Raw genomic sequence first — 144,179 nt, 5'->3', positions numbered from 1 at the left:
ACATCACATCCAGCTCAGAGTGGAGTGTTCAGTGCGTCATCATGCTAACGATATCTGTGTAGCGTATCGGCGTATCGTGATACTGATTTATATCGTCACACCCCTGAGGAACATCAGCACTGAGGTAGAACACACACACACACACACACACACACACACACACAGTGAGGAGGAAGAAACACTGAGTCACCTGCACCTGCGCACTCTTCAGTGAAGCTCACAGTTTAGCATCGTACTGTAACTCACACACACACACACACACACACACACTGCACTGCACTGCACATCAATATTACAATGATCTACAAAAATAATTCATATATTCACTAAGCGCTAGGTACGTACTGATAATCACTTCTACGACATCCTGTGATGTTTAGCACTCGATACTGCGGTGGGCGGAGCTTAACTCACACTCACCCAGCCAATCACAAGCTTAGCTCTAGTGTTATTTTGTGTAATTATAAACAACAGACAGTTTTTTTTAGCATTACATGGACTGTTAAGCTGATGCTGTTTGAACTCCTTTGACTGGCTGCTTTCACTTAAGTTTTACTTAAGCTCCGCCCACTTCTGTGACATCTGTCTCGTCACTGTTTCAAATATAATTCTCTTCCTCGACGAGCTAAATGCAGACATCGTGATTTTATCGTAATAATATCGTAGATTAGTGTACGAACATATCAGCACGTACCTGCGAACAGCACACCGTAATCACACACACGTTCCTGATCAACACGCGCAGGAACCGGGCGGGGTCATTAGCGTGTTAGCGTACCGCTGGTGTTGCTAATCGTAAGAAAAGTAATAATAATAATAATAATAAAACGGTGAGACTAACCAGCCAGCAGTATTTAACTCTTATTAGCGTAACGCTAACTACGACACTGTGAGCATTGTGAGCACCATGTATGAGGTCAGTGTGGGTGTGGCTTCTTTCAGGCTCTTCAGTTCATTGGCTGAGTGAAGCTCCGCCCAGTTGATCATCCAGGAAATTAGTGTGGGGTCAGTACGGAGGTCAGTATGGGGTGAAGCGGTTGTAGCCTCCTCGATACAGACTGGCCTGAGGGGGGACAAAACACATACCTGTTTAGCATTAAACACACACACACACACACACACACACACACACACTGAATCACTGAAGGTAGCAACCTTAGTGTGATACGAAGTATGTGTGAATCTCACCATAGTGCTGACTCCGTATGTGGTGGTCGGACCTACGGAGTGATGGTAGGGGTCGGTGGTGTACAGTCTCCCGTAACTACACACACACACACACACACACACTTAGATAAAGTGAACACACTGCTGACAGATGAATTCTATAAAAGGTGAAACAGGTGTATATTCGTGTAAAAGCTGATTAAATGATGAATAGAGATTAGATTAGATCATTTTTTTACCCATCACTGTACGTGGCCGTAGCTGTGGCTGAAGGAGACTGAGCCACTCTGTAAGCAGCAGGATATCCTCCCTAACACACACACACACACACACACACACACACACACACACACACACACACATTCATAATGTAATATTTCATACAGCATAATGTAAATTTCTTAAAATTCAATGTAACTTGTTCTTTAAACTCACATAGACTTCAGTTCCGTATAGTCCATCCTGATAGACCACCCTGTAACACACACACACACACACACACACACACACACACACACACACACGATAAATACACATGATCATTAAACTCTAACTGTATATCCTGATCCTGTTTCGTCTGTCTGAGAGAGTAAGACTGACCCTGGATAGGCCGGAACAGCAGTGGGCGTGGCCGCCGCCGCTGCCGCCGAGCGGATGGTATTATACACCGCTCGACCACGCCCCCTCAGGGCGGAGCCTCTGTAAGCCAGTGTTGCCGTGGGAACGGGATAAGGAAAGCTGGCAACTATTTTCAAAAAAGGAAGAAATGAGTCAATCTCAGAGAGCATTCACCTTTGATTCATTTAAGAGCCTAAATAAAGAGTGGAGGTGTGTGTGTGTGTGTGTGTGTGTGTGTATGTGTGTGTGTGTGTGTGTGAGAGAGAGAGAGATGCAGTACCGGTGTAGAGTTCTGGAGCGTACATGGCTCCCATCATGGGGTTAATCTTCCATCCTGCAGCTGCACACAGACACACAGACACAATGGATGGATGATTACTGAAGATTCCACTGAGTCCTTGGTGAGTTTTCTGCGTAGAGCTGATGAATGTGAGTGTGTGATGATAACGAGCTCACCGTTAACGATCGGAGTCTGCGGTTTCTTCGTCACCACCCTGGCCGTGGCGTTGTTCACCTTCAGAATAAATACACAAACACACAAAACATGTATTTTCCTGATAACTCCTCATAATCACTACTACTGACTACTGATTCCATTCCTTCAAAATGAGGCAAAACTGTGTGTTTTGATCTGATGATGTCATTGTATATGCAGTGATGTCACGTGACGTCATCACTGCGCTGCCGTACTCACGCTCGCACTGGAAAATAAACGCCAATCCACTACGGACATAACGTCATACAAACATACGACCAAAACCCGAATGTAGGCCTTTTGAAAAATAGGCTAGCACTGCTAGTATGACATCATCACTATTTATGGTGAAGATCATCTGAACATCTGCAACACCACCAAACAGCACACATACACCGGGTTCCTCATACGCAAACACGTGAATGTAAACACGTTAGTGTTCCTACCTCGATCTTTCTCCCCTCCACGATCGTCCCGTTGAGTTTCTCTCGGGCTCGATCGGCTTCTGCCGCGTTCTCAAACGTCACGAAGCCAAAACCCTGAACAACAACAGGATCTGAGTCACAACCCCGACGCGCTCAAGACTGAATATAGATCACATCCTACACATGCACATGGAGCATGGATCTGCCATGCTAATGGCCTAGCATGCTAGTCAGCTAGCTAACAGAGTTAACCACAGCGTTAGCTTCACCCAGTGGGACTGTGAGCCAGCTCAGACTCAGGAAATGTTCACGAGTTATTATACAGATCATGACTGACCTTTGACCCTCTCTCATTGAAGATGATCTCTACGTCCAGGATTTTGCCAAATTGCTGAAAGACAAAAGACAGTTTGTTTATTTGTTTATTGTTTATTATTGACACCCGGATAAAACATGATTTGTTTATTAGCATATGCTAATCAAGCTAGCAATAAGCTAACATTATTGCTGTGTGTGTATTTAGCATGATTAACATGATGTAGGAGGAAATAAACTAAAGCTAAGATTATGATTCACTTGATTCAGTTAGTCAGAATGATTCACTTGTTTGAATCAATTCAGATTCAATTAAACTTTTACTCTTGTTGACACTTTATCATTTTTGTTTTGTTATTTTACCCCGAACATCTGTCTCAGGTCAGGATCACGGAATCTGAAGGGAATATTGGAGACATGAAGGCGTTTGGGTTGGGCTTTCCCAGACCCCTCTTCCTCGCTGCCACTTCCTGCTCCCCCCGTCGCCAGGGGGACGTTCAGAGGCTGGGGGTCAGAGGTCACTGGGGCCAGACCTTCGTCCTGAGCGATGGACAACGTGACAGAGAGATCAGATTAAAATAACAACTGTAGAGCGGTGTAAAGGTACACTAGGCAGAAGAAGAATACAGAGAGACTGAAAGAGAGAGAGACAGGGAGAGAGACTGGGAGAGAGAGAGAGACAGGGAGAGAGACAGGGAGAGAGAGAGGGAGAGAGAGAGACAGGGAGAGAGACAGGGAGAGAGAGAGAGCAACAGGGAGAGAGAGAGAGAGAGAGAGAGTGACAGGGAGACAGGCAGAGAGAGAGACAGGGATAGAGAGAGAGAGTGACAGTGATAGAGAGAGAGAGTGACAGGGAGAGAGAGAGAGTGACAGGGAGACAGGTAGAGAGAGACAGGGATAGAGAGAGAGAGAGTGACAGGGAGAGAGGGAGAGAGTGACAGGGATAGAGAGAGAGTGACAGGGAGAGAGAGAGAGTGACAGGGAGAGAGAGAGAGTGACAGGGAGAGAGAGAGAGACAGGGAGAGAGAGAGAGAGAGAGTGACAGGGAGAGTGAGAGAGTGACAGGGAGAAAGAGAGAGAGAGAGTGACAGGGAGAGAGAGAGAGAGAGAGAGAGAGTGACAGGGAGACAGGCAGAGAGAGAGACAGGGATAGAGAGAGAGAGTGACAGTGATAGAGAGAGAGAGTGACAGGGAGAGAGAGAGAGTGACAGGGAGACAGGTAGAGAGAGACAGGGATAGAGAGAGAGAGAGTGACAGGGAGAGAGGGAGAGAGTGACAGGGATAGAGAGAGAGTGACAGGGAGAGAGAGAGAGTGACAGGGAGAGAGAGAGAGTGACAGGGAGAGAGAGAGAGACAGGGAGAGAGAGAGAGAGAGAGAGTGACAGGGAGAGTGAGAGAGTGACAGGGAGAAAGAGAGAGAGTGACAGGGAGACAGGCAGAGAGAGAGACAGGGATAGAGAGAGAGAGTGACAGTGATAGAGAGAGAGAGTGACAGGGAGAGAGAGAGAGTGACAGGGAGACAGGTAGAGAGAGACAGGGATAGAGAGAGAGAGAGTGACAGGGAGAGAGGGAGAGAGTGACAGGGATAGAGAGAGAGTGACAGGGAGAGAGAGAGTGACAGGGAGAGAGAGAGAGTGACAGGGAGAGAGAGAGAGTGACAGGGAGAGAGAGAGAGACAGGGAGAGAGAGAGAGAGAGAGTGACAGGGAGAGTGAGAGAGTGACAGGGAGAAAGAGAGAGAGAGAGTGACAGGGAGAGAGAGAGAGAGAGAGTGACAGGGAGAGAGAGAGAGAGAGTGACAGGGAGAGTGAGAGAGTGACAGGGAGAAAGAGAGAGAGAGAGTGACAGGGAGAGAGAGAGAGAGAGAGTGACAGGGAGAGTGAGAGAGTGACAGGGAGAAAGAGAGAGAGAGAGTGACAGGGAGAGAGAGAGAGACAGGGAGAGAGAGAGAGAGAGAGAGTGACAGGGAGAGTGAGAGAGTGACAGGGAGAAAGAGAGAGAGAGAGTGACAGGGAGAAAGAGAGAGAGAGAGTGACAGGGAGAGAGAGAGAGAGAGAGTGACAGGGAGAGTGAGAGAGTGACAGGGAGAGAGAGAGAGACAGGGAGAGAGAGAGAGAGAGAGTGACAGGGAGAGTGAGAGAGTGACAGGGAGAAAGAGAGAGAGAGAGTGACAGGGAGAGAGAGAGAGAGAGAGAGACAGGGAGAGAGAGAGAGAGAGAGTGACAGGGAGAGTGAGAGAGTGACAGGGAGAAAGAGAGAGAGAGAGTGACAGGGAGAGAGAGAGAGAGAGAGTGACAGGGAGAGTGAGAGAGTGACAGGGAGAAAGAGAGAGAGAGAGTGACAGGGAGAGAGAGAGATCAGGATGATACACTTTACATATTAAAAAAATCTCATCAGTAAGATCAATAATCAGCCGTTCCCGATAAACGTAACAGCAGATTAACATCATATTACATCATCACATCATACTGCATCATCACGTATCTGATTACATCATCAGTGTGGATAAAAGACCCCATGCAGTTCAACACTACAGCTAACAGTGCGTCACACCCACATCCACTACCCACAATGCACCACGATGCCACTGTGTGTGTGTGTGTGTGTACGTGTGTGTGTGTGTGTGTGAGCCTGCCTCATCAAAATGCCATTACACTGTTATGCTGTTATCATCATCATCATCATCATCAACAACGAGAAGTTCATGTTACAGACAGCAGATTAAAGACAAATAAAGAAAAACTGCTGGAGCAAAAAAAGAAAATAAGGGATGAAAAACTGTGAAAAAATAAAGCACAAGGGCCCAGAAAAGCAGGAATAACAGATTAGCTGCAGCTGTGGAGAAAAAGAGCGAGGGGTGAGAGAGAGAAGGAGAGAGAGAGAGAAAGATGAAGGTGAAAAGAGGAAAAAAGGCACTGAGTCGTATTCAGAGTCAGCAGCTTCAGGTCTGAAACTTACAGCTAGTTCCTCACCCACTCCACCTCTCCTCTCTCACTCCACCTCTCTACTGACTCTCACTCACTCCACCTCTCCTCTCTCACTCTCACTCTCACTCACTCCACCTCTCCTCTCTCACTCTCACTCCACCTCTCTACTCACTCTCACCCACTCCACCTCTCAACTCACTCTCACTCACTCCACCTCTCCTCTCTCACTCTCTCTCCACCTCTCTACTCACTCACTCTCACTCCACCTCTCTACTCACTCTCACTCACTCCACCTCTCCTCTCTCACTCTCACCCACTCCACTTCTCCTCTCCTCACTCGCTCCACCTCTCCTCACTCTCACTCACTCCACCTCTCCTCATTCTCACTCACTCCACCTCTCCTCTCTCACTCGCTCCACCTCTCCTCACTCTCACTCACTCCACCTCTCCTCATTCTCACTCACTCCACCTCTCCTCTCTCACTCGCTCCACCTCTCCTCACTTGCTCCACCTACACCCAGAACCTTCTCAGCCACACTTTCAGATTATTCAAATCACCTTCATGTAGTTCTCCGCCCCGGTTTTAGACAAACTCTGCCCCTGCTTAACTGACATGCCAGTGTCACTGAGTGCTGAACTCAACTCTGAATACAGCACAGAGAAGGGGGGGGGGGGTAATAAAGAAGGATAGGGAGGGAGAGAATAGAAAAAGAATATAAGAAAGACAGAGTATAAGGAAAGAAAGATGATGGGGAGTTGAGAAAGATGGAGAGAGGGATAGAGAGATGCAGGAAGTGTAAGACGTCACGGTGCTGCAATATGGTGAATGAGGTTAAAGGTCATTACCCACGATTCCATGTAAAAGGGCAAATATTAATTAGGGGGGATAAAGAAGTGTATCATCATCATCATCATCATCAGTCGCAGCACACAGACAGAGCAACAGTGTGTGTGGGGGGTGTAATGAGTGTGTGTGTGTGTGTGTGTGTGTGCAGGGGGTGGGGTTTAGGTGCTATGATGTCACGATGCAGAGGTGTGAACCTGGCTGAAAGAGGAAGGAGGAGGAGGAGCTCGTCCGCTCTGAAACCTCCAGAGTGTGACGCTGGCCCTTCCTAGTGGATATATACTGAAGATTAGAGACAGGCCGCGTCCCAATCCATCCTCCTTATCAATACACACTCGTCCACTTCCCCTAGATCGAGTCCATTTGAGGAAACTTCTCAAATTTAAACTCATAACAATGAACCATGTTAAACGGAAACACTGACAGAGAGACACGTGTGTGTGTGTGTGTGTGTGTGTGTGTGTGTGTCCTGCTATACATATCACACACGCAGCTCTCAACTCTGACCATGTATGGTAATGCAACTGACACACACACACCTTTATTACACTTATTACACCTGCGTAATTTAAAATAATGGATAGTTTAAATGAAATGATTAAAATCCGGATCCTGAATGTAAAAGTGGAGATCATTTCTAACAGATTAAAGACACGTGATCAGATTAAATCTACAGACTGTAGTAAGGCTCGGGCTTTTACACGCCGTTTAACACGTCACATAACACATCAGTGGATATTTACCTCCAGTCCACGAGCCAATCGTCTGTCTCTTACCGTGTTATTGGCAGGTATAGGCTCCGCCCCCTCGTGCTGAGCGCTCTGATACACTCGGAGCTGATGGTGGTCTGGGTAATCAGAGCTGGAGTGGGCGGAGCTAAAATCAAGAGGCGGGAGTCTGGCTGCGGGTGTGGGCGGGGCCTGTCCGGGTGGTGGATACGAAGGGGGTGCGGCGTAGACCTGGGTAAGGGCAGGGTCACTGCTCCCTGGCCCCGCCTCCTGAGCAGGAGCACCCTATAGAGAGAGAGAGCGGATACTCTATTATCTATCATAGTAATTATTTCATATTTATGAAGGATAAATATTTGGTATTGAAACTCATTCTATAAATAATTCACAATCCACACGCTCAGTCTGAACTTTCTCATCAGAGAAGTGTTGTGCTCAAATCTCCTCAAAATCCAGACGAACGGAAGTGTGTGAGAAGCGCAGTCGTGTAACAGTGAGAAAGCAGACGCTGATCACCAAAACATCAGAAATATGACACGTGATCTCAAAACTCCACCAAACTCCCAAAACGTGTATAAAAACTACAAGATCACGTCTTTAAATCTACACACAAACAACACACACACAACACTCCCTCTGTGTTCCTACACGTGTGAACTGTGACTAAACACAGTGAAGATCAGTTAAAACCCAAAACACGTGATTTCTCATCTTTCAAAAGAATTCATTAACAAATAAAGTCAAATAAACATGAGTGTAAACAAAAATAAACATCACATCAGACCCCAAAAAACTATAAATAAAAAACTGTAAATAAATGGGTTAGGGTTAGGTGTTTTCCTTACCATCTCAGTGCATCTTCTCTTCTCTCACAACACACACACATACACACACACACACTCACATGCTTTAATGGTCCTGTGTTAGCCCCGCCCACTATTACACACTTCATACACACTCACCAATCACAGCACAGCACGTGCCATCTGCCCCTGTCAATCATCCTCCTGCCCCCTCCCACCTGTCCTGTCCTGTCCTGTCCTGACACTGAACAGAACAGTGTGTGTGTGTGTGTGTGTGGTGATAAGATAATAAAACCCAAAATATATATCTACAATCTCACTGTGTCACAAATGGTGGATAAAAGTGTGCGTGTGTGTGTGTGTGCATGTGTGTGTACAGAGTCTCCCTGCTCCCTGATGATCAAGTCTCTTACACCACAGCAACTTACCAACAATTATAATGTTCTTATTTATTAAAGAACGACCCGTCATGCTTTTTATCCATTTATAGTTACATGTGATGTTCTCACTTAAGTTATAGCAGCTATAAACACTCGTTCCCTCACCATCCCTCTATTTATTCTCTCTCTTTATTCTCTCTCTTCATTCCCTCTCTCTTTATTCTCTCTCTCTATTCCCTCTCTTTATTCCCTCTCTATTCTCTCTCTTTATTCCCTCTCTTCATTCTCTCTCTCTTTATTCCCTCTCTTTATTCCCTCTCTATTCTCTCTCTTTATTCCCTCTCTTCATTCTCTCTCTCTTTATTCCCTCTCTTTATTCCCTCTCTATTCTCTCTCTTTATTCCCTCTCTTCATTCTCTCTCTCTTTATTCCCTCTCTATTCTCTCTCTCTTTATTCCCTCTCTATTCTCTCTCTCTTTATTCCCTCTCTCCATTCTCTCTCTTTATTCCCTCTCTTTATTCCCTCTCTCTATTCCCTCTCTCTATTCTCTCTCTTTATTCCCTCTCTCTATTCCATCTCTCTATTCTCTCTCTATTCTCTCTCTTTATTCCCTCTCTTCATTCTCTCTCTCTTTATTCCCTCTCTTTATTCCCTCTCTATTCTCTCTCTTTATTCCCTCTCTTCATTCTCTCTCTCTTTATTCCCTCTCTTTATTCCCTCTCTATTCTCTCTCTCTTTATTCCCTCTCTCCATTCTCTCTCTTTATTCTCTCTCTCCATTCTCTCTCTCTATTCCCTCTCTCTATTCTCTCTCTCTATTCCCTCTCTCTATTCTCTCTCTATTCCATCTCTCTATTCTCTCTCTCTATTCCCTCTCTCTATTCCCTCTCTCTATTCTCTCTCTATATTCTCTCTCTCTATTCTCTCTCTTTATTCCCTCTCTCTATTCCATCTCTCTATTCTCTCTCTATTCTCTCTCTTTATTCCCTCTCTTCATTCTCTCTCTCTTTATTCCCTCTCTTTATTCCCTCTCTATTCTCTCTCTTTATTCTCTCTCTCCATTCTCTCTCTTTATTCCCTCTCTTTATTCCCTCTCTCTATTCCCTCTCTCTATTCTCTCTCTTTATTCCCTCTCTCTATTCCATCTCTCTATTCTCTCTCTATTCCATCTCTCTATTCTCTCTCTCTATTCCCTCTCTCTATTCTCTCTCTATATTCTCTCTCTCCATTCTCTCTCTTTATTCTCTCTCTCCATTCTCTCTCTTTATTCCCTCTCTTTATTCTCTCTCTTTATTCTCTCTCTTTATTCCCTCTCTCTATTCTCTCTCTTTATTCCATCTCTCTATTCCATCTCTCTATTCTCTCTCTCTATTCCCTCTCTCTATTCTCTCTCTCTATTCTCTCTCTCTATTCTCTCTCTTTATTCTCTCTCTAAGTTAATAAGAGACAACCCTGCAGTGTGTGGTGTTAGTGAGAAACAGTAAAGAAGTGTAAACTCCTCTGACTGTTACACAGCGCTGACACTGGAGACTCCTTCCGTAAATATGAAATTTTACAGAAAATGTCAAAGATTGCGCGCGTTTTTCAATCCGTGCGCTGTACACGTCCCTGTGAACGAGCCATTACTATAGAAACCGTAACGTATTAGAAGGAGCACATTAATATTAATATAAACCTGCACTACTGTCACAGCCGCTGTTATAGAGAACTAATCACCACCTTCTGACCAATCACAGTCCAGAACTCAGCAGCGTGGTGTAAAGATATATTAATACTGCAGTTACTTTAGAATCACCTGCAGAACACAAAGACAGAAGTTAGTAAAAGTGTTTGTTGTGAAACATTTGGCACACACACACACACACACACACACACACACACACACACATACACACACACACACACACACACACACACCTGCCATTTGGCTGAATGATTCAGCTGTCCTGACTTCTCACCCAGACTGTAGATTCAGCCAATCTGAGACAGATCTGATCTCACACACTTCAGCAGAGAGCCAGGAGCACGCTGGAGAACGTCATACTTATTATATATAAAGTGAAGCTCATCATTGTGTGTGAGACAAAAATACTCTAAAAGTCTCTCCATTCCGAAGCGAGTGGAGTAGAGATCTGACCATCGACACATCAGATACGTCCAGTTATAATCCGGTTATTAGAAATGATCCAGCTCAGATCTTCATGGTTATGGGTATTAACACCACGGTGAGGCGGAATGCACGAATCCGATTGGTCAGAAGGTGCAAGATGAATGACAGGTTATCGTTTCTATAGTAACAGCTCAGACACAGATGCGGCAGATGCTCCACATAATCTAACACTAATAATAAACAGTTTTTTTAAATGTTTGTTTAGCAAAACCAAATGTGTAATCGTTGATGTGGTGACGTTAGGAGACATTTATTATTATTTAATATATATGGAAGGAGTCTCAGCGCTCTGTAACGGTCACGGTGCTCTGTAAAGTTCCTCAGAGGTCTTCAGGACAGAGGAGTTTAGAGAGAGTGAGAGAGAGAGAGAGAGAGAGCAAGAGAGAGAGTGAGTGAGAGCGAGAGAGAGCGAGAGAAAGTGAGAGAGTGTGTGAGAGAGAGAGTGAGAGAGAGTGAGTGAGCGAGAGAGTGATAGACAGTGAGTGAGAGAGAGAGTGAGTGAGATCGAGAGAGAGAGAGAGTGAGTGACAGTGAGAGAAAGAGAGAGAGTGTGAGAGAGAGAGTGAGAGGGAGAGAGAGAGAGAGAGAGAGTGAGAGACAGTGTGTGAGAGAGAGAGTGAGAGGGAGAGGGAGAGAGTGAGAGGGAGAGAGAGAGAGTGAGTGAGAGAGAGAGAGAGTGAAGAATGGTGAAGAACGATTGCTAGTCGTAGCTACAACGTACGTGAGAACAGGAAGTAACTCGTCTCTCAGACGTTCCTCAGAATTAAATCTAACTGTAAACTGTTGAAATACTCGACGTGTCGTTCATTAATGAACTGAACAGTGTCATTATTATCAGATCTCTGCTGTATCAGCGGAATAACCCTGTGTATGTACACTCACACACACACACACACACACACACACTCACACACACACACTCACTCACACACACACACTCACACACTTCGGTTACTCCGCGTTATTAACACATGAACATGTTCCCTCGGGGTTTGAAGTCATTACTGCGTGATGTTTTTATTATGCACGGATGTCATCAGAGAGGCTCTGTGGATTATTACTCTCTCAACTTATTATGATCTTTTCTTTTTTTTTTTTAAACAAAAGTAGACTGACTGAGCACACACTGTCTAATCAAATCATGTGTGTGTGTGTGTGTGTGTGTGTGTGTAGAAGTATTATAATTATTATTATTATTGTCATCGATGTGACACAAACACACAGCACACTCACACACACACACGCACACACACACCTTCACTAGTGTCACTTTATACCCAACCCCCACTCTTTCAGCTGTCACTGTAGGGGTTAAAGATCAGCAACAGAAACAGCTGAAGGATCTCACTCACACACACACACACACACACACACACACACACACACACTTACAACCGGTCCGATACTTTAGTTCTTTACAAATGAATATGAATAGATTATAATTCTGGTAAACATTGACTTTGTTATCACACACACACTGAAATACCAGACATAAGTGTGTGTGTGCGCACGTGTGTGTGTGTGTGTGTGTTAATCTGCATTGATAGGTAAAGACTAAAAATACAGCCCACACACACACACACACACACTCAGGTTAAATCAGGAACAGCTCTGTTCAGTGTAAAGGTGCGACATTTTACTTTAACCCTGAGTTAAAAGTGACGTGTTAGTGAGAGAAAGATCTTTATATTTATCTCTTTAATAGATTTATACGTCAGATTTCTCTCATCTTTTCACGTTTAAGATTCTGCCAGCAGAATAAGAAAATATTAACGTTTGAAATGTGTAGAAGAGTCCGATCTAAAATCCATCGACAAGATCAGACAGTCTGTCTGTAAGAAATATCAAATAAACTATTCCAGAAACGTTCTCTTGCTAAGAGATAAATATATATTTATGTACCTTCTTTTTGTTGTGGTACAGGTGTGTGTGTGTGTGTGTGTGTGTGTGTGGATCTGGAATAAACCCTTCATCATTTCATTCCACACTCATCCTCAACGCCACTCCATCATCACTTCATCACCATGGCGATCATCACGCGACACCACACCTTCTCCGAACATGTCGATTAATCCTCCAGAACAGCAGCTCTGGTTATTATAGCACAGGTTATTATTAACACATTCGTTCTGACACCTTATGGTTTCCATAGTAACGGCTCTTTCACAGGGGCGTGTCCAGCGGACACTCCACTGACATATTTTAAATTTAGTTAAGGAAGGAGTCTCCAGTGTCAGCGCTTTGTAACGGTCAGGTTACAGAAGAGTTTTACGCTTCTTTGCATAAGACAATTTTATTTTACTTATTAACTTCACGACCGTTTAGAGCTTCTGTAACACAAGTGAGGACGTTAAATGTAAACATAAACGGATAAAAAGTATGACATGGTTGATAATTGTTATCGTTGTCAGGTGGGTGAGGAATAAAACGCGTGTGGACACACTGGCTGGTTGATTGTTTTTCTCTAACAGCATGACGCAGAGTGTTTTAGTCCTTACGCAATACACTGTTCTAATGGACACACGTTTAAAATAACAGCATGGAGAGAGAGAATAAAATGACAGCACATTTTAGAGAGAGAGAGAGAGAGAGACAAATATAGAGAAAAAGAGTGAGAGATATGGAGGGACAGAAAAAGACCAAGAGAGAGAGTCAACAGATTGAGAAATATAATAAGACATAGAGAGAGAAAAATGGAGTGAGACAGACAGAATGAGAGACATGTTAAAGAGTAAAATGAGAGACAGACAGATGGAGAGAGATACAGAGAGAGATTTGGGGTTACCTGCACAAGGCTGGGGTAGCACGAGGTTTGTGGGTACACAGGGAGACCATACGGCTGCAGGATGACCGCAGGAGAGGACAACATGGTGCATAGCCAGGAGCAGAGACACCACGCAGGAGAAACAGACAGAAAAGTGTGGAAAAGTTCTCTAGAGAGAGACAACAGAACCCAGGAGAGAGAACCGAGTTGGGGAAACCCGGGGAGAGAAACCAAGACGGTCCCAAAAAGAACAGAGGAACAGTTTCAAAAGAAAAAGAACAAAAGCGAAAAGCTGAGAGTGTGTGTCAGGATCAAACCTGCGCTGAGGTCTGAGGAGTACAACATGTGTTCATTACTGTGTGTGTGTGTGTGTGTGTGTGTGTGTGTGTGTGAGCAGCTCTGACAGATAGAAACACATGTCTAGAGTCATGTTACACTCCTGTTATAAATAGCTGCTGTGTTTCTGCTCCACACCAAACTGATCTCAGAACAGCTATTGATTTTAATCCTGTGTGAACGTTTCATAAAATAACGTTTAAAGTGCAAATAGGAGCTAAATAAACCTATAATATATATATATATATAGAAGCGAACCTAGACAGTGGTGAGCGGAGCACAGACACCCAAGAGGCCGTTTCTGGGGCAAACATGCAGAATTTATTTAAATTCCGTGAGGTTGTGGGGTGCAAAGGAGGTGCAATCGGGTGAAGTGCGCAGGCGCCGGTGTCATCCACGGGGCTGCCGGGGCCGTGCTGGGGGCTTCCTGAGCGGCTGAGATCCCCTTCTGCAGTCAGACAGTGCCACGGGTGCAGCCAGGGGGCGAAATCCTCCGTTCCCTCTGAATCCTCTGCAAGAGACATAAAACAAATTATCATGCATACCTCGGGGGCCCTCTCTCCCTTTGCTAGCGGAGAACGGCCCTTTTATACTCTCCCGTCAGCTGCTGGATGGTGGAGACTGGATGTGCTGATCATTAGCCGCCAGAGTTGTGTATGTCGGCGGCCCCGCCCCACAGCCACGTGCTCTCTGGCTGTCCAAAACATTGGTGGTACTGAAGCAGAGCTGTCTCTTCAGCATCATAGCGGCAGTCGCGGGAGGAGCGCTTTCCCTTTTTTGCACTAGCTACCGGCCTGTCGCCACAGTACCCCCCTCAGCTCCGAGCCTATGTCCATTGTGTGTTGGGCCCACAGTGCATCACGTCGTGAGAGGCCATCTGCGTTCCCATATTGGGCTCCCGCCCAGTGTTGGACCTGAAAAGAGAAGTCCTGCAAGGAAAGGAACCATCGCATTACCCTGACTTTGGTGTCTTTGGCCTTGGCCATCCTCTGCAGTGGAGTGTGGTCCATCACCAGAATGAAGTGCCGACTGGCCAGGTAGCGCAGCTCCTCTATGGCCCACTGTATTGCCAGGGCCTCTCTCTCCATGGCAGCATATCTCCTCTCAGCTGGGGACAGCTTCCTGCTGATGTAGAGGACCGGGTGTCCTTCTCCGTTGAAGGTCTGCAAGAGGACGGCCCCCAGCCCGGTCTCAGATGCATCGGTGTGTACTGTGAACTGAAGGGTGAAGTCCAGGTTACGCAGTACTGGGGCGCTTGTGAGAGCCTCTTTCAGGGCTTGTAACGCCCCTCCGCCTCTGCAGACCATTTCACTCGGCCCAGCTGGCCCTTCATGAGATCTGAGGGGGGGGGCACGTACCTGTTTCTTTGATGTAGGCTGGGGGAAGTCCTTAACTGTCTCGATTTTCTTTGTCAATGGTTTTATTAGGCCCCGGCCGATATGATAACCTAGGTACTGTGCCTCGGTCAGCCCCAGGTGGCACTTTTTGGGGTTGGCTGTCAGCCCGGCCTTCTGGAGCTCCTTCAGGGCCTCCCCCTGGTGGAATAGGTGATCCGACCAAGTGGAGGAGTGGATGCCCACATCGTCCAGGTATGTGGTTGTGAATGTACAATGGGGTCGCAGGACGATGTCCATCAGCCGCTGGAATGTTGCGGGCGCCCGAAGGGGAGAACCCGTTACTGCCAGTGGCCATTTGCCATGCTTAAGGCCGTCTTCAGTCTTGCCTCTGGGGCCACCGCTACTTGCCAGTAACGTTTTTTCAGGTCCAGTGTGAATATGAACCGGGCCCTCCCCAATCGCTCCACTAGGTCATCCACTCGGGGGAGGGGATAGCTGTCAAACTCTGAGACCTTCCGGAAGTCGTTGCAGAGGCGCATACTTCCGTCGGGCTTCTGCACAACCACGATGCTGCTGGACCAGGGGCTGTTAGACTCCTCTATGATGTTGTCCCACAGCATCTGGCTGACCTCATCCTCGATAGCCTTGCAGCAGGCCTCCGGGACACGCTGTCTTTGCTGCTGTCTTACCACCACTCCCAGGCGAGTCTTGATTTCATGGTGGACCAGTGTGTCATCCCTAGGGAGGTAGAAAAGACATCATTGAATTGGTCCACCAACTCCGTTAGCTCCTGTATTTGTGTAGGGGTGAGGTCTTACCCCTGCTGGACCAAGGTGCCCTCATTGTGATCTGTGTCTTGGGCAGCAATATGGGAGCCAGCTCCACCTACTTCTTCAGTAGGTTTACGTGATACGTTTTTGTCTCCGCTTGCCAACCAGGCTGCTGCAGGCGATAGTTCAGGTGTTTTACCTGCAACCGCCGACACAGATCAGACATTAGTTTTGACAAAAAAGGCGTACCTTGATCTGTCAGTATTTCTTTCGGGATCCCCACACAGCTGAACAGGAGCACCAGTTCTCTAGTGATGTTGCGGGAGGTGGCTTTACGTAGCGGCACCGTCTTGGGGTACCTGGTGGCATAGTCCATGATGACCAGTATGTTTTCATGACCCCAGGCAGATTTTGGGAGCGGCCCCACGAGGTTCATGCCGATCATCTCGAAGGGGACACCTACGATGGGAAGCAGGATAAGGGGCGCTGGGGGGCTTCCTCGGGGCCGTGCGTTGGCACTGAGGGCATTGTTGGCAGAAGCCCCGGACCTCTGCATTCATCTGCGGCCAGACAAAGCAGTCCTTCAGCTTTTCCAGGGTGTTTCATGGCCCCAGGTGGCCCCCGAGTGGATTGGCATGGGCCAAGTGCATCAGAGTTTGGGTTCATGTCTTGGGGACTACCAAGAGATCCACGATTTCCCCTCTGCAACTGGTCCGGTGGTACAGCAGGCCTCCCCTGAATAGAAAGTAGGAGGAGGGGAGTCTCTGGTCCGGACTCTGGTCGACCCCTTCAATCTGACGCGCCTGGGTCCAGCAATGTTTCAGGCAGTTGTCCTCCTTCTGCTCCCGCACAAAGTTGCCCTGCCAGTTCACCTGTTGGAATGCAGAGGACATTGGGTTAGGATGTGTGTGTGGCTCACCTTCTGCCGTGGCGTCCTCCTCACCTTGAGCCATGTAGGTCTGCCGCATTTGTGCTTCCTTCGCTCGCTGGGGCGCTTTTGGTGGGTCCAGCGTGTGAAGAGCACACCCTCCACAGGCCAGGGTTTCTGGGTCTTCTTCGGCATCCCCCGGTCCGGCTCTGTCGGCATGGGTTCATCCCTGGGTATCCCATAGGCCGGGTGGCTTCAGTTGTCCTTTCCTCTGCGTAGCACTGGCATTCAGGCCGGTTTGGCGGGACCCTTCTAGGCAGGTTAAGGGTTCGCTGTGCATCCCTGCCGAGCTCCAGGTTGGTCAAGGCACTTTCCAGGGCAGTTATCAGTTCCTTGGGTGTTCTGGGAGTATGTATCCCCACGGCTTGGCATTCTGTAGGCGGTAGAGTTCTCAGGAACCAATCCATGGCCACCTTCTCTGCAACCTCGGTGGCGGTGTACTGGTCTGGTTGGAGCCACCTCTTGGTGACACGCAGGAGGGCATCCATCTGTCCACGTGGCTTGGCTCCAGGCCTGTAGCTCCATCGGTGGAACTCCGCCGCCACCTGGTGGGGGGTTTGCCCACACCCTGGCAGGATCTCCCTCTTTAGTTCCCCGTAGTCTGCTGCTTCCTCCGGAGAGCAGCGGGCCGAGGATGCGTGGCCACTCTTTGGTGCCCCAGTCTTCTTGTTGGGCGACCCGTTCGAAGGCCTCTAGGTAGGCCTCGATGTTGTCCTCCCGGGTCAGGTGGAGAAGAAGGCACCGGGCTTCTTGGCCGGGGTCAGGGAGAGGTATGGCGGCTGCAGGGGTTGTTGTTTTCTGTGCCAGAAGCTCACGGGTTGCAACCTGCAGGCTTTGGACAAGCTGCTGCATCACGGCCTGCTGCTTGAGATTGGTCTCCATTAGGTGCTGCAGCATGGGATCCATTTTTTTTTTTTTTGCCGATGTGGGGGTTGTTGTTTTTTTTTTAAGTGGGTGGGTCTGTGCACATTCCTGCATCCTCCACCAGTGTAGCGAACCTAGACAGTGGTGGGCGAAACACAGACACATAAGAGGCCTTTTCTGGGGCAAACGTGCAGAGTTTATTTAAATTCCATGAGGGTGTGGGGTGCAAAGGAGGTGCAGTGGGGTGAAGTGTGCAGGTGCCGGTGTCATCCACGGGGCTGCTGGGGGCTTCCCGAGCGGCTGAGATCCCATTCTGTAGTCAGACAGTGCCGCGGGGTGAAACCTTCCATTCCCTCTGAATCCTCTGCAAGAGACATAAAACAAATTATCATGCATACCTGGGGGGCCCTCTCTCCCTTTGCTAGCAGAGGATGGCCCTTTTATACTCTGCAGTCGGCTGCTGGATGGTGGAGAGAGGCTGCGCTGATCATTAGCTGCCAGCCGTGTGTGTGTGGGCGGCCCCGCCCCGCAGCCACGCGCTCTCCGACTGTCCAAAACATTGGTGTTGCTGAAGCGGAGCTGTCTCTTCAGCACCATAGCAGCAGTCGCGGGAGGAGCGCTCTTTCACTTTTGTGCGCCAGCCGCCGGCCTGTCGCCGCAATATATATATATATATCACATTTAAAAATTAAAAAACTTCCCTTTTAAAAGAAATTAAACTAAAAAATGTGTGTGTGTGAGTGTGAAAATGTGCATAAGTGTGTGTGCAGTAAGTTTGTGAATTTTCTATAATTCTGCATAAATATGATCTAAAACATAGTCAGATTTTCCTAAAAGTCCAAAAAGTAGATAAAGAGAACCCAATTAAACAAATGAGTCAAAAATATTATACTTGTTCATTTATTTATTGAGGAAAATGATCCAGTATTACATATCTGTGAGGGGTAAAAGTATGTGCACCTTTGCTTTCAGTATGTGATGTGACCCCCTTGTGCAGTAATAACTGCAGATAAACGTTTGGGGTAACTGTTGATCAGACCTCCACATTGGCTTGGAGGAGTTTTATCCCGTTCCTCAGTACAGAACAGCTTCAACTCTGGGATGTTGGTGGGTTTCCTCACATGAACTGCTTGCTTCAGGCTCTTCCACAACATTTCTGTTGGATTAAGGTCAGGACTTTGACTCGGCCGTTCCAAAACATGAACTTTATTCTTCTTTAAGCGTTCTTTGGTAGAACGACTCGTGTGTTTAGGATCGTTGTCTTGCTGCATGACCCACTTTCTCTTCAGATTCAGATCACAGACAGATGCCCTGAGATTTTCCTTTAGAATTCGCAGGTATAATTCACAATTCATTGTTTCATCAATGTTGGGAAACCGTCCTGGTCCAGATGCAGCAACACAGGTCCAAACCATGACACTACCACCATCATGTTTCACAGAGGGAATAAGGTTCTTATGTGTTTTCCTTTCTCCAAACATAACGCTTCTCATTTAAACCAAAAAGGCTGAATTCACAAACGATCACGTATATTACTGAAGACAGCCGTCATAATGTCTTACTGTATAATCAGGATGTGAATCACTGATTCTACAGATGATTCTAAGCAGAGGAATCATTTCTATATCACACATATTGCTTTTAAACCCAAATAAATGAAAGACGTTATGGTGGAAAGACTGCCAAAGAAACAATGCTGTGAGCTAAGAGAAAAAAAAAACTGTTTAATGAATGGAATTGCTATTACAGAGCACCTCCTCATGTCACTCTATTAACCCTTAAATTCTGTGATCATGGTCATATCATGAAAGATAATGTCTTACAGACTGCTCAATAATTTAAGAATTATTCACTGTAGACTTTTACTTTTAAGTTGTAAATTCACTCATACACATGAATATTATTTCTCCTGTAGGGGGCAGTCGGCTCGGCCTTGGGCCATCACTAGAGGGAGCCAGAGAGCACAGTATTAATTATAATCAGTGCTAATCAGCTCCACCTGTACCTGGGTCTGTTTAAGGAGAGCTCTGAACTCACTCACTGTTCAGTGTGGACTCAGAATGTCTACGTGGTGGTGTTCAGTGCTCAGCTGTTGAGCCCTGTAAATGTTCTCCTGCTAAGTTCTCCAGTCTACTCTCGAGTCTAGGCCTGAACTCTTAGTTTATCCTCCAGACTTTGGCTTGCTCTGCACTCGGGTCCATCCGTGTTTCTGGAAGGGGATCACTGGGATGAGATCTCACCTCCAATCCCTGGAGATTAGGGTTCAAAGCCTGCATGGAGTGACCTCCTTGTTCCATTCTACCACACACAGATCTAACCAAACACACTGGATCATTACATAACAAACACACACCAACGCTGTTAACCATGAAACTGTATTTTTACAATAGTTCCTTTATTTTATTTCAGTTAGAAATTTCTGAAACACAGTAAATACAGAGAGTACCGAGTTTCAAGTCCGTGTAAGAACAAGATACAGAGAAGATAAATATCAACATGTGTATGAAATTGTATGGAACGACTTTACAGTAAATGTACAAGAAGGTTTTCGATTCTGTTTTTAAAATGATGTAAAGATCTTCAGTATTCAGAGTGTCTACATGATTATTATTTACAATGCATTTTCTTTTCTGTGTTATAATGTGAGATTACTTCTACTCATATACATGGCATGTTGTGACCTGAGAACCGGAGATTTATTATTATTATTATTATTATTCCAGCCTGAAGTGAGGTGGAGCTGAGTGGATAAAGGATGTGATCAGTTACGGTTATTGCTGTGGAACTTCTGCATCTGAATGTGAATGATTCTGCTATTAATGCTGTAAGACAGAGAACAGGACAGAATGACAACGTTAAACACCATTCTCAAGAACACCACTCTCTCTCTCTCTCTCTCTCTCTCTCTCTCTAAATATTTAATAGAATAATGAACAGTGTTTTGAGGACCAAAAAGGATACAATATTCTCAGAATGACAGGGTTGAATATCTTCATTTAAAATCATTTTTATTTAAATATATAAAAGAGCTATGTATTGCCTTTTGGGAACTGAAGGTAAGATTAGGATTAGGGTCTGAGGTGTGTGTGTGTGTGTGTAGAGAGAGAGAGACAGCAACTCACTGTAGTTTCTCCAGTTTACAGTGTGGATCCTTCAGTAGATCAGAGAGCAGCTTCACTCCTGATTCTCCTGGATTATTGTAGTACAGATTCAGTTCTCTCAGGTGTGATGAGGTGTTTGACCTCAGAGCTGAAGCCACAGCAACACAACCTTCATCTGTAATACCGCAGTAAGACAACCTGCAGAGAGAAAACATCTCACTTACAGTGTAAATCTTTACTACACAACATACACAATCTGTATATACAGTACACTTACTGTGTGTGTGTGTAAATCAGTATCTCCAGTGTACAGTGTGTGTGTGTACCTCAGTATCTCCAGTGTACAGTGTGGATTCTCCAGTCCAGCAGAGAGCAGCTTCACTCCTGAATCCTGCAGGTTATTCTCACTCAGGTTCAGTTCTCTCAGTCTTGAGGAGTTTGAGGTGAGAACTGAGGACAGAGCTCTACAGCTTTCCGCTGTCAGATTACACTCACGCAGACTGGAAGAGAAATGATGAAATATGTGAATATCTGATTGATAAATGAGGTGAATTTCCATCAGTTGGGGGATCAATGTCCACCACAGATGATTGGGGGAGTGGAAGCAGACATGTTTGTATTGTGTGTAAATGTAAATGGGTTAAATGTAAATTGTTGGGAAAATAAAATCAGTAATTGAAGTTATACATGTACAGTACTGTGCAAAATTCTTAGGCACCCTGTTTTTTAGTACAAACTTATAGTTGTAATTTTTATTATTTTATGACTTCTGCATTATCGAGTCAGTACAAAAACATTTTAGATTTCTCAACATTAATTTTCCAGCCCAAAATGAAATGGTACAGAAAAATGTTTCTATGTCAGTAAAGAAAGTAGAATATTATGTAAGAGACCAATTTTCAAACAAAAACGTGATGAAGGCTGCTGGGTTTTTCAGTTCAGAATACAAAGAAATACAGAATGTTCAAATCATTCAAGTGTTTTCAATCAACTCAGTCCTAGTGAATTTTTGGATTTTTATGGCTGCATAAGGCTTCTGTAAAGTTTGGACATAATATCATTTTTCTGGGATAAGTCACGTATAAAGACAATCAATTCTGTTGGTAATTTTCACTTACAGTGCTGTGAAAAAGTATTTGCCCCCATCCTGATATCTCATTAAATAGTTTTAGATCTTCAAATGAAATACAACATAACAAAGGCAACCTGAATAAACACACAATACAGTTTTCATTTCTTTATTTTTTTATTGAACCATAAAAAATTATCCAACACCTATCACCTGTGTCAAAAACTAATTGCCCCCTTAAAATCTGGTTGTGCCACCTTTAGCAGCAATAACTGCAATTAAACACTTCTGATACCTGAGATCGGTCTTTCACTTACTTCTAGGACTAGGATTTACTCCTACGCTTTGGATCATTGTTTTGCTGCATAATCCAGTTGTGCTTGAGTTTCAACTTACGGACTGAAGACCCAACTTTCTCCTTTAGGATTCTCTGGTAGAGAGCAGAATTCATGTTTTCCTCAATTACTGCAAGTTGCCCAGGACCTGAAGCAGCAAAGCATCCCCACAACATCTCCTGTAGGTCCTTTGATATTGTCCTTGGCTCTTTTGTGACTTCCTGGATGAGTAGTTGCTGTGCTCTTGGAGGAATTTTGGAAGGTCGACCACTTCTGGGAAGGTTCATTACTGTAAGAGTCCACTCGACGGTATCCAGTGATGTGGTAGAAGGATTTCCATGTGTTCCTGTCTTTTCAAAGCGATGTGAATACATTTAGATTATTAAATTTGTAATTCCGATTTTGTTTGACTCTCTCTTAAATTAAATCTGACTCCAATTGTGTCACATACCGTGGTTGAAGACGGAAGCAGATGCGGGTGACAGAATCAGGCATAATAATCCAATGGAGAACACAAAGGTTGTGGTCGGTAAATAGGCGAGGGTCAGGCGATCAGGCAAATAAACAAAACGGGACTAGGCAGAAATCGAGGTCGGGGACGGAAACACAGGTCAACGGAAACTTTATTAAACACACGTGAAAAGGGCTTAGAGAATGGCTGAGAAAACAGAACATTACTTTGCGAAGTCTCTTTGCTTCCAAAGTCTCTCTTATGCTGTTGTGTGTGTTTGTAATGAGATGCAGGTGTGTGTGATCAGAACTCTGGGGAAGGTGAGCGCGTGCATGTGTGGGAAGTGTAGTCCTCAGCGGCCATGTTTGTAGTTAGCGGTGTTTCCTGGGAAACCGAGTCGTGGTTGGGCTGAGATATGACAAATTGTATGAAACTCAGTGTTGTATTTATTTCCTAGTTATTTGTATTTTTATACTTTTGATCTTTTACATTTGATTAATTCTAGTTTATTCTATACTTTAAATTGTGCTCATTCATTTAGATTCCATGTCGAGTCTCGCGCCGGTCGTGTACACAGATCTTCCGGTCACAAACTCGCCAGTCTTGGTCATTAGCCAGAGGTAATTGATTAATACTATTTCGACAGCCGCCCCATGCTTACCCTTTCCTAAATAATAATTTAGTCCCATTAGTTAGTAACACTTAATAATAATAACGAAATTTCTAGACATAGGTCATGACCACTAAAATCTACAAAGATAGACCAATAATATCTGAGTAAAATTAGCTTTATATAATCATGCCATACTTTCCTATGTACACATTAATTAGAGAAATATTACAATAACCAGAGATTCACCTTAGTTAGACTTGGTCCATCAACTTTATGTTGTCCTAAACAGAAATTCTTTATTGAGCCTGTACACTCTAAGTACATTTAATTTAATGCTAATTGTTATCCTGTACTAACCAGATCACATATTTGCTGTAACAAGGACTTAACGTAATCTACTAGAGACAATAATTTCAGAATAAGTCAGAATAAACAAGTCTAATAATTTATTTAACCAGGTATAAACACATCCACATCCAATACTACTTAATAATAAGAAGAAAGAATTACATTCAACATTACATTACGATCTCATTCTAAATATAATAATACAACATGATAGAGACAACACTTACATACCTGGTAGAGAAAAACTACACACAGTGATCGTGTGGGAGATCTGTCTACAGATTCCCCGAATCTTTGGCCAGCTCTCCCCTAAATACCCAGATGCCCTGTGGTCCACCAAAAGGTGCTGTTTGTGATTATAATTTGATGTTTGTAGAAGGATGTACCTTATTTACATACAGGAGGTAATTTGAGTGAGGGACCCTGGGAGGATATGCCTTTAATAGTATGCAATATTTTTATTTGAACTGCTGGTGAGGGAATGAGAACATATTTCCAGTTGCACTGAGACCTTTTGTATAATATAGTAAACATGTTATGGAATGTACATGCAGTATCTCACAAAAGTGACTACACCCCTCACATTTTTGTAAATATTTGATGATATCTTTTCATGTGACAACACTGAAGAAATGACACTGTGCTACAATGTAAAGTAGTGAGTGTACAGCTTGTGTAACAGTGTAAATTTGCTGTCCCCTCAAAATAACTCAACACACAGCCATTAATGTCTAAACCGCTGGCAACAAAAGTGAGTACACCCCTAAGTGAAAATGTCTAAATTGGGCCCAATTCTCATTGGCCCAAATAAATTGGCCCAATAAATGGCATGAGGAATTGAGTGCACGTGCTCGGAGTCATATCCAGAGGTTGTGTTTGGGAAATAGACGTATGAGTGATGCCAGCATTGCTGCAGAGGTTGAAGGGGTGGGGGGTCAGCCTGTCAGTGCTCAGACCATACGCCGTACACTGCATCAAATTGGTCTGCATGGCTGTCGTCCCAGAAGGAAGCCTCTTCTAAAGATGATGCACAAGAAAGCCTGCAAACAGTTTGCTGAAGACAAGCAGACTAAGGACATGGATTACTGGAACCATGTCCTGTGGTCTGATGAGACCAAGATAAACTTATTTGGTTCAGAAGGTGTCAAGCGCGTGTGGTAGCAACCAGGTGAGGAGTACAAAAACAAGTGTTTCTTGCCTACAGTCAAGCATGGTGGTGGGAGTGTCATGGTCTGGGGCTGCATGAGTGCTGCCGGCACTGGGGAGCTACAGTTCACTGAGGAAACCATGAATGCCAACATGTACTGTGACATACTGAAGCAGAGCATGATCCTCTCCCTTCGGAGACTGGGCCACAGAGCAGTATTCCCGCATGATAACGACCCCAAACACACCTCCAAGACAACCACTGCCTTACTAAAGAAGCTGAGGGTGAAGGTGATGGACTGGCCAAGCATGTCTCCAGACCTAAACCCTATTGAGCATCTGTGGGGCATCCTCAAACGGAAGGTGGAGGAGCACAAGGTCTCTAACATCCACCGGCTCCGTGATGTGGTCATGGAGGAGTGGAAGAGGACTCCAGTGGAACCTGTGAAGCTCTGGTGAACTCCATGCCCAAGAGGGTTAAGGCAGTGCTGGAAAATAATGGTGGCCACACAAAATATTGACACTTTGGGCCCAATTTGGACATTTTCACTTAGGGGTGTACTCACTTTTGTTGCCAGCGGTTTAGACATTAATGGCGGTGTGTTGAGTTATTTTGAGGGGACAGCAAATTTACACTGTTACACAAGCTGTACACTCACTACTTTACATTGTAGCAAAGTGTCATTTCTTCAGTGTTGTCACATGAAAAGATATCATCAAATATTTACAAAAATGTGAGGGGTGTACTCACTTTTGTGAGATACTGTAGACCTTGGGTGTGTTAAGATGATCTTGACACCGAGAGAGAGAAGGGTGTGAGGAGAGAGGATGGAAGAAACAATGTAGTGAGGATCTCCTAGTCTCCACTCAGCATGATGTGCTAATACAGATGGAGATGCTAATTTCGTGAGAGAGAGGTTGAGTGTTTGTTCTTGTTCTAGTCCTTTGTCCTTTAACCCTCTTACCCCTAAGTTCCCACAGTATTATGTCCCATAACCCTATATTCCCCAGAAAAACAGCACGCCAACCCTGAGTTCCTGGGACAAAATCAACATTTTAATTGTAACATTTTTAGGCCTTGAAACAACTTCTAATAATGTATTTGTGTAATAGTACTTTGAAAATGAAGTAGTTCAGTGTTTTTACTAAACTTAGAGCACAATTCTTAACTAGAGAAATGACGAAAAATGCTTGCTAAAATCCTTCTAGTCATTTAGAAGTACCGTACGAGCATCAGCGTGGTCAATGCCTTTATAAATAATAAATAAATAAATGCAGTTTAGCGCCAAAAGTCAAGTTTCTGGTGATAATCAGAGCAGCAGGTAGTGTTTTCACGAATGCACAGAGATGGTCAGGTTATGACTCCAGACCCCTGCAGTGTCAGTCGCACTGGTTGATGCTGAAGATGAAGACGGATCAGGGTCTGAACCAGGAGAGTTTGCGTCTCTATCAGTTTCGGTTTCGGTTTCAACATCGCCTGAACTTTCACTGCGGTCACTATCTAGAATCCTCGCTCTCGCCTGTGTAACTGTGTATGTTTTCTGTTTTTTTCACTGTTTTAGATGTACCTGTGTTCACTGTAGGTGTGACTTTAGCTGGAACACGATTAGCTTTTCGCTTTGGCATTTTTAGTTCATTTCAACTAGTACACCAATATTCACGCTTGGATCAGCTTCATTGTAATGATGGCGTAATGTCATAATCACGTCGTGACGTCATCAACCTTCCGGGTCAAAAAATTATAATTAAATAAGTAAGGAATCATAGCAGAGTAATGCCGGTACACCGGCCTTACGGGGATAACGTTTACACTGTAAATCCTCTATATCGACCTTACGGGGATTTGGCATAGATGACCAAGCCGGTCTATCGTCCTTATGGGAATAGGTCAAAGACGGGCAAGTTGGTTTTCCGGCCTTACGGGGTAAGAGGGTTAAGTGAGTAGTTCTCTCTAGGTTGAGACATCTTGTTACCAGCCTTACAACTACTGTGCTGAGTTTTTCCATTTGGAGATACCGGCTCTCACTGTGGTTCTTTGGAGTCCCAGAGCCTTTGAAATATCTTTGTAACCCTTCCCAGACTGATGTACTTCAATCATCTTCTTCCTCATCATTTCTGGAATCTCTTTCAGTTTTGGTGTAGTGTGTTACTGGGTAAGACTTTTAACCAACTTCATGCTGTTGAGAAAGTTCTATGTAAGTGTAGATGTGATTGAACAGGGTTTGCAGTAATCAGGCCTGGTTGTGTCTCATCCAGCTGAACCCCATTATCAATGCAGACTCATACATTTGGGGAATTAGTAACTACGGGGGACAAATATATTTTCACACAGGACCAGTTGGTATTGGATGACTTTTTTGCTTCTATAAAAGAAAAACTTTTTCACAGCACTGTATAAAGTGATGATCTGACCTCTGTGTGTGTGTGTGTGTGTGTGTGTGTGTGTGTGTGTGTGTGTGTGTGTGTGTGTGTGTGTAGAGACAGTAACTCACTGTAGTTTCTCCAGTGTACAGTGTGGATCCTTCAGTAGATCAGAGAACAGCTTCACTCCTGATTCTCCTGGATTATTACCGTTCAGATTCAGTTCTCTCAGGTGTGATGAGGTGTTTGACCTCAGAGCTGAAGCCAGAGCAACACAACCTTCATCTGTAATACCGCAGTAAGACAACCTGCAGAGAGAAAACATCTCACTTACAGTGTAAATCACTCAGCTTTACTAAAACAGCATACGTAGTCTTTATATACAGTACAGTGTGCGTGTGTGTGCGTGCGTGTGTGTGCGTGTGTGTGTGTATACTTCAGTATCTCCAGTGTACAGTGTGGGTTCTCCAGTCCAGCAGAGAGCAGCTTCACTCCTGAATCCTGCAATTTATAATTCTTACTCAGGTTCAGTTCTCTCAGTCTGGAGGAGTTTGAGGTGAGAACTGAGGACAGAGCTCTACAGCTTTCCTCTGTGAGTATACACCAACGCAGGCTGGAAGAGAAATGATGAAATATGTGAATATCTGATTGATAAATGAGGTGAGTTTCCATCAGTTGGGAAATAAACTGTTTCCCTGAACACAAGGTTCTGACGTCAGAATAAAATATAAAACAAAGAGATTGTGTATTTGTACTCGGACAGATCCACGTGTCTCAGCTCATATCAGATGATGTAAATAGAGGTGTAGATAGAGGTGTAGATAGAGGTGTAGATAGAGGTGTAGATAGAGGCAGAGACACAAGATCTAACGTGATACATGAACATAATGAAGGTACATGAGTGTGTAAAGGGAAAGTAAGATTGTACACTAGATATAATTTATCTATTATAAAAGTCACATAAAGACAATCAATTCTGTGTTCATTTTCACTTAACGTGCTGATCTGACCTCAGTGTGTGTGTGTGTGTGTGTGTATTTGTGTGTGTGTGTGTATTTGTGTGTGGGTGTGTGTGTGTGTCTCTGTGTGTGTGTGTCTGTGTGTGTGTCTGTGTGTGTGTGTGTGTGTGTGTGTGTGTGTACCTCAGTTTCTCCAGTGTACAGTGTGGATTCTCCAGTCCAGCAGAGAGCAGCTTCACTCCTGAATCCTGCAGGTAATAATTGTGACTCAGGTTCAGTTCTCTCAGTCTGGAGGAGTTTGAGCTGAGAACTGTAGATAGACCTCTACAGCTTTCCTCTGTCAGATCCTTCCCACACAGACTGGAAGAGAAATGATGAAATATCAGAATACTGATCACAAACACACAAACCAGTTATTATAGGAGGACTTTTATTTTGAAACTGTGCTTGGTAGGACTGGAAAAGCCCAGAATCTTTTAGGTTTCTAAAATAACTTCAACTTTGCATCATTTCTCCTCAGTCTCTGTGACTGGTCCGGCAAACAAATGGAGCAAATGTTCTATTACTGGTTATGGGGAAATATCACCGTCTATCATTCCACTCTAACATTGTCATGGGAGGTTGTTGTCTTGTGTGTGTCGAGTTTCATTCAGTCTCGTCACCACGGGTGCTTCTCAATACTTAATGGGTGCTATGTTTTGTTTTTTGTTTTTTTTAATCCTACTATTCTTTTCCCTAAAGAAATCTAATATAACTACAGTAAATGTTCTTTTGTTGGAATAATATTATTCAATTCGGAGTACTGAAGTCCACATTTACTTGGCACTGTTGGGGATCCTCGATCTGCAGTTAGAGCACCCCAGATTATTATAGCATGGACTCAGTGGAGGACATTTGTCAGTTAAACATTGAACTCCAGCATAGTATAATAAAAACAGGTTTCAAGATTAGTAATGCTGTTCATGCCAAACTCACCCTACCTATCTTATGTAACTTTAAATTAGTTACATTAGACAAATTTTGCTGAAATTATAATTGATGGTCAAATTTGGTCTATTACCCAAAGACACTTAATATTTAACATAGTAACAGATACTCACATACTTTAACCAGTTGAGGAAGAGAATAAAACACCAGCCGTGAGTGAGAAGAAGCAAAGGGTCCAAGTTTATTGTTCCATCACACGAGATACACACCGTTGATACGTCCCAAAAGTGATCCCAATATCCGGAGCTGAAGCTCCCCTATTTATACAGTTTTCTAAACCCAAACACCAATATGTTTAGAATTAGCTTTCCCAGGACACCATTACGTATGTGAATGAGCACGTTTGAGAGACCCTGTTCCCACAGAGTTTGCTGTTCCCAGGGACCCTTATCTCGCAGCCCTAGCCGTTCCCAGTGACAGTTATCCTGCGGCCCTCGCCGTTCCCAGCGACGGTTATCCTGCGGCCCTCGCCGTTCCCCTTATCTCGCAGATGCAGCACAGCACAAATACCCTTATAAATGGCCCGTCTTGGTTCTCTCTTAAAAAAATATGACCTTCGTCTGTGTCACTCCTGACTGGTTTCTCGTGAGGATTCACCACACCTTCACACACATTATGAGTAAGTTTCTTTCATATTTGTTCTGCATTTCTGTTTTATAATGCTTGCATGTACTTTACCTCCTCACATTATAATAGTCTGTTTCTATTTTTCTGCATGCCTTCCGTGTACATGTGCTCATAGGCCTCTGTGTGTGTGGGTCTCTTTGCCTGTACTCCCCAGTTTATAGGATTCATTGTAAATAATACAATAAATCATACTGTTAAATCTAAAGTGTGAATCCAACTCATCAATGTCGCCTCCCTCTTCTATATGTCTAAGGTGCCCGTCGCTTTTTCTTCTTTCCTTTACTGGAGGGGCTGGATTTGGATCTGAACACTCGCTATCAGCTTGCGCATCTCAATGCTGACATCACTAAGCTACTCGAAGTTCTCCGCACCCCCTCTGGGAATGCGGGGTTCCCCCCACCTCTCAGATACAGAATCCGCCCAGCAAATGTGTGTGTGGACGCCTCTACACAGACAGACCCTCTACCTGTCCCTTCCTCCAGCTATCAGACTGATGGTGACACGGCCTTCTCTGACCCAGGCTCTGATCACTCTCCCTCTTTCTCACCTGCCAGTCCTGAGTACTCTCCCCCGTACACCTCAGCTGGCTATCCCACGTCCCCTGGTTGCACCCCATTTTATCACCCGTTTTCACCCTACCGCTCTCCCCGGGACTACAGTCCCACCAGCCCAGTGAATTCTCAATAAAATTACATACTATTCATACTTGGTCTCCCTCGTGTTTATTTCACGTCTGGTTTACATCCAACATAATCTACAAATGGCACAGATTTCAAACTATTGCCATTTTGTCCAGGACCAGCTGTCCCAGCAGATCCGCAAGGTTCTGAATCGTGAATCTTAATTGCCACGCCACCTGATCACGGCAGGTCTATAAATAGGCATGATGTTACACAAGCTTCAGATACCGGTCACGCCCAAGGGCGCTTCTCACAGCGTGGAGCTCACGCAACGTTGAGTTCCCTTTGGAAGGGATCTTTCCTGATTTTTGGTTTGATGGACACTACTTCATAGGGTCATTTTACTGCTGTAGATCAACGTTTTGGTGAAAAATACGATTTTGGCACAAATTTATGTTGAATTTCAAACAGACAATAAAATAAATGTTGGTGTGTATCGTTCTCTGCTCATACATTCTGATATCTGGGTGTGTGGAGTGAACCCGAGTACAGGTGGTGTGTTCATGTCAGAAGTTTGGTTTAGTGACGTTACTGTAAAACGTGAACAATCTTCTGTAACAGTACCAGAAGTTTGTTTAAAGATGATTAGAGTAATTATTAACCAGCATTAATCCAAACAGTGCAGTTCAGTGTTACATTAAAATAATAAACCATGCAGTAATACATTTATAAATAAAAATACTCACTCAGCTTTTCTGGAGACTTTGACCACTGGCAGCAGCTTCAGAAGACATTCCTCTGATGGGTAATATTTACTCAAATTAAACTCATCCAGATCCTGATCTGAGTTCAGTAACACAAACACCAGAGCTGACCACTGAGCAGGAGAGAGTCTGGTTCCCCAGAGACACCTGTAATCTCCTCTGTTCAGGTAAGTCTGTACTTCCTGCACTAGAGAATGATCATTCAGTTCATTCAGACAGTGGAATAGATTGATGGATTTCTCTGGAGATGGATTCTCCTTGATCTTCTCCTTGATGTACTCGACTGTTTCCTGTTTGCTGTGAGAGCTGCTTCCTGTCTGTGGCATTAAGCCTCGTAAGACAGTCTGATAGGACTCCAGTGAGAGACCCAGAAGGAAGCGGAGGAACAGGTCCAGGTGTCCGTTCTCACTCTGTAAGGCCTTGTCCACTGCGCTCCTGAGGAGATCAGACATGTCTGACTTTGTGAGAAGATCAGACAGATCAGTGGTTTGTTGTTCTGTTACATTTCTGCTGATGAAGGAGAGAAACATGTATAAAGCAGCCAGAAACTCCTGAACACTCAGATGTACAAAGCTGAACACCTTCCCCAGGTGAAGCCCAAACTCCTCTCTGAAGATTTGGGTACACACTCCTGAGTACACTGACGCTTCTCTCACATCAATGCCACACTCTCTCAGGTCTTCCTCATAGAAGATCAGGTTTCCTTTCTCCAGCTGTTGGAAAGCCAGTTTTCCCAGTGCCAGGATACTCTCTCTGGTCTGCTGAGGATCAGGGTCACATTTCTGATGGTACTTTTGGTCCTTTTGTTTGATCTGAAAGATCAGGAAGTGTGTGAACATTTGAGTCAGAGTCTTGGGGATCTCTCCACTCTCTGCTTCACCCAACATTCTCTCTAGAACAGTGGCTGAGATCCAGCAGAAGACTGGGATGTGGCACATGATAAGGAGGCTTCTTGAAGACTTCATGTGTGAGATGATTTTATTGGCCAGGCTCTGATCACTGATCCTCTTCCTGAAGTACTCCTCTTTCTGAGGATCACTGAACCCTCGTACCTCTGTTACCTGGTCTACACACTCAGGAGGGATCTGATTGGCTGCTCCTGGTCGAGAGGTTATCCAGAGGAGAGCAGAGGGAAGCAGGTTCCCCTTGATGAGGTTCGTCAGCAGCACATCCACTGAGGCTGACTCTGTCACATCACACAGTCTCTCATTCTTCTGGAAATTTAGAGGAAGTCGACACTCATCCAGACCATCAAAGATCAACACCACTTTGTAGGAGTCTATTAATTGTAGTTTTCTCATTTCAGGGAAAAAGTGATGAAGAAGATCCATCAGACTGAGATGTTCCTGCTTCATCAGATTCAGCTCTCTAAAGGGAAGTGGAAACATGAAGGTGACGTCCTGATTTGCTTTTCCTTCAGTCCAGTCCAGAATGAACTTCTGCACAGAGACTGTTTTTCCAATTCCAGCAACTCCTTCAGTCAGAACTCTTCTGATGGACTCGTCTTTAAAGAGATCATTACATTTGATGGGTGTCTCCTGTGCTGCTGGTCTCCTGGACGCTGTCTCAATCTGTCTCACCTCATGTTCATTATTGACGTCTCCACTCCAACCCTCTGTGATGTAGAGCTCTGTGTAGATCTCATTCAGAAGTGCTGAACTTCCAGGCTGTGAGATTCCTTCATTAATTCTTTTAAACTTCTCTCTCAGGTTGGATTTCAGATTTGTCTGATACACAGAGGCCTCAGACTCTAATAAACAAAGTAATAACATGTTTTAATGCAAAATCACTTTAAATAAATAAATTAAATATTGATGTACATTCCTGATTAATGTATTAAATTTAGAAATAAAAACATATACAGTGCAAACTAAAACTAATTTCAGATTATTAATATTATTGACTAATTCATCTTGATAAATTGAATATGATGTGTTTAAGTATGAACAGAATTTAAGTTGATAAAATAAAGTCATGACTCAGAGCTCTTACTGTTGTGCAGTGTGTTAGCGAGATCTGTGTGGTTCATGTTCTTCAGGACGTGCAGTGTGATCTTCAGCGCTCCGTCTCTGACACTGTGCAGATCCTCCTCATCCTCCACCTCCCTCTCAGTGCATGCTGGGTAATCTGGACTCAGGAGCTTCCTAAACCTCTTCAGCTCTTTCTTCATCAGAGTGATGACTTTGTGTTCCAGCTCCTGGTTAGAAACACACAGGAACACATCTAAATATTATAATGTTACACACTGAGAGATGCTTTTATTTTATAAAAAGAAGAAAAGTCTCTTTCCATTCCCACAGTTACAGCTGAAATTCTGTCTGATTACCCATAATGCTGCTGCACATGGATAAAACCGTATACACACACCTTGAATATGGAGTCCAACTGATTTCTGCTGAGGTTTGATTTCTTCTGTTGTGGTCTGTGAAGAAATGAAACACATGATGTAATATAGACTATATGTATTCATAGCTGCACAACACACACTAACAAATACAGAGACAGATATTTAACACTATCCTACAAACACAATACACTGATTTCAGGATTTCCTCACTGACACTAACATGTTTAGAAACAATTGTTTTAATGAATGAATTAAATAGTTATATAATGAGACCAGTGAGTTTGATCAGGTGGAACACTGCTGTAAATCTCCTTACTGTACTGACCTCGGATCAGGAGAACTGGCTCTGTCTCTGAAGTGAATTGGATCATCCATTGACTGGTCACTCTTCATGGACACACAGCTGGGTTCTGGTGAGTCTGATCTCTTTCCCTCCATCATTCTACAACACAGATATTATTACAGACAGAAATTAAGGGAACTGTACATGTTAATATAATACGGATTGTATACAGATGTTTGTATATAAACTTTGAATTAACTCAGAACCTCTTAAACAATCTTAATCTTAGTCTAATAAGCAGCTAATTAAATAATACAGAATAATAATATGAAAGGCAAGTCCTAGCATTCTAACCAACCATATTATGTCTAAAATGTTTAAAAGGTGCAGACATTAAATAATCAGGTTAAAATGTGAAAAAAAAATACTTTATGAAAACAACACATACTTGTACTGTGTGCAAATACATTTACAGGGTTCTTTTCAGCTCAACTACTGCTTCTAACTGAGTCAGTGTTTGGCTGCTATCCAATCAGTAGCTCCAGGGCCATTTCTGAACATTTTGGGGCCCTAAACAACAACTAACTCAGGGCCCCACCCCCACACCAATCATATTACTTACCACATAAGAATGAACAGAATTAATACTTCATTATCTTTGATGAGAGAAAAACAGTTTGAACAAGATACTAGACATGAGATAACTCTACATCAGGGTCACATCATCATTTCTGTTAGAGAAAAGAAAAATAAAGAGCTAACAGAAACTATTAAAGTGTTTCCCTTGTTAGGTAATTACATTTATTATACTGATTATAATCATTATAATTTTTTATGAATGCATTCTTTTGTTTAATCACATTTTATTGGATAGCAGCTGCCGTGATGAGAAACAGGATTAACCAATCAGCCCTACATGGCTGTGTTTATCTGTGATTACTTCTGATCACCTGTATTTACCTGTGATTACTTCTGATCACCTGTATTTACCTGTGATTACTTCTGATCACCTGTATTTACCCGTGATTACCTGTGATTACTTCTGATCACCTGTATTTACCTGTGATTACTTCTGATCACCTGTATTTACCTGTGATTACTTCTGATCACCTGTATTTACCTGTGATTACCTACAGCCTTGTGTCTACAGCTGAATCACAGACGTGGTGATATTCAGTATAACAGCACTCTTGCTCATGTGATATTGTTTAAATATTTAATGTAGACTGTTTAATGCAATCAAGTTAAATATCTGTGTAAATGTAATCTGAGTGTAAATGTGTCCCTTCTGTATTTTGGTTGGTGAGAAAATAAATAAAACACCTCACTGTACTGACCTCAGACCAGGAGATCTGTCTCTGTCTCTGAAGTTAGTTATGAGATGCATTGACCGGTCGCTCTTCATGGAGACACAGCTGGGTTCTGGTGAGTCTGATCTCTTTCCCTCCATCATTCTACAACACAGATATTATTACAGACAGAAATTAAAGGAACTGTACACGCTAATATAATATGGAATGTATACAGATGATTCTATATAAACTTTGTATTAACACAGAACCTCTTAAACAATCTTCATCTTAGTCTAATAAGCAGCTAATTAAATAATTCAGACAAAATAAAAGACAAGTCCTAGCATTCTAACCGACCATATTATGTCTAAAATGTTTAAACGGTGCAGATATTAAATAATCAGGTTAAAATGTGAAAAAAAAAACTTCATGTAAACAACATATACTTGTACTGTGTGCAAATACATTTACAGGATTATTTTCAGCTCAACTACTGCTTCTAACTGAGTCAGTGTTTGGCTGCTATCCAATCATTTCATGTATAAAACATGAAAAAAAAAAAATAATAATAAAACAAATATGTTTGGATTGTATACAGATGATTGTAAATCAACTTTGAATTAACGCAGAACCTCATAAACAATATTAATCTAATAAGCAGCAACGTAAATAATGCAGACAAAATAAAAGGCATGGTCATTCTGACCAACCAGTGCTAAACAACAACTAACTCAGGGCCCCACCCCCACACCAATCATATTACTTACCATGTAAGAATGAATAGAATTAATACTTCATTATCTTTGATGAGAGAAAAACAGTTTGAACAAGATACTAGACACGAGATAACTCTACATCAGGGTCACATCATCATTTCTGTTAGAGAAAAGAAAAATAAAGAGCTAACAGAAACTATTAAAGTGTTTCCCCTGTTAGGTAATAACATTTATTATACTGATTATAATCATTATAATTTTTTATGAATGCATTCCTTTGTTTAATCACATTTTAGCAGCTGCTGTGATGAGAAACAGGATTAACCAATCAATCCTACATGGCTGTGTTTACCTGTGATTACTTCTGATCACCTGTATTTACCTGTGATTACCTACAGCCTTGTGTCTACAGGTGAATCACAGACGTGGTGATATTCAGTATAACAGCACTCTTGCTCATGTGATATTGTTTAAATATTTAATGTAGACTGTTTAATGCAATCAAGTTAAATATCTGTGTAAATGTAATCTGAGTGTAAATGTCCCTTCTGTATTTTGGTTGGTGAGAAAATAAATAAAACACCTCACTGTACTGACCTCAGACCAGGTGATCTGTCTCTGTCTCTGAAGTTAGCTGGGTAATCTTTTGACCGGTCACTCTTCATGGACATACAGCTGGGTTCTGGTGAGTCTGATCTCTTTTCCTACATCATTCTACAACACAGATATTATTACAGACAGAATTAAGGGAACTGTACATGCTAATATAATATGGAATGTATACGGATGTTTGTGTCTAGCAAGTTTGAATTAACACAGAACCTCTTAAACAATCTTCATCTAATAAGCAGCAAAATAACATAAGACTGTTTGTATAATAATAAAAGAAACAAAGCCAATAGAAAAGTGCTGTGGAAATATAATAAAGGTTGAGAAAAGGAACGTTAAATTCTATTTTATGATTTATTTACATGAAATGAAACTTGTAAATGAAAAACTTGTAATCCTGATCGTATTCCCATTTTTTACTGAATGTACCTGTAATCTGATGACTTTGTTTTTGACGTAATTGTAACGGATTACAGTCACCAGTTTTTTGTATCCTGATTACGTAACACCGGTACATGAACTCTGTTACTCCCCAAACCTGATAGTGTGTAATAAATGTGTATAATATATAAATATATAAAAATAAGGGACTTAACCCTTAGCAACAGTGAAGTGGTATTAGTGCCCTTACAAATATACAACATGCCCAAAAGTGACAGAAACGTGTGAAGAGATTATCCATGAGCGTCTTTGAGCTGTCAGTGAGGTGACCAGTGAGTGGAGGTAGTGGAGGCATGAGTGACAGAGAGGAAGAAGGAGTGATGACTGGATTACAGTGTATTCAGGATCCTGATGCCAGTAGAAACTGTTTTTCAGCCTGCTGGGTCTGGGTTGAATGCTGGGTCGTCTGCCTGATGGCAGTCTGATAAATAATCTGTGTGCTGGATGACTGCCTTCTGTGGTGATTTTGCGAGCCTTCCTCAGACATTGTGTGTGGAAGATATCCTGTAAGACTGGGAGTTTGTTGCCAGTAATGAGTTCAGCTCTGGTAGCTCTGGTTCAGTGGTACTGGCAGGAGAGCAGTGTATAGCAACAACTGAAACATCCGTTCCCCAATGAGAGTTCACCAGAACACAATCCACACTGCCTCTACGCTTACCAGAGTGTTGTTCTGTCCTGGCGGTGAATGGTGAAACCAGGCGGTGTGATTCTTCTGTCTGGAATTGTAGTGTCCAGCCAGGGCCGGCCCGTGGTATAGGCGACAGAGGTGGTTGCAGAGAAATTGTTTATGAAAAGTGACTGTATGAAATCTACCCAGTCGTGTGGGTGGAATTGATGATATCCGTGTCTATACGAGGGACTTTAGCAGCTGCAGAGAGGAGCTTTTCCATCGCCCAAGAGTGTGTCATTGGACTTGCATTGATCAGCATCAACCATGATGTGCCTCAAAATGTGTCTTTTGATGCAGTCATTGATGACTTTGCTGCAAAGAAGTCATTTTTTCTACCCAAACGCTGGGTTGAGACTTTTGGGTCATTTAATTGGGTTATTTTCTCAGTTTTGGGTAGTTTTGGGGTAGTTTTGTGTAACCCAACCGCTGGGTTAGTTGAATCACTGCCCCCCCCCCCACCACCACCACCACCACTACCACTTTCTTCGTTAGCTTTGGCGAACTTGTTTGTAACATGTTTGGATGTTTTAAAAGTCTCCTTTGATCAAAATCTGATGTTTTCGTCTTAAATATATGACTTATTTGAGTCATTTCAAAGTCTATATATAAACACCACTTTATCAGCTCTAGCAATACATTTCTGATCATCTTGTTGTGTATAAATAAAAGAGATACCATGTTGATATATTTTTTATAATGATTTCACAATTTTAAAGAGTAAAAATAACCTGAAAATATTAACCCATTAATGAAATAAAATGAACCCAGTGTTTTTGTAAGAATGAAACCATCCTTTTGGTTGGAAAACAACACATTTGCCGGGTTATAATGAACAACCCAACGTGATGGGTTAGTTTAACCCAAAATGTGTCCTGTCCTGTATTTACCCAGGCGTTGTTCTGAAGATAACCCAATTCGGGTTGTTTTTAACTCAGTGTTTTCAGAGTGTATTTTAAAATTCAGAACAGATTCTCAAACTTTGCAGAAAAAGTGTCAGTTTATTTTTATTTTATTTTTTTACCCAAATGTGAACTTCACACTGTTGCACTGTAGTGTGCTGGAATGGATCATGGAGAGCTTCCTGGAACTGCCCAGGAGTTTACTGGAAATGTGATAGGAATTAACTCATGTTAGTTGTTTAAACTTTACACGCTTTCTCTCCCTCTCTAAACACACACACACACACACACACACACACAGACACACACACAAAACCTATCCCCAAATATCTCCAGCATCAGTATTAAAAAGATAAACGCAGTCGGTACAGTACAGAATCAACAAGTCTTCTTTCTTATTTTAATATACTTTATCTCAGTACTGTGACACTTTCCTTCTATTTCAAGTTTACCTTCCCATCTAGTCCTTGAGAGTAAATGAATGTCTTATAAATAAATATGATAAAGCTACATAGAATTACTTTGTGTTACTGTGTGTTTAATTAATCCGAGCGTTAAATTCGTCCATGTTCTTGACCAGCCACTGGACATCTGTGAGTGTAATTGTAACTGGTCCGCTCTGCCGAGCCCGGCTACACTGTGTTGTGTTCTGGTGCACAGTAGACACTGGACACCGGCGTATCTTGTTGAACCTAGGTTTATTATTAGAGTTCAAATAGAGCAAAACGTCGTCATACAGGATTTATCTTCACAACACATCTCTCTCAGTCAAACTCAACGCCGACTGACGAGAAACCGAGAATGACGCGATACGTCTGCTACCGATCAGCAAAGAGTTATAACACAAATAAAGTTCTCCCAACACCAAGAACAGCAAACTATTAAATAACCATGAAGGATTTTGGGGAAATTAATACATTTTACAGCGTAACACATGCCATAAAAAAACACACATCAAAAAAATGTATTTCCTATTTTTCTTATATCTGTTACATAATAACAAGTGGGGGACTGAAACACTTTTCCCGAGTTCTGCACAGAATCCTGCACATCTGTCTCTTTAGCGTTTCTTCCTCCTACACCGATGAGACTGTAAACCTACACCCGGTTCACACCGCATGAGGAGCAGAAGCAGAGCAGAAGCAGTTTGAGGTGCGAGTGGCGCATGTGCTTTCGCACCAGCAGCGTTTTACACACAGAAACTGTACAGCGCTTTGCAGAAAGGTTCTCGGGTTCCATATTTAATCTCCTTGAAAAGCAAACCAAAAAGTATAAACAGTTATTGTGAGTGATCTGTTCAGGAGTTTTGTTAACTTGATCGTTTTCTGTTTTAGTAACCTATCAGTTCTATTCAGGCACGGACTGGCCATTGGGAAGTTCCGGAATTTTCCCAGTGGGTCATGTGAGGGCTGGGAATTATTTTCTTAAATTAAAATGCTAACATAAATAGTATTTTATAGTAAAACAAATTTTTACCAATAATTATATAATATTTGGAACGTGGTACGATTAAACACCACCACAGATATTTGAAGCTGACCAGATGTGCTACCCCTGTTTCTACTTTATTTAGATTAACATGACAGCTTGAACTACCGTTAGCAGATCCGAGCAGGTAGGACAGATCGTCAGAACACCGGCATTATACAGCGGTTACATTCCCTGTTGCCTGCACTGCTGCAGTCCTACAACACGGCACAGGAGCAGTGGGTGAGCACCAATGGTGACGCAAATGCACAGCGCAGAAACGATGCACGCTCGCAAGGTCCGTTTGAAGCGATGATCTGATGTCTGGTAGTGTTTGGTCATATCGTATGATCCAACGTTTGTGTTAAATCAAACCCCGGATCAGTGCAGAGTTCACGTACAGAGACACGACATTATCACGTCTTAAAACTAAAGGACTTTATCATTTCAGTAAAAAATCAAATAGCAGTTTTTCATCTAGTGTAAATTCAGTGTGTATACAGACCCCTCCAAAAGTATTGGAACAGAAAGGTCAATTCTTTTGGTTTTCTAATTTATTTTAAGACTGTCTGTTCCTATACTTTTGCTCACATGTCTAGATGTAAATATCATTAAATGAAAGCTGAATTCTGATCTATCGTCTCATCTACATCTTTTGATCTGAAACCCAAATGTCTTCAGTGTTTAGCAAAAACCCAAAAGAATTAGTCTTTCTGTTCCAGAACTTTCAGCGTGTTTTATTAAAGCTTTAGATTTAGATACTCACTGTGTTTTTACTCCTGAAAAGTCTTAAAGTTTAAAGTTATTTCCCATCGACACAAAACACAGCTGCTGTGTTTCCCTTCCTCATCTGACTGGTTTGTTGGACACACACACACACACACACACACACACACACACACACACACACACACACACCCATGACTACAAACAAAGCCAGTCCGGTCAGAGGGACAGAAGCAGGATTCAGAGTTTAGAGAAGTTCATTATCATAATATTTGCATTGACATTTCCATACAGGTGTGTGTGTGTGTGTGTGTGTGTGTGTGTGTGTGTGTGTGTGTGGTAGAAAAGTGAAAGTAATGGTAGTGATGTTTATCCTGTAATATGAGAGCATGAGAGCTGCAGTGGAGCAGTCAGTAACAAAATGAACAGAAATACAAACTTAACTGAGGCCCAAATTAAAACATGAACAATAAGTTCAGAAAATAGGAAGTCTCACAGGGAAGGTCAGAACATAGGAAGTAATAAAAGAATACATGTGACAGTCAGTGAAGAGAAAGAAATAAGAACAGTGGATGTTTATCTGATAGAATGTACAGGAAGAATGGAAACACAGGGTCGTTTGGTGTAAAGCTCAGAAACCAGGACACTGAAGCAGTGAAACGTGGCTTTAGGAGCAGCTCAGATCTCAGAGAATGAAGTTAAAGACCTGGTGTGTGATGTTTAGTTCTGTAGTTTATCCAGTTCACACCTCAGACCAACAGTAGACTTCATTTTTATCAACAATACCCATGTCCCTTATGCAACAGAAATCAATGTACCAATGTCAATACATGTATATTTCCCCAAATGTAGAAGGGGCAGTGGGGCGTGGTCGAGCAACAGCTGCGGATGGAGAGGAGACAGGTGGAGCCTGCAGGTAACACTGATGACTCTCACTGGTGTCTTATTACAGCCAGTCTACTTATATGTGTTACTTTGTGCTTCCTGGACAACTGAAACCAGAGAGACAGAGAGAGAGAGAGAGATACAGAGATACAGAGAGAGAGAGAGGGTGATGGGGAGAGAGAGAGAGAGATGTGGAGAGAGAGAGAGTGTGTGATGTAGAGAGAGAAAGCGAGTGATGTAGAGAGAGAGAGAGAGAGAGTGAGTGAGAGGTAGAGAGAGTGTGCAACACACACACACACACCACGGAGTGTGACCTGGAACTTGAACAGGGTGAAACCTGCAAGTTAGCGATGACCCTTTTTTCTTTTTCTTTGTCTTTTTGATTGAGTTTTGGAAAGTGTGCTGAAAAAAGTCTGGTGTAAATAAACACGATCCTGGAGCTCTGCTAAAACTCCTCCGTCCTCCCGAGTCTTCCTCCGCACCCTTACACAGCGGGTCTGCAGCGCTGCCCAAACTGGTGAACAGTTGTCTGTGGATGAGGGCTCTGTTATTGACTGGACCTACCATACACAATCATCCACAGAGTACACTACACTGGACAGAAGATATTTACCGTGGGATTCACCAGCTCTGAAATGGACACGGCAAACACACCACTACAGCACTATTCACACTGAATGGTCAATGACCTGCACTTATATAGTGCTTTTTTAACCGTAGCTACAATTAGGCAGCTCCGTTCGTGACTCACTCTCTTCTTGGCCAAAGGGAGTTGGGTGTCAGAGCCTTGCGGATCTGGGCCAGCTGCTGCCGATGCAGCCAGCCTGCTCAGGTCCTGGGAATTTCGTATTGATCTGGAAGAGGAGCCGGTGACAAGCCATGTTCTATCTCTTGCTCTGTCTTCCAGGCCCGGCTCTCCGCCTGACTTTGGAGCTCGCGTCGCGATGACTCCTTCTACTATGGAGAGCCAAGGAGCTCCAAGGAGCCAGTAGGGGTGCCATTGCACCAAAAACAGAGAGCAGCTCTCAAGCATATAAAGAGCTGCTTGAAGTGATTACTAGGGCAGTTGAAAAACTAAATCTAGACTGGCCCAGGGAAGAGGAAGTGGCTCGTAGCAGGCTGGACAAGTGCTTTCTCCCCAGTGAAAATAAATCTCCCTCACACAGCAGAAAACTCCCCTTTTTTCCAGAAGTGCATGATGACATCACACTTCTGGGGGAAAACCATACAATAGCCATGTTTATAACCCTGCGACGTCCAATTATTCGGCCATCTTGGGGAGTGAATAGCACAGCTATTTAGCTATGCTGAAGGTGGAGGAGGTGCTTGTGAGCCACCTCTCTCCATTGACGGCAGGTAAATTATGGGGGCTGGCTTTGCCTTCCAAGCCATGTAAGGGCACCTCAGCATTGGTGGGTAAAGCCTATGCTGTAGCAGGTCTTGCTTGTGGGTCACTGCATACAATGGCAGTGTTGCAGGCCTACCAAGCAGACCTGCCTAGTGGGCTTGACACTGGGGAGGGAGTTGGGCCCGAGGCAGTGGCAGAGCTGCACCGTGCCACAGATTATCTCTCTGGGCGACCAAGCAAACAGCCGGTCATATAGGCCGTTCAATGGGTAGCTTGGTTGCGATGGAGAGGCACCTATGGCTCAACCTCTCAGGGATGGTGGACAAAGATAAGGTCTCCTTGCTGCATGCCCCTGTTAAACCTTCCGGTCTGTTCGGCGGCACGGTTAATGTCATCACCAACAGGTTTTGTGAAGCAAAACAGCAAACGGTTTCATTCAGGCAGTTCCTCCCCCTTCATGTCAAGGTCACTACGAGTGGAGCCAGGGCCAGTGCTAATGCAAGGGAGGTACAGAAGGCAAGTGTGGCAGCCTGCCTCCCCCCACGCAGAGCCTGGGGGACTGGGAGGCCACAGTCGCTGCCTGCTAATAGGCCTGATCTGAGATTGATCATAAAGGCCAAGGAGACACAGAAGGAGTGGTTCTGAAAGGCCGTGGAGGGACGTATCAGGGGATGTGAGATTGTTAGGGCAGAAAGCCCCCAGTGCAACTGTAGGGCCTCTCTTAGACAAGGCCGTCCCAAGTTTTCAGTGTTCTCTGGTCAGTGAGCTGTCACAGGGAAATGAAAATCTGATGCTTTCCCTCCAGCAGAATGTGGAAAAGTTAACATCACTAAAAGACCATCTGGCAGCATGGAAACTCTCCTGTCAACTCCTGTCAACTCTCTCCAGCCTGGGCATCACTGGAACAGTTCTGCGCTGAGTGAAATCCTATGTCTCAGACAGATCCTTCAAGGTATGATGGAGGGGAGGTATTTCTGAAACTCAGCAACTCACAACTGGCGTTCCACAGGGTTCAGTTCTGGGTCCACTCCTCTTCTCTATCTACACTACATCTCTAGGGCAGGTGATTGAGTCTCATGGCTTCATATATCAGTGGTATGCTGATCTCACCCAGCTCTATTTGTCCTTCCAGACTGACGATCTCTGCTTGCCTGTCGGACTTCTTGGTCTGGATGAGGGAACACCATCTTAAGCTCAACCTGGCAAAATCTGAGCTTCTCGTTATCCCAGCCTGTCCCTCAATCAACCACAACCTCACTGTACAGCTCAGCTCAACACACTCAAGCCAACTAGGACGGCCAGGAACCTTGGGGTGATTCTTGATTACAGCTTGACCTTTACAGACCACATCTCAACAACTGCACGGTCCTGTAGGTTCATCCTGTACAACATCAAGAAAATCCGACCCTACCTCATCGAACAGGCTACACAGATATTAGTCCAGGCTCTAGTCATATCAAAACTGGACTACTGCAACTCACTACTTTCGGGCCTCCCAGCCAGCTCCATCAAACCCCTTTAGATGATTCAGAATGCAGCAGCACGCCTCGTCTTCAACCAGCCCAAGAGAACTCATGTCACACCCCTCTTCATCTCCCTCCACTGTCTTCCTGTAGCTGCCCGCATCAAATTCAAGGCCTTGATGCTCACCTACAAGACCTTGTCTGGAACAGCGCCCCCTACCTCAACTCTCTCCTGAAGGCTTACGTTCCCTCATGCAATCTGTGATCGATTAGCGACCGACGCTTAGTAGTTCCTACTCAGCGTGGCTCAAGGTCCCTTCCCAGAACCTTCACACTAACTGTTCCTCAGTGGTGGAATGAACTTCCAACCTCAATCTGGACCGCAGAATCTCTCACCATCTTCAAAAAAACAGCTAAAGACCCACCTCTTCTGTGAACACCTAACCAACCCATAATTTTTATTATTTTTTTTAATTTGCACTTACACCTCTACTCTGCACACTTTGCTTCTTCTGGAACTCAATTAATGGATCTTGTATGGTAGCACTACTTGTATTGTTCTCTGCTTGATATATCTCTTTGCTTGTATTTTCTCATTTGTAAGTCACTTTGGATAAAAGCATCTGCTAAATGAATAAATGTAAATGTAAATGTGGAAACTACTGCCAAATGTGTCTCCATGGGTTCTGTCTACCATAGAAAAGGGTTACCGGGTCCAGTTCTGAGCTTGAGCCCCCCGGTTCAGAGGTGTGCTCACATACAGTAGTCAGCACAGAGCAGAGCCTGACGTTAGCACAGGAAGTAAGATCCCTCTTGGACAAAGGGGCCATATAATATGTACCCCATTCCCTGAGGGAGGGAGGTTTTTACAACCATTATTTTCTGGTCCGCACAAAAGATGGGAGTATGGAGCCAATTTTAGATTTGCATCATCTGAACCGTACTCTTCGGACATACAGGTTCAAGATGCTGACCCTCAAACTTATGGTGCCATAGATTCAGTTTGAGCACTGGTTTGTGATGATAGATCTAAAAGATGCATATTTCCACATAGGAATATCGCCCAGTCACAGGAAGTTCCTGAGGTTGGAGGCAACACATACCAATATTGGGTTCATGCTAGCTTTATCTCCTTGCACCTGCAAAAAGTGCATGGTTGCTGCTTTGGCTCCTTTGTGACTCCAGGGCATCTGTGTACTAAACTACCTGGATGACTGGTTAATTGTAGCACAATCCAGGGAATTGGCGCTTTAATATTGAGATGTTGTTCTCGCCCAGATGAGGCTTTCTGCCCTCCTCCATTCCTCGCACCAGAACAAGAGAAATTGCACCTATTGTGTCCAGTAAGGGCTCTCTGTACTTATGTCCACCTCTCCGTCCAGTGGCGTAAGTCAGAGCAGCTGCTAGTCTGCTTTAGCGGTGACAGTAGAGCACAGCTCTATACTGTGTCGAAGCAGCACATCTCTAATTGGATAGTGGAAGCAGCCTCTATCGCTTATGAGGTGTGCAGTCTCGATACGCCTCTGGGCATAAGGGCTCATTCCACTAGGGGTGTCGCCTCCTCGAAGGCTTTGTCCAAAGGGGTATCCTTAGAGGATGTGTGTGCTCTGGTGGAGTGTCTTGCAGTGACCTGTAGGCTCAGATCTTTTTGAACAGGCCGTACCCTCAGTATGACAGAGTGAGTATTGTCATTCCCACAGTGTGAAGCTCACGCAACATTGAGTTCCCTTTGAAAGGGAACATCTGGGTTGTAACCCAGTTCCCTGAGACCCAGCGAGGCCTGTCTATTTTATCCTCCGAAGTTTGGCTTTCTCATCCGTGTATCTGGAGGAGGATCACTGGGATGAGATCTCACCTCCAATCCCTGGAGATTAGGGTTCAAACCCTGCATGGAGTGACCTCCTTGTTCCATTCTACCACACACAATCTAACCAAACACACTGCATCATTACATAACACACACACACACCAACGTAGTTAATGACACTGCAATTTTATTTGTATCTTTAAAATTAGCTAGTTTTAGTTCAGTGAAAAACAAGATACACATTTACAGAGTAATAATTTATTATACAGATCCAGAGCAGGGCTCAGCACATCACTGACACTAGGAACAAATGTGTAAAGACTGTAGAAGACTGTTTTTATTTATTTTTTATTATGTTTTTACCTGGATGGAAATGTTGATTGATAAAAATTCCAGCAGCACTGAACTGATTCACACTAAAGTGGCTCTTATTCCCCAGTGCAAATACTTTTTTGCTCAGAAATGTTCATGTTTGTGGATTTGTTTTCTGTATTACAGTGTGTACTTCACACTAACATAACATAATACATTTCTTTCCGCTACTGGTTGCTCTAATTTACTGCAGATTTATTTATTTATTTATAACAGTAACAGCCTTTTTTCATTATAATGCAATATTACAGTGAGGGAAAAAAGTATTTGATCCCCTGCTGACTTTGTACGTTTGCCCACTGACAAAGAAATGATCAGTCTATAATTTTAATCGTAGATTTATTTGAACAGTGAGAGACAGAATAACAACTAAAAAATCCAGAAAAACGCATGTCAAAAATGTTATAAATTGATTTGCATTTTAATGAGGGAAATAAGTATTTGACCCCCTCTCAATCAGAAAGATTTCTGGCTCCCAGGTGTCTTTTATACAGGTAACGAGCTGAGATTAGGAGCACACTCTTAAAGGGAGTGCTCCTAATCTCAGCTTGTTACCTGTATAAAAGACACCTGTCCACAGAAGCAATCAATCAATCAGATTCCAAACTCTCCACCATGGCCAAGACCAAAGAGCTCTCCAAGGATGTCAGGGACAAGACTGTAGACCTACACAAGTCTGGAATGGGCTACAAGACCATTGCCAAGCAGCTTGGTGAGAAGGTGACAACAGTTGGTGCGATTATTTGCAAATGGAAGAAACACAAAAGAACTGTCAATCTCCCTCGGCCTGGGGCTCCATGCAAGATCTCACCTCGTGGAGTTGCAACGATCATGAGAACAGTGAGGCATCAGCCCAGAACTACACAGGAGGATCTTGTCAATGATCTCAAGGCAGCTGGGACCATAGTCACCAAGAAAACAATTAGTAACACACTACGCTGTGAAGGACTGAAATCCTGCAGCGCTCGCAAGGTCCGCTGCTCAAGAAAACACATATACATGCCCGTCTGAAGTTTGCCACTGAACATCCGGATGATTCAGAGGACAACTGGGTGAAAGTGTTGTGGTCAGATGAGACCAAAATGGAGCTCTTTGGCATCAACTCAACTTGCCGTGTTTGGAGGAGGAGGAATGCTGCCTATGACCCCAAGAACACCATCTCCACCGTCAAACATGGAGGTGGAAACATTATGCTTTGGGGGTGTTTTTCTGCTAAGGGGACAGGACAACTTCACCGCATCAAAGCGACGATGGACGGGGCCATGTACCGTCAAATCTTGGTTGAGAACCTCCTCCCCTCAGCCAGGGCATTGAAAATGGGTCGTGGATGGGTATTCCAGCATGACAATGACCCAAAACACACGGCCAAGGCAACAAAGGAGTGGCTCAAGAAGAAGCACATTAAGGTCCTGGAGTGGCCTAGCCAGTCTCCAGACCTTAATCCCATAGGAAATCTGTGGAGGGAGCTGAAGGTTCGAGTTGCCAAACGTCAGCCTGAAACCTTAATGACTTGGAGTAGATCTGCAAAGTGGAGTGGGACAAAATCCCTCCTGAGATGTGTGCAAACCTGGTGGCCAACTACAAGAAACGTCTGACCTCTGTGATTGCCAACAAGGGTTTTGCCACCAAGTACTAAGTCATGTTTTGCAGAGGGGTCAAATACTTATTTCCCTCATTAAAATGCAAATCAATTTATAACATTTTTGACATGTGTTTTTCTTGATTTTCTTGTTGTTATTCTGTCTCTCACTGTTCAAATAAATCTACCATTAAAATTATAGACTGATCATTTCTTTGTCACTGGGCAAACGTACAAAATCAGCAGGGGATCAAATACTTTTTTCCCTCACTGTAATGCTTCTGAAGAGCTGTAATTGAAGTATATATATATATATATATATATATATATATATATATATATACACACACACACACACACACACACACACACACACACACACATTAGGTCTTTAAAATGGAACACTCAGTACATCACTTGACAGACAGGGTTAGAGGTGATTTTATAAATACAGGAAATCATCTATAAGAACATGTCAGAGAAGCAACACTACCAGGGGTTTTAGGCAAGTTATGTGTTGCGATTGTGAACAAGTAAGTGTTGTTTTAAAAATTATGAAAATATCTTCAATAGTTTTACATATTTACATTATTATTTAAAATGTATTAAAATGTAAACACTGAAGGACATGATCAAATGTATTATTCCAGCCTGAAGTGAGGTGGAGCTGAGTGGATAAAGGATGTGATCAGTGACGGTTATTGCTGTGGAACTTCTGCATCTGAATGATTCCTCTATCAATGCTGTAAAACAGAGAACAGGACAGAATGACAATGACGCACATACACACACACACACACACACACACACACACACACACACACACACACAATAAAACAATGGTAAATATTTAATAGAATAGAATAATAGAATAATTAGCAGTTTTCTTAGACCAGAAAGGGTCAAATATCCTTGAAATTACAAGGTCGAATGTGTTCATTTAAAAATCAAAAAGTAATCATTTAAAAGTAAGTAAATAACTTACTATAGTGTCTCCAGTTTACAGTGTGGGTCCTTCAGTAGATCAGAGAGCAGCTTCACTCCTGATTCTCCTGGATTATTGTAGTACAGATACAGTTCTCTCAGGTGTGATGAGGTGTTTGACCTCAGAGCTGAAGCCACAGCAACACAACCTTCATCTGTAATACCGCAGCAAGACAACCTGCAGAGAGAAAAGATCTCACTTACAGCGTAACTCTTTAGTACAGAACATACACAATCTGTATATACAATATACTTACTGTGTGTGTGTGTGTGTGTGAGTGTGTGTACCTCAGTATCTCCAGTGTACAGTGTGGGTTCTCCAGTCCAGCAGAGAGCAGCTTCACTCCTGAATTCTGCAGGTTATTTCCACTCAGGTCCAGTTCTCTCAGTCTGGAGGAGTTTGAGCTGAGAACTGAGGATAGAACTCTACAGCTTTCCTCTGTCAGATTACACCACCGCAGTCTGGAAGTGAAATGATAAAATATGTGAATATCTTATTGATAAATGAGGTGAATTTCCAACAGTTGGGAAAGAAACTGGGAATAATTTGTACTTGGACAGATCCATGTGTCTCAGCTCGTATGAGACGATGTATTTTCCAAGATGGCGGTGCGGCAGTAGCACGACACAGACTCTCCAGATCCAAAATGTGCTATTTTTGTCTCATAGCTTTTAAAAAATTTTTTTTTTTTACAGCACATGGACATCAGAGAAACCGTTCATGTTTACCACTGCCAGACACAACCTCCATGATGATCTGTTGGAGAAGCTCCAGTCCTCGTCATCACCTGATGCCGGTGGCCAGAGGAGGGGACGTCGAAAGCGGTGTGCGAGGAAGCGGAAGCATGGAAATAGGGCGGGGATCCATGCTAGGCTAAAAGCAAACCCTAGCCGGCCAGCTTTCCCATCCATCCTGCTCTCCAATGTCTGCTCCCTGGACAATAAACTGGACTACATCCGACTCCAGCAGGCAGCGCGGCCTGAGTTTAGAGACTGCTGCATCTTTGTTTTCACAAAGACGTGGCTCAGTGACCGAGTTCCCGACACTCGCCTAGTTTCGTGCTGACAGAAATGCAGCTCAGAAATGAAGCCATCTCTGCTCTTCAGGACTGTTTTGAGCGCAATGACTGGGACATGTTCAGGGAGGCTGCAACCAATAGCAACTCCACCAACTTGGAGGAATACATGGCATCAGTGACCAGCTACATCAGCAAGTGCATTGATGATGTCACTGTCTCCAAGACCATCACCACACACTCCAACCAGAAGCCGTGGATGACTGCAGAGGTGCGTGCACTGCTGAGGAGCCAAGACTCCGCCTTCAGGGCAGGTGACAAGGTGGCCCTAAGAACAGCGAGGGCCAAACTATCCCGGCCATCAGAGAGGCAAAGCGCACACACTCCCAGAAAATCCACAGATACTTCACGGATACACATGCGACACATGGCGCATGTGGCAGGGCATTCAGGCAATCAGCAACTACAGGACAACATCACCCACCTGTGACAGTGATCCCTCCCTCCCAGATGCACTGAACAACTTTACATTTACATTTATTCATTTAGCGGACACTTTTATCCAAAGCGACTTAGAAATGTGGAAATACAAGCAAAGCGATATATCAAGCAGAAAACAGTACAAGTAGTGCTACTGTACACGATTTATAATTGAGTTCTAGAAAAGCAAATTGCGCAGAGTAGAATGTAAGAGCCAGAGTAAGTTTTTTTTTTTTTTTATAGGATAATGTGAGGTTGGCGTTTTAGGTGTTACGTGTTCATGGAGGTGGTGGGTCTTTAGCTGTTTTTTGAAGATCGTGACAGATTCTGCTGTCCAGCTTGAAGTTGGAAGTTCATTCCACCACTGAGGGACAGTTAGATTGAAGGTTCTGGAAAGGGACTGAGTAGGTACTATTCCTTCCATAAGCCTTCCAGAGCCCGAATCTCTGCTTGCCTGACATCTTGGACTGACATCTGACATCTCTGACTGAGATGTCATACAGGCAAGCAGAAATTTGTTTAGATGGATCATCAGGCTGGAAAGACAAATAGAGCTGGGTGTCATCAGCATAGCAATGATATGTGAAGCCATGAGACTCAATCACCTGCCCCAGAGATGTAGTATAAATAGAAAAGAGCTGTGGACCCAGAACTGACCCCCGAGGAACCCCAATTGTGAGTTGCGAAGTCTCAGAAATACCTCCCCTCCTCAATACTTTGAAGAATCTGTCTCAGAGATAGGATTCCACCCAGCGCAGAGCCGTTCCGTTGATGCCTTCACTCGGTTTGAGTAGTAGAATGGCCCCTCCTCCCAATAACCAGGTGCTGTGTCTAACCACAGCTGATGTGAGGAAAACTCTATGCAGAGTCAACCCACGGAAAGCTGGTGGACCAGACAACATTCCTGGCAGAGTGCTCAGAGGATGTGCAGACAAATTGGCAGATGTTATCACCGACATCTTAAACATCTCCCTGAGCAGTGCCATTGTTCCAACGTGCTTCAAGGCTACCACCATTGTCCCCATTCCGAAGAAGTCTGCAGTGTCCTGCCTCAATGACTACCATCCCATTGCACTCACATCCATCATCATGAAGTGCTTTGAGAGGCTCATCATGAGGCACATCAAGACCCTGCTGCCCCCCTCACTGGACCCACTGCAGTGTGTGTATCACCCCAACCGCTCAATGGATGATGCCATTGCCACCACCCTACATCTGGCCGTCACCCACCTGGACAAGAAGAACACCTAAGTTCGAATGCTGCTCATTGACTGCAGTTCAGCATTCAACACAAATATTCCTCAGCACCTGATTGATAAGTTGAACCTATTGGGCCTGAACACCTCCATCTGCAACTGGATCCTGGACTTCCTGACTGGAAGACCTCAGTCAGTCCAGATTGGGAACAGCATCTCCAGCACCACCACACTGAGCACGGGGGCCCCTCAGGGCTGTGTGCTCAGTCCACTTAGCTGACTCATGACTGTGCAGCAACACACGGCTCAACACCAGCTCCATAACCAAGAAAGCCCAGCAGGACCTCTACTTTCTGAGAAGGCTGAAAATCCTTCGAAAATCCTTCGATCCTCACAGATCGTAAGACCCTGCAGCGGATAGTGAGGACAGCTGAGAAGATCATCGGGGTCTCTCTTCCCTCTATCACAGACATTTACACAACACACTGCATCCGCAAAGCCACCAGCATTGTGGATGACCTCACACACCCCTCACTCACACACTCTTCAGCCTCCTGCCATCTGGAATAAGGTACCGAAGCATTCGGGCCTCACGGCCAGACTGTGTAACATCTTCCTCCAAGCCATCAGACTCCTCAATACTCAGAGACTGGACTGAGACCCACACACTCACACACACATACACACACTCACACTGAACTGAACACCACCCCACTCCCATTGCAATATTTGCACATTTCTGCATTGACTCTATTGTATATTTGCTGCTAATATATTTATAAAAATGTCATATTTAATTACTTGTCACTATTAAACACTTTACCTGGCTGCTACCGCAATAACTGCTATGTCCATATTTATAACTTTATAAACTTTATATATATATATATATATATATATATATATATATATATATATATATATACACTCACTTTTGTGAGATACTGTGTATATATATATATATACACACAGTATCTCACAAAAGTGAGTACACCCCTCACATTTTTGTAAATATTTCATGATATCTTTTCATGAGACAACACTGAAAAAATGACACTTTGCTACAATGTAAAGTAGTGTGTACACCTTGTGTAACACTGTTTATATATATATATATATATATATATATATATATATATATATATATATATATATATATATATATATATATAAACTTTATGAAATTTACAACTGCTATGTCCATATTTATAAGTTAATCTGCTGAACTTCTGGTTCACTTTATATAAAAATGTGCAGATCTTATTTAGTCCTGTGTCATCTCATGTAGTTAATGTGTTGTTTATGTAGCACCATGGTCCTGGAGGAACATTGTTTCATTGTACTGTCTACTATACCAACTGTATATGGCTAAAATGACAATAAAGGGAACTTGAACTTGAAGAAAGGGAAAGAGATGAATAGAGGTGGAGACACAAGATCGTCGGGGTTACGCATGTAACATTGCATTTAGCATAACAGTATGGGAGCGCCTTGCGCACGTGACCGGTATCTGAAGCTTCTGTACAATCATGCCTCTACTTATAGGCCTGCCATGATCAGTTGACGTGGCAATTAAGCGCGTCGCATGATATATATATGGCACCTGTGAACCACGCCGCCAGCCTCTATTATGTGAAGCGAAGACGCAATTCACAGGCCTTCCCTGGTATGACAATGCTATGCAACGTCTCGTTCCCTTCTCAGGGAACAGGGTTGAGACCCCTGGACTAGCCAAGGCCTTCCTGTATCCTAGGCTGGATTATATTCCTAAAGTGCCTACATCGGCTGCCCACCCTGTGGTGTTGCAGGCCTTCTGCCCTCCTCCGTTCCTCACACCGGAACAAGAGAGGATGCACCAGCTGTGTCCAGTAAGGGCTCTCTGTACTTACGTCTACCGCTCCGGCCAGTGGCGTAAGTCGGAGCAGCTGCTGGTCTGCTTTGGTGACGACAGTAAAGGTGATGCTGTGTCCAAGCAGCGCATCTCTAACTGGATAGTGGAAGCAATCTCTATGGCTTACGAGGCGTGCGGTTTCACCATGCTTCTGGGCATAAGAGCTCATTCCACTAGGGCGGTCGCCTCCTCGAAGGCTTTGTCCAAAGGGGTATCCTTGCAGGATGTGTGTGCTGCTGCAGGGTGGTCTACGCCACACACATTCATTCGTTATTACAGCCTGGATATTCATTCCACCCCGGGCTCGAGTGTCTTGCAGTGACCCTCGGGCTTGGGTATTTTTGAACAGGCCGTACCCTCGGTATGACGGAGTGGGTATTCCCGTTCCCATACTTTTATGCTAAATGCAACGTTGAAATTCCCTTTGAAAGGGAACTAAAAGGCTATAATAACAATTCACACTTTTAATTTTTATTTATTCATGATATAGAAATAATGTAGGAATCAAATCTGATTCTCATATGCACTTTTCAGTTTGTAATACATTTCATAAAACAGTCTAGTTCACTATGTAGGAAAAGAAACATGAGACAAGTACGCGTAGAGAGAAAGTAAGATTGGATCATTTTCTGTGATAAAAGTCACGTATAAAGACACAATCAATTCTGTTTGTAAGTTTCAGTTATAAAGTGATGATCTGACCCCTGTGTGTGTGTGGGGGGGGGGGGGTATACCTCAGTATCTCCAGTGTACAGTGTGGATTCTCCAGTCCAGCAGAGAGCAGCTTCACTCCTGCATCCTGCAGTTTATGATTATGACTCAGGTTCAGTTCTCTCAGTCTGGAGGAGTTTGAGCTGAGAACTGAGGACAAAACTCGACAGCTTTCCTCTGTCAGATTACACCCCCACAGCCTGGAGGAGAGATGATGAAATATCAGAACCCTGATCTCAAACACACAAACACAGCCATAATACAGTTAAAGTTTACAGAACACAGAAATCAGAGGACAGGACACCACGTTTACAGGAGCAGTCACGTCTTTCTGCACTCCACAATCTTTCAGCTACGATTTTTTATAATACCATTAACTCATCTAGATAACACACACACATGAGAGCACACAGTCTACACACACTACACTCTGATCTGTGTTAAAGTTTCTGTTTGTATCCCCATCTCTGTCTTATCCACACACACACACACACACACACACACACATATACATTGTATTATGGTCATTTGGTTTGGTTAGTTTCACATTGCACTGATTTTCCAGAGCACCAAATTGTACATGAGGGAGTTCACTGATTGGTCAGGAGTTGGTGAGGGTGTGGTTTGATGGACACTTTTTATTGGGGTTTGTCACATTCCAGTACGTAATGGAGTTGAGGATGGATGCAAGTGCAGTAAAAGCCGTTTAGTAGAGAGAGACAGGCAGACAAATCCAAATCATTAGACAGAAGCATGGTGAAAACAGGCAATGGGTCAGGCAATCAGCAAACAGGCATGAATAGGGCGAGGCTTGAATCAGTGTTGGGAAACGAGGTCAATAAACATGAAACGAAATGAGATGAGAACAAAGAACACCCATTTGGTTCAAAACTCAATACTACGCAAAGTCATAGTACATGAACAGTCTCTTATATACTGTGGTGTGAGTGTGTGTGTGAGATTGGAAACAGCTGTGTGTGATTAGAATTCCAGAGAAGGTGAATGTGTGTGTGTGTGTGTGTGTGTGTGTGTGTGTGTGTGTGTGTTGGGGGGGGGGGATTGTTGTCCATGGTGGCCATGTTTGTAGGCTGCAGTGCAGGATGGAAAATGTAGTCAATGGTTTGCTGTGACATGACAGAGTTGTTTAGGTAAAAATATTATTGCATTATTTTATTATATATATATATATATATATATATATATATATATATATATATATATATATATATATACATATACACACACACACACACACACAAATCAATTTCACCGATATTAGAGACATGGGGATGTTACCAGCACTTTCTGTGATTTCTGTACTTTGGGCCACCAGAACTATGTGGCTAAAGTATTTCTTAATTATTATTTTGAAGAAAAAGAAATGCATGTGCAATATGCACGGGACGATTGACGACAACATCAGGAATCACCAATAGAGTCCAACTTTCATAATAGCTGGATGATTTAAAGTGGGGGAAATAATGATTGGACGTGTCAACATTTTTTTCAGTAAATATATTTCCAATGAGGTTATTCATATGAAATTTTCACCAGACATAAGTATTAACTCAAGAAATCTGGAAATATAAAGAATTCAGAACACTAAAGTCCATAAATAATATTACACATACTTTACTTATGGACTATAGTCACGCTTTGTAGGCAGTGATGGAAGCAAGTGCTGGTAGTCAGATATAATAATAATGGGGTAAGGCAAAATCCGTGGTCGATAAACAGGCAGGGGTCGGGCGATCAGGCAAATAGACAAAACTAGGCAAGGCAGAGAATCGAGGTCAAGAACAAAAACAATGGTCAAAGTCACTTTGGCCAAACACGAGAACTAAGGCTTGGATAATGGCAGAGAACTAGTCAACTGAATGTTTACTTTGCAAAGTCTGATTGTTTGACAAAGTCCTTAAATGCTGCGTAAGTGCTGTGTGTGAGATTGCTTGCAGGTGTGTGTAGTTAGTACTCCGTCAAAGGCGAGCGTGTGCATGTTCACATTTGTAGTTAACGGTGCCTCCTGGAAAACAGAGTTGCTGGTTGGCTGTGATATGACAACTATATTCACAACTATTATGTTGTGAATTCTTTATATTTCCAGATTTCTTGAGTTAATACTGATGTCTGATGAAAATTTCATATGAATAACCTCATTGGAAATATATTTACTGAAAAAAATTTTGACACGTCCAATAGTTATTTTCCCTACTGTAAATTCAATTCAATTCAATTCAATTCAATTTTATTTGTATAGCGCTTTTTACAATAGACATTGTCTCAAAGCAGCTTTACAGAAATATCAACATGGTATACAGATATTAAAGGTGTGAATTTATCCCAACTGAGCAAGACACTGAGTGGCGACGGTGGCGAGGAAAAACTCCCTGAGATGTTTTAAGAGGAAGAAACCTTGAGAGGAACCCGACTCAGAAGGGAACCCATCCTCATCTGGGTAACAACAGATAGTGTGAAAAAGTTCATTATGGATTTATATGAAGTCTGTATGGCCTTAGGAGCAGCCGTAGTCCCAGCAGTCTGGAATTAGAGAAGATTTGAGCTCCATCCAGAGGCAGAAAGGATCTGGATCTCTAGTATCTCCATAAATTCGTGTGGGGCTCGGCGAAAGGAGAGAGGGAGAAAAAAGATTATTATGACTGCGAAGTAGTAGAACAGAATCTAGTCAGGGTAGGCTTGAGTAAACAAATACGTTTTAAGCCTAGACTTAAACACTGAGACTGCCATCTCACTTGACGCCGAAAAGGTGTTTGATATGGTAGAATGGGATTATCTTTTTAAGATTTTGGAAGTGTATGGGTTTGGGAATACTTTCATTGGTTGGATTAAGCTACTTTATAGACACCCGGTAGCGGCAGTACAAACAAATGGACTAATTTCAGATTATTTTACTCTGGATAGGGGCACCCGGCAGGGTTGCCCTCTTTCCCCATTATTGTTCTGTCTTGCCCTGGAACCATTAGCAGCTGCGATAAGAAAGGAGAATGATTTTCCAGGGGTGGTGGCGGGAGGTGTGGCGCATAAGCTTTTGCTTTATGCAGATGATATTTTATTATTCGTCTCTGACCCTACTAGATGTATGCCTTGCCTCCACAGAATTACTAATTCCTTTTCCAAATTCTCGGGATGCAAAGTCAACTGGTCTAAATCCGAAGCTTTGGCTCTGACAGCGTACTGTCCAGTAACGGTCTTTCAGCCTGGTGCCTTCCAGTGGCCCAAACAGGGCATTAAGTATTTGGGTATTTTATTTCCAAAAAATTTGTCCGATTTAGTTAGAGTTAATGTTGACCCGTTAATAAAAAGGTTTTCGAGTGATGTAGACAGGTGGTCTTCTTTACATTTATCTATGATCGGGAAGGTTAATGTTATTAAAATGAGTTTTATTTCAAAATTCAATTACCTGCTACAATCTCTCCCTATAGATGTCCCTCTTTCTTATTTCAAGCAATTTGAGAGTATAGCGAAGTCTTTTATTTGTAATGGTAAGTGTCCCAGGTTAAATTTCAATAAGTTACATAGGCCGATTGACAAGGGTGGGCTAGGCCTACCCAAGATTCTATTTTATTATTATGCGGTTGGTCTCAGACATTTAGCTCATTGGTCACTTCCACCTGAGTGAGCCCCTCCCTGGTTCTGCATTGAACAAGAAGTTCTTTCCCCTATTTTGCCACTGCAAAGCCTTTCCATTAATCTAACCAGAGAAGGTAAATCACACCCCGTTATTTCACATCTGCACTCAGTGTGGACAAGAGTGTCCAGAGTGTTTGATTCTGATATTTATCTCAATGTTGCCTCGAGCCTATGGCTAAACTCCAAACTACGTATTAATAAGTCCCCTTTTTGTTGGTCAGAGTGGATCACGAGGGGGGTTAATACACTTGGTCATCTTTATGAGAGTGGTGTGATGATATCTTTTGAAAAATTGGTTCAACATTTTGGGATCCCCAGATCTCAGTTTTTTAGGTATCTTCAACTACGCCACTTGCTCTGTACTATTTTTGGGAGTAGCATGCACCCCCCTAAAGCAGTAGATACTGTGGGAGAGGTGATTTCTGCTTTTGGAAGAGGACATGAAGCATCAGTGTATTACTCCTTACTGATTCAGAGTCTAGGGGATGGAGTCTCGACCACTCTCAAGAGATTATGGGAGAAAGATTTAAATTTGGAATTGGGGGAGGGAGAGTGGGCTAGGATTTTAAAAAATATAAAAACTGCATCTAGAGACGCAAGGGTGCGCCTTATACAATTTAAGATTTTACATCGGTTCTATTGGACCCCCTCTAAATTGTATAGGCTCGGTCTTAAAGACACACCCACCTGCTGGCGATGCCATTCAGAAGATGGAGACACCACCCATGTTCTTTGGGGGTGTCGTAAGATCCAAGAATTTTGGTTGAAGGTGCAGAGCTTTGTATATGAGGTGTTGAACACTCAGATCTCGTTCTGCCCTAGACTCTGTATTTTGGGAGATGGCGAGGTCACAAAATTGGAGGATAGGTACAAAAAAGATTGGGTTTTGACCAGCGTGATGATTGGTAGGCAGGTTATTTTATGGAGATGGAAATCAGATGGAGCGCCCTCATTTCCAGAGTGGTGTGTGGAGATGGGGAGGGTGGCTGCCTTTGAGGAGGGGTCGAGCAGAAGGATGGGAGTTGGGAATTACTTCAGGAAGAAATGGAGCAGTTATTTGGCGTTTTGGGGGGACTCTAAAGGAGAGGCGGTGGAGAGTATAATTTAGAGTGTAGTCTATGATTATACTTGATTATTGTATTTTCCTTTTTTTTTTTAATTGTGTGTATTTTTTATTATTATTTTTATTATTATTTTATTTTTTTTGGATATGTGAGTTTATGTTCTATTGACCACAGAGGTGTTCGTGGGGGGACCAGGGTGGGGTGGGAGGTTGGTAGGGGGAGGGGTTACAGTGCGGATTTATGTTAAAATAGTTTGATTTATTATATATGTTGTTTGTCTCTTTGTGTTAACTTGTGAATCAATAAAAGTGTTAATTACAAAGAGACAAAAATTAATTGTGTTGTATCTTGTAATATGTTTCCTTTGGCCTCAACTCATAACTATTTTTTGTCTGTAATGAAATAACATATACACGACACGTTACATATGTTATGAAGGTTTGTTCCTTCCTCAGAGCCACAGATGATCTTATCATCAATCAGTGATAGTTCTGGGGAACGACAGGATGATGGAGTATTACACTCGATCTCACAAGTCTAATGTGCACTGATCTACGGGCTCTAGATCTTGTGTTGAATTCAGTACAGGTGGTGTGTTCATGTCAGAAGGTTGGTTTAGTAACGTTACTGTAAAACGTGAACAATCTTCTGTAACAATACCAGAAGTTTGTTTAAAGATGATTAGAGTAATTATTAACAAGCATTAATCCAAACAGTGCAGTTCAGTGTTACATTAAAATAATAAACCATGCAGTAATACATTTATAAATAAAAATACTCACTCAGCTCTTCTGGAGGCTTTGACCACTGGCAGCAGTTTCAGAAGACATTCCTCTGATGGGTGATATTTCCTCAAATCAAACTCATCCAGCTCCTGATCTGAGCTCAGTAACACAAACACCAGAGCTGACCACTGAGAAGGAGAGAGTATGTTTCCCCTGAGACGACTGTTACCTCCTTTCTTCAGGTAAGTTTGTACTTCCTGCACTAGAGAATGATCATCCAGTTCATTCAGACAGTGGAACAGATTGATGGATTTCTCTGGAGATGGATTCTCCCGGATCTTCTCCTTGATGTACTTGACTATTTCCTGTTTGCTGTGAGAGCTGCTTCCTGTCTGGGGCATTAAGCCTCGTAAGAGAGTCTGATTGGACTCCAGTGAGAGACCCAGAAGGAAGCGGAGGAACAGGTCCAGGTGTCCATTCTCACTCTTTAAGGCCTTGTCCACTGCACTCCTGAGGAGATCAGACATGTCTGACTTGGTGAGAAGATCAGACAGATCAGTGGTTTGTTGTTCTGTTACATTTCTGCTGATGAAGGAGAGAAATGTGTATAAAGCAGCCAGAAACTCCTGAACAGTCAGATGTACAAAGCTGAACACCTTCTTCAGGTGAAGTCCAAACTCCTCTCTGAAGAGTTGGGTACACATTCCTGAGTACACTGAAGCTTCTCTGATATCAATGCCACACTCTCTCAGGTCTTCCTCATAGAAGATCAGGTTTCCTTTCTCCAGCTGTTGGAAAGCCAGTTCTCCCAGTGCCAGGATACTCTCTCTGGTCTGCTGAGGATCAGGGTCACATTTCTGATGGTACTTTTGGTCCTTGTGTTTTATCTGAAAGATCATGAAGTGTGTGAACATTTGAGTCAGAGTCTTGGGGATCTCTCCACTCTCTGCTTCACCCAACATTCTCTCTAGAACAGTGGCTGAGATCCAGCAGAAGACTGGGATGTGGCACATGATGTAGAGGCTTCTTGAAGACTTCATGTGTGTGATGATTTTATTGGCCAGGCTCTGATCACTGATCCTCTTCCTGAAGTACTCCTCTTTCTGAGGATCACTGAACCCTCGTACCTCTGTTACCTGGTCTACACACTCAGGAGGGATCTGATTGGCTGCTCCTGGTCGAGAGGTTATCCAGAGGAGAGCAGAGGGAAGCAGATTCCCCTTGATGAGGTTCGTCAGCAGCACATCCACTGAGGCTGACTCTGTCACATCACACAGTCTCACATTCTTCTGGAAATTTAGAGGAAGTCGACACTCATCCAGACCATCAAAGATCAACAGCACTTTGTAGGAGTCACAGTGTATTAATTCTAGCTTTCCTATTTCAGGGAAAAAGAGATGAATAAGATCCATCAGACTGAGATGTTCCTGCTTCATCAGATTCAGCTCTCTAAAGGGAAGTGGAAACATGAAGGTGACGTCCTGATTTGCTTTTCCTTCAGTCCAGTCCAGAATGAACTTCTGCACAAAGACTGTTTTTCCAATTCCAGAAACTCCTTCAGTCAGCACACTTCTGATGGACTTGTCTTTAAAGAGATCGTTACATTTGATGGGTTTCTCCTGTGTTGCTGGTCTCCTGGATGCTGTCTCAATCTGTCTCACCTCATGTTCATTATTGACGTCTCCACTCCAACCCTCTGTGATGTAGAGATCTGTGTAGATCTCATTCAGAAGTGCTGAACTTCCATGCTGTGAGATTCCTTCATTAATTCTTTTAAACTTCTCTCTCAGGTTGGATTTCAGTTTTGTCTGATACACAGAGGCCACAGACTCTAATAAACAAAGTAATAACATGTTTTAATGCAAAATCACTTTAAATAAATAAATTAAATTTTGATGTACATTCCTGATTAATGTATTAAATTTAGAAATAAAAATATATACAGTGCAAACTAAAACTAATTTCAGATTGTTAATATTATTGACTAATTCATCTTGATAAATTGAATATGATGTGTTTAAGTATGAACAGAATTTAAGTTGATAAAATAAAGTCATGACTCAGAGCTCTTACTGTTGTGCAGTGTGTTAGCGAGATCTGTGTGGTTCATGTTCTTCAGGACGTGCAGTGTGATCTTCAGCGCTCCCTCTCTGACACTGTGCAGATCCTCCTCATCCTCCACCTCCCTCTCAGTGCATGCTGGGTAATCTGGACTCAGGAGCTTCCTAAACCTCTTCAGCTCATTCTTCATCAGAGTGATGACTTTGTGTTCCAGCTCCTGGTTAGAAACACACAGGAACACATCTAAATATTATAATGTTACACACTGAGAGATGCTTTTATTTTATAAAAAGAAGAAAAGTCTCTTTCTATTCCCACAGTTACAGCTGAAATTCTGTCTGATTACCCATAATGCTGCTGCACATGGATAAAACCGTATACACACACCTTGAATATGGAGTCCAACTGATTTCTGCTGAGGTTTGATTTCTTCTGTTGTGGTCTGTGAAGAAATAAAACACATGATGTAATATAGACTATATGTATTCATAGCTGCACAACACACACTAATACATACAGAGACAGATATTTAACACTATCCTCTTAACACAATACACTGATTTCAGGATTTCTCACTGACACTAACATGTTTATGAATAAAATAGTGATCTAGTCATTAATGTCCCAGGTGTAAATGTTGTTGTGTAGCACCACAGACCCTCCAGCTCAGGGACTGCAGACTGAACTGAACTCTTAAAGCAGTTTTCCTCACTTCCAGTCCGAGAGCTAGAGCACTGCACAGTTTAGTGTTTTACTGCTTCAACACCTGATAAAGATCATGAAGGGCTTCATAATGAGACCAGTGAGTTTGATCAGATGGAACACTGCTGTAAAACACCTCACTATATGTGAAGGATCTTTTGACCAGTCACTCTTCATGGACACACAGCTGGGTTCCGGTGAGTCTGATCTCTTTCCCTCCATCATTCTTCAACACAGATATTATTACAGCCAGAAATAAATGTGCATTACTATAATATGGATTATATATGGATGGTTGTGTATTCACTTTGAATTAACAGAGAACCTCTTAAACTAGTGGTCACCAACCCTCTTCCTTGAGATCTACTTTCCTGCAGGTTTCATCCCACTGTCTTAAATCAATCTTACTATAATAAGCAGCAAATTAAATAATACAGACAAATTAAAGGCCAGGCCAACCAACCATATTGTCACGATTTCCCCTCGAGCTAGCACTGTAGCATGCAGCATGCTCAGAAACCCGAAGCTCGAGCTTGATGCGTGAGCTCAAGCTTTTGGGCTTTCAGTGACAGTGACTTTGTTTACTTTTGACACGTGCATTTATTATGGTTTATGTCCTGTCTTCGCCCCTGTATTGTCATTGGTCCTTTCCTGTATGTGTCATCATTAGTCTCAACTGTCTTGTGTTTCACCCCTGATTACGTTTGTTATTTAAACCCCTTGTGTATCAATGTATGTTGCGAAGTATTGAGATTTCACCGTGCTGAGCCTTTGTTCATCGTGAACCATTTCATGATTTTTGATCTCGCTTCTATTTTCTCATTTTGTGTTTTGCCTTGCCTAGTTTATGCCTGTTTGTGGATAGCCTGACCTTTTGCCTGTTATTGGGCCATGCTTTTGATTCATGATTTGGATTTGTCTGCCTGCCTCTCCTTATTAAAGCTTTTATCTGCATTTGCATCCGTCCTCTACTCATTTACATGACAGAATACTTCGCCTCACCATGGATGCAGCAGGAAGACGGAGGAGACGTCACGCTAGGGAAACGAAAGCAAACTGTCCCAGCTTTGGATTCAATCCAGTTTCCCCAGTGGACTAGCATAGATCTCCCGGATCCATATGATGGGTTTTTTGGCTTATCTGGAATATTTTCTTGCTGACTGCCAGTTCTTTTTTGTGAGCCTAGCAGACCCCAAGCCCAATGAGAAGCAATGGATAAGGTCCATGTTGTCCTGCTTCTTTGACCCAGCCCACCAGTGGGCACAGCTTCTAGTGGCCACAGGATCCAGTGGATTTGACAATGTAACTCAGTTTGTGGGACTATTTGTGACAGCCTTTGGGGGTCCAGAATCCAAGGCCGAGCTGGAACATCTTTTGGGGGGGTCAGCCTGGCAGATAAACCTGCCCTGCCGTTCACCACCTATTATATGCAGGCAAACAGTTTGACCCCCACAGCAGAGCTCCAGTGAGAGGTCAACGTGGTGACCTCGGCCCCCGAGCTCCAGCCAGAGATCCATGAGGTGGTCTCTCCTGCAGAGCTCAAGCCAAAGGTCAACATGGCAACCTCATCTCTCCAACCTGAGAGCCACAAGGTGGTCTCACCTGCAGAGCTCCAGCACAAGACCGATGAAGTAGTCTCAGCTCCAGAGGCCCAGTTGGAGGTCAATGTGGTGACCTCATCTCCCAGAGCTCCAGATTGAGACCTACGAGGTAGTCTCAACTCCAGAGCATCAGTCGGAGGTCAACATGGCGACCTTCGCCCCAGAGCCCCAGCATGAGACCCATGAGGTTGTCTCATCTCCAGAGCTCCAGCATAAAGTCAAGTTCCAGTCTGAGGTCGAAGAGACGGCCTCCCAAGCCAAGTTCCTGTCCAAGGTCAAAGAGATGGCCTCTCAAGCCAAATTCCTGTCTGAGGTTGCTGACATGGACAACCAAGTTCTGCTCATGCCCGAGTTTGCTGACACAGCCAACCAATTTCTGTTCACGCCCGAGTCTGCTGACATGGACAATCAAATTCTATTCACACCCGAGTCTGCTGACATGGACAACCAAGTTCTGCTCACGCCCAAGTCTACTGACATGGACAACCAAGTTCTGCTCACGCCAGAGTCTGCTGACACGGCCAACCAAGTTCAGTCGATGGAGAATGACGCTCCACCTGTCTGCATGACTGAGTATGGCACTCAGCATCCCTATACAGCTGAGAACGTTGCTCAATCTCCCTGCTCCACTGAGGACATTGTGGTGCCTTCCTGCTCAGCTGAGGCCACTGCTCAGTTTCCCTGTTCAGCTGAAGACATTTTGCCCAGAGGGCCAGGACTGCCAGGGGAAGGGAGCGCCTTTGAGGGGAGGGGAGCGCCTTTGGGGGGGTTCACGATTTCCCCTCGAGCTAGCACTGTAGCATTCAGCGTGCTCAGAAACCTGGAGCGTGGGCTCAATGTGTGAGCTCAGGCTTTTGGGCTTTCAGTGACACTGACTTTGTTTACTTTCAACACGTGCATTTGTTATGGTTTATGTCCTGTCTTCGCCCCTGTATTGTCATTGGTTGTTTCCTGTATGTGTCACCATTAGTCTCAGCTGACTTGTGTTTCACCCCTGATTACATTTGTTATTTAAACCCCTTGTATCTATATATGTCACAAAGTATGTGGAGATTTCACCGTGACAAGCCTTTCATCGTGTTCCATTTCATGGTTTTTGATCTCGCTTCTAGTTTCTCGTTTTGTGGTTTGCCTTGCTTAGTTTATGCCCGTTTGCCAATCGCCTGACCTTTTGCTTGTTTTTGGACACTTTTGATTCATGATTTGGATTTGTCTGCCTGCCTCTCCTTATTAAAGCTTTTATCTGCATTTGCATCCGTCCTCAACTCCATTACGTGACACATGTTATGTCTAAACATGTTTAAAAGGCTCAGACATTTAAAAAAAAATAGGTCAAAACATGCACAGAAAACTTAGAAAAATTATTTTTAAAGGTATACTTGTATTGTATACAAATACATTTACAGGGTTCTTTGTAGATCAACTACTGCTTCTAACTGAGTTCGTGTTTGGTGGCTATCCAATCATTTCATGTATAAACACACAAATACTTTTATTCAGTATCTCCAGAGACATTTCTGAACATATTCAGAAAAATGGCCACTGAGTTAATTGTTGCTTAGGGCTGCAAAATTTTCAGTAATAGCCCTGGAGCGACTGAATAAAAATGATCTGTTTATACATGAAATGACTGAGTCACCGCCAATGGCCAGTGGCTAGAGTTAGCTACTAGCTAACTCTAGATCAGAGGGTCACCATTTCTGTGAGGAAAAAAGGAAGAGGGTTAGGGTTAGGGTTATTAAAGTATACTGATTATAACCAAAGTGTTTGTTATGAATGCATTCCTTTGTTTAATCACATTTTATTGGATAGCAGCTGCTGTGATGAAAAACAGGATTAACCAATCAGGGTGATGCATTTTTCCTGTTTCTGTTTGAAAGCTATAATCCAGACAGCTACACTACAAACACAGAGATATGGAGGTGAGAGCCGGTGAAGTAGCTGCTGGAGTTTACTGCAAAAGGTAAATATATCAGGATTTATAATATAAGGTGTAAAATTACCCTATTATTCACTGTGATTTTATTTAGTACATCTCCTCATCCCATTGAAATTATTTTCTGGTTATGACACTGTCACTACAACACACGATGACCTTCTGATCCGATGTTAGACATGAGTGTGACTTACATCAGGTGCAGAACACAGGTGTTGATTTTAACTGCGTTTCAGACTGTGATGAAGCCAGCAGTGGTAGAAACCAGCGTACGCATATATACAGCGGTTTACACTAAATACCCTTCAGATGTGGAAAAGCCTGGATCGTGTGAAGATGTTGAGCAGTAGTACTCAGTATTTCAGTATTAGTGTACTGTATTTAATGTAGACTGTTTACTGCAATCAGCTGAATATCTATGTAAATGTAATTTGAGTGCAAATGTGTCCCATTTGTTTTTGTTGGTGAGAATAAAACTAAAATATACTGACCTCACATCAGTAGACCTTTTTCTGTCTGTGAAGTTAATTATCTGATCCATTGACCAGTCACTCTTCATGGACACATAGCTGGGTTCCGGTGAGTCTGATCTCTTTCCCTCCATCATTCTTCAACACAGATATTATTAGCAAATTAAGTAAATTGTACATGCTAATGTAATATGGATTGAGTTTGATTTAGTGTTGCACAGAAGCGCTTAAAGAATCTTAAAAAAAAAATAATGGAGAGTGAGAAAAGGAAAGAAGGAAAGTTTAAGCCTATTTTACAATTTGTTGAAACACCCCCCCCCCCCCCCCCCCCGAATCCATGTTAAAACTTAAATATGTTTGTCTTATATTTCATAAATAAGGACTATTTGTGAAAAGTGACAATAAACACTTGGTTAGTTGTTAGGTGGTTTCAGATTATCCATCTCTCTACATTCTGATTAGTTTTACTCGTCATGTTCAAATCACAGGTAAATTATGAACTTAAAGGTATATTATTCAGATGCTATACCTTACTCTTTAATTTTCTCTCAGTGAATCATCTCTACTCTCTCTCCAGATCAGATCAGCTGCTATTAAATATTTGAAATACTCTATTAACTAGTAACTTTTCAGAGACACAACCATTTTCCCCTGAGACTTTGTGTATTTATTGCTAGTGAATGAATCTTTAATTCATATTTTCCAGGCACACTCATTTTGGAGATCATGTTTCCTTCTCCAGATTATGGCAGGACACACGCTTACTTCACTCCAACATCAGTGTGTTAAATCAAACCTTGGATCAGTACGGAGATCACTTACAGGGGCACGTTATTATCACGTCTTAAAACTAAAGAGTACTTTAAAACTTCATTAAAAAATCAAATAACTGTTCATCTAGTGTAAATTGAGAGTGTTTATATATTACATTTAGATTTAGATACTCACTGTGTTTTTACCCCTGCCATTTTTATTTTCCCCTCGACACAAAATGCTGCTGCTGTGTTTCACTTTTAAATACACCAACTAACTTTTTATTCTGCAGAGGGCAAAGGGCAGACACACACACACACACACACACACACACACACACACACACACACACACACATATACACACACACAAACACAATATCTAACTGGTTTATTATGCAGAGGGCAAAGGGCTCACACACCCTCACACACATGTACAGTATCTAACTGGTTAATCTTGCAGAGGGCAAAGGGCACAGGGCACGGACACACACACACACACACACACACACACATAATCTAACTAATTTATTCTGCAGAGGCAACATTGTTTGTGACGTCACAAATGCTCTTATAGCTGAATAAACACAAATCCCTACAGCCACACTCCAAAAATCTAGTGGAAAGCCTTCCCAGAAGAGTCAAGGTTACTATAACAGCAAATGGGGAATAAATCTGGAATGGGATGTTCAACAAGCATGTGTGGGTGTGATGGTCAGGGGTGCACATACTTTTTGCCAATTAGTGAATAATGGATGCAAGAAAAACCCAAAGCAATTGTTAATAATGCAGTAATTAATTTTATGTGCACTAAGTGGTGTTGTTATAAAACAGGGAATAATGTAGACCAGGAAATAAAACATTATTTAGGCCTAATAATGAGTCTGCAGAGATTTTCACTATGTGTAAAGAGTTTATATCATTTTACAGATTTTTTCAGTAGTGTTATGCTGCTACTGCAAGAAAAAAATTTAAAAATGTTACTTACCTTTTAACATTTTTATTATGATTATCTGTGAATCTGTTTATACTGAATATTACAAAAGACTGAGTAAGGGTCATGCCACCATGGCCCTGGCCCACCACCACAGTGAGACAGAGAGCCACTCAATAATTTGTGGAAACCGGCTCCACCTGTGACTGGATATTTAGGGGCCTGCTTACAGGTTGTTCAAACACTCAGTCATGAGTTCTGCTTGTTGAATGCCGTACCAAGGCAAAGCCAATAATTTGGTAAAAACTCTTGAGTTTATCTCAGATTTCTGTTATCTCTGGGGGATTCTTGCTGCATCAAACCAAGACTCTTAGACCATGTGTCTTGAGGATTCTCTGGCCTTCTCCAGTTCTAACCCCAACAAGAGCTGGATCTCCCTGCAGTTCTTGCCTGGTTTTCTTCTGGAGATAAGCAGGATTGAGCCTGGTGAGTACCTGGAAGGGAGTCCTAATGGGAGACCTAAGGCTGCTGCTGGAAGTGGTATTAGTGAGGCAAGCAGGGGGGTGCTCACACTGTGGTCTGTGTGGGGCCTATACTGTAAAAACAGCACTACCTTTCATATGAGATGTTAAACCTGACTCTCTGTGGTCATTAAGAATCCCAGGTCACTTCTTGTAAAAGAGTATTGGCCCTTCTCTATCATGGCCCCCTAAAAATACCCATCTCTGAATTAGCTACATCACTCTCTCCTCTCCACTAATAGCTGGTGTGTGGTGGGCGTTCTGGTGCACTGTGACTACTGTCGCATCATCCAGGTGGATGCTGCACTCTAGTGGTGGTTGAGGAGATTTCTCCCTCTCGAAGTCATCTGTTTCCAGATTTCTTGAGTTAATACTGATGTCTGGTGAAAATATCATGTGAATAGCCTCATTGGAAATATATTTACTGATAAAAATGTTGACGTGTTCACTACTTATTGCCCGACTGTATCTGCACCCAGGCAACCTACAGAATTAAGTAGCTCTCCCAAGCCCACCACCATGAGTTCATGAGCCCATGCAGATAGACCTCATCTGCCTCTCACTACAGGTGAGGTAGGCTCGTTTGAGGGAAAGAGGCTGCCTGTATTGTGGTGGTACTAGGCATTGCTGTTCGTGTGCTGAGATGACATCAAATTCCAGGGTTCATCCCAGGAAGAGGAACCTGTGACAAGCCCCCATAAACCTCCTGAGTCCGCCATTCCAGGGGTGTTCTTGGATTCAACCATTTTCAGGACATCTGAAACATTGACTATGGACCTGCAGGGAGTTTTATTGCTTCTGCCCTGGCCTAGGCTCTCCAAATGCCACTCATTTTGTTAGAGCGTACCCTTTCAGTTTTGGCCATTGATGACCAAGCCCTCATTTCAGGTGCAGTGACTAATCGTAGCAGTCTAGTTACCTTGCCTATAGGGTAGCATGTTGAATAGACCCATCTTTTTTATATACATGCTCCTAAGTTACAACTAGTTCCCTTGGCTCCAAAGACCAAAGACAAGCCCGTGAGGCAATTGGCAGACTTGGAATGTGCCATCTTGTGGAACTCAGTACCAGGGAACCTGTTAAAGCCCTGTCAAGGCCCTGTTGTATCAAATTTTGCCTATTACCCAAAGACAATTAATATTTAACATAGAAACAGATACTCACATATATTAACCAGTTTGAAGGACAAAGAAGACACCGGGCCCGTGAGTGAGGAGAGGCAAGGGTCCAAATTTATTGTTGCATGAGATCCACACAGCTGAGACGTCCCAAGGATGATCTCAAAAAAACAGAGCTGAAGCTCTCCTATTTATGCGGTTTTCTAGGGTCAGGCTGACCCAGACACCAATATGTTTAGTTAGCTTATCTTGCGGCCCCCTGCACCTGCGAGACAAGGCCATTCCCAGAGCCCTTATCTTGCAGGTGCAGCCTGGCTCCTTATATTTTGTCTTGTTTCACTCTTTAAAGATAACCTGACCTTGTCTGTGTCACTCCTGACTGGATTTTTGTTGAGAAAAGATTCTCCACACTTTCAAACACACCAGCCCAGTGAATTCTCAATAAAATTGCATACTACTCATACTTGGTCTTCCTCGTGTTTATTTCATGTCTATTTTATTTCCAACAGCCCTCATCTTCCTGCATTCTGTCCAAAAATCCCAACCTATCTCTAGTACATCCTGAATATTTTGACCTCAAATAGTTCATTAACAAAAAAAAAGCCAGAGAGTGTCCAGCCACATCAGCCATTTGACTATTGCTACCCCTGGGTAAAACTATCCTGATGATACACAGTTGTATGTTTCAGCAAAGCCAGATGAGAGACTCCAGCTTAATAAAGTTGAAGAATGTGTAAAGGACAATAGACAGTGGGACCATAAAATATAGTAAAATAGCCTTCTTTCATCTCAGAAATATTGCTAACATAAAAATATGTCACTACATGATACAGAAAATTTTGCAATGTCTTGCTGTCTGGATGTCCCAGTAGGTGCATAAACAAGCTAGAGTTTGAGTTGAGTTAGTAGAATGCTCCAGAGGCCTTACTAGAACCATAAGATATGACCATATCACCATTATCTTATCCACAATGCACTAGCTCCCAGTAAAAATCTGCATTGATCATAAAATACTACTACTGACCTATAAAACAATGACTAATCTCACACCACAGAACCTGAGCAAACTTCTGGGCTTTTATGATCCACAACACCTACTTTGATCAAAAGGTGCAGGCTCTTTGTCCATCCATCCATCCACCTTCTACCGCTTATCCTTTTCAGAGTCATAGGGAAACCTGGAGCCTATCACAGGGAGTGTACTCGGGCACAAGGTGGGGTACACCCTGGACAGGGTGCCAATCCATCGCACAATGACGCACACACATTCATACACTACAGGCACTTTGGAGTTTCAGAGTACATGGAGGAAACCCCCGCAGCACAATGAGAACATGCAAACTCCGCACACGCAGGGCCACAGTGGGAATCGAACCCCCGAACCTGGAGGTGTGAGGCGAACGTGCTAACTAAGCCACTAAGCCACCGTGTGCCCCAGGCTCTTTGTTCTTACCTCAAATAATGAAGGCTACAGCAGGCTACAGCCCAACCACCCAGCTAAACCTGAAAAACCCCTGGCCTACACCCACACACACGCTCTTACATGATCACTCAGGTTTGTTATTCTTTTGTCATAGCTAGTCTTGCCAGAGTACCTGCTTGCATTCTGAAAACAATACACATTTTCTTAAACCATTACAGGACAAGAGCATACCTAATAATCTGTGTTCTCTCTCTTCCCATCTCCCTCTTTCTCCAGAGTTACCAGTGATCCTGAATCCTTCTTTTCTCTGGACTTGCCTTATCCATTCTGATGCCCGACTTCTGAGATATCATCACTTGAAAATCACTCACTGCTGCTCCACATGGAAAGTCTACTGTGGATGGTCCCACATAGACACCACAAAGATGGCTGTGGATGTTTTTAATTAGGAAGCCTTAGTACTGCAATTGCTAGAACCAGTTTGCACTCAAGTCTCCATTAAAGAAGAGATAAGAACTTCAGTTCAATATAATAGACTTTAAGTTAAAACTATAATGAATTAAAAAATTACTCTGATACTCATGCTCATAAGTTCCTGGTAACGCAATTGCATTTTTGATTATATAGTACACAATTATAGAAGACAAATTATTTATAATCACACTATGCAGTGTCACCCAGATAAGGATGGTTTCCCTTTGGGTCTGAGCTTTCTCAAGGTTGCTTCCTCTTGTTTCTTCCCTGAAAGTTTTCTTGACACTGACACCTCTGGATTGCTCATTAGGGATAAATTTATACATTTTAAAATTTACGTCTGGATTGTATGTTGCTGTTGTTCTTTTGGCTGCTCCTGTTAGGGGTCGCCACAGCAGATCATTTGTCCGCATATTCTCTGCTGTCATGTAATCAGAGAAGGAACTCTTAACTACAGTTCCCAGCAGCCACTGCATCACGGTCACATGACCACCTGCACCTGAATCACGTTCCTGTTAACTGAGCACTCGTGTATATAGCCACAGTTTGCACTGCACGCTTTGTCTCACGTTTGTCTTTTTTTTTTTTTGCCTTTGCATTTGGATTATGTTTAGTCTTTGTCACAGTGTTTGCCCCAAAGTCATAGTGTCTTTTTGTATTTTGTTTAGTTCTTTATTAAACTTGAAAAATCTGCACTTGCATCCGTCTCAACCTCCATATTGTGACAGACGTGAGACCGTGAACCTGGATGCAGCAGAATTTTTCAGGGTTCAAGAGGCCATGTATGAGAGGGAGAAGCTGAAGTGTGAGCCTTCCAACCAGGCTGGAACCATTTCCCAACCTCCCTCCCCCACTGTGGACCTCGTCCAGCATGACAGGTCAACAGAGAATGTCATTCAGCCTCCTTGCTCATCTGAGGACGCCGCTCAGCATTCCTGTTCAGCTGAGGACACCACTCAGTCACCCTGTTCAGCTGAAGATGTTGCTCCGTGTCCTGGCATGGCCAAGTGCTTTGCTCTGCTTTCCTGCTCGGCTGAGGACGTCACTCTGCTTTCCTGCTCGGCTGAGGACGTCACTCTGCTTTCCTGCTCGGCTGAGGACGTCACTCTGCTTTCCTGCTCGGCTGAGGACGTCACTCTGCTTTCCTGCTCGGCTGAGGACGTCACTCTGCTTTCCTGCTTGGCTGAGGACGTCACTCTGCTTTCCTGCTCGGCTGAAGACGTCCCTCTGCCTTCCTGCTTGGCTTAGGACTTCTCGCCGCTTTCCTGCTTGGCTGAGGATGTCGCTCTGCCTTCCTCCTCGGCTGAGGACATTGCTCTGCCATCCTGCTTCGCTGAGGATGTCGCTCTGCCTCCATGTTCCGCTGAAGACGTCGCTCCTTTTCTTTGCTTCACGCCGTATGTCGCTCCCCCTTCCTGCTCCACGGAGGGCGTCGTTCCCCCCTCATACTTCATGGAGAGCATCGTTACTCTCTCTGGCCTCGCAGAAATCTTTGAGCTTTCCTCTGGCCTTGCGGAGAACTTCGCTCCCCCCGCGGACCTCGCAGGGAGCGGCACTCCCCCCTCTAGCGTCATGAGGAATGTCGCTTCCCCCTCAGGCTCCACCTTGAGCTTTGTTCCTCCCACTGGCTGTGCAGTAGCCATCGCTCCGCATTCAAGCCAGGCCGGGGATATCATGTCATCTCCCTATGGTGCAGAAGAGACCGCTCTACACCTGACCTCAGAGAGCACGGCCAGTTCATGCCTGAAAACGACGTCATGTCCAGCCAAGTTCTGCCTCACTGCCCAGCTGAGGACATCACTCTGCTTTCATGTCCTGCTGAGGACATTTTTCCCAGAGGGCCAGGACTGCCAGAAGGAGGGCGTGTATTTTGGCGCTCCGGAAGAAGCGCCCTTGGGAGGGTTCTGTCATGTAATCAGAGAAGGAACTCTTGACTACAGTTCCCAGCAGCCACTGCATTTCAGTCACATGACCACCTGCACCTGAATCATGTTCCTGTTAATTGAGCACTTGTGTATATAGCCACAGTTTGCGCTACACTCTTTGTCTCACGTTTGTCTTTCTTTGCCTTTGTCACTGTAATCATGTTTTGTTCTTTGTTTTACGTTTAGTATTTGCCACACTGTTTTGCTCCAAAGTCATAGTGTCTTTTTGTATTTTGTTTAGTTCTTTATTAAACTTGAAAAATCTACACTTGCATCTGTCTCAACCTCCATATTGTGACACCTGCCCGGAAATCAATCCCGGGCCATGGTTGTAAGATTGTGGGATTCTTAGCCACTGGACCACCAGGTGACTAATATCTGGAATGTATATATTCTGTAAAACTGCTTTGTGAAAATGTCTATTGTTTAAAGTGCAATGCAAATAAAATTGAATTGAAAATAGTACATAATTGAATTGTAATTAAGTGAATTGACTGTTAAGGACCAATACAAGGGGTCTTTTGTGCTCTCTGCTTTTGAGTCACTGCACAAAACTTCCATTTTTACTAAGCTGGATCTCCGTAGCACATACAACTTGATCCAGGTTATGCAAAGGGAAAAATTGAATTTATGGAAATTACTTTCACAGTTCCCTATTATGAGAACCTCATCATGCCTTTCAGGCTCATGAATGCCCCAACAGTCTTCCAACAGTTCATTAATGAGGTCTTGAAGGAGGCCCTGATCCATTATGTATTTGTTTACTTATATGACATACTCATCTTACTGAAACTCAGGAAGAGCATATTAGGCATGTCTGATGAGTGCTTCAGCTGCTCTTGAATAACCACCTGTATGTAAAGCTTGAAAAAAAATTAATGCACCCTATATATACACTTCCTTGGATTTGTGGTATCCAAGGGCAGTCTCTGGATGGACCCCACAAAAATCTTGTCAGTTGTCGATTGGCCACAACTCACCTACATTAAACTATTCCGGCAATTCTTGGAATTTGCCAACTTTTTCTGCTGCTTTGTGAGTAATTTTGGGTCTGTGGCCACCCCTTTAATGGATCTTACTGAATAGAACCAAGGGAAGGTAACATGGATGCCTAAGGCCTAGCACACATTCCAAGAGTAACAGCTCCTTAAAACAGCTCCAGTGTTCTGCTTGCCAGATCCCAATGTCCCCTTTCTAGAAGTGGATACCTCCAATCTCTGGCTGGGGGCTGTCATCTCCCAGTATATAGGTCCTGATAAAAAAACTTTGGCCTGTCATTATTACTCCCACTGTCTCACCCCAGCAGAGTCCAGTTATGATGTTGCGAATCATGAGCTGTGAAGCTTGCTGTTGAGAAATTGAGGCGCTCACTGGAAAAAGCTGAACATACCTTTGCGGTCTGGGCTGATCAAAAAACCTGCAGCACATCCAGGGTGCTATGTGTTTGAACCCCCGGTAGGCCAGGTGAGCATTGTTCTTTGTTATCCTACTATGCTGGGACTAAGAACATGAAACATGATCCCCTCTCCAGGCAGTGGGAAGCCTCTGCACCCCCGGTGCTTTTGGTAGCCCACCATCAATCAGGATGTCTGCTTCTATGTATCACCATGCCAAAAGAAGAATCCTAGGGCATCACCAGTAGGCCTGCTCCACTTCCTTTCTATATCCTCTTGTCCATGTTCCCACTTGTCCCACAATTTTATTACCAGTCTTTTGATCTCTTGAGGCAACTCTGTGATCCTAGTAGTGATTAATCACTTTTCTAAGCCCTGGTCTCAGATCACAACCCCCAGTTTGCTAGGTGTTCTGGAGAGCTTGTTGTAAGCTTTAATGACCCATTGTCATTAAACAGAACCAGCACCATCAGTTACATAAGTTTACATTGTGAACTCAGAAGGTTAGAGAGAGGCTCAGTTAGGTTTAAGAGACTCAGAAGCGGCGTTATACTACAACTCCCACAACTAAACACCTCCTACAAACATGGCTACTGCAAACTACAATGCCCAACACCCACAAACTCTGTCATGGTCCAGCTCACAATCATTCTAATCACACATATGCACAATCACAGTCACAGTATTTAAGGACTTCTAAACCACAATTTCACTGTGAAGTATTTGCTCTGTTTCATTGTTGCCAGTCATTACCAAGCCTTGTATACTGTTGCTCTGACACTCTGGTTAATCTGTTTTGCCCCATTCATGCTGTTTGCCATTCACTTGACCATTTCCTGGTTTTTGTTCCTGAAATTGTCTTATTTGTCTCCATTTTCTGTAATTGAGTAGAGGGGGAAACAGAAAAGTTCTTTAGACTGGGCTTTTGCTGCCATCAAATGTCATACTGTTGTTGGTGCTGATTCAGATGTTAGAACAAATTGATTATATTTCTGCATGATGTGGGAACTTTGAGTTTTTGCAAAGTAGCTCTTTTTTGATCAGCGTCGCTTACCTGAATCCAAAATTTCGGCAAACAACAAACGTCACATTTTTTTGGCACCAGTTCAGAGTTGATGTGTTCCTTTTCAGCCATGTGGGAATAGGTAGCTAGCTAACATTTCAAACTGTTTCATACTTTATAGTCATCTGATAATGCACAGCATACGTTTTTTATTACATGAGGACAAGTAGAATACACACAAAGCAGATAATAATTTAGTTAAATTGCAGCCTTTTGTGGTTATGTAATCGCACAGTATCAGAATCATGATTGGGATTCGATTTGATTAATTGTGCAGCCTTACTATGTACCCGAGGCTGAATTCACAAACATTCACATATATTACTAAAGACAGCTGTCATAATGTCTTACTGTATAATCACCATGTGAATCACTAGTGACCTTCCACATGGGTCAGTCATAGCCTAACACTTGACACTTGGACTAAATGGAAAAGATTAAGTATATTTAGGAGCCGAATTCAGATGTTATAAGGAGAGGAATCATTTATGTAGGGGCAGTAGTGGTTTGGTGGTTAAGGTGCTGGGTTACTGCTCAGAAGGTCATGAGTTCAAGCCCCAGCACTACCAAATGGCCACTGTTGGGCCCTTGAGCAAGGCCCTTAAACCTGTCTGCTCCAGGAGCACCATATCATGGCTGAGCCTGTACCCTGACCTCACATGCTTCCTGACATGCTGGGGTATGTGAGTAAAATTTTTTTGCTGTAATGTATATGTGATCAATAAAGACTCATTATCATATCACACCTATTGCTTTTAAACCAAAAAAAAATGTAAGAAGTTATAGTGGAAAGACTGCTAAAGAAACACTGCTGTTGGCTAAGAGAAAAAAACCTGTTTAATGACCCAGCTGTACCTGGGTCTGTTTAAGGAGAGCTCTGCACTCACTCAGTGTGGACTCAGAATGTCTACGTGGTGGTGTTCGGTTCTCAGCTGCTAATCTCTGTAAATATTCTCCTGCTAAGTTCTCTGGCTTCTCCAGTCTACTCTTGAGTCTAGGACTGAACTCTTAGTTTATCCTCTAGACTTTGGCTTGCTCTGCACTCGGGTCCATCCGTGTCTCTGGAGGAGGATCACTGGAATGAGATCTCACCTCCAATCCCTGGAGATTAGGGTTCAAACCCTGCATGGAGTGACCTCCTTGTTCCATTCTACCACACACAGATCTAACCAAACACACTGGATCATTACATAACAAACACACACCAACATTGTTAACCATGAAACTGTATTTTTACAATAGTTCCTTTATTTTATTTCAGTTAGAAATTTCTGAAACACAGTAAATACAGAGAGTACCGAGTTTCAGGTCCGTGTAAGAACAAGATACAGAGAAGATAAATATCAACATGTGTATGAAATTGTATGGAACGACTTTACAGTAAATGTACAAGAAGGTTTTTGATTCTGTTTTTAAAATGATGTAAAGATCTTCAGTATGCAGAGTGTCTACATGATTATTATTTACAATGCATTTTCTTTTCTGTGTTATAATGTCAGATTACTTCTACTCACATGATGACCATTACATGGCATGTTGTGACCTGAGAACCGGAGATTTATTATTATTATTATTATTATTATTATTATTATTGTTATTATTATTATTCCAGCCTGAAGTGAGGTGGAGCTGAGTGGATAAAGGATGTGATCAGTTACGGTTATTGCTGTGGAACGTCTGCATCTGAATGTGAATGATTCATCCCTTAATGCTGTAAGACAGAGAACAGGACAGAATGACAACGTTAAATACCATTCATCATCAGTCCTTACACACACACATTCTCTCTCTCTCACACACACACACCAACACACCACAAATATCACAAAACAATTTTAAATATTTAATAGAATAGAATAATAGAATAGTTAACAGTGTTTTGAGGACCAAAAATGATCAAATATCCTCAAAATGACAGGGTTGAATATCTTCATTTAAAATTCTGAATTTAAAATCATTTTTATTTAAATATATAAAAGAGCTCAATATTGGCTTTTGACAACTGACCGTAAGATTAGGATTAGGGTCCGAGAGGTGTGTGTGTGTGTGTGTGTGTGTGTGTGTGTGTGTGTGTGTGTGTGTGTGTGTACCTCAGTATCTCCAGTGTACAGTGTGGGTTATCCAGTCCAGCAGAGAGCAGCTTCACTCCTGAATCCTGCAGGTCATAATTGTGACTCAGGTCCAGTTCTCTCAGTCTGGAGGAGTTTGAGCTGAGAACTGAAGATAGAGCTCTACAGCTTTCCTCTGTCAGATCCTTCCCACACAGACTGGGAGACAAATGATGAAATGTCAGAAAACTGATCACAAACACACAAACCAGTTATTATACAAGGACTTTTATTTTGAAACTGTGCTTGGTAGGACTGGAAAAGCCCAGAATCTTTTAGGTTTCTAAAATAACTTCAACTTTGTGTCATTTCTCCTCAGTCTCTCTGACTGGTCCGGCAAACAAATGGAGCAAATGTTCTATTACTGGTTATGGGGAAATATCAGCAGTTATCATTCCACTCTAACATTGTCATGGGAGGTTGTTGTCTTGTGTGTGTCGAGTTTCATTCAGATGTGTCACCATGGGTGCCTCTCAAGACTTCATGGATGCTATGTGTTTTTTTTTTTTTTATCCTACTATGCTTTTCCCTAAATAAATCTAATATAATTACAGTAAACGTTCTTTTGTTGGAATAATATTATTCAATTCGGAGTACTGAAGCCCACATTTACTTGGCACTGTTGGGGATCCTTGATCTGCAGTTAGAGCACCCCAGATTATTATAGCATGGACTCAATGGAGCAAATTTGTCAATTAAACTGTGAACTCCAGCATAGTATAATAAGAATAGGTTTCAAGATTAGTAATGCTGTTTATGCTAAACTCACCCAACCTATCTTATTTAACTTTAAATTGCTTACATCAGACAAATTTAGCTGAAATTATAATCTACAAATGGCACAGATTTCAAACTATTGCCATTTTGTCCAGGACCAGCTGTCCAAGCAAATTCAGCCCAAAAGCAGACCATCTGATGTAAAAAGAAGTCTCCAAGAACCCCAAAATTTCACCAAAGGATCTGCTAGTAAGTCTTGCAACTCTTGGTGTCAAAGTGCATGCTTCTACAATCAGAAAGAGATTGCACAAATGTGACCTGCATGGGATGCGTGTCAGGAAAAAGTCTTTGCAAGACTATAGTTTGTTAATGAGCATAAAGGCAAAGACCAGACCTTTTGGAATAATGTGCTCTGGACAGACGAGTCAAAGATAGAGTTGTTTGGCCACAGTAACAGCAGACATGTGTTGTGGATAAAAATGATATGAAATAAACACGAGGGAGACCTAGTATGAGTAATATGTTATTTTATTGAAAATTCACAGGACTGGTTGGATTCACACTTTAAGATCTTTAAGAGTAACACACTATGGTTTATTAGTCACAGAGAAATATAAGAGCTGAGGAGGGCAGGCTGAGAAACACACACACTTTCGTACAGTCAAGGGCGGGCGTGCAGACATAACACACACAAAGGCCCCAATGCACACACACAACATTATGAGATAACAACATGAGACTAAGGTCTCTCTAAAATTGTTTTCTCTCTCTCCCACTTTCAATCCTAATGGTAGTCAGAAAATCCTCTTTCAAAACATCATGGTAAATTTGATAAGCCTTTTTTTAAACATCATGGTAATGTAGATGAGCTCTTTTTAACCCTATTGGTATTGAAATCATAGTCTTTCTAAAATATATTGGTTATCTACTGTGTAAATACAGTATAAATACTGGAGCTTGAGCTCCAGGTGTCAGATCACTTCTGAGAATTCTCATTGGTGTGGATCTCGTGAGGTGGAAATAAAATCTGGACCCTTGCTTCTTCTCACTCACGGCTGGTGTCTTTTTTTCTATCTCCAACTGGGTTCACAGATGTCAGTATTTGCTTCTATGTTTAATTTTAAGTGTCTTTGGGTAATAGGCTAAATTTGGGCCAACATTTGGCACCCCAGATGGGACTGGGTTAAGATCTATATTATGTCTGTAATCTCTCCCGTGGGACTTCACTCTCTAAGCAACAGATAGGCCGTGTAGGGAAAAAAAGGTATTGCAGACGTCTGTTATTTCAAAGTTCTGTTTTAGTGATCTGTTGCCACGAGTGTGAAGCCCCGTGGTGGGAAGAAGGACTGAGTTGGTCTCCAAAAGAACCTTGCGTGAGTGAGAAGAGGTAAGAGAAGTGTAAACCGATTGTAATTGTATAAGGGCTATGTATAAGGTTCATAAGACTGTTTAATGAAATTGTATGTGTTGTGTGAGTGAAAGTCCTGCAATACCGCTGGTTAAAAATTCCAGGGCTGGATAGGAAGCAGGTGGATATGAGGCCTCAAACCCCAGATACCGGCCACTTGAGGTGGCGGCTGCTTTGGTGGGGGACCCCTAATACCGCTGGTGAAAGATTCCAGGGCTGGATAGAGAGGGGTTAAATCCTGGGCCCAGGTCCGGGTCACGCAACTCGGGGAAAGGACCCGTCAAGAGAAGTGTGCCCGGTGTATGAATGTGTATTAACAAATGTGTGTGTGATAATATAAATAGTTGTAACAGTGTGTGAATATAATATTGGTGTGAGAGCTTGCATGCGTGTGTGATCAACTCCAAAAATTAGTTTTGGAGATAAGTGTGAGTGAGTGTGTGTTCTTTTCTGTGCAGGCCTGCTGCTGAGTGAAAGGAAAAGAAAAAAAAAACACTATGTGTGTGCTCTTCAGATTGAGATGGGTAACACAGAACGTTGTGAGATATTTCTGCTTTTTCATTGAATGTTTTGAATTTGGTACAGACTTTGTGTGAGTCGGGTGGGACTGTTTGTATTATAATTACTTTGGTATCAATAACTGCTGTATGAATGTTTTAAAAATTGGGGAGCAGTCAAGAACATTGTAAATATTTTAGACATCTGCCTGGTTGCCCGTTGTGTAAATCAGAACTTCTAGACCTGTAATATATAAAAACATATTCCCAGATTGTGTGATCCAGGGGAAAAGGAAGACTGAAGGTGGGAAACAAGAGTGCATTTTCAGGCCCCAGAAGCCATTGTTAAGAAATGAGTGAGTCCGACGCTCGAAATGTGGAGGAGAAAGTCCATTTGGACCTTTCATTTATATTCCATAAATTAAGTGATAATAAAGGGTTTATCTTTTATGACGTGTGAGCAGAGAGATAAAAAAAAAGGAATAGTTTTCTGTAGGCCTAAAAGGAGGTCTTAGCCCAGATTATAGAATGCATGGTTTGGTTTGTCATTCACACATACAGCCTTATAATCTCAATAGCTCAATTGTAGTCAGCTTGCTCTTTCAGCAGCCTTCGGGCTGTGGATCGTTCTATGGGAGATAAAAAGTAGTCGACACAGAGTGTTTCTTTTTTGTCTATATTGCTCATATCATTCAGTGCCTTGTCTATAAATCCTGCAGAGATGTTAGGTATAATATTTGTAGTATTTTAGTAACTATTGTTATACAACTTGGTAGTAAGTTATAAAAAATTGTGTTCACAATTATGGTAATTAAGTACATAACACTTAAGTTCCTTTTAAATAATGTGGAAAAACTAGTTGGAACAACATGATTTTTATGAGTAATCAAGTTAAAAACTTGTGTTTATTATACAGATTATTAAATGAGTTTTAATTGAATACATTTGACTGTAGAGGAAAAGGTGATTTCTCCAACTCAGTGTGGTTCGTTGGTTGAAATTAATTTAAAGTTGTCATAACTCAAAAATGATTGGTGTTATCAGTCCGGAGAGAACTTTAATGGCAGTTTATGTGTTGTGCCACGTTGTTTCTTCTGCACAGGCATATTGACATCTTTGCCTGACTAATGATAAAATTTATCAGCTGACATTTGAACCTGTTCCTTGTGAGTGATGTACTTAACAAATTAATAAAAACCTGAAAAGTAAAACAGACCCGAGGTTACAGTCTCTGCCTAACTCTGAGGCCAAATCACAAGGACCGGAGTGAGACATGTGCAATGTGGTCCGTATCAGGCTAAGTCACATCCCCCCTGTTGAGATAATATTGAGCCTAAACATTTGGTTTTAGAGAGCACTGTACCTTCACAGCAGTATTAAATGTAAGTAAGTCAAATGAACTGACTCACTAACAAGAGCTGGAATAGCCATAACTAATTTGTGTATCGGTGATTCCTATACGGGTACGTGTCTATACATTGTTAAGCAGTGTAAGTGTGAGTTCTTCTGGCGTATGGTATTCATGTTGCATAATGAGGAATAATTTTTTGCATATTTTCTCTTTAAATGCTGGTTATGTCCAGTGATGAGTAATTAGTAAGATCAGATGGCAGTAGTAGTCTGCACATTTTAAACTCTCTGTAAGGTGTTGTACGCCTGTTACAGATGTGATATCTGAGTCCATAATATTAAGAATAAGGTGGGGATTACTTAATGTGGAATTCGGGTTTTGCAGGGAGTACGAGTATCTGGATTAGGCAGCCTTGCATAATGGTTCCTTTTGCTGACATGTTGTGCTGATGTGAGTTTGTGAGTTAGTTTAATTACAGTCTCTTTGCAACAGTGTAGTTTGAAGTGATTTGTTTCTTTTCTGAACCGTAGATTGGTGAATAGAATAAAGTAGTTCTGTAAATATACAAATATATATATATATATATATATATATATATATATATATATATATATATTATACGGTGTGCTATGGATGTGTCATACAAAGTATACAAGTTGCAATATTTAAATAATACAGAGCAGTGGTCACAAACTCGAGGAATGGAGCATATACTGCACAATCTGTGAAGTGAATTGATAAATCTTTATACGGTAGCTGTGACTGAGCTGTGAACTGGATGCAGGTGTGTGTGATCTGGGAATTGCAGTCCATGGCAGCCCTGTTTGTGGACTGCAGTGCAGGATGGGAAATGTGGTTTGTGACATGAGTAGATTTAACACTACCTTAATATGGTCAAATACAGTTTAAATGAAATGGATACATTTATAGAAGGAATCTCATGCCTTTTCACAAATGGGCGCTCAGCCAAGGAAACAAATTGGTGGTAAATTGAAACAAAGCTGATGGATGATAAATTTTATTTTAGACTAAGTTAAATACATATTCACATTACTCCTAATTAGATATATTTAAATAAAGTGAACAAAATTTAAATGTCATGTATGAAGGGTCTGAGTGATATTTTGAGTGTGGTACAGTTATAAGTTAATAAGGGTCAAAGGGGTGCATGCATGTCTACCATTTAAACTAAACACTATTGTTGTACACATAAAACCAAATTCACTAGGTTGTTTTGAATAAAAATTAGTGGGATAAAAGTGACTAGAGAACTGTAAATACATGTCTAGATCTCAACCTTGTTTACTCTATTTTAGTTCTGTATTATTGGGATTATCACTCGTTAGCACAGATGTGATATTAACATGTTAGGTTAGTGTACATCACAAATAGTCCTAGACTAAAGGATTTTGTTTTTCATGCACCAGAAGGATATTAAGAAAGGAAATCAGGAAGGGATAAGAATGAATCTTTGCCAATTGGGTTTGTATTTTTTAAAGTCAACAGACTAGAACTCTTTTACAGATTAACTAAACATGAGAGTAGAAGACCCCTTTATGAGAGGTGTTATTCCTTTGATTAGAGAAGTTTAGATTACTTCAATAATTTTTAAATCATTTGATAGACCATTATTTAATCTCTGCAGCAATATTTCGTGATCCACTGTGTCGAAAGCCTTTGATAAATCGACAAACAGGGAAGTGCAGAAGGTACCGTGACATTGTTTTAGGACTTTCAAAACAGCTGTTGTGATGATATGTTTTTATGACCTTAGACTTTTTTGCAAACTGATAACATGTCAACGGTTCACTGAAAAGGCTTTCTAAAAGGGACATAGGACAGGGGGCTTTGGGATTGGACTGTAATGATCTAATATAGTGGGATTTCCCTGGTTTAATAAAAGAAAAAAAAAAGGCTGATTTCCAAATTTCTGGTATAACCCCGTTGTCTAATGAAAGATTAAAAAGATAAGTTAAAAGAGATGAAATAATATCAGCTGCTAAGTTTAGAAATACAGACTCCACACAATCAGGGCCTTGTGATTGATTTATATTGAACAATGTGTGTGCTCTGTAAACATCAGAAGTCTCCTCATTTTGAATGTTTAATGGCTTTCTGCATTATTAAAATCAGTATACAGTGAATCACTTGAAAAGTATTCACCATTTTTAATAGGCCTAGATCTGGTGCATAAATTGAACATTTAATGATGGGTTTTGCAGTTGTGTGTTCCCAGTTGTCTGTCTCCAGTTTCCAAAGTGGACAGTGAGGATGGCACCCCTCATCCTGCACTCGCTAACATACCTGGCACATTATGGGCTACATAAGGTTGAAGCACGGCAAGTAACATGCACACTGTAATAAGCTAAAGTGAAGTATAGTCATCCTGTGTCCTGTAAACAATATCCTCCATCCTCAGAAAAGGATGAAGGAACATGCTCACTTAGTCTAGCATTATTACAGCAAGCTGTGATAACAACTGCAATAAGTTCTGCAATACAACCCACCCAGTAACCAATGTTTAAGGCTGGAAGAGGATGGAATTTTACACAAAAGTTGCACAGTCAACTAACTAGTCATCCCAGTAGCTCCATTATTTATAGTATGTTGTATATAGAAAATATATATATATATATATATATATATATATATATATATATATATATATATATATAAGATGTTCCTACTGTAACCCATTCCATTCCACATGATATTATTATTGATCAGCGCTTTTTCCAAGTGACTGCATGTGAGAGCTCAAGGCTGTTACTCCCCTTAACATTCCTAGATCAGTAGTACACCTGGGAGCGTCTCCTTCGGGGGCTGTGGGCTCCCCTGCGGTGTACTCCTCTGTGGTCATAGACTTCCTTGCACGCTCCCAAGGCCGACAGGACATGATTGGGGTCGTCCTCCACCCATAAAGCACAACAAATGTTCCTGGACGTTATCAAATATGGTCTGCAGTGGATCACTGATTGCTCTCTACATGACAAAATCCTGAGATCTGGGTGTTCTTTGGACCAGCCTGACATTGAATGGACTTATGCTCTGCACCTGTACTATGGCTGGCAAACGTCAACAAAGACTGTGTCTTACATGTGACTGAAAGGGGGGACGCCGCTGGGGGGGGGCCCAGCTCAGGAGTGTGGGGCGCTTGCAGGGCTGTAGTTTATATATTGAAAACATTGGATTTGGTGGCACAAGGATTGCCAGCATGGTGCGTGCCGTGGCTGGAGATGCTCTCTTAGTGCAGATCACTGGGAAAATTGCTCTCTCACACATCGATCTTACACTCATCACACCAGGTCATTTCTATTTTGAAAGAACAGGATATGGGGATATGGGGTTAGTCTATGTGCCACCCAAAATGAAACTCTTAAACCTATTAGTGTGCCTAACACACCAACTGTAGTGTTGTATTGCCTAATTAATTCTGTGGAGCCAGTCACTGAGAACATTCACGATTGCCTAGCCGAGATTCATATTTCCTCAAGCTTAAAAGTTTCGAGTCTGAAATTTCACAAACTTTATGAGCACCCTGATCTGCCCAATTGGCTGAATTAAAAGCTATCACTACAGAGTGCAACCTGGTTAAGGGTAGAATTGCTAATATATAAATATATAGATAAATACTGACGTTTATGCCCATGGATTGTGTCATCGGTTTGGAGTTGTGCGAATGCAGTGAGGTTTTAGAATAAGTTGGAATGCCACTTTAACATACCGAGCAAATAGTTAATTGAATTCTAATTGTACCTTCTGCACTTTGCACTGTATGTATTACAGATGCCCATGATTTTAACCAGTGTGCGAGGGGGAAGGTAGAGGAATGATCTCTGTACTTACAGGCAACGGTGGAGGATAATCTGAGTGTGATATTTGTGCTCAAAATTTTTTTTTCCTTGACCAGGGATAGGTCCTAGATCTGGCATACCATCTCAAGTTTAACGTAATTTGTGCTGATACTAAACATATTTCGGTAGATGCTCTACCTCTTGCACTAATGACCTATCGCATGCAGACTAACAGCAATATGTATCTAACACCGCATGAAATGCTTACGGGTCGACCCATGTCTGTGTCTGTTCCTTATGAAGGACTGCCACTGGAGTAATTGCAGATGGATCAAAAAACATATATGAGACAACTAACTGCTATGTATGAAGGTATCTATTCACAGGAAAAGAGCTGGGTGCATTGTTATGGGTGAGGCGTTACCGCCTCAACGGGGGGAGGTGTTCACCTGGAGGTGGGAGACCAGGAGCAGCGAGAGAATGGCTGAAGCTGACTACAAGGCAGCAGCTGACTACAAGAACATGCGACCCCCGATCCCCGAGCATGCTCGATCCTCCAATGACGAGGTGGTGGGGAACACGTGAAGGTCCGGTACGAACCTGCTGTCAACGGGGGGTCTGCCCTCAAGAGACATTATTGTAGAACTCTCAAGTCAATGGCAGACCAGGATGAGAAGATGTGATGATCCATACCCTGGGTGTAAGTGCTAGCCTAACCTCTCCCCAAAGGGTGGCTTTCTACAGTATGTAAAGTGCTTGAGCTGAAGACAACCAGCATACAGAGAGATACTGCCAACAGAGACTGTCAAGTTGTATTGTTATAAAATGTTTGTGATATGACCCATGACATGTGATATGCAACAAAGTGTGACGCACTCAGGCACGAGAAAAGTATAATGGTGCTGTCGAGCACATAGTGCTGGCAGGGTGGGAATTTTTCCTCATAGGAGGTTTTTTCGCCCACCCCTGACTGCGAAGGTTTGGGGTTTTATTATTTTTTTTGGGGGGGGAAGCAAGACTCTGCAGGTCCCGACAAATACAAAACTGTGGGCTGACAGGCCCAGTTGAGAAAGATAGGGACGTGTAGATCCAATCCTGATCAGTGTAGCGTAGAAGTGGTTACTGTAAGGGACCCATTTGATTACGAGGATGAGCGCAGGAATTATGGCTTCATTAGAGTAATCCTCCGACAGCTAGCGGGGGGACGGCCATGGGGTGCGGCAGAACCAGTTTCTCCACAGATACCCGCTTAATTAAGGTAGTTTATGAGGCTTTATAGCCTCAGATGGGGGAATGTTGTGGATAAAAATGACATGAAATAAATACGAGGGAGACCTAGTATGAGTAATATGTAATTTTATTGAAAATTCACAGGACTGATTGGATTCACATTTTAAGATCTTTAAGAGTAACACACTATGGTTTATTAGTCACAGAGAAATATAAGAGCTGAGGAGGGCAGGCTGAGAAACACACACACTCTCGTACAGTAAAGGGCGGGCGTGCAGACATAACACACACAAAGGCCCCAATGCACACACATAACATTATGAGATAACAACATGAGACTAAGGTCTCTCTAAAATTGTTTTCTCTCTCTCCCACTTTCAATCCTAATGGTAGTCAGAAAGTCCTCTTTCAAAACATCATTGTAAATTTGATAAGCCTCTTTCAAAACATCATGGTAAATTTGATAAGCCTTTTTTTTTTAAACATCATGGTAATGTAGATGAGTTCTTTTTAACCCTATTGGTATTGAAATCATAGTCTTTCTAAAATATATTGGTTATCTACTGTGTAAATACAGTATAAATACTGGAGCTTGAGCTCCAGGTGTCAGATCACTTCTGAGAGTTCTCATTGGTGTGGATCTCGTGAGGTGGAAATAAAATCTGGACCCTTGCTTCTTCTCACTCACGGCTGGTGTCTTTTTTTCTATCTCCAACTGGGTTCACAGATGTCAGTATTTGCTTCTATGTTGAATTTTAAGTGTCTTTGGGTAATAGGCTAAATTTGGGCCAGCACATGTTTAGCGGAGACCAAAGACAGCTTTTCAGGAGAAGCACCTCATACCAACTGTGAAGCACGGTGGTGGAAATATTATGGTTTGGGGTTGCTTCGCTGCCTCAGGGACTAAACAGCTTGCAGCAACTATGAATTCTGCATCATATCAAAGATTGCTTGAAGATAATGTGATGCCATCTGTCCAAAAGTTGAAGTTGAACCGAAAGTTGGCCTTTCAACAGGATCATGATCCTAAGCACACTAGCAAATCCACTAAGAAAATGGCTTAAAAAGAATAAATGAAGGGTTATGGAATAGCCGAGTCAAAGCCCGGATTTGAATCCCATTGAGATGTTGTGGGGGGATTTGAAATGGGCAGACCATGCAAGAAAACCCTTAAACATCTTGTAACTGAAAGAATATTGCATAGAAGGGTGGTCAAAAATTCCACAAAGCCTAGTGGGCAATTATGCAAAATGCCTACAAGAAGTTATTTCTGCTAAAGGGGGCAATACTAGATTCTGAGGCCAAGGGTGTACTTACTTTATCCACAGAAGAATATCGCATCTATTGATTTTTTCAAGTACATCAACTTTATTAATAGGTACTTGTGGTGTAACAGTTTTGTCATGCATGTAGACCTGGGGAGTGGGGGACACTTTAGAGGTAACACAGGAAGTAAGAGAAAAAAGGGTACATTGTTGTTGCATGTGGCGCATGAGGTTATTATTAAAGCACATGGGGGAAATGGTACACTATCTCTTTATTATTCCTCGTTACCAGAAACAGTAACGCCACAGTACTGTTTCAAAGATGATCAAATGTTTGCTTGTCAAAATATGTCAATAAGACCAATAATACCAGGGCCACTTGTAATACCATGAGATAATTGTAAGTTGCTCTGGATAAGGTAATGGTAAATGAATGTGTGGCATAGACCACCCCGCTGCAGCACACATATCCTGTAAGGGTGCTCCTTTGGGACACCCTACTGGAATGAGCCCTTGTACCCAGAGGCATAGGGAGACCGCACAATAGATTGCTTCCACTATCCAATTAGAGATTCGCTGCTTCGACACAATATCACCTATCTACTGTCGCCGCCAAAGCAGACCAGCAGCTGCTCCGACTTGTGCCACTGACCAGAGCGATGGACGTAAGTACAGAGAGACCTTACACAGTAGGTGCAATTTCTCTTGTTCCAGTGTGAGGAACGGAGGAGGGCAGAAAGCCTGCAACACTACTGGCTGGACAGCAGACATAGGCACTTTAGGAATATAATCTGGCCTAGGATATAGGAAGGCCTTGGCTAATCCAGGGCCAAAGTCAAGGCAGGAAGGGGCAACAGAGAGAGCTTGTAGATCCCCTACTCACAGAGATGCCAGGGCCAGCATAAGAGCTACCTTTAGCCAGAACAGACAGCTGCCTGACAGACCTTGCAGGACCACAGAAAGGTCCCTGGAAGGTATGCGTGGTCTGCAGATGGGCTTCAGCCGACTGACACCACACATAAACCTTGAAGTAAGAGGATGTTGCCTCACAGAAACGCCATCAATAGGGGCATGGCTGGCCAAAAGGGTGGCCACGTAGACCCTGATGTAGAAGGAGCCAACCCTGCTGAGACACGTCCTTGTAAGAACTCCAGGACTGTACCTATTGCACAGTTCACTGGGTATAGCTGACGTTCCTCACACCATAAGACAAAAAGTTGCCACTTGAGCACATACAATTTCCTCATGGATGGTGCTCTAGTGCTCAACATGGTCTCTACAACCTCAGTTGTGAGACTATCTCAGACTATCTATGAGCTGGTGCCCCTCACCGGCCAAACCCGCAGTTTCCATAGTTCCAGCTGAGGGTGATAAATCAGCCCTCTGGCTTGAGAAAGTAGATCCCTGTGGATGGCATCTGGGATGCGGATCTCCCAAGGAGTGCCGTCCAGCAGGGATATTAACTCTGAGAACCATATTCGAGCTGGCCAATAAGGTGCTACTAGCAGCAGAAGTAAACAGTCTTGACAAACTCTCGCTAGAATTTGTGGGAGCAGAGCGATCATGGGAAAAACATATAGATGTGACCTCGGCCACATGTGCACCATGGTGTCCAGCCCCAGTGGTGTAGGAGGAGTGAGGGCGAACCACAGCAGGCAGTGTGTTTTCTCCCCGGAGACGAACACTTCCACTTCTGCTTGGCTGAACCTATGCCATATGGACTCCAACACTTGTGGATGGAGCCTCCAATCCCTGGGCCTCAGCCCCTGCTGCAACAGGATGTCTGCCCCCACATTCCAGATGCCTAGAATGTACATCGCCCTCACTGACAAAAACTTTCCCTCTGCCCAGAGAAGAATTAGTTGTGCCTGCCTGAACAGGGGGTGCAAACTGCTGTGTTGTCTATCACAACTAACACATGGTGACCTCTTAATTGATGAAGAAAGAATTTCAGTACTAGAAACACGGCCCACATTTCTAGGTGATTTATATGCCACTCCAGATGAGGGCCACTCCAGAGACCATGAGCTGGACAGCCGTCTAAGACCATGCCCCAGCCCATGAGGGAGGTGTCTGTCATTACCATCTTGTAATAAGGAGACACCCCTAACCCCTAACCCTAAGTACAAGTTAATAACATATACATATAATTCAGTTTCTCTGAAGTTATACACTGTCATGAAGATGTTATCAGCACTTTCTGTGCTTTCTGTTCTTCAGGCCAACAGAACTATTACAGAAATATGGGGCTGAACGATTCCTTAACTACTCCCTTTTTTATGTACGTTTGTACTTCCTGCACTAGAGAATCATCATTCAGTTCATTCAGTCACTAGGACTTACTACTATGCTTTGAACTGTTTTCTTGCTGCTTAATCCAAATACATTTTCACACAGGACCAGTTGGTATTAGATAACTTTTTTACTTCAACACATAACATTATCATTTTAAAATCCTGTATTTTGTGTTTACTCAGGTTGCCTTTGTTTTATCTTAGATTTAGTTTTAATTTTGCAAACAATTTAGTATGAAATATACACAAAAACAGGAACAAGAAATCAGGATGGGGCAAATACTTTTTCACAGCACTGTACGTCTTAACCTGATTTTATTAATGTCTGCGCCTTTTAAATATTTTAGACATATGGTCGGTTAGAATGCTAGAACTTGTCTTTCATTTTGTCTGTATTATTTAAATTGCTGCTTATTAGAATAAGATTAAGATTGTTTAAGAGGTTCTGTGCTACTTCAAACTTAATATACAATCATCTGTATACAATCCGTATTATATTAACATGTCCAATTCCCTTAATTTCTGGCTTTAATAATATCTGTGTTGTAGAATGATGAAGAGAAAGAGATCAGACTCACCAGAACCCAGCTGTGTGTCCATGAAGAGCGACGGGTCAATGCCTCAACCAGCTAACTTCAGAGACAGAGACAGTTCTCCTGATCCGAGGTCAGTACAGTGAGGAGTTTTAGTTCTTTTCTCACCAATAAAAAACAGAAGGGACATTTACACTGAGACATACACTTCAAAAAGGAAAAGGAAGAGCTAACAGAAACTATTTATCCTGTTCAAACTGTTTTTCCCTCATCCCTCAATTTGGACATTTTCACTTAGGGGTGTACTCACTTTTGTTACCAGCGGTTTAGACATTAATGGCTGTGTGTTGAGTTATTTTGAGGGGACAGCAAATTTACACTGTTACACAAGCTGTACACTCACTACTTTACATTGTAGCAAAGTGTCATTTCTTCAGTGTTGTCACATGAAAAGATATCATCAAATATTTACAACAATGTGAGGGGTGCACACATTTTTGTGAGATACTGTATATTATTCATTCATTCATTAAAACATTTCTCTCTAAACATGTTAGTGTCAGTGCGGAAATCCTGAAATCAGTGTATTGTGTTAAGAGGATAGTGTTAAATATCTGTCTCTGTATTTATTAGTGTGTGTTGTGCAGCTATGAATACATATAGTCTATATTACATCATGTGTTTTATTTCTTCACAGACCACAACAGAAGAAATCAAAACTCAGCAGAAATCACACAGCTCTCGCTAACACACTGCAGAACGGTAAGAGCTCTGAGTCATGACTTTATTTTATCAACTTAAATTCTGTTCATACTTAAACACATCATATTCAATTTATCAAGATGAATTAGTCAATAATATTAATAATCTGTAATTAGTTTTAGTTTGCACTGTACATGTTTTTACTTCTAAATTTAATACATTAATCAGGAATGTACATCAATATTTAATTTATTTATTTAAATTGATTTTACATTGAACCATGTTATTACTTTGTTTATTAGAGTCTGTGGCCTCTGTGTATCAGACAAATCTGAAATCCAACCTGAGAGAGAAGTTTAAAAGAATTAATGAAGGAATCTCACAGCATGGAAGTTCAGCACTTCTGAATGAGATCTACACAGAGCTCTACATCACAGAGGGTTGGAGTGGAGACGTCAATAATGAACACGAGGTGAGACAGATTGAGACAGCTTCCAGGAGACCAGCAACACAGGAGACACCCATCAAACGTAATGATCTCTTTAAAGACGAGTCCATCAGAAGTGTTCTGACGGAAGGAGTTTCTGGAATTGGAAAAACAGTCTCTGTGCAGAAGTTCATTCTGAACTGGACTGAAGGAAAAGCAAATCAGGACGTCACCTTCATGTTTCCACTTCCCTTTAGAGAGCTGAATATGATGAAACAGAAAAATCTCAGTCTGATGGATCTTCTTCATCACTTTTTCCCTGAAATGAAAGAACTAGAATTAATAGACTCCTACAAAGTGGTGTTGATCTTTGATGGTCTGGATGAGTGTCGACTTCCTCTAAATTTCCAGAAGAATGAGATGTTGTGTGATGTGACAGAGTCAGCCTCAGTGGATGTGCTGCTGACAAACCTCATCAAGGGGAACCTGCTTCCCTCTGCTCTCCTCTGGATAACCTCTCGACCAGGAGCAGCCAATCAGATCCCTCCTGAGTGTGTAGACCAGGTAACAGAGGTACGAGGGTTCAGTGATCCTCAGAAAGAGGAGTATTTCAGGAAGAGGATCAGTGATCGGAGCCTGGCCAATAAAATCATCTCACACATGAAGTCTTCAAGAAGCCTCCACATCATGTGCCACATCCCAGTCTTCTGCTGGATCTCAGCCACTGTTCTAGAGAGAATGTTGGGTGAAACAGAGAGAGGAGAGATCCCCAAGAGTCTGACTCAAATGTTCACACACTTCCTGATCTTTCAGATCAAACACAAGGACCAAAAGTACCATCAGAAATGTGACCCTGATCCTCAGCAGACCAGAGAGAGTATCCTGGCACTGGGAAAACTGGCTTTCCAACAGCTGGAGAAAGGAAACCTGATCTTCTATGAGGAAGACCTGAGAGAGTGTGGCATTGATGTGAGAGAAGCTTCAGTGTACTCAGGAGTGTGTACCCAAATCTTCAGAGAGGAGTTTGGGCTTCACCTGGGGAAGGTGTTCAGCTTTGTACATCGGAGTGTTCAGGAGTTTCTGGCTGCTTTATACACGTTTCTCTCCTTCATCAGCAGAAATGTAACAGAACAACAAACCACTGATCTGTCTGATCTTCTCACCAAGTCAGACATGTCTGATCTCCTCAGGAGTGCCGTGGACAAGGCCTTACAGAGTGAGAATGGACACCTGGACCTGTTCCTCTGCTTCCTTCTGGGTCTCTCACTGGAGTCCAGTCAGACTCTCTTACGAGGCTTAATGCCACAGACAGGAAGCAGCTCTCACAGCAAACAGGAAATAGTCAAGTACATCAAGGAGAAGATCCGGGAGAATCCATCTCCAGAGAAATCCATCAATACTGCTGTGCAGTGTGTTAGCGAGATCTGTGTGGTTCATGTTCTTCAGGACGTGCAGTGTGATCTTCAGCGCTCCCTCTCTGACACTGTGCAGATCCTCCTCATCCTCCACCACCCTCTCAGTGCATGCTGGGTAATCTGGACTCAGGAGCTTCCTAAACCTCTTCAGCTCATTCTTCATCAGAGTGATGACTTTGTGTTCCAGCTCCTGGTTAGAAACACACAGGAACACATCTAAATATTATAATGTTACACACTGAGAGATGCTTTTATTTTATAAAATAGAAGAAAAGTCTCTTTCTATTCCCACAGTTACAGCTGAAATTCTGTCTGATTACCCATAATGTTGCTGCACATGGATAAAACCGTATACACACACCTTGAATATGGAGTCCAACTGATTTCCGCTGAGGTTTGATTTCTTCTGTTGTGGTCTGTGAAGAAATAAACACATGATGTAATATAGACTATACGTATTCATAGCTGGACAACACACACTAATAAATACAGAGACAGATATTTAACACTATCCTCTTAACACAATACACTGATTTCAGGATTTCCTACTGACAGTAACATGTTCATGAATAAAATAGTGATGTAGTCATTAATATCCCAGGTGTAAATGTTGTTGTGTAGCACCACAGACCCTCCAGCTCAGGGACTGCAGACTGAACTGAACTCTTAAAGCAGTTTTCCTCACTGCCAGTCCGAGAGCTGCAGCACTGCACAGTTTAGTGTTTTACTGCTTCAACACCTGATGAAGATCATGAAGGGCTTCAGGTCGCAACCCAGACGCTGATTGGCCTGAGGACTGAGACCCCCGCCGCCTCCATACCCCGCCCCGACCCGGGACGCGAGATCCGCCGCCTGCTTCCCCCCCTCGCCCCCGAAGAAGATCTTGAGGCGTACTTCGATGCCTTCGAGGGTATTGCCCGCCGGGAGGGGTGGGACCGTGACGACTGGCCTCGCGCCCTCGGCCCGCTGCTCACGGGACAGGCATGGACAGCCTACTATGCCCTCGAGCCGGAGGAGGCTGCCGACTACGCGGCAATGAAGGAGGGAGTCCTGGCATGGTGTGGGCAAACCCCCTACCAGGCAGCGACAGAGTTCCGTCGCTGGGCTTATCGACCGGGGGCCCGACCACGCGGACAGCTGAACACCCTCATTCGGATAACTAAAAGGTGGCTCCGGCCGGATCAGCATACCGCCGCGGAGGTGGCGGAAAAAGTGGCTGCAGACCGTTTCCTGAGGGCATTACCCTGCACAGAACGCCAGGCCGTAGGGGTGCAAGCACCGACAACGCCCCAGGAGCTCCTAACCGCCCTGGAGCGAACCATGGCCACCCTTGAGCTCAGCCAAGGTGAGCAGCGGCTCCCCGACCGGCCCTTTGGTGCCCCTGACCCCCGGTCCGACCGCCAGCCCCGTCCCGGCACCTGGAGGACTCGCCAGAGGTCGCCCGTTCGTGTAACCCCCGTGGACGAGCCCATGCCTACAGAGCCAGAAATGGAACCTGCCCGGCCGGTTCCGAAGCCATGGTTAGCGGGCTGCGCCCTCCATCTACAACAGCCGCCGGAGGCCCCCTCCCTGACGGTGTGGGTCGAGGGGAACCCGGTAACCGCCCTGCTGGACACCGGGAGCACGGTGACCCTCGCCCGGCCCTCCATTCTACCCAAAGGGTGTTGCCCGGAGGGGGTTCTCACCGTAACCTGCGTCCATGGGGACACCCGGGAAGTTCCCACAGCCGAGGTCCAGATCCGGGGCGAAGCCGGGGCCTGGCCCCTCCAGGTGGGCCTGATCCCCGAGCTCCCGGTGCCCCTGCTCCTTGGACGGGACTGACCAGGATTCCCGGCAGGCCTACCTGGCCCAGGACGACGGAGACCCCACCACGGAAGGTAAGGCCCCCCAACCCACTAACCCTCTGTGTTCTGTCTTTCACCAGGTGAACCGGGAGGGGAAGTTCGGACGGGAGCAGAAGGAGGACGACCGCCTGAAGCATTGCTGGGCCCAGGTGCGAGTGATAGAGGGGGTCGACCAGAGCCCTGACCTGAGACTCCCTACTTCGTACTTTCTCGTCCGGGGCGGTCTCCTCTATCAGCGGGCCTGCCGCCGCGGGGAGCAGGTGGACCTACTGGTGGTGCCCAAACCCAAGACTCCAGCCGTACTGCATCTGGCTCATACCCATCCCCTCGGCGGCCACCTGGGCCCACAAAACACCCTGGAGAAGCTGAGGGACCGCTTTGTGTGGCCTGGGATAGACGCGGAGGTCCGGGCCTTCTGCCAGCAATGCCCGCAGTGCCAGCGCACTGCCCCACGGAGGCCCCCACCGGCGCCCCTTATCCCTCTGCCCATTATCAGCGTCCCGTTCAAGCGAGTGGGCATGGACCTCGTGGGCCCCCTTCCCAAGTCTGCCCGGGGCCATGAGTACATCTTGGTCATTGTTGACTATGCCACCCGGTACCCCGAGGCGGTGCCGCTGCGCAAAGCCACCTCCCAGAACATCGCCAGGGAGCTGGTACTCCTGTTCAGTCGGGTGGGGATTCCACAGGACGTGCTGACCGACCAAGGTATGCCTTTTGTGTCTAAATTAATGGCCGATTTGTGTCGACTGTTACAGGTGAAGCACCTTAAGACGTCAGTCTACCACCCGCAAACCGACGAGCTGGTCGAGAGGTTCAACCAGATGCTCAAACGGATGCTGCGCCGGGTGGTGGATGAGGAGGGGAGGAACTGGGACCTCCTCCTCCCCTACGTGCTCTTCGCCGTCCGAGAGTGCCCCCAGGCATCCACGGGCTTCACCCCCTTTGAGCTCCTGTTCGGACGGCGCCCGCGGGGACTGTTGGATGTGGCTCGCGAAGCCTGGGAGGAGCAACCGTCCCCCTTCCGCTCAGTCATCGAATATGTGCAGGAGATGCAAGCGAGGATCGACCGGGTAGCTCCAATAGTCCGGGAGCACATGCACGCCGCGCAGGAGGAGCAGCGAAGGTATACAACCGCCCAGCGCAGCCCCGAGAATTCCAGCCGGGGGATCGGGTCCTCCTGTTAGTACCCAGCAGCTCCTGTAAGTTCCTGGCCCGGTGGCAAGGCCCGTATACAGTCCTCGAGTGCTGGGGCCCTGTCAACTACCGCCTGCAACAGCCCGGTAAGTGCGCGGAGGAGAAGCTCTACCACGTGAACCTGCTAAAGAAGTGGGTAGAACCGGCCCCGGTAGTGTCGGCATACGCGGCCCGGGACACGGACCATGGCAAGCGTACCTTGGTCGGTTTGGGGGAGGACCTTACCCCCGCCCAGAGACAGGAGCTCGCTGAGTTGGTAGACCAATTCTCTGATGTGTTTTCAGCCTCCCCAGGGATGACCCAGCTGGTCCACCACGAGATCAAATCTCCTCCCGGCGTAGTGGTGAGACAAAGGCCCTACCGTGTTCCAGAGGCCTGACGCAAAGCCATCGAGGAAGAAATTGGTCGAATGCTGCGGGATCACATCATAGAGGAGTCCAGCAGCCCTTGGTCCAGCCCCATCGTCGTCGTGCCGAAGCCAGACGGGAGCATGTGGCTTTGCAACGACTTCCGGAGGCTGAACCAGGTATCGGAGTTCGACAGTTACCCCCTCCCCCGAGTGGACGACCTCGTCGAGAGACTGGGGAGGGCCCGGTTCATATCTACCTTGGACCTGACCAAGGGCTACTGGCAAGTTGTGCTAGCGCCGGACGCAAGACCCAAGACAGCCTTTAGCACTGCCACCGGCCACTGGCAGTACCGGGTTCTCCCCGTTGGGCTACACGGGGCACCCGCAACGTTCCAGAGGTTGATGGACATCCTCCTGCGGCCCCACCGTATGTTTGCAGCTGCCTACCTGGACGACGTAGTCATCCACTCCTCCACATGGGCCGACCACCTGTTTCATCTAGGGGAGGTCCTGAAGGCGCTCCGGGAGGCCGGCCTGACAGCCAACCCCAAGAAGTGCCACCTAGGGCTGACCTCGGCCAAGCAGGAAGGCAGAGCGACGTCCTTAGCTGAACAGGCGGACTGAGCGACGTACTCAGCAGAGTGGGCAGGCTGAACGAGAGCCGTAATAGGGGAGGGAGGGTGGGAGATGGTATTAGCCCCGACCACAAACTCCCCCTTGTACCTGGACTCCTCCTCCTGTTGGCGTGGCATGGCGTAGTCCTTCATGAACATAGGCGGTAAGTTGAAGCCCAGGTAATTCCTCGCGACCTGCTGCTTTCGTAGCGCAGCTTGGTAATCTTCCGACTGTTGGCGTAACGTGGCAAAGTACTCCACTAACATTGGTGGCATCCTGACGCCCCAGTCATCCATCCTGGCGATCTGCTGCTTCTGATTGTAGGTCTTTCGTTCTGTCAAAATTCGAGGTTGAGCCAGAAGCAGGTGCAGATAATGACATTTAATTGAAGCAACGTACCGAGAAACGAAGACACTAAGACAACTTGACTAAACACACTGTGGCAAGAAACAAACACCAAGACATAAACAACGTGAGTCTTAAACACTACTTGGTAGAATACTGTAGCAAAACTAAACATAGACTAACAAGATCAGGAAACATGGAACACAGGGGTCTAAGACAACGAAAGACAAGCTAATGGTGCAGACAAGGACTATATATACACGAGTGCTCATTAACTAAAACATGAATCAGGTGCAGGTGGTCATGTGACAACTAGAGCAGTGCAGTGGCTGATGGGAAGTGGAGTCCAGAGTTTCCCGATACGTGACACCCTTCAGATGGGGAAATGCCTGGATCGTGTGAAGATGTTGAGCAGTAGTTTACTGTTTCAGTATTACTATTTCCAAGTTTACATAAACCAAATTACAGGAGGCTGAAGGATGGATTTGGCCCACAGGACTTGCGTGTGTTCTAGATAGTAGATACCTAGTTAGCCACTATCTCCCATTTCAATTACATCAACAAGCAGAAGCTAAAAAAAGACAAATTGACTAAATCCACTTAATCAAAATTTATTTCCTACTTTTGTCCATTTCTCTCCTTCCTGTTTTCTTTCTTTTTGTGATATGAACACCTAATGATCACTGATTCTTCATGATCTTCTGTCATTACTTTAGTTACCTATTCTTTTCACACCACAAGGGGCGCACTACATGGCTGTGATTGCCTGTGATTACTTCTGATCACCTGTATTTACCTGTGATCACCTGTGATTACCTACAGTCTTGTGTCTACAGCTGAATCACAGACGTGGTGATATTCAGTATAACAGCACTCTTGCTCATGTGATATTGTTTAAATATTTAATGTAGACTGTTTAATGCAATCAAGTTAAATATCTGTGTAAATGTAATCTGGGTGTAAATGTGTCCCTTCTGTATTTTGGTTGGTGAGAAAAGAACAAAACACCTCACTGTACTGACCTCAGATCAGGAGAACTGTCTCTGTCTCTGAAGTGAGTTATGAGATGCATTGACTCGTCACTCTTCATGGAAACACAGCTGGGTTCTGGTGAGTCTGATCTCTTTCCCTCCATCATTCTACAACACAGATATTATTACAGCCACAAATTAAGGGGATTGTACACACTAATATAATATGGAATGTATACAGATGATTGTATATTAACTTTGAATTAACACAGAACCTCTTAAACAATCTTAATCTAATAAGCAGCAAGTAACATAAGACTGTCTGTATAATAATAAAAGAAACAACGCCAATACAAAAGCGTTGTGGAAAACATAACAAAAACATAATACAGGTTGCAAAAAGGAACGTTAAATTCTACGTTACTATTTATTGACAAACAGAAATTCCAGGTTAAAAGTGAAATATGTGTATGTCCTATAAAAAGCTAACAATTCAAAACTAAGGTAGATTTGTGAAAAGTGACATTAAATGCTTTGTTATTTGGTTTCAGATTATCCATCCTTCTACATTCTTCTTTCTAGTTAGTATACAGGGCAGTGGTAGCTCAGTGGTTAAGACAGTGGACTTTTGATTGGAAGGTGAGTTTAAATCCCAGCACTTCCAAGCCACCAGTGCTGTGCCCCTGAGTAAGGCTCTTAACCCTCATCTGCTCACGGGTATAAAGAGATGAATGTAAGTTGCTCTGGGTATGGGTGTCTGTCAAATGCCTTAAATGTTAATAATATATATAACTCTCTTTAGATTAGATAGGCTGCTATTAAACATCTGGATCCAAACTTTACTTACTAAGGCAGTGGGGTCCACATCAATATTTTTCAGGGGGCCCAGAGCTCTGTAGCTATGGCCCTGAGTGGAGGTAGTGGAGGCAGAGAGGAAGAAGGACTGGATTATAGTGTATTCAGGATCCTGATGCAAGTAGAAACTGTTTTTCAGCCTGCTGGTTCTGGGTTGAATGCTGGGTCGTCTGCCTGATAGCAGTCTGATAAATAATCTGTGTGCTGGATGACTGCCTTCTGTGTTGATTTTGCGAGCCTTCCTCAGACATTGTGTGTGGAAGATATCTTGTAAGACTGGGAATTTGTTGCCAGTAATGAGTTCAGCTCATTACCAGTGTCACGATATGTAACTGAGGTGGAAGCAAGTGCAGGTAAAGACGTTTATATAGGGAGGCAGACAGACAAATCCAAAACGGGAAACAGAGACATAGTCAGAAACAGGCAATGGGTCGGGTGATTGGCATAGAAGGAATCAAAATCGAGGTCATTAGAAACGGGGTTAAAACACAAAACATGAAATGAGAACTGGGAAACTAGAAGTGGAAAAACAACAGCATGGTCTTGAGTAAACTAATCTAAGTTAAACTAAACTAACTATCTATTTATCTAAACTAATTCTCTGCGAAGTGTACTGGGAAGCGAGAGGTATATATCGTAGACGTAATCATCACAAAGTGTTGATGGCTGAAACCAATCTAGACACACCCTCGAACAACAGCCAGTGACAAAACAGGGAGGTGACAGAACAGAAACAAAACAAACGCACGTGTCAACAGTAAACAATGTCACAGTCATCAACAGTCGAAGAGCGTGCGCTCGTTGAGCACTCGTGCACCTTGCTCATGCACACGGGCGCACTCCGGCTCTCCGAGCACGCTGCAAGCTGCAGCACTGTCTAAAGGGGAGATCGTGACACAGACCCTTATCAGGATGCTGTCTATGGTGCATTAGTAGAAGTTGGTCAGGATTTTCTGGGGGGAGAACAAACTTCCTGAGCCTCTGCAGGAAGTAGAGTCACTGATGAGCAGATTTCACCCTGGTCTTAGTGTGAAAGGACCATGTCAGGTTGTCGGTGAGGTGCACACTGAGGAGCTTGATACTCTTTACTCTCCACAGCAACCCCACCAATGTATAAGGGGCTGTAGCCATCCTCCTGCAGCTTCCTGTAGTCCATAATCATCTCCTTAGTTTTGCTGATGTTGAGGCAGAGATTGCTGCCATTGCATCACTATGATAACACTCTGACCTCATCTCATCTCTGTCATGAACAGGGAGTACAAGAGGGGGCAAGAGAACACATCTCTATGGAGCTCCTGTGTTCAGAGACAGTGAGGAGGAGTTGCAGACATCGATTTTCACCACTTGGGGTCTGCTCATCAAAAAATCCAAAATCCAGTTGCACAGATGAGTGTTCAGTCCTAAGTCCTTGATCTTCACACTGAGTTTGCTGGAATTATGGTGTTGAAGGCAGAGCTGTAATCGATAAACAGTATTTTCACGTGGGTGTTTTTATTATTCAGGTGTGTGAGAGCACTGTACAGCACCAGAGCTATGGCAATAAGGTCCCGGATGTATTTGGGCAGAAAGTTTTGCCCTATTGAAATCCCCAACAATGATAAAAACAGCGTGTGGATGTAAGTTATCTAGTCTTCTACAAAATGTCTAATGTACAAGGTTTGTGTGTCCGAGGTGGGGTGTAAGTCACTGTTAGAATAACTGGAGTGAATTTGCAGGGGAAGAAAAAATGTCAGACTTTTTACTTTTAATTTATTTATTCATTTCATATGATTCATTTACATGTGATTCATTTACATGTGATTCATTTTCATGGATTCATTTACATGTGATTCATTAACATGTGATTCATTTACTGATTTGCTTCTCTTTAAATTCAGTTTTAGACTGTGATATTACAAAGGTCTTTCCAGATTATTACTTGCCACACTGTATGCGATAACCCCAATAAAACTGCCTAAATTCTATAATATAATTTGTTCACTATGTTAGGTTTAAATCCTCTAAAAACAGATTCGCAATTGAATAACATTACTCTGTTCCAATTCACATCCTTCAAAGCATTGGCATGTTTTGTTTACTCTCACAATCCCCCAAACACACACACACCCAAAGTCTCCATAAAACAAATGAGACAGCAGTGTTTCCCTCAATAACCAAAAGTTGTCCACAATGTGAAAACAACTCAGAGAGTAAACTGAACTAACCAACAAAATTACCAAAACAAAAAGTTCCAGTTAGAGAAAAAGCCCCTTCTGACTTCAAGTCTGATAAACAGTCTGTGCACAATAACAAATATAATGTCCTTAACGTTTAAAGACTTATAACAAATAATATAACAGTGTAGCACATAAAGCAGAGGAAAAAACACTAATAAAATTAAATAAACAGAAACTCTAACCCAGTCAGAGCCTCAAAACAGAGAACCACATTAATACAGAAGTAGATTTAAGAGGAGTGAGTCCACAAAATCTAGGCGAAGTAATGCAACAACAATATCTTCAATAAAATTCCAAATACTATAGAGCTTGAAGGCCGAGTACAAAAAATAAAAATAAAAGAAGAGCGAAAAAGACGAAGCTGTGTAGGTGATGCAGTTCACCCCGATATCAAGAGTTTAACGTAGTCTCCTGCTTCCGCCGCTGAAATAAAATCCTTCTGAACACTGTTATATGTAATGCAAAACCGAGCTGGGTGAAGTATTCCATAGCGTGCGCCCTCAATACCACGAAGTTGACGCCGAACATCGTTAAATGCAGCCCGGGCCCGGGCTATCTTGGCTGTGTAGTCAGGGAAAACGGAGATGGTCAAATCCCTCACATTAATCTGCTGGAGCTCTCTCGCACGGCGTAATATGTCAACACAGTCACCGGCGTTCACCAGGCTTAGGCTTCAGCTGAAGGGTCCGGTGGGACCGGTCCAAAACCGGCTCCTTCTCCAGACCAAACGCCTCTTTTAACAAGACCGCTCCAGCAGCAATTGTACATGTGTCAGTGCACTCTGGAACTCCCACTATCCTAATGTTATTGCGCCGTGACCTCGACTCCAAATCCTCACATTTATTCTCTAATTGAGTCACGGTCGCAGTGAGAGACTCGATAATAGTCTTCATATGAACTATGTCATCGGTGCAACCGGAGAGAGCGTGCTCCATTTCCACAACAGTACCTTTCAGTGTTGATATGGTAGCCTCGGTAGCAACTTTATCACTAGCCAGCTGTGTTTTCACAGCCTGCAAGTCAAGCTGGATAATAGACAGCACATCCCTGAGAATCTCCTGGAGCTCCTTTTCAAAAATATCGGCAATGTCCTTCCTCAGTGAAGCCAACAGCTCAAACCTAAGTGCGGTGAAGTCAAAGTTGGCGGCGCGGATTCAGGGGAAGAAGGGGACTCGCTCGCGGCGCCCACACTTGGCCTCAGTCGTGTCTGAATGCTACCACGGGTTTTCGTGTTCTTTCCAGACATTTTAACGTACCACAAAGTTAAAAGTGCAAACAAGTAAACAGAGTAGAATAAGTCAAAATCTATTGTATGACCGAAAAGCACTAATTAATACAATTTTAATTTCAATCAGCAGGAGCCTCCAACTTCGCATCCTACTCCATCAAACTCCCAAAAGGTCAGACTTTAACTGTAATGAATTTGACTGCAGGAGAGCAGTGTATAGCAACAACTGAAACATCCGTTCCCCAACGAGAGTTCACCAAAACACAGTCCACGCTTCTGCAACGCTTACCAGAGTGTTGTTCTGTCCTGGCAGTGAATGGTGAAACCAGGCAGTGTGATTCTTCTGTCTGGAACTGTAGTGTCCAGCCAGGGCTGGCCCGTGGCATAGGCGACAGAGGTGCTTGCAGAAAATTTGTGCACTTTCTGTGTGAAGTGTTTAGGGGTGGAGCATGCCAGAGCAGCCCTCGAGGGGTCTGACTGTGCACATTGTGAACGCTTTACAATTAAGCAGCTCTGCTTGTGACTTTTACTCTTCTCGGCTGAAGGGAGTTGGCCGAGGCAGCCAGCCTGCTCAGGTCCTGGGGATCTCCTATGGATCTAGAAGAGGAGACAGAGACGAGCGCTGCTCTATCTCTTGCTCTGTCTTCTGGGTCCGGCTTTCTGCGTTGCGACTCCTCCTTCTGCTATGCAAAGCCAAAACACAATCTCAAGCATATAAAGAGCTGCTTGAAGTGATTACTAGGGCAGTTGAAAAACTAAATAAAATTGGCTCGGGGAAGAGGAAGTGGCTCGTATCAGGCTGGACAAGTGCTTTCTCCCCAGTGAAAATATATATCCTTCACACCGCAGAAAACTCCCCTTTATCCCAGAAGTGCATGTGGAAATATCATGCTTCTGGGGGAAAACCATACACTAGCTGTGTTTATAACCTTGCGACATCTGATTATTCGGCCATCGTGGGGAGTGAACAGCATGGCTATTTAGCTATGCCCGAGGTGGAGGAGGTGCTTGCGAGCCACCTCTCTCAATCGACGGCAGGTAATTTCGGTGGGCCGGCTTTGCCTTACAAGCCATGTAAGGCTACCTCGGCATTGGTGGGCAAAGCCTATGTGGCAGCGGGTCTTGCTTGTGGGTCACTGCATACAATGGCAGTGTTGCAGGCCTACCAAGTAGACCTGCTGAGTAAGCTTGACACTGGGGAGGGAATTGGGCCCGAGGCAGTGGCAGAGCTGCGCCATGCTGCAGATTTGTCTCTCCGGGCGCCCAAGCAAATGGCCCGTCATATCGGCCGTTCAATTTGTAGCTTGGTTGCGGCGGAGAGGCACCTATGGCTCAACCTCTCAGCAAAATGGCCCGGCAGCCACAGTCGCAGCCTGCTAATAGGCCTGATCTAAGAATGATCATAAAGGCCAAGCAGACAAAGAAGGAGCGGTCCTGAGGGGCCACGGAGGGATGTATGGGGGATGTGAGGTTGTTAGGGCAGATAGTCCCCAGTGCTACTGTTGGGCCTCCCCTAGCCAAGGCTGTCCCAAGTTTTCAGTCTTCTCTGGTCAGAGAGCTGTCACAGGGCAATGAAAATCTGATGCTTTCTTTCCAACAGAATGTGGAAAAGTTAACGTCACTAAAAGACCATCTGGCAGCATGGAAACTACTGCCAAATGTGTCTCCATGGGTTCTGTCTACCATAGAAATTGGTTTCCGAGTCCAGTTCAGCGCTTGACCCCCCCCGCCCGGTTCACAGGTGTGCTCACTAGAGTAGTCAAGAGCAGAGCCCAACGTTATCACAGGAGGTAAGATCCCTCTTGAACAAAGTGGCCATATAACATGTACCCCATTCCCTGAGGGAGGGAGGTTTTTACAGCCATTATTTCCTGGTCCACAAAAAAGATGGGAGTATATGACCAATTTTAGATCTGCATCATCTGAACCGTACTCTTCAGACATACAGGTTCTAGATGCTGATGCTCAAACTTATCGTGTCACAGATTCAGTTTGAGGACTAGTTTGTGACAATAGATCTAAAAGACGTATATTTCCACATAGGAATATCGCCCAGTCACAGGAAGTTCCTGAGGTTCGCATTTGGAGGCAACGGATACCAATATCGTGTTCCTCCCTTCATGCTAGCTTTATCCCCTCACACCTTCACAAAGTGCATGGATGCTGCTCTGGCTCCCTTGTGACTCCCGGGCATCCGTGTACTAAACTACTACATAGTTGTTTTATTAACAACTGCCGTTTCAACTTCGAGATGTTGTTCTCGCCCGCATGAAGAGCTTGGGGCACAAGTTGAACCTCAAGAAAAGTATGCTTTCTCCAGTGCAGAGGACAACTTTTCTAGGAGTTATATGGGATTCTACTACGATGAGGGCGTTTTTATCCCCAACACACGTGGGGTCAATCCTATCAACATTGAGCAAGATAAAGCTGGATCTGGGCATCCCCTCCAGGCTCTACAAGAGATTGTTGGTCCTTATGGCAGCATCAGCCAACATCATACCTTTGGGCCTATTGAACATGAGACCATTTCAGTGGAGGCTGAAAAGTTGGGGGTTTCGTCCGAGGGCAACACTTTTGAGAGTAATCAGTGACACGCGACGATGCATACGTGCTCTGAGAATTTGGAGTTGTCCCCGGTTTCTAGCCTCGGGTCACATTCTAGGGAAGTCTTCTTATCGCAAGATGGTAATGACAGACGTCACCCTCACAGGCTGGGGCACTTTCTTAGATGGCTGTCCAGCTCGTGATCTTTGGAGTGGCCTTCATCTGGAGTGGCATATAAATTGCCTAGAAATGCGGGCCATGTTTCTAGGACTGAAATTCTTTCTTCCTCAATTAAGAGGTCACCATGTGTTAGTTGTGACAGACAACACAGCGGTGGACTCATATATCGACCACCAGGGAGGGTTACGTTCATGCCCCCTGTTCAGGCAGGCACAAGTAATTCTCCTCTGGGCAGAGGGAAGGTTTTTGTCAGTGAGCAAATAGTTTTCTGTTACTTGACCTTAGTGCAGCTTTTGATACTATAGATCATACTATTCTCCTTGATAGACTAGAAAATGTTGTTGGCATTAAGGGAACAGTCCTCTCCTGGCTCAGGTCTTATTTGACCGATCGTTATCAGTTTGTAGATGTAAATGGAGACTTGTCCACGAGGTTAAATTTGGTGTTCCACAAGGTTCTGTTTTAGGCCCACTGCTTTTTACTTTATATATGCTACCTCTAGGTCAAATTATTCGTAAACATGGAATTATCTTCCACTGTTATGCTGATGATACACAGCTGTATGTTTCAGCAAAGCCAGAGGACAGACAGAAGCTTAGTAAAGTTGAGGAATGTGTAAAGGACATTAGACGTTGGATGATTATTAACTTCCTCTTACTTAATTCTGATAAGACAGAAGAACTTGTATTTGGACCACGTGTAGCTAGAAGTAATCTTTCTGATCTCACAGTAACTCTGGATGGACTTTCTGTTTCATCATGTGCAGCAGTAAAAGACCTTGGTGTGATTATTAACTCCAGTCTTTCATTTGAAGCTCATGTAGATAATATTACTAGGATAGCTTTCTTTCATCTCAGAAATATTGCTAAGATAAGAAATATATTGTCACTACATGATGCGGAAATATTAGTTCATGCTTTCATCACATCTAGACTAGATTATTGTAATGCCTTAGTAAGTAAGTAAGTGAAAGGAAATTCTCTTATATCATGTATCCTCTTATATTATGAACTGCTATCAAATACCTATGATGAATGTATTCATTTAATTACCTCTTTGAATAAGCTGATCAACTGCTATCCTTGATTATATTATTATGTATTTCCGTGTCAACATGACACAGGACTTATTTTGCATTAGGACAATGTGCTGTGTGTTTTGTTTAAATCTGTCTGACACCTGGACCAGTAGAAACCGTCCACGCACTGCTGTTATCAATGTGTACAATGTGTATAAATACTTCTGTTTTGAATGAATAAACGAGAAGTCTCTGTGAACATTCATGTGTCCGTGTGTGTGTCCATTCGGACTCTCCAGGCCTGAACTCTGCGGTAAACCACACTTTCTAGCTCATAGCAGCACAGAACTAAAAGTTAATAGAAGTTTATGGTAAAACAGGCTGGAAGGCATGACGGACGATCTGACAGGCATAATCTGAGATTCCTGAGATACTTGGAAATCCAACAGTAAGTAAGTAAATGTTATTTATATAGCACGTTTCACACAGCAAAACTGACCAAATTGCTCAACAGAGTAAGAAAAGTAAAACAGAAAACAGTATAAAACCAAATAATAACAGACAATAGACAATAGTAAAAATCTTACTGTCTGGATGTTCCAGTAGGAGTATAAACAAGCTCCAGTTAGTCCAGAATGCATCTGCTAGAGTCCTAACTACAACCAGAAGATACGACCACATCACCCTGATCTTATCAACACTGCATTATCTCCCAGTGAAATCTCACATTGATTATAAAATACTACTATTGACCTATAAAGCACTAAACGGTCTCGTGCCACAGTATCTAAGCGAACTTTTGGTTTTCTATGATCTGCCACGCCTACTTAGATCAAAAGATGCAGGCTGTACCTCAAATAGCGAAGGCTACAGCAGGGGGAAGAGCTTTTTCTTACAAAGCCCCACAGTTATGGAACAGCCTTCCAATTAGTGTTCAGGTCTCAGTGTTTAAGTCCAGGCTGAAAATGTATGTGTTTTCTCAAGCTTACCATGAATAGACTTTCTTTTACGCAAAGTACACAGTCTTATCCATTACAGGATAGTAAGTATACCTAATAATCTCTCCGTCTCTTTACCTCCCTCTCCCTCTCTCCTTCTGTCGAGCGACACATGATTTTATGGAGGTGCTAGTGATCCTGATCCTTTCTCCTCTCCGGACCTACCTGATCCGTTCAGATGCCCAACCTCTGGATGGAGCTCTCATCTACTCCAATTCCACATGGACATACTCACTGTGGTTACTGGGACTACGGTTGCTACTATGGCCCTGGGACTGCAATCACCATATGCAGTTTTGCACTCAGGTCTCCTTTGAACAGTGGACTAGTTAAAAAAACAGACTTCATATAAAAACCATAATGAACTTTCCTTTGCTTTTACACTATCCGTTCTTACCCAGATGAGGATGAGTTCCCTTCTGAGTCTGGTTCCTCTCAAGGTTTCTTCCTCATAACATCTTAGGGACTTTTTCCTTGCCACCGTCGCCACCGGCTTGCTCAATGGGGATTAATCCACACACTAAAAATCTGTATCCTGTGTTTTTATATTTCAGTAAAGCTGCTTTGAGACAATGTTCAATGTTAAAAGTGCTATACAAATAAAATTTAATTGAATTCAACTGAATTTAGGGGCCTGCTAACTGGTTGTTCAAACATTCAGACATTAGTTCTGCTTGTTGAATGCTATATGAATGACAGTTGTAAAAAGTGCTATGCAAATAAAATTGGATTGAATTGAATTGAGTGCAATGTACATTCCAGGCAGCCGGAATGTGGGGGCAGACATCCTGTCGAGGCAGGGGCTTGGAGGCTCCATCCACAAGTGCTGGAGTCCATATGGTTCGGCGGTTCGGCCAAGCAGAAGTGGATGTTTTCGCAGTGACCGTCGGGCTTGGATCTTTTTGAACAGGGCCGTACCCTCAGTATGATGGAGTGGGTATTCTCGTTCTCACAGCATGAAGCTAACGCAATGTGGAGTTCTCTTTGAAAGGGAACGTCTGGGTTACCCTATTCCTTTGTCATACTGGGGCAGGCCTGTAAATTGTGTCTTCACTTCAGATGATGAGGTTGACGGTGCGGTTCACAGGTGCTGTTATATATCACACAATGCGCTTAATTGCCACGTCACCTGCTCAAAGCAGGCCTATAAATAGGCATGATGTTACACAAGCTTCAGATGCCAGTCACGCATGAGTGCACTTCCTACAGCATGGAGCTCATGCAACGTCTCATTCCCTTCTCAGGGAACAGAGTTACATACGTAACCCAGACGTTTTGCTGGTTTGAAACTGTATCCAAACAGCGAGCAAGATAAATGTAAATATAGATAACTAGCTAGAAAATAATATCTAGAAACAGATTTTTAAAAAGAATAAATAGATAAATATAGACAATTTAAATGATAAATAAAATCATTATTAACAGGGCCTGTCAGTAATATGATATGATAGAGGAGGGGTCAGAAACAAGGAGGGACTGAATCAGGAAAGGAGAATGGTGAGATATACAAATTAAGAGGTGTGTGATGCCTCCTCAACCCTCATATTACATTATTAATATACTTTATCTCAGTACTGTGACACTTTCCTTGTATGTCAAGTTTATCTTCCCATAAAAATAAATATGATAAAGTTACATAGAATTACTTTGTGTTACTGTGTGTTTAGTTATTCCGAGCGTTAAATTCGTCCATGTTCTTGACCAGCCACTGGACATTTGTGACTGTAAAATAAGAGGCAGATGCACAGTGAAGGGACGAAACGCACACAAAGTCTGTTTGGAGCGATGATCTGATGTCTAGTAGTGTTTGGTCATATTGATCCAACATGTGTGTTAAATCAAACCCTGGAGAGTTCACTTACAGGGATGCGTCATTATCACGTCTTAAAACTTTATAACTTCAGTAAAAACTCAAATAGCAGTTTTTCATCTGATGTAAATTCAGTGTGTATACAGTCCCCTCTGAAAGTATTGGAACAGCAAGGTCAGTTGTTTTGTTTTTCTAATTTACTTTAATTTATGTATGTTCCTACACTTTTGCTCACACATCTAGATGTAAATATCATTAAATGAAAACTGAAATTCTGATCTATCATCTCATCTACATCTTTTGATCTGAAACCCAAACCCAAAAACTCAAAAGAATTATTCTTTCTGTTCCAGAACTTTCAGCGTGTTTTATTAAAGCTTTAGATTTAGATACTCACTGTGTTTTTACTCCTGAAAAGTCTTAAAGTTTAGTTTTCCTGTCGACACAAAACAGAGCTGCTGTGTTTTGCTTCCATATCTGACTGGTTTGGTGGAGAAGGACACACACACACACACACACACACACACACACACACACACACACACACACACACACACACACACACACACACACACACGACTACAAACAAATCCAGTCCGGGCTGAAGGACAGAAGCAGGATTCAGTGTTTAGGGAAGTTCATTCTCATAATATTTACAGAAAAAGTGAAAGTGATGGTAGTGATGTTTAACCTGAAATATGAGAGCTGCAGTGGGACAGTCACTGACAAGAAGGACAAAAATACAAACTTAAGTCGGGCCCAAATTAAAACATGAACAATAAGTTCAGAAAATAGGAAGTCACACAGGGAAGGTCAGAACATAGGAAGTAATAAAAGAATACATGTGACAGTCCGTGAAGAGAAAGAAATAAAAACAGTGGATGTGTATCTGATAGAATGTACAGGAAGAATGGAAACACAGGGTCGTTTGGTGTAAAGCTCAGAAACCAGGACACTAAAGCAGTGAAACGTGGCTTTAGGAGCAGCTCAGATCTCAGAGAATGAAGTTAAAGACATGGTGTGTGATGTTTAGTTCTGTAGTTTATCCAGTTCACACCTCAGACCAACAGCAGACTTCATTTTTATCAACAATACCCATGTCCCTTATGCAACAGAAATCAATTGTTAGAAACACTATGTAATAATATCCCATTATTATTATTATTATTATTATTATTATTATTGTTGTTGTTGTTATTGTTGTTGTTGTTTTTAGTAGTAGTAGTAGTAGTAGTAGTAGTAGTAGTAGATATCACTGAATTAAACAGAGCCTAAAGTATAATATGGGTTTTAGTTCATTATTATTCAAAGTACTCCGCTCTCCTCCAGCCAAAGGCTGTACATCAGTTGAATGTTGTGATAATCTCACCCTGCATATGCTGGAGGACAAATGATGCAGGAGTGACCTTGTAGCTAAATCAGGGTTCTGTTATAAAATCAAGTTATAAAATGTACTTTTGTGAATCGGTGTGTTGATATTGCAGCATTGTGTATTTTATGGTACTCTGGGGATCAGGCAGCAGATCAGATATCACCTGTTTATCTGACACATGGACCCCCTGACATTTCTCAACCTGGACATCACCTTTCACTTTATTCTGTTAGGATCAACATGGAGGACTATCCAGGTGTTAAAATGGACGATACCTATCTAGCATTAAACAGAATAGGAAAACACCCCACTGGACTCTACACACACTGCAGTGCAAAAGAGACGGTAAAACACATTCTGTTAGACTGCAAAAGATATGAGGAGGAAAGAACTGAGCTAGAGATGCAGATTGGAAAACAAAATATGACACTAGAGAACTTCCTGGGGAAAATATCTGGGGAAATGCACCGCCCCCTAATAAACTATCTAAAAAATACTAGGATAAGTGAGAGACTTTAGTAATCTAGTAGGAATATCTAGTATATAGTCATTTATCTCTTTATTGTCTTTTATTTATGTATTATTGTTTTATTATTATTGTTATTATTATTATTATTATTATTATTATTATTATTATTATTTTTTCCCATTTTATTTTAATTTTCTGCCAATCTACTGCCCACACTCCAGTCCAGTAGGTGGCGGTAATGCACCTTTAACTGGTTTGCCAACCGCCCGTAAAACAAAAAGAAGAAGAAGAAGAATATTTATATGAAATACAGCCAAAAGTAGGTGGTGAAGCTTTAAGGGCTCTAACATTACATGAGCACTCATTACAAGCCTAAGAAGAGAAGATAAAAAACGTAATGAAGCACTGTTAAATTAATCAGGAAACTGAGTGAATAACTGAATCCTACAGCAGTGTGAAAGCGGAAAGAGAACTGACCAGGCCCGGATGGGTTAATCGGGAGCACCCTGAGAATTCCTGGTGGGCCGGTGTGTTTTTTGGGCCACGAGGGCCGGTGTTGTCATGGCACTGGGTTGAAATATGGATAATGTCCCTAGGCTGCCTGCACTATTTTACCGCAGCCCCACTCTTTTTATGTATTATTTTACACAACCCACTCGAAGAGTGCAGCCTGTAGTTTAATGATGATGTCATTATCTTTTGACTCCCCCAACAGCAGCACCTTGCTAAAAAAAGAAACGTAACTTGTAAACTCCAGTCAGTGGTGCTTGTTGTCGATGCAGGATAAAGGCTAAAATCGGTAATAGAAAGCGTAAAGGCGGCGCTGAAGAGGCAAGATTAAAAAAAAGAAAGCTCTTCAAACTGATGCCAAATGTACAAAACTGAGCAGCTTTTTCACCAGCACACCAGATGAGCACGATGAGACGACCGGTAAACTAACGTTAAGCTAGTTAGGAGCAGTGCAAGAAGCTAGCAGCCGTGCAAAACAACGTTGTCTGCAAACCACCGTTCATGTTTCTGTATCAAACTTTTTCCTGTAGCTCTTCAGCAGACTCTATTGCTCATGGAGTGAATATAAGAATTAGAAGAATTGATATTAATGAAGAGTATGGTGTAGGTTACACCTGCTCAATAAAACATGCCCTGAGATAATGAATGATACCAGATGATTCAGCACTACATTAGTGAAACTGACTTGACTTGATCAGAAGGATTTGTAAAAAAAAAAAATAATAAATAAAAAAAAGGGGGGAGATTTGTGCTGAGAAATATGACAGTTTGTAAAATTTGATTGAGTGTCAGAATCAGAGCCAGGACCCAGGTGTAGGTCTATGCAGGAGATTGATGCTCTCACTGTGGAAGACACAGGTAAGCGGTGGTACCACAGTGTGTGAATAAGCAAACATGATCACATTAGTTACAAAATATACGCCTATAACAACTTTCTATGCCCAAGTGTTAGTGACCCATTATGTTTTTTATCAAAAGGTAGTAGTCTAAATATACAAAGCCCATGATTGAATGGGAATAGGATAAAAGTCATATGAAATAAGCCCGTATATTTTACCATTTGGACATTTTAGTAGTTTAAATTAAAACGTGCTTTCCATGTCAAATATGTTAAAGCTTACAGAATGCTTTTTATTGTGATTAAGGTGCACTCGAGTCTAGAGATACAGAAGGACATGTGAAAGGGAGAGCAGAGTCTACTCAGGGACTGATAACAGAGGCAAGAATTCAGCAGCACAACCCAGAACCACAAGCTAGGAACAAGGCGATGAAGATGATTCTAGTGATAGTTTTGATCACTTTGCTCGACCTCAGTCACAAGATATACATACATTTTTTTCTTATCATCCTCAACAAACCCCAAATGTTCCTATACCAAAGGTTTTCAATAGCAAACATGGAACAAACCACATGGATGAAGACTTACTGTGAAAAAAAAACAATCTCTGTACTGTTCTGTTTGTTTGGCATTTGCACCTTTGGTAAGTGATGGCCCTTTCATAAAGGGAGGCATGAATGACTGGAAACACTTTCACCAAAGGATAGTGGAACACGAAAAATGTAAGACACACAGAGATAGTGCAGATGCTTACTTTCTGAAAATACAAAAGGCAGATGTAAAAAGCCTGTTGACTGGCAACCAAATGTCATTACGTGGTGAGCAAGTGAAAAAGAAACGCCAGGTGATGGAGCGCATGGTGGACGTTGTTAAAGTCATAGGTTAATGTGGCCTTAACTGCAGGGGAGATGAAGAAGAGGCAGGTTATAGCTTAGAAAACATTTCTGTTAATCATGGTAACGTCCTGGAGTTGATTGTACTCTTGAGTAGATATGACATTTGCCTCCAACAGCATGTTAACACTATATTTTAATATAGTCAGTCGTGAACTAAAGTGGGCCGGTCTAAAGCATGAAACTCCAGGGCTGGAAATGAGTCCCACTCCGGCCCTGGAACGGACAGTAAGGAATAAATATTATAATGATTTTTTTTCTAAAGACCACAGGACACGTATTCAATTCAATTTTATTTGTATAGCGCTTTTTGCAATAGACATTGTCTCAAAGCAGCTTTACAGAAATATCAACATGGTATACAGATATTAAAGGTGCGAATTTATCCCAACTGAGCAAGCCACTGAGTGGCGACGGTGGCAAGGAAAAACTCCCTAAGATGTTTTAAGAGGAAGAAACCTTGAGAGGAACCCGACTCAGAAGGGAACCCATCCTCATCTGGGTAACAACAGATAGTGTGAAAAAGTTCATTATGGATTTATATGAAGTCTGTATGGCCTTAGGAGCAGCCGTAGTCCCAGCAGTCTGGAATTAGAGAAGATTTGAGCTCCATCCAGAGGCAGAAAGGACCTGGATCTCTAGTATCTCCATAAATTCGTGTGGGGCTCGGCGAAAGGAGAGAGGGAGAAAAAAGATAATCATGACTGCGAAGTAGTAGAACAGAATCTAGTCAGGGTAGGCTTGAGTAAACAAATACGTTTTAAGCCTAGACTTAAACACTGAGACTGTGTCTGAGTCCCGAACACTAATAGGAAGACTGTTCCATAACTGTGGGGCTCTATAAGAGAAAGCTCTTCCCCCTGCTGTAGCCTTCACTATTCGAGGTACCGTCAAATAGCCTGCATCTTTTGATCTAAGTAGGCGTGGCGGATTATATAAAACCAAAAGGTCGCTTAGATATTGTGGCGCGAGACCATTTAGTGCTTTATAGGTTAATAAAAGTATTTTATAGTTAATGCGAGATTTTACTGGGAGCCAATGCAGTGTGGATAAGATCGGGGTGATGTGGTCGTATCTTCTGGTTCTAGTTAGGACTCTAGCAGCTGCATTCTGGACTAACTGGAGCTTATTTATATTCCTACTGGAACATCCAGACAGTAAGGCATTACAGTAATCTAATCTAGAGGTGACGAATGCATGAACTAGTATTTCCGCATCTTTTTTTCCGCATCACGTATAGCATTGGACATCCACTAAAACTTGTCATAAATACAGGATTTGTGCAGCTTTTGATTTTCAGTCAAAGCCAGATGTAGGCTCTTCTACAACCTCGTAGGTCATGGAAGCTAATCACTGATACTCATCCAAGATGTTTGAAAGTCTAGTCTTGTAGTTCTTCCTCACTTCCATTGCTGGACTCAGGAGACCCCCATGGTTCAAAGAGGTCTTTTACTAATCCACACACTCATGTGTGTATGTCACTTGGATGAACACTGATCCACTTCCATTACACACAAACTGCGAGTGTAAATTCACTTTCAGAGACACGTTGCTTCACATTGCATATTTCATTAGAGCAGAAATATGGTGAATGTTTCTTCCTCCTTTAAAGTGATGTACTGGAGACATTCAGTCCAATTTGATAACCTGAACTGAACCTGACAACAACAACGTGTAAAAACATGTGTCATGAGTGAATCTAGAAAAATCTGCTTAGGTATATAAAGGAATATATGTTCACAGATATATTGGATATGGAACCATGATATTTACGCTTTGTAGCTGTTTGGATAGTTTTCTCCCAGAGCTGAGGCGGGAGGTATATCAGCTAATCACGTGTGAAATGACATTTCTCAGTGAACCATCATATCCAGAGGACAATTCACATGTGTAACCATGCTGAAAACAACTGTGACAGCAAACTCAAAGAAATGATAGAATTAATCTGAACAAAATCTCACAAATGTGAAAAACAAAACCAACAAAGTCACATTGTGTTATAAACGACTGTGTAGACATCTAACATGTTCATTATGACCACTGTTATTGTGTGTAATTAGATATAAGTGAGCTTTTCTCCCTAATGCAGACTGGACCATAATGACACCCAGCTCAGGTACTGAGAAGTGGCCTCATACAGTCTCACTGGAAATCCTGATGAAAAGTAACAGAAATAGTTTTTTTTTATTGTTTTCACGTGTGTGTGTGTGTGTGTGTGTGTGTGTGTGTTTGATTATATGCATGAGGATGTGTTATTTATAAGTATGATTGATGAACACAACACAACAAGGTGTGCCGTTACAGAAGATTAATCAGTACATTCTGACAGATCAGATTAGAGAATTCGACACTGCTGTGCTATAGATGTAAATAACCTGCTCCAGCAAGAGGTAATATAACATTTACTTCTATTTTTAATCAATTTGTGAGGCAAAATTTTTTATATACGTTTATCACACACGAGTCATAATGTTGAATAAGTAAATATGATCATGGGGCACAAAAAGTAGGGGGGGAATCTGACCTGGATTTTAGTGAGGTGGTTAGAAAAGTGAGAGACAGACAGGTGTATGACAGACAGATATCTTACATACTGCTCAATAATGTAAGAATTATTCCGTGTAGACTTTTACGTTAAGTTGTAAATTCACTCATACGCATGAATCTGTTATTTCTCCTGTAGGGGGCAGTCGGCTCGGCCTTGGGCCATCACTAGAGGGAGCCAGAGAGCACAGTGTTAATTATAATCAGTGCTAATCAGCTCCACCTGTACCTGGGTCTGTTTAAGGAGAGCTCTGCACTCACTCACTGTTCAGTGTGGACTCAGAATGTCTACGTGGTGGTGTTCAGTTCTCAGCTGCTGATCGCTGTAACTATTCTCCTGCTAAGTTCTCTGGCCTCTCCAGTCTACTCTCGAGTCTAGGCCTGAACTCTTAGTTTATCCTCCAGACTTTGGCTTGCTCTGTACTCTGGTCCATCTGTGTCTCTGGAGGGGGATCACTGGGATGAGATCTCACCTCCAATCCCTGGAGATTAGGGTTCAAAGACTGCATGGAGTGACCTCCTTATTCCATTCTACCACACACAGATCTAACCAAACACACTGGATCATTACATAACAAACACACACCAACGATGTTAACCATGAAACTGTATTTTTACAATAGTTCCTTTATTTTATTTCAGTTAGAAATTTCTGAAACACAGAAAATACACAGAGTACCAAGTTTCAGGTCCGTGTAAGAACAAGATACAGAGAAGATAAATATCAACATGTGTATGAAATTGTATGGAACGACTTTACAGTAAATGTACAAGAAGGTTTTCAATTCTGTTTTTAAAATGATGTAAAGATCTTCAGTATTCAGAGTGTCTACATGGTTATTATTTACAATGCATTTTCTTTTCTGTGTTATAATGTGAGATTACTTCTACTCATATACATGACATGTTGTGACCTGAGAACCGGAGATTTATTATTATTATTATTATTATTTTATTATTATTATTTTTTTTTCCCATTTTATTTTAATTTTCTGCCAATCTGCCAATTTCAGATTCCAATTCTGCCAATTTCTGCCAATATTATTATTATTATTATTATTATTATTATTATTATTATTATTCCAGCCTGCAGTGAGGTGGAGCTGAGTGGATAAAGGATGTGATCAGTTACGGTTATTGCTGTGGAGCTTCTGCATCTGAATGTGAATGATTCATCCCTTAATTCTGTAAGACAGAGAACAGGACAGAATGACAACGTTAAACACCATCCATCCTCAGAGTCCTTACACACACACACACACACACACACACACACACACACACATACACTAGACACTCACACACACAATGTTAAATATTTAATAGAATAATGAACAGTGTTTTGAGGACCAACAAGGATCAAATATCCTGAAAATGTCAGGGTCGAATATCTTCATTTAAAATCATTTTTATTTAAATATATAAAAGAGCTCACTATTGGCTTTTGGTAACTGAAGGTAATATTAGGATTATGGTCTTAGATATAAAGTGATGATCTGACCTCTCTGTGTGTGTGTGTGTGTGTGTGTGTGTGTGTGTGTGTGTGTGGAGACAGTAACTCACTGTAGTGTCTCCAGTGTACAGTGTGGATCCTTCAGTAGATCAGAGAGCAGCTTCACTCCTGATTCTCCTGGATTATTGTAGTACAGATTCAGTTCTCTCAGGTGTGATGAGGTGTTTGACCTCAGAGCTGAAGCCACAGCAACACAACCTTCATCTGTAATACCGCATTTACACAACCTGCAGAGAGTAAAAATCTCACTTACATACACTACATACACAACATACACTTACATACAACATACACAATCTGTATATACAGTACACTTACTGTGTGTGTGTGTGTGTGTGTACCTCAGTATCTCCAGTGTACAGTGTGGATTCTCCAGTCCAGCAGAGAGCATCTTCACTCCTGAATCCTGCAGGTTATTGTTACTCAGGTTCATTTCTCTCAGTCTGGAGGAGTTTGAGGTGAGAACTGAGGACAGAGCTCTACAGCTTTCCTCTGTCAGATTACAGTCACACAGCCTGGAAGAGAAATGATGAAATATGTGAATATCTGATTGATAAATGAGTTTAATTTCCATCAGTTGAACACAAGGTTCTGATGTCAGAATAAAATATAAATATAGAGACAGTGTATTTGTACTCGGACAGATCCACGTGTCTCAGCTCATATCAGACGATGTATTTAACAACAAGAAAGGGAAAGAGATGGATAGAGGTGGAGACACAAGATATTAAACAGCTTTAATAACAATTCTCAAGTATATTTATTATTTATTCATGATTAAGGATTAATCTACACAGTAAATACGATTCTCCTGTACACATTTGGGTTTCTCAGTACCTCAGTTTCTCCAGTGTACAGTGTGGGTTCTCCAGTCCAGCAGAGAGCAGCTTCACTCCTGAATCCTGCAGGTTATTGTTACTCAGGTCCAGTTCTCTCAGATTGGAGGAGTTTGAGGTGAGAACTGAAGATACAGCTCTACAGCTTTCCTCTGTCAGATTACAATAATACAACCTGGAAGAGAAATGATGACATATCAGAACTCTGATCCCAAACACACACAAACACAGCCACAATCCAGGTAAAGTTTACAAAAAATAAATAAAGTGCGCCATTTACCATTTATATAACGAACGTAACCATGGGTTAAACACGGGACAGCTGAAAACAATGACGGCACACATTTGGGAAACAAAAAATGTCAAAACAGGGCAGGGACAGAACATAACCATAACAAAAGCACGTGTTCAACGTAAACAAAGTCAATGTCATTGAAGACCGAAAAGCGTGCGTTCGCTAAGAGATCGTACACGAGCTTGTGCTTCAGTTTTCCGAGCACGCTGCAATACTGCAGCACTGGCTCAAGGGGAAATCGTGACAACAGTGATTGGATGATTTAAATGTCTGTGGGAAAACATGGTGTCTGCAGCTTTAAGAGACAAAAATTAATTGTGCTGTATCTCGTAATATGTTTCCTTTGACCTCAACTCATAACTATTTTTAGTTTATTGGGGTTTTTGTCTGTAATGAAATAACATGTACACGACACGTTACATATGTTATGAAGGTTTGTTCCTTCCTCAGAGCCACAGGTGAGACTATCATCAATCAGTGATAGTTCTGGGGAACGACAGGATGATGGAGTATTACACTCGATCTCACAAGTCTAATGTGCACTGATTTATGGGCTCTAGATCTTGTGTTGAATTCAGTACAGGTGGTGTGTTCATGTCAGAAGGTTGGTTTAGTAACGTTACTGTAAAACGTGAACAATCTTCTGTAACAGTACCAGAAGTTTGTTTAAAGATGATTAGAGTAATTATTAACCAGCATTAATCCAAACAGTGCAGTTCAGTGTTACATTAAAATAATAAACCATGCAGTAATACATTTATAAATAAAAATACTCACTCAGCTTTTCTGGAGACTTTGACCACTGGCAGCAGCTTCAGAAGACATTCCTCTGATGGGTAATATTTCCACAAATTAAACTCCTCCAGCTCCTGTCCTGAGCTCAGTAACACAAACACCAGAGCTGACCACTGAGAAGGAGAAAGTCTGGTTCCCCTGAGACGACTGTTACCTCCTCTGTTCAGGTAAGTTTGTATTCCCTGCACTAGAGAATGATCATCCAGTTCATTCAGACAGTGGAACAGATTGATGGATTTCTCTGGAGATGGATTCTCCCGGATCTTCTCCTTGATGTACTTGACTATTTCCTGTTTGCTGTGAGAGCTGCTTCCTGTCTGTGGCATTAAGCCTCGTAAGAGAGTCTGACTGGACTCCAGTGAGAGACCCAGAAGGAAGCGGAGGAACAGGTCCAGGTGTCCATTCTCACTCTGTAAGGCCTTGTCCACGGCACTCCTGAGGAGATCAGACATGTCTGACTTGGTGAGAAGATCAGACAGATCAGTGGTTTGTTGTTCTGTTACATTTCTGCTGATGAAGGAGAGAAACGTGTATAAAGCAGCCAGAAACTCCTGAACACTCCGATGTACAAAGCTGAACACCTTCCCCAGGTGAAGCCCAAACTCCTCTCTGAAGATTTGGGTACACACTCCTGAGTACACTGAAGCTTCTCTCACATCAATGCCACACTCTCTCAGGTCTTCCTCATAGAAGATCAGGTTTCCTTTCTCCAGCTGTTGGAAAGCCAGTTTTCCCAGTGCCAGGATACTCTCTCTGGTCTGCTGAGGATCAGGGTCACATTTCTGATGGTACTTTTGGTCCTTGTGTTTGATCTGAAAGATCAGGAAGTGTGTGAACATTTGAGTCAGAGTCTTGGGGATCTCTCCACGCTCTGCTTGACCCAACATGCTCTCTAGAACAGTGGCTGAGATCCAGCAGAAGACTGGGATGTGGCACATGATGTGGAGGCTCCTTGAAGACTTCACGTGTGAGATGATTTTATTGGCCAGGCTCTGATCACTGATCCTCTTCCTGAAGTACTCCTCTTTCTGAGGATCACTGAACCCTCGTACCTCTGTTACCTGGTCTACACACTCAGGAGGGATCTGATTGGCTGCTCCTGGTCGAGAGGTTATCCAGAGGAGAGCAGAGGGAAGCAGATTCCCCTTGATGAGGTTTGTGAGCAGCACATCCACTGAGGCTGACTCTGTCACATCACACAATCTCTCATTCTTCTGGAAATTTAGAGGAAGTCGACACTCATCCAGACCATCAAAGATCAACACCACTTTGTAGGAGTCTATTAATTCTAGTTTTCTTATTTCAGGGAAAAAGAGATGAAGAAGATCCATCAGACTGAGATGTTCCTGCTTCATCAGATTCAGCTCTCTAAAGGGAAGTGGAAACATGAAGGTGACGTCCTGATTTGCTTTTCCTTCAGCCCAGTCCAGAATGAACTTCTGCACAGAGACTGTTTTTCCAATTCCAGAAACTCCTTCAGTCAGAACTCTTCTGATGGACTTGTCTTTAAAGAGATCATTACATTTGATGGGTGTCTCCTGTGCTGCTGGTCTCCTGGACGCTGTCTCAATCTGTCTCACCTCATGTTCATTATTGACGTCTCCACTCCAACCCTCTGTGATGTAGAGCTCTGTGTAGATCTCATTCAGAAGTGCTGAACTTCCAGGCTGTGAGATTCCTTCATTAATTCTTTTAAACTTCTCTCTCAGGCTGGATTTCAGATTTGTCTGATACACAGAGGCCACAGACTCTAATAAACAAAGTAATAACATGTTTTAATGCAAAATCACTTTAAATAAATAAATTAAATATTGATGTACATTCCTGATTAATGTATTAAATTTAGAAATAAAAACATATACAGTGCAAACTAAAACTAATTTCAGATTATTAATATTATTGACTAATTCATCTTGATAAATTGAATATGATGTGTTTAAGTATGAACAGAATTTAAGTTGATAAAATAAAGTCATGACTCAGAGCTCTTACCGTTCTGCAGTGTGTTAGCGAGAGCTGTGTGATTTCTGCTGAGTTTTGATTTCTTCTGTTGTGGTCTGTGAAGAAATAAAACACATGATGTAATATAGACTATATGTATTCATAGCTGCACAACACACACTAATAAATACAGAGACAGATATTTAACACTATCCTCTTAACACAATACACTGATTTCAGGATTTCCGCACTGACACTAACATGTTTAGAGAGAAATGTTTTAATGAATGAATGAATAATATACAGTATCTCACAAAAGTGTGTGCACCCCTCACATTGTTGTAAATATTTGATGATATCTTTTCATGTGACAACACTGAAGAAATGACACTTTGCTACAATGTAAAGTAGTGAGTGTACAGCTTGTGTAACAGTGTAAATTTGCTGTCCCCTCAAAATAACTCAACACACAGCCATTAATGTCTAAACCGCTGGTAACAAAAGTGAGTACACCCCTAAGTGAAAATGTCCAAATTGAGGGATGAGGGAAAAACAGTTTGAACAGGATAAATAGTTTCTGTTAGCTCTTCCTTTTCCTTTTTGAAGTGTATGTCTCAGTGTAAATGTCCCTTCTGTTTTTTATTGGTGAGAAAAGAACTAAAACTCCTCACTGTACTGACCTCGGATCAGGAGAACTGTCTCTGTCTCTGAAGTTAGCTGGTTGAGGCATTGACCCGTCGCTCTTCATGGACACACAGCTGGGTTCTGGTGAGTCTGATCTCTTTCTCTTCATCATTCTACAACACAGATATTATTAAAGCCAGAAATTAAGGGAATTGGACATGTTAATATAATACGGATTGTATACAGATGATTGTATATAAAGTTTGAAGTAGCACAGAACCTCTTAAACAATCTTAATCTTATTCTAATAAGCAGCAATTTAAATAATACAGACAAAATGAAAGACAAGTTCTAGCATTCTAACCGACCATATGTCTAAAATATTTAAAAGGCGCAGACATTAATAAAATCAGGTTAAGACGTACAGTGCTGTGAAAAAGTATTTGCCCCATCCTGATTTCTTGTTCCTGTTTTTGTGTATATTTCATACTAAATTGTTTGCAAAATTAAAACTAAATCTAAGATAAAACAAAGGCAACCTGAGTAAACACAAAATACAGGATTTTAAAATGATAATGTTATGTGTTGAAGTAAAAAAGTTATCTAATACCAACTGGTCCTGTGTGAAAATGTATTTGGATTAAGCAGCAAGAAAACAGTTCAAAGCATAGTAGTAAGTCCTAGTCCTAGTGAAGTGAAAGTCTGATCTCCAGGTATTAGAAGTGTTTGGTTTCAGTTGTTGCTGCTAAAGGCGGCACAAACAGATTTTACGTTTAAGGGGGAAATTAGTTTTTCACATGGGTGATAGGTGTTGGATAACATTTCTTGTGTCAATAAAAAATAAATAAATAAATAAAAACTGTATAGTGTGTTTACTCAAGTTGCTTTTGTTTTATATTGTATTTCGTTTGAAGATCTAAAACTATTTAGTATGAGACATAAACAAAAACAGAAGAAATCAGGATGGGGGCAAATATTTTTTCACAGCACTGTACAAACAAACAAACTTGTACTGTGAACAAATATATTTACAGGGTTATTTTGCGACTTAACTACTGCTTCTAACCGAGTCAGTCATTTCATATATATATATAAACAAACATTTTCATTCAGTAACTCCAGGACAACTAACTATCTCCGGGGCCCCACCCCCACATCAGTCTTGTTCTTCTTACTTACCATGCAAGAATGAACTCAATTAATTATCTTTGATGAGGGAAAAACAGTTTGAACAGGATAAATAGTTTCTGTTGGCTCTTCTTTTTCCTTTTTGAAGTGTATGTCTGAGTGTAAATGTCCCTTCTGTTTTTTATTGGTGAGAAAAGAACTAAATCTCCTCACTGTACTGACCTCGGATCAGGAGAACTGTCTCTGCCTCTGAAGTTAGCTGGTTGAGGCATTGACCCGTCGCTCTTCATGGACACACAGCTGGGTTCTGGTGAGTCCGATCTCTTTCCCTCCATCATTCTACAACACAGATATTATTACAGACAGAAATTAAGGGAATTGTACATGTTAATATAATACGGATTGTATACAGATGATTGTATATAAACTCTGAATTAGCACAGAACCTCTTAAACAATCTTAATCTTAGTCTAATAAGCAGCAATTTAAATAATTCAGACAAAATAAAAGGCAAGTCCTAGCATTCTAACCGACCATATCATGTCTAAAATGTTTGAAAGCCGCAGACATTAATAAAATCAGGTTAAGACGTACAGTGCTGTTAAAAGTATTTGCCCCCATCCTGATTTCTTGTTCCTGTTTTTGTGTATATCTCATACTAAATTGTTTCTGAAATTAAAACAAAATCTAAGATAAAACAAAGGCAACCTGAGTAAACACAAAATACAGTTTTTTTTAATGATTATATTATTTACCGAAGCAAAAAAGTTATGCAATACCAACTGGTCCTGTGTGAAAATGTATTTGGATTAAGCAGCAAGACAACAGTTCAAAGCGTAGTAGTAAGTCCTGGTCCTAGTGAAGTGAAAGTCTGATCTCCAGGTATCAGAAGTGTTTGGTTTCAGTTGTTGCTGCTAAAGGTGGCACAACCAGATTTTACGTTTAAGGGGGAAATTAGTTTTTCACACAGGTGATAGGTGTTGGATAACATTTCTTGCTTCAATAAAAAATAAATAAAAACTGTATAGTGTGTTTATTCAGGTTGCTTTTGTTTCATGTTGAATTTCGTTTGAAGATCTAAAACTATTTAGTATGAGATATACACAAAAGCAGAAGAAATCAGGATGGGGCAAATCTTTTTTCACAGCACTGTACAAACTAACAAACGTGTACTGTGTACAGGTTTTTATTGGTGAGAAAAGAACTAAATCTCCTCACTGTACTGACCTCGGATCAGAAGATCTGTCTCTGTCTCTGAAGTTAGCTGGTTGAGGCATTGACCCGTCGCTCTTCATGGACACACAGCTGGGTTCTGGTGAGTCTGATCTCTTTCCCTCCATCATTCTACAACACAGATATTATTACAGACAGACATTAAAGTGGAAAAAAAAAACTTCATGCGAATAAAATATACGTGTACTGTGTACAAACACATTTACAGGGTTCTTCTACAAGCAACTTTTTGGGACTTTCCGAGCATGAGCTAACGACTTTCTAGATCTGTCACGGTAACAAATTTCATTGAACAATATGTTATCCCAGAAATAACTGTGATAAACTATATTATTGTCATTTTAAAACCATTTAAAAACCACTGATATAATGCTAATATAATAGCACAGTTTTTGTCTTCTGACAAAAAATATCCTTTTAATTTAGTCACTTTTTCATCATGTCATATTTATTCATTTTAGTCATAGTGAGTGTTTATTTATTTATTTATTTATTTATTTTATTACTTTAAATCCTAAACTAAGCTACACTAAGCTAAGCTAATTGGCTACTGCACGATGGCGCTGCTCCTGGCAGTGAGCAGGTGTGGACTGGGATGGCGTGTGCGCTACTATCTTCACTTCCACTAGGAGTCGCTGCACCAAGTCGCTCCGGAGTTCCATAAAGATACACTTTTCTCAACAAATCCCAGGACACTGATAGTAAAGAGTAGGGGTATAACCCCGGGGGATCTGCACAACTCTAACAATTACTTCAGGGACGTGAAAAAAGTATTTGCTGAAGACGAAACATTAGATTAATGAGAAGAAAGAAACGGAAGGTGCGGTAACCCTGGGCTCGATACGGAGCGGATAAGGACAGATAAGGACATGATCTAATGTTCAGAGGAAATAATGATTACTTACCGATTCCGAGGAGAGTTTAAATCACACACATGAAGCGACTCGGAATAATGTGAAGACCGAAGATCAGTAAAACACGCAGATATCCGAGATCACGTCGTACAGAATACAGTCACTGCTGTTTGTAGTGAAAGTGAAACTGTGCTGCGTTTCCTGTGAACAGGTTGATGACGCAGGTGTGTGTTTCTACCTGTCAGAAAATACAGATCTCTACTTTTTTTGGAATCTGAATGTGTGTATTGCAGCTCTACAGGTTTAAGTGTGTATCACGTCTCAGACTATTATTGTCCCTGATGTCGCAGATGTTTTATTGTCCACATCTGCACAGGAATAAAGATAGTTTGTGGTGCTTTTGGCTGTAAATGGGCTACTGTAGACATGTAAACACTACCTCGTGTTATTCTGCATGACCTCCACGTCCACATTTTTAAACTGCTTAAAAATGATTTCTTTTATAACGTGTGCAACTCAAAAAAGTTAAACACGTAGAAGACTGACACCACCATCATCTGGATCAGGTTGATTAGTGAATTTTCCTCAGCAGTGTGTTTGTCTGTCAAACCTTTTATAAGTGGGTGAGATGGGAAGGTGAAGAGTAACCTACACGGTCTTCAAGTATGAGTTCATGCAGATTCTCTTGTTTCAGATAGAACCTGACTTGTGAACATTTACACACACACACACACATTTGATATCTGATGTCTTACAGCTCTATTACCTTGGCATTGTGTAATAATAACACACAGACCTGTCTCTCTGCCTTCATCCATGTCTCTCTATCCCCGCCGTTAGATAAATAAGATTATATAATATTTAATAAAATGACCGTTTAGATGGTCTACAAGGATCAAATAGATCATCGTGATTAAATTTTGTTTGAGCTCTTGAGTCGACCACTTATCAGAAAATCAGTGTTACAGGCCTTTATCATTCAACACACTGCTATAATAAAGTAAACACTCTATTTTCAGATAAAACTGGATATGTGAAAACTTTCACCGATTGGTTTAACTCTGTCTGATGGATTCATACAGATTGGCATTGTCAAATATTCATCTTCTAAGCCATAAAATGAAATAAAGCCTTTGTTGTTTAAATAAGTTGGTTTTCTTCTAAATAATAATAATAATAATAATAATAATAATAATAATAATAATAATACACTTCATGATCTACGAAATAGATCAGCACGTCATGTTGTTTAATGCTGTTAAAACCTTGTGTCTGAAGTATATTACAGTATAAACATCAAGTCTATATGTATAAACTTGTATATTTAAATATGCTATGTATATATTTATTTATTTATGTATATTTTTAGCTTTTATTTGCACTTCAAACTTTATTTTTATTTTACCATTATTCTTCATCTAGTGTAACTTCAGTGCATATACAGTCCCCTCTGAAAGTATTGGAACAGCAGGGTCAATTCTATTGTTTTTCTAATTTACTTTAAGACTCTGTTCCTATACTTTTGCTCACCTAAAAATTGGATGGTCTGCCACCAAAAATGTGAAAAGGTGCCATGTTCTAAGTTGTTTAACACTTCTAGATGTAAATATCAGGAAATGAAAGCTGAAATTCTGATCTGTCTCATATTCATCTTTTGATCTGAAACCCAAATATCTTCAGTGCTTAGCAAAAACCCAAAAGAATGAGTCTTTCTGTTCCAGAACTTTCAATGTGTTTTATTAAAGCTTTAGATTTAGATACTCACTGTGTTTTTACTCCTGAAAAGTTTTACTGTCCCCTTCAACATAAAACTCATATGCGGTATGTTCGTTTCACTTACAGTACACCGTCTGACTGGTTTGGCAGGTACTGGTGCGTGCACACACACACACACACACAAAAGTTTGTATTGTATGTGTGTGTGTGTGTGTGTTTGTGTGTAGGTATGCATGTACGTAAACTCAGCAAAAACAGAAAGGGGGGGTATCCGAGGCCTGCAAATGTTTTAACTGTCCTGCTAGTAAACTATCTGCTTTATCTCCCAATTCAAAGTATTTTGTCTAACCTGTTTGAGAAGGTTTGAATCACATTCCCTCTGTCACATTTTACATGGAACACATCTCCATCCTGTCTCACCTGACATACTACAACTATGAGGAAGAAACTTTTCTGTAAATATAACACACAAAACAATGAATGTCTCGGTTATATCATTTTAAATAACGAGATAAACTAGACAGCGTGTTAATGCTAAGAGCTCTACTCTACTGGGCTTTAATATAAATTCATATTGACATCTTATAACTTTTTATTAGTCTCAGAATTGAACACATATGGAGATTACTGTCTGCTTCTACTGTGTGAAACTTCTGTTCTGAGCTGGAGTGTTGTTAAGAGATGAACTTTTTGTTGGAGACAGCATGGACCAGTGCTTTGAAATGCTGAGGACTGAATATCATTTTGATTGTATGCTCTCTGTTTTTTTTTTTCAACGAACGAATGAATTGCTTTGAAAATGCATTCTGTTGTCTCTGCTTGACTTAAATGTGTAGAGTGTTATTGAAATTAAATAATTCAGCATATTTTGGTTAATGCAGTTTTGTTCAGTTTCTTACATAAAATGGGAGCATATAGACCTGTGACTGAAGTACTTGTTTTACTGTACAGTTGATGGACACTAAGAACTACTTTAATAAGGTGTTTTATCACACGTAAACCTGGCTGGAACTCCAACCCAAACTTCACCCATTACACTACGTTGGACCAACCACTGGTGGTTCACTTGACATCCACTGACATTGTAAAATTTCCCTAACAAAACTGATATTTAATGTAAATGTTTTTCATTCGTATTCGCAGGTTCTGCTGAGCCCAGGGAATTACTGAACCTAAGCTCATGTTTCTTATAATATCTCTTCTATTTATAACTAAGCAGATCCCCGTTTTGTTGTAGAGTTTAACACCAAATTTAATGACAAAAAGACTTCTTAGTGCTTATTTTCAATAACATTTTAAAACTCAGCTTCAGAAAACATTCAGAAATTAAGCAAGAACGTAATAAATAATTTTTTTTCCTGCCTGCTCAACAAAAATAAGAATTTTGTTCTAAACTATATGCACATTTTTGTACAATGAGTGTAATGATTTTTGACTAAATCCATCAGAATGTCATTCAGTATAACTCATTACAGAATTTGAGTAAACAAGAAAAAGCTACTGATAGATAATAAGGTTTTGTTGTGCAAGCTCTAAATCTTTTTTTCTTCAGTGCATGTCTCATCTCTCTCTCTCTTCCTCTCACTCTCTCTCTCTCTCTCTCTCCCTTTCTCTATCTCTCACACACACACACACACACACACACACACACACACACACACTCACTCACACTCACTCTGCATTGTTCCCAGTCAGCATTTATTTTGTATTACACACACTCTAGATAAATATATCAGCATATAGAAGATTGTATGGAATGAGTTTCAGTAAAGGAAGAAGAATTGCTGTTTAGTAAAATATCTTTATTAGTGAAAGTGTGATGCAGGTCTACATGTTTACACGAGTATTTAATGTACACTAGAAAATATTTACAGTTGAACTTTCTGACCTGTTATAGTGTTCTAGTTATAATGTAAATACGTGTTATAACATGTATATACATGGCATGTGACCTGTGACCTGAGAAGAATGTTTGTAATCTCTTAACTTCATATTTCCATTAGCTGGAGGTTAAGCAGAGTTTGAGTTCACACTTCTGTTCTTCATGAAGAACATGATATCAGATACAGTCTGAATAAGGAGTTAACATTTCATCTGCTCCTAGATTGCTCCTAGATGTTGGACAGGAACTTCCTGCATGTGTACAGGAAGTCTTGCACAAGAACCACACTGGTCTGGACTCCAGCACGCGGTGATGTCAGCAGATAGAGGTGAAGACATTTTATCACCATGACAACAAATCAAGTAGTGCAGTAGTTAACAAGATTACCATTTAAAATATATTTGAAATCATATTTGAAGACAAAAAGGACTGAATCAACATCACAGCTGTGAGTCACTGAAATAAACATTTCACTTCCACCTTCTAACAAACTGAATGAAACCACGTTGAACAGATAAACACCTGGGGTAAACAGATTAAATATATGATCAAATATATTATTCCAGCCTGAAGTGAGGTGGAGCTGAGTGGATAAAGGATGTGATCAGTTACGGTTATTGCTGTGGAACTTCTGCATCTGAATGTGAATGATTCTGCTATTACACAGAATAATACACACACACACACACACACACACTATACACACACATACTCACACACACACCAACACACACTACACACACACACACTATACACACACACACTCACCCCAACACACACACACACACACTATACACACACGCACACACACACGCACACACACACACTATACACACGCACGCACACACACACACACACACTATATCCACACACACACACACATGCACACTACACAACCTTCATCTGTAATACCACATTCACACAACCTGCAGAGAAAAAACATCTCACTTACAGTGTAAATCTTTACTACACGACATACACAATCTGTATATACAGAACACTTACTGTGTGTGTGTGTGTGTGTGTGTGTGTGTGTGTGTGTGTGTGTGTATATATACCTCAGTATCTCCAGTGTACAGTGTGGGTTCTCCAGTCCAGCAGAGAGCAGCAGAGACCCCAGAAGATTTAAAGTTTCTTGAGGAATCAGATCTGGTTGCTGTACTGAGTCCAATTCAAGCCAGAAAAATTATTTCGCCTTTGAAGTAAGCAAGTTGGCAATAAGTCCATGTATTTGTTTCAATTACAAAGACCTTTATGGTTGGAGAAACCAAATATCAAATATGTTGTCACATTTTTATTCTAAAATTGTATTTAATTTCATGTTTTTATTTAACAGTGGGGTAAAATTGGTCACAACAATTAAAGAAATTGTTCAGTACCTGAAAATAAAAGTTACTTACTCATCCTCTTGTCATTCCAAACAAATACCTGATTTGGAATGACCTGAGGGTGAGTAAATGATGACAGAATATTAATTTTGGGTGAACTATACCCGTTCTAAATAAGTGCATATCACTGACGCTTTTTCTTTTCTTTTTTCTTTTCTAACAGCGCAAAGTTCAGAACCCTTGAAGCAACCAGACTATTCATCTCAAGCATCTTCCCTGTCCCAGAGTTCGTTCTGCTCATCCTCCAGCACCCCCTCCCCTCCTACTGTGAACTGGGTTGACGGCTTCGAAATTCATGGAAAATGTTTCCTGAGGAATTAATGCAGGCCCTTGAGAGACAGAAAAGGCCAAGTCCTCGATTGTGCAGGGAAATGGTAAGGACTGTCGTTAAGGCAATGATGAAAGTTAGTGCTTGTCCAAGATAGAAGAATTTAACAGAAGTTGTCAAAAGGATGGTTGCAAAGTATCCAAAGTCTTTGCAAGATGTAAATGGTAAATGCCACACTTATATAGACTGTTTCTCATTCACCCATTCACACACACACTCACACACCAACGGTAGCAGAGCTGCCATGCAAGGCACTAACTTGCCATCAGGAGCAACTTGAGGTCCAGTGTCTTTCCCAAGGACACTTCGGCATGTGGAGTCATCCGGGCCGGGAATCGAAATGCCAACCCTACGATTAGTGGACAACCCACTCTACCACCTGCGCCACAGGTGGTAGAGCAAAGATGTGATTGAAGAGACAGTGATTGGTCCTGGATACTACTCCTTGGTCAACCAATTTCAAGCCAGAGTGGAAAATGCAAGAAGGTCCATCACTCTGAAAATAAGAAAACGTGTTCACATTTCAGATGAATGTGACACTGAGGAACTCCCACCTGAAAGAAGAGCTGCAGTTCAAGATACATATTGATATATTCACTGGGAAGTTAAATGTATGCCTCTCAGTGAAACTGCTGAAAGTCAACATTTGAAGAAAGAGCAGATGAAGATTCTCTCACAAAAAACTGACTGGAATCAAGAAGAGGTGAAAGTTTTTTTAAAGTCCACTTTAAAGAGCTCACAGGTATACCACTTAAAGAGAACTTCCTGAGTAGCATTGACAGAAAAGGGAAAAGGCTGCTGGACTTCATGAGGAAAGTTTGCACAATCGAGAACAAGCGTGTCTTACAGGTTACTACAAAACTACAAGTTATGGGAGGACGGAGGAACGGGTGCTCAGAACATGTGAAAGACATGATTCTTCTCCTCCTCTCCTATTTAGATGAGAAAGAGGAGCTCCTCTTTCATTATGTGGAAGAGATATGCCTCACTGAGGATGTAGAGTTGGAAGAGCTACCTGTGACTCCATGCATTGTTGTGTGTGTTAAGTACAGTTTTTATGATGGCACCCCCAATCTTATACTAGTAGTATTATTACAATGCAGATCTGTTTTGTTTGATCATGATGAACTAATTATAGCTGTCATGATTTCCCCTTGAAGCAGCGTGACCTAAGCGCGAATGCGCGAGCACCTGCTTTTTCATTGTTGACAGTAGTGACATCTGGACACGTGTGTTTTGTTTATGTTTCTGTCATGTCTCCTCCCTGTCCTGTCATTGGCTGGGATTTCACATGGGTCTGTATTGCCCTCAGCTGCTAGCAGTTTAGACGCTGATCATGTCCACATATATACCGCGCGCCTCCCAGCACACAACGCGGAAGATGATCGTAGAGTTAGATTAGTTCGTGTAGTAGTCATAGTCACGGTCCATGTTTAGAGTTAGTTCACGCTGGATTATCCGCTCCCAGTTCCTCATAGTTCATGTTTCTCGTTCTGTTTATCGACCCTGTTTTCCGTGACCACGACCTTGATTCATGTTGAACCCTGTGTATGCCTGTTTGCCGATCGCCTGACCTTCGCCTGTTTTGGATTACGTTTTTGGATCACGTTTTGGATTTGTCTGCCTGTCTCTCTTCTAAAATAAACACTGTTCATACTGCGCTTGCATCCGTCAGAGAGAGATAGTTTGTATATATTGTAACCGTAGTTTTGACAGGTATAGGTCAAAGGTCAAAAAGATACACATTCTAACTCTCTATATCTAGATCAAAGGTCATGATCATAAAAATATGAATAGTTATGTTAAATCTGGATCACCTCCATTCGTGACCATATATGGTGCTGCCATGTGTGTTTTTCCGCCCCACACGTTGCGCACACCTGGTACATCTTTTCACATAGAATATGAAACTCTCTGTGGTAGGACATAAAAATATATATAGTTTTGTTAAATCTGGTTCACATCCAAATCGTGACCATACCTGGTACGACCATTTGTTCCCCCCACCCCACCCCACCCCACCCCACCCCACACAGACACAAGTTGCATACTCATGTTTTTCCTCTTCACATAGAATATGAAGCTCTCCGTGGTAGGTCATAAGAATATATATAGTTTTGTTAAATCTGGTTCACATCCAAATCGTGACCATACCTGGTACGACCATTTGTTCCCCCCACCCCACCCACCCCACCCCACACAGACACAAGTTGCATACTCATGTTTTTCCTCTTCACATAGAATATGAAGCTCTCTGTGGTAGGTCATCGACCATGTGTCCCCCCCCCCCAACCCCCCCACCCCCCCCCCCACCCCACTGCACCCCACCCCACACAGACACAAATTGCATACTCATGTTTTTCCTCTTCACATAGAATATGAAGCTCTCTGTGGTAGGTCATAAGAATATATATAGTTTTGTTAAATCTGGTTCACATCCAAATCGTGACCATACCTGGTACGACCATTTGTTCCCCCACCCCACCCCACCCCACCCCACCCCACACAGACACAAGTTGCATACACCTGGTACATCTTTTCACATAGAATATGAAACTCTCTGTGGTAGGACATAAAAATATATATAGTTTTGTTAAATCTGGTTCACATCCAAATCGTGACCATACCTGGTACGGCCATGTGTATCCCACATCCAAACAAAAATATCACACACCCACACACACACACACACACACAAACACACACGTGCATGTACAGACAAACGCATGCATACAAACCTGCTTATAAAAGTCGAGCATCCCTCTAGGCTTTATAATACTCTGTACTTAGAACAACGTGTGCGATCTTACAACATGGCTGATGTTTGTCCTAACGCGCCGAAAAAAGCTCACCCTTTTTTGGGAAGAATAGAAAAAATGTTAGAACATGAAAAGATTCAATATTGGGTAATGTCAAACGGATGTACAGCCGGGTTTTTTTTCGATGCAGAAAAAGGAACCGTTTTGCTTTTCAAGTTCTCGGTCCCGGGACACACGATCTTTTCCTTTCACGTAGAATATGAAGCACTCCGAGTCAGGCCTAGGTCAAAAGGTCAACAACGTAAAAACCCCGTTCTGATGCATTCCCGAGCACAAACACACCCCACACACACACTCGAATGCATACGAACCTGTTTATAAAGTCGAGCACTTCGAAAGTTTTAACATCGGAAAAGGTTCGACCGAATTTCCAGAGTCAGTTCTTCACTACTTCGAAAGTTTGAACATCGGCAAAGTTCAACAGAATTTCCAGACCCCATGGATTTCTCGGCAGGTAAAAATTTGTATTTTAATCAATTAATAGTTAAATATAAATTGAAATACAATGTTTATGTAATTATCCAGTAGGCAATGATATTGATATAAACTTAGAACTAATCATTCTGAGTACAAAAATCATCATACTTATCTGGTCATTATGTAATCTGGTACGATACTTTATCTAAATTGTAAATATTCATTACATTTATATTACAGTGCAAGACCGAGTTAAGCTCATCTGTTTCTAGTGTATAGGTAATTAAAATTTGTCTCTTAGATCTATGTAGTGATCTAAAATGAGAATGTTAAGTTATTAAAAGTATGTTTTACTGTTTTATAGACAGCTTGGTGATTATTTCTGATGATGAGATTCCCGAAACAACCACTCAGGACCTTTTGAATCTGAGTTCCACACGTAAGTCACAACATAAAATTGTGAATGTTTCATGCTGTAAAAAGTCTTTCATACGTGAATATTACATTGTTTGTATCATATTCAGAATTTGAGGGACACGTGTCTAACAGTGATTACGACGGAGATATTTCAGGTGAGTTGTAAGAGAGAGATAGTTTGTATATATTGTAACCGTAGTTTTGACAGGTATAGGTCAAAGGTCAAAAAGATACACATTCTAACTCTCTATATCTAGATCAAAGGTCATGATCATAAAAATATGAATAGTTATGTTAAATCTGGATCACATCCATTCGTGACCATATATGGTGCTGCCATGTGTGTTTTTCCGCCCCACACGTTGCGCACACCTGGTACATCTTTTCACATAGAATATGAAACTCTCTGTGGTAGGACATAAAAATATATATAGTTTTGTTAAATCTGGTTCACATCCAAATCGTGACCATACCTGGTACGACCATTTGTTCCCCCCACCCCACCCCACCCCACCCCACACAGACACAAGTTGCATACTCATGTTTTTCCTCTTCACATAGAATATGAAGCTCTCCGTGGTAGGTCATAAGAATATATATAGTTTTGTTAAATCTGGTTCACATCCAAATCGTGACCATACCTGGTACGACCATTTGTTCCCCCCACCCCACCCCACCCCACCCCACACAGACACAAGTTGCATACTCATGTTTTTCCTCTTCACATAGAATATGAAGCTCTCTGTGGTAGGTCATAAGAATATATATAGTTTTGTTAAATCTGGTTCACATCCAAATCGTGACCATACCTGGTACGGCCATGTGTATCCCACATACAAACAAAAATATCACACACACAAACACACTTTATTTTCACATTATTTAAAAGGAATTTAAGTGTTATGTACTAAATTACCATAATTATGAACACAAGTTGTTAAGTTGACAATCATTTTTAAAATTACGTTTCTCCATTTAGATTGTCTGCAGTAGAATGCAGTCTTTTAAACCAGGAAAAATGACTGCCTTTAAGTTTTATAACAATAGTAAGTAAAATCCAGTGTGATTTACATTACAAATCTCATACGTAACATCTCTGCAGGATTTATAGACGTTAAAGCACTGAATGAAATGAGCAATATAGACAAAAAAGAAACACTCTGTGTCTACTACTTTTATCTCTCTCATAGAACTATCCACAGTCCAAAGGCTGTGGAGCTAGAAGGCTACGTGTGCGAATGACAAAAGATTTTAAAAAATAAAATAAAAAATGTATCAATACATGAAATTAGATTACACAATGTAGTTGAGGTTTACATGAATAAGCAGAAATGTAATCATGCTTATCTTTCCTATAGCACAAATGAAAAGCCCTCTCTAGATGAGCAGATTTGTCAAATGAAACTTTTTCCTTCTTATCCACTGCTACGGTAAACTAAAGAGTAGATATTCAAATTACACTGCTAAATATGACTAGCATTAGCTACGTGTACTAGTGCAAAATAGTCCATCAAATGTATTAGCAGGTGTAGCCAATACACGAGTCCACTATTGGTCATATCACTATTGAGAACATGCCCCAAATTCATTGCTTTAGTAGAATTTAATTGTAAGTGAAATGATACTCACATTGTAATGTCCTTAGTATTTGTTCAGTCTACAGGATCTCTAACACTCTGTTAAATGAATAAATGTAAATGTACTACAACGTAAATTTTGTTTTGAATCAATTAACGCAGAAATTACACACAATATTAAGTTGATGTAATTATCAACATTATTATGTCAACACAACTCATCAAAATAATGTGTACAACTTTAAATATTTAATTAATTCAATAAATTAGAATTTTTATCTTGCAACCACACATTAAATTTAGATTGTGGGGGTTTGTTTTGTATCGCTCCGCTGTTAGAAAATACATGATGGTTGAATGTGAACATAAATGAGCAGAATGTAAGCTTGTGAAATAAATTAAACTTTATTGATTGCACTTTTGAGAAAATGGCATGACTTTGAATAAAAATTTACTGAAATAAATACTCTAAAACATTGATATACCTGAAGAAATGTAAAAAAAAAAAAGTTTTTACATACCTTCTAAATAGGAGGTAAACGTTTTAAAGACGGTGTTTTATAAGAAACGCGCGTATTACGTGCCTTCTAAACCTAACCCTTTAGGATGTAAAATGTTTAAAGTGCTGCTTAAAAGAATCGAGAGTTTTGTTTTACATTTATGAGCTCTGGTGACAGTGTCTGAAGTGTGTGTGTATGTGGGTGTGTGGGTGTGCGTGCGTGTGTGTGGGTGTGTTAGAGAGAGAGAGAGATGGAGTCATGTGTTTCCTGGGGGTTTGCTGACCAGAATGCTTACAGTGTGTTTATGTTAATGATTTAAGGGACGAGTCGTGTGTTTCAGGGTTTTACGATCCCTACCAATGTGTACATTTGTGGTTTAAGTGAATCTTTGTTTCTGAAATTACTTCTGTGGTAATTATCAGTTTGTGTAACTAATCTATCAGAAAATACTAGACCTGCTGACTGAATGTGGTAGATGTATTAGAATTGTGGACATGTTATGCATGTGTAGCTCCCTATGTGTATGATCTATGTGTAATCCTTCTGTCAAGAAATGAGCAGACTGAGGTTTGTGAAATAATTGAACTATTTATTGGCTACGTTGTTGAGAAAAACACTGTGATGTGTAAAACATTTCTACAGTCCTTCAAGGCTGTATGATGTCGCTGTTCTCTTTTACTGAAAGAAAGGTCAAAACCATCGGTGTTATTCGTTGTGGAGACTGAAGTGACAATATGTCTGAAGAAAATGAAAATATGTATTACATATCCTACCTTCTAACCAGGTTAATTTAAGGGTGAAAAAAACCTTTTTTAAAGACGGTGTTTTAAAAGAGTCGTGCATTTTGTTTAAACTATAAACAAGATTTCAGAAAATGGTACGCCAACGAGGATACTTACACAGAACTATCGCTAAATACATAAGCTTTTGTCTATGCTTTGACATCCCATGTCCCAGCAGTACATTTATGACCTCTGATGACCATGTGGGTGTGCGAGGGTGGGTGTGTGAGAGAGAGAGAGACACAGGTGTTCTTTTGGGGGTTTTGCTGACCAGAATTCTTACAAATGTGTTTGTTAACGAATTAAAGGGAATCGTGTGTCTCAGTGTTAAAATAATGGTTAAGACGTCGTAGTTAAAAAACAGAAGAAACTCTGCAACTATCTGTTACAATGTCTGCTCCGAGAAAGCCTAATATCCTTAGAAGATTGCTGTGTATTCACCAACAAGAGGACCTGTTGAAATGAGAGAGGACCTGACTTTTGCTCCAAATTTTTTTTTTAAAAAACCAAGATGTTAGTTTGACAATTTATTAATGAAGGTATTGTAAATACGTTGTTGTTTAACCCTGAGCAGGGCGTCAACAACTCCAAAGATCGTGTCTTAAGTCCAAGGGTTTAGTTAGGAGGTAGAAAAACATTTAAAGATGGTGTTTTAAAAGAGTCGTGCATTTTGTTTAAACTATAAACAAGATTTCAGAAAATGGTTCGCCAACGAGGATACTTACACAGAACTATCGCTAAATACATAAGCTTTTGTCTATGCTTTGACATCCCATGTCCCAGCAGTACAATTATGACCTCTGATTACCATGTGGGTGTGCGAGGGTGGGTGTGTGAGAGAGAGAGAGAGACACACAGCTGTTCTTTTGGGGTTTTGCTGACCAGAATTCTTACAAATGTGTTTGTTAACGAATTAAAGGGAGTCGTGTGTCAAAGTGTTAAAATAATGGTTAAGACGTTGTAGTTAAAACACAGAAGAAACTCTGCAACTATCTGTTACAGTGTCTGCTCCGAGAAATCCTAATACCCTTAGAAGATTGCTGTGTATTCAATAACAAGAGGACCTGTTGAAATGAGAGAGGACCTGACTTTTGCTCAAAAAAAAACAAACAAAAAAAACCAAGAGGTTAGATTGACAAATTATTAATGAAGGTAATGTAAAGACGTTGTTGTTTAACCCTGAGCAGGGCGTCAACAACTCCAAAGGTAGTGTCTTAAGTCCGAGGGTTTAGTTAGGAGGTAGAAAAAACATTTAAAGATGGTGTTTTAAAAGAAACAAGTGTTTCATCCTTAATGGTAAAAAAGAAAAGTGTTTGTACTCCAATATGAAATAAAATGGTGGAGACACACCGAGTACATTTCTGTTCCACAGTCTATAAGGATCCCCAAACTTCATGTAGTGTGGAAAAATATATACACCCTCCGTGACTATGTTACTTAAGGTTTAAACATTTTTATTTTGTGATGGCAGCAAGACAAAACGGTTGTGCATTTGGTATCTGGTGATTTTAGAATTAGGCCCCAAATGTCAAATATGTTGTGTGTATGGCTTCATCAGGCAAAGATCACGATGGTATGGAAAGAGTATACAAGAGTAATTGGGGTGATCTAATGCTTAGGACTTGTACAGTACTTCAACTCGGGAACGTCCCACCATGGCGTTCAGAGAGACGTTATCTATGGTACACGTATATATAATATAGATCAGATCACCAGTCTGTCTTTACCCAGTCCTGATCTGGGGGTTCGGGGGGGGGGGGGGGGGATTACAGTTCAGGCATATTTCCAACAGAACAGAATATTAGACATTTAGTGTAAACTAGTGAAAAAAAATAATAAAATCTCTGAAATATTTCAGTGAAAATAGTGGTCCATATTTAATGCATTATATTAGAAATGACAGTACAGTCTTTGTTGATCAGTTACCAACTCATACTTTATAATAATTTGTTTAGGAGCATCTGAATCTGGCAAATAACTTCTATTGCATTTAGGCATACAATAAAAGTTAATAAAAAAATTAGGAAGAAATGACTTGTGCACTACTGCTGCGGATATTAAGTCAAACCATTTTGTTCAAACTTCAGCATGACCCATAGAGAAGCAGAAACTTATGGCACCTTATGAATACCATGTGAAGGATTAAGTTGACTCATCACTTACAGTTACAAAGACATGTCCTTGTGCAGGATCACCTTCGCACCAGCATCGATCCCCTCTTATCCCATTTCAACGTATAAGAAAAGGCAAAAAGTAATATAAGATGTATAAGAATATATTTATAAAATATAACACATTATGAGGAAGAAATATAAAATATTATTTAACAAGGTCTGCCGTTCAGCCCTCTTAACTGTAAGAGCATCATCAGTATTGTACAGCAGTTGGGGAACAGTAGTTAGCTTTCAGATGTCAGATATAAAACAACTTTTTGAGTCACAGTGCCAAACTACTGGTATTATATTCGGATCCTTCTTTTTCAGCATGAAGGACTGGCATTTATTTAATAGACAGATGGTACAGCCATATACTTGGTCAGAGAATTTAGGAATTTCTTTGAGAAAGGTTCATTGTTTTTGTTCTTTTATCATAGCTTCAGTTTGTATACTTACTTTGGTTAGTGACTTAAACTGTTTTATTAGGTATTGACAGATTTTATTAACAGGGAACGATGATAGGTGAAGATTAAGCTGGTATGCGTGTACAAAATAAAACTGTCTATATGTATATTTGTCTGCTATGTATCTGTTTAAACACTGTTGTAATGGCGATATAAAGAGAGAGAGATACCCATTTACTAATTCATAGAACCCCTTTCCACCTTTTCAAGTTCGTTATACATTTTTCTTTTCAAGCATCGTGTTCAGACATTGCAAATCATCAGTCTGAAGGTTAAGGGTTACTTAGATTTTTGCTTCTTCAGCATCAAAAAAAAGTCTAAACATTAATCTTATTATTAAACTCAGAAACACTATAACTGTCTGGTTGTGATCATAATAAAAGGCAACGTGAAAGGTGACTTAATTCCCAATGAGATTTCTCTATGTTCTCTATGACCTTTCTACAGTATATGCCATTAAGTCCTAGTTTCCAGCCATCATTACAGCACGGGAGAGGAAATCTCGTTTATCAGATGTGTGATGTACGTCTAGACAATCTGATAACAAACTACACACACAACATTTATGTTGAGAAAATTCAGCTCGATCTTTGTTCCCAAATAACATTGGATCAGATCCATAGTTTACAGCATCTGTCCCACACGTATTTAATCTGTATTACGAGTACTGAACAAGTTAGAGGAGGAGAAAATGTAGATTTACTGTTCATTGGAACTTTATTGTTTATTTAGATCTGTCTTGATTCATTTTCATATTCAAATTTTAAAAAAATACATAACGTAACATAACATAACGTATGAATGTAGGAACATGGATTTTCACCATGCGACTCTTTTCAGAAAATGGTCTTTCTCTGTTTCTTATGCACACAGAACCTACTTTTCTTTTCATAAAATCATACACCAATTTACTATTCCTGTATAGGGTTTGAGTAAATATAGATAAACTCATTAATGTACTGTAGCTCTCAGAGTTACTAATATGAAAATGAATCAAGACAGATCTAAATAAACAATAAAGTTCCAATGAACAGTAAATCTACATTTTCTCCTCCTCTAACTTGTTCAGTACTCGTAATACAGATTAAATACGTGTGGGACAGATGCTGTAAACTATGGATCTGATCCAATGTTATTTGGGAACAAAGATCGAGCTGAATTTTCTCAACATAAATGTTGTGTGTGTAGTTTGTTATCAGATTGTCTAGACATACATCACACATCTGATAAACGAGATTTCCTCTCCCGTGCTGTAATGATGGCTGGAAACTAGGACTTAATGGCATATACTGTAGAAAGGTCATAGAGAACATAGAGAAATCTCATTGGGAATTAAGTCACCTTTCACGTTGCCTTTTATTATGATCACAACCAGACAGTTATAGTGTTTCTGAGTTTAATAATAAGATTAATGTTTAGACTTTTTTTTGATGCTGAAGAAGCAAAAATCTAAGTAACCCTTAACCTTCAGACTGATGATTTGCAATGTCTGAACACGATGCTTGAAAAGAAAAATGTATAACGAACTTGAAAAGGTGGAAAGGGGTTCTATGAATTAGTAAATGGGTATCTCTCTCTCTTTATATCGCCATTACAACAGTGTTTAAACAGATACATAGCAGACAAATATACATATAGACAGTTTTATTTTGTACACGCATACCAGCTTAATCTTCACCTATCATCGTTCCCTGTTAATAAAATCTGTCAATACCTAATAAAACAGTTTAAGTCACTAACCAAAGTAAGTATACAAACTGAAGCTATGATAAAAGAACAAAAACAATGAACCTTTCTCAAAGAAATTCCTAAATTCTCTGACCAAGTATATGGCTGTACCATCTGTCTATTAAATAAATGCCAGTCCTTCATGCTGAAAAAGAAGGATCCGAATATAATACCAGTAGTTTGGCACTGTGACTCAAAAAGTTGTTTTATATCTGACATCTGAAAGCTAACTACTGTTCCCCAACTGCTGTACAATACTGATGATGCTCTTACAGTTAAGAGGGCTGAACGGCAGACCTTGTTAAATAATATTTTATATTTCTTCCTCATAATGTGTTATATTTTATAAATATATTCTTATACATCTTATATTACTTTTTGCCTTTTCTTATACGTTGAAATGGGATAAGAGGGGATCGATGCTGGTGCGAAGGTGATCCTGCACAAGGACATGTCTTTGTAACTGTAAGTGATGAGTCAACTTAATCCTTCACATGGTATTCATAAGGTGCCATAAGTTTCTGCTTCTCTATGGGTCATGCTGAAGTTTGAACAAAATGGTTTGACTTAATATCCGCAGCAGTAGTGCACAAGTCATTTCTTCCTAATTTTTTTATTAACTTTTATTGTATGCCTAAATGCAATAGAAGTTATTTGCCAGATTCAGATGCTCCTAAACAAATTATTATAAAGTATGAGTTGGTAACTGATCAACAAAGACTGTACTGTCATTTCTAATATAATGCATTAAATATGGACCACTATTTTCACTGAAATATTTCAGAGATTTTATTATTTTTTTTCACTAGTTTACACTAAATGTCTAATATTCTGTTCTGTTGGAAATATGCCTGAACTGTAATCCCCCCCCCCCCCCCCCCGAACCCCCAGATCAGGACTGGGTAAAGACAGACTGGTGATCTGATCTATATTATATATACGTGTACCATAGATAACGTCTCTCTGAACGCCATGGTGGGACGTTCCCGAGTTGAAGTACTGTACAAGTCCTAAGCATTAGATCACCCCAATTACTCTTGTATACTCTTTCCATACCATCGTGATCTTTGCCTGATGAAGCCATACACACAACATATTTGACATTTGGGGCCTAATTCTAAAATCACCAGATACCAAATGCACAACCGTTTTGTCTTGCTGCCATCACAAAATAAAAATGTTTAAACCTTAAGTAACATAGTCACGGAGGGTGTATATATTTTTCCACACTACATGAAGTTTGGGGATCCTTATAGACTGTGGAACAGAAATGTACTCGGTGTGTCTCCACCATTTTATTTCATATTGGAGTACAAACACTTTTCTTTTTTACCATTAAGGATGAAACACTTGTTTCTTTTAAAACACCATCTTTAAATGTTTTTTCTACCTCCTAACTAAACCCTCGGACTTAAGACACTACCTTTGGAGTTGTTGACGCCCTGCTCAGGGTTAAACAACAACGTCTTTACATTACCTTCATTAATAATTTGTCAATCTAACCTCTTGGTTTTTTTTGTTTGTTTTTTTTTGAGCAAAAGTCAGGTCCTCTCTCATTTCAACAGGTCCTCTTGTTATTGAATACACAGCAATCTTCTAAGGGTATTAGGATTTCTCGGAGCAGACACTGTAACAGATAGTTGCAGAGTTTCTTCTGTGTTTTAACTACAACGTCTTAACCATTATTTTAACACTTTGACACACGACTCCCTTTAATTCGTTAACAAACACATTTGTAAGAATTCTGGTCAGCAAAACCCCAAAAGAACAGCTGTGTGTCTCTCTCTCTCTCTCACACACCCACCCTCGCACACCCACATGGTAATCAGAGGTCATAATTGTACTGCTGGGACATGGGATGTCAAAGCATAGACAAAAGCTTATGTATTTAGCGATAGTTCTGTGTAAGTATCCTCGTTGGCGAACCATTTTCTGAAATCTTGTTTATAGTTTAAACAAAATGCACGACTCTTTTAAAACACCATCTTTAAATGTTTTTCTACCTCCTAACTAAACCCTTGGACTTAA

General features: G+C 42.1%; 4 protein-coding genes and 1 long non-coding RNA gene across 8 annotated transcripts in view; 1 reads left to right on the top strand and 4 right to left on the bottom strand.

Moving 5' to 3' along the window:
• The window catches only part of rbfox1l (RNA binding fox-1 homolog 1, like), a 16,098-nt gene extending 2,378 nt beyond the window's left edge, over window positions 1–13,720 (bottom strand). Inside the window, exons 1-12 of the mRNA XM_053643271.1 lie at window positions 13,637–13,720; window positions 7,547–7,783; window positions 3,364–3,540; window positions 3,023–3,076; window positions 2,707–2,799; window positions 2,242–2,299; window positions 2,066–2,125; window positions 1,768–1,912; window positions 1,603–1,642; window positions 1,407–1,477; window positions 1,189–1,264; window positions 191–1,063 (exon numbers count right to left, since the gene is read on the bottom strand). Of these exons, the coding sequence (XP_053499246.1) occupies window positions 1,019–1,063; window positions 1,189–1,264; window positions 1,407–1,477; window positions 1,603–1,642; window positions 1,768–1,912; window positions 2,066–2,125; window positions 2,242–2,299; window positions 2,707–2,799; window positions 3,023–3,076; window positions 3,364–3,540; window positions 7,547–7,783; window positions 13,637–13,720 (1,140 nt within the window). The 3' untranslated portion in view covers window positions 191–1,018. The remainder of the gene's footprint in view (window positions 1–190; window positions 1,064–1,188; window positions 1,265–1,406; window positions 1,478–1,602; window positions 1,643–1,767; window positions 1,913–2,065; window positions 2,126–2,241; window positions 2,300–2,706; window positions 2,800–3,022; window positions 3,077–3,363; window positions 3,541–7,546; window positions 7,784–13,636) is intronic.
• Window positions 13,721–20,224: 6,504 nt separating this feature from the next.
• Window positions 20,225–40,990, bottom strand: LOC128617992 (NACHT, LRR and PYD domains-containing protein 12-like). 3 transcript variants are annotated; one of them, XM_053641355.1, is made up of 13 exons: window positions 40,722–40,990; window positions 36,467–36,583; window positions 35,199–35,315; window positions 33,904–34,020; window positions 33,599–33,653; window positions 33,224–33,428; window positions 31,214–32,981; window positions 28,417–28,593; window positions 27,711–27,887; window positions 27,406–27,582; window positions 21,278–21,451; window positions 20,973–21,149; window positions 20,225–20,672 (listed from the first exon to the last, which is right to left on the bottom strand). In XM_053641355.1, the coding sequence occupies exons 2-13, from the start codon at window positions 36,538–36,540 to the stop codon at window positions 20,612–20,614; spliced, it is 3,279 nt and encodes a 1,092-aa protein (XP_053497330.1). In that variant the 5' UTR covers window positions 36,541–36,583; window positions 40,722–40,990; the 3' UTR covers window positions 20,225–20,611. The 3 variants fall into 3 exon arrangements, with proteins under 3 accessions (XP_053497330.1, XP_053497400.1, XP_053497478.1); XM_053641425.1 differs by lacking the exon at window positions 36,467–36,583; XM_053641503.1 differs by lacking the exons at window positions 35,199–35,315; window positions 36,467–36,583 and having other exon boundaries at window positions 40,722–40,989.
• Window positions 40,991–49,119: 8,129 nt separating this feature from the next.
• LOC128618421 (NLR family CARD domain-containing protein 3-like) lies at window positions 49,120–127,584 on the bottom strand. 2 transcript variants are annotated; one of them, XM_053642105.1, is made up of 9 exons: window positions 126,029–127,584; window positions 125,118–125,234; window positions 124,113–124,229; window positions 122,819–122,935; window positions 122,190–122,254; window positions 59,908–61,681; window positions 54,437–54,613; window positions 49,408–49,581; window positions 49,120–49,297 (listed from the first exon to the last, which is right to left on the bottom strand). In XM_053642105.1, the coding sequence occupies exons 2-9, from the start codon at window positions 125,231–125,233 to the stop codon at window positions 49,120–49,122; spliced, it is 2,718 nt and encodes a 905-aa protein (XP_053498080.1). In that variant the 5' UTR covers window position 125,234; window positions 126,029–127,584. The 2 variants fall into 2 exon arrangements, with proteins under 2 accessions (XP_053498080.1, XP_053498014.1); XM_053642039.1 differs by lacking the exons at window positions 49,120–49,297; window positions 49,408–49,581; window positions 54,437–54,613; ... (3 more) ...; window positions 125,118–125,234; window positions 126,029–127,584 and adding exons at window positions 61,924–62,128; window positions 62,299–62,353; window positions 66,642–66,758; window positions 67,569–68,227 and having other exon boundaries at window positions 58,891–61,681.
• Window positions 77,789–91,550, bottom strand: LOC128619114 (uncharacterized). The gene is made up of 3 exons (XR_008387889.1): window positions 91,467–91,550; window positions 78,315–78,491; window positions 77,789–77,935 (listed from the first exon to the last, which is right to left on the bottom strand). It is a non-coding gene; the product is annotated as an uncharacterized LOC128619114 (long non-coding RNA).
• LOC128618541 (NLR family CARD domain-containing protein 3-like) lies at window positions 91,387–94,304 on the top strand. The gene is made up of 3 exons (XM_053642228.1): window positions 91,387–91,554; window positions 92,119–92,183; window positions 92,426–94,304. The coding sequence occupies exons 1-3, from the start codon at window positions 91,439–91,441 to the stop codon at window positions 94,183–94,185; spliced, it is 1,941 nt and encodes a 646-aa protein (XP_053498203.1). The 5' UTR covers window positions 91,387–91,438; the 3' UTR covers window positions 94,186–94,304.
• Window positions 127,585–144,179: the final 16,595 nt, after the last annotated feature.

This window comes from Ictalurus furcatus, chromosome 1, assembly GCF_023375685.1.
Source record: "Ictalurus furcatus strain D&B chromosome 1, Billie_1.0, whole genome shotgun sequence".
Classification (NCBI taxonomy): Eukaryota; Metazoa; Chordata; class Actinopteri; order Siluriformes; family Ictaluridae; genus Ictalurus; species Ictalurus furcatus.
Note: the sequence above shows the minus strand (reverse complement) of the source record. Positions and strands in the feature narration are given on the sequence as shown.

Coding starts and splice junctions, on each gene's coding strand:
- LOC128617992 (XM_053641355.1), bottom strand. CDS start 36,540: ATGTCCATGAAGAGTGACCGGTCAAAAGATTACCCAGCTAACTTCAGA. Junction 34,021..35,198: donor GACAGATCTCCTGGTCTGAG/GTCAGTACAGTG, acceptor TCTGTGTTGTAG/AATGATGGAGGGAAAGAGAT. Junction 33,429..33,598: donor AGTTGGACTCCATATTCAAG/GTGTGTGTATAC, acceptor GTTTCTAACCAG/GAGCTGGAACACAAAGTCAT.
- LOC128618541 (XM_053642228.1), top strand. CDS start 91,439: ATGATGAAGAGAAAGAGATCAGACTCACCAGAACCCAGCTGTGTGTCC. Junction 91,555..92,118: donor GACAGTTCTCCTGATCCGAG/GTCAGTACAGTG, acceptor ATTTCTTCACAG/ACCACAACAGAAGAAATCAA. Junction 92,184..92,425: donor CGCTAACACACTGCAGAACG/GTAAGAGCTCTG, acceptor TTTGTTTATTAG/AGTCTGTGGCCTCTGTGTAT.
- LOC128618421 (XM_053642105.1), bottom strand. CDS start 125,233: ATGATGGAGGGAAAGAGATCAGACTCACCAGAACCCAGCTGTGTGTCC. Junction 124,230..125,117: donor GACAGATCTTCTGATCCGAG/GTCAGTACAGTG, acceptor TCTGTGTTGTAG/AATGATGGAGGGAAAGAGAT. Junction 49,582..54,436: donor TGTACACTGGAGATACTGAG/GTATACCCCCCC, acceptor TTTCACTTCCAG/ACTGCGGTGGTGTAATCTGA.